At 36.8% G+C, this 144179-nt stretch overlaps 4 protein-coding genes and 1 long non-coding RNA gene across 5 annotated transcripts; 2 read left to right on the top strand and 3 right to left on the bottom strand.

Annotated features, from left to right (window-relative positions):
- Positions 1-11429: 11429 nt before the first annotated feature.
- Positions 11430-17925, bottom strand: LOC139138987 (somatostatin receptor type 1-like). Its single transcript, XM_070707660.1, has one exon. The coding sequence runs from the start codon at positions 17400-17402 to the stop codon at positions 16431-16433; it is 972 nt and encodes a 323-aa protein (XP_070563761.1). The 5' UTR covers positions 17403-17925; the 3' UTR covers positions 11430-16430.
- Positions 17926-95780: 77855 nt separating this feature from the next.
- LOC139138997 (DNA excision repair protein ERCC-8-like) lies at positions 95781-109340 on the bottom strand. The gene is given in 10 exon segments (XM_070707683.1): positions 95781-96014; positions 97090-97182; positions 98126-98323; positions 101825-101835; positions 101838-101948; positions 105602-105705; positions 106440-106575; positions 107281-107486; positions 108161-108259; positions 109032-109340. Coding segments are annotated over 10 exon segments (1206 nt in total). The 5' UTR covers positions 109205-109340; the 3' UTR covers positions 95781-95939.
- Positions 109341-109376: 36 nt separating this feature from the next.
- On the top strand, positions 109377-113307 carry LOC139138999 (NADH dehydrogenase [ubiquinone] 1 alpha subcomplex assembly factor 2-like). Its single transcript, XM_070707685.1, has 4 exons — positions 109377-109535; positions 110686-110772; positions 111024-111139; positions 111405-113307. Exons 1-4 carry the CDS (start codon positions 109424-109426, stop codon positions 111573-111575), a joined length of 486 nt encoding a protein of 161 aa, XP_070563786.1. The 5' UTR covers positions 109377-109423; the 3' UTR covers positions 111576-113307.
- A 1424-nt stretch (positions 113308-114731) lies between these two features.
- LOC139139000 (uncharacterized) lies at positions 114732-119715 on the bottom strand. The gene is made up of 2 exons (XR_011553706.1): positions 119560-119715; positions 114732-116156 (listed from the first exon to the last, which is right to left on the bottom strand). It is a non-coding gene; the product is annotated as an uncharacterized lncRNA (long non-coding RNA).
- A 248-nt stretch (positions 119716-119963) lies between these two features.
- On the top strand, positions 119964-143925 carry LOC139138994 (holocytochrome c-type synthase-like). The gene is made up of 5 exons (XM_070707673.1): positions 119964-120088; positions 123158-123438; positions 124893-125167; positions 125567-125650; positions 143044-143925. Exons 2-5 carry the CDS (start codon positions 123172-123174, stop codon positions 143300-143302), a joined length of 885 nt encoding a protein of 294 aa, XP_070563774.1. The 5' UTR covers positions 119964-120088; positions 123158-123171; the 3' UTR covers positions 143303-143925.
- Positions 143926-144179: the final 254 nt, after the last annotated feature.

The following is a 144179-nucleotide window of genomic DNA, read 5'->3' as shown; positions in this document are numbered from 1 at the left end:
AAAATTAGTCAAAGTTACAGCTAATGTCCCTTTAAGGTTGCTCGAATAAACAACGTGTGTTTTCATTCGGTTACTTTTCGACGAGCATCGTTTTCTGATGTGCAAATTTAGCTTTTTGTCGATGAAAAAGTGATTTCAATGACAGCAGTCTTTAGAATATGACAACTTCACTTGATAGTATACATTTTCGAAATGGTAAATGCCCACTCACAAATTTATCCTTCAAATTTATCGACATCAAATGATGGATTTATTACCAGAGGTCTAAATACGTTCCCTTTATACTGTTACAAGTGGAGTGTGCGATGGTATGTGTGTGAATTGTGTTTTGTAGCAATCGTCTACTGCACATGTATTTCCCAAATATCTGCTAACTTAATAATGACCTATTTTCACGATTCAGCGTAAATATGATTGCTTTTATCCCCCTTTACTAAGTCAATTTTATGATAACACGAAATGCAAGTCCATTACTCTTCTGAACCGCTTTGGTCGCATTGTGCTCCGAATGAGGCATTGTAAACCGAATCCACAGGCTGGTCGATACAGAGAAAGTGATTGCAAACTTGAACGCTAACACACCTTCACATGTCGAGTTCGCTGTTAAGTTTATATTCACCCCCTGAATTCGCGTCTTTCTCCTTTGATTTGATCAAAATATATCCAAACTTCTGGTATTTCGAATCTCTCGAGCTCTACCTTCCCGTCGCGGCACCGATAATCACGTTTGCTGATAATCATATTTCTAGAAGCAAATTTTAGCTCACGTGTTGAGACACGTGAGCTTATGTCGCAGCGATGTCTGTGTGTGTGTGTCTGTCTGTCTGTCTGTCTGTCTGTCTGTTGGCCCGATATCTCAAAAACGGCTTATCAGATCAGGATCAAATTTGGTACATGGATTTAGTTTGCAAATGTCAAGAATTGATTAGTTTTTGGAGGGTGTGATTTGCCTATTTTTTGCTCATTTGCATAACTAATGAATTTAGAAAAAACGGATATACATTGAGAACGACTGCACACAATTTGATGAGATTTGCCAAAAATGTTGATCACATCAATATATATATAAGCTTTGAAAGGTATTAAGGAGTGACATTAAATATAATTCCTAATTTGCATATTTAATGAACTTTCCTTATTAGGTATATTTATCTGAATTGACATGACCAAAGTTGACGAAACTTGATATGTACATTGAAGACACTGTGATATAACATTATTGGAAGTTATTAAGCATTTTTACTTCAGGCAATTCCTAATTTGCATATTTAATGAACTTTACTAATTCAGGATATATATCTCGATTGACTCAACCAAATTTGACGAAACTTGCTACGTACATTGAAGATACTATGATACAACAATATTCAAAGTCATTAAGCATTTTTACTTATGCCAATTCCGAATTTGCATATTTAATGTATTTCTCTAATTAGGGATATTTATCTGAATTCACTTGACCAAAGTTGATGAAACTTGCTGTGTACATTGAAGATAATATGATAAAACATTATTTAAAGTCGTTAAACATTTTAAATCAGCAAATACCTAATTTGCATATTTAATGAAATTTCCTAATTAAGGACATATATCTTCATTGACTCGACCAAAGTTGACGAAACTTGCTATGCACATTGAAGACACTATGATATCATTATTCAAAGTCATTTAGCGCTTTTTCAGCCAATTCCTAATATTTTGCATATTTAATGAATTTTTTAATTAGGGATATATACCAGGATTTACTTGATCAAAGTCGGTGAAACATGCTGCTATGTACATTGGTGATACCTAGAAAAAACAATATTGAAAGTCACGTAGCATTTCCATGTCAGGTAATTTATAATTTGCATATCTGATGATGATGTGGTGAACATTATCCATTATGTTAATTATGAACACTTTAAATGAAGTTGCAAACATGTGGCAAAAGTTTAAATGTACACAAAACTGCAATATATAATGAAACACGTGAGCATTTTCAGTTCATATCTGCTAGTTTGTATAACCACTAAGCGTGGCCATGGCAAGTAAATTTAGCATGCATGAAACCATCACGAACAACTTCGTACTAAAAACCAAGCTAGCGGAGTTGATGGAAAACGTTTGCCCAGTTCAGACAAGCATGGTCACGTTTTCTTTAATTTTAATGTAACCTAACCTTGGCCCTTTACCTGTCTAGTCATGTGTTTTTCAAATTTGACACAAAGTTCAAGGTATCAACGAGAGCATCGTTACACGCACTCTGCAGTGACATTAGAGCAAATAATCGAATATCGCAATCCTTATATTTTGCCACCGTATGTACGTGTTTCCATCGGTCTCCCAAATGATCGTTTGTTTGATTACGTTACATACTGTACTAAAATATGTTTTTCTCACTGGTTTTGACAAATTTTCAGAAACCTGATAGCCACAGATGAACTTGGCTTGCTCTCACATCCGTTCAAAATCATCTAATAACCACCACAGGGACTTTAATTTGCATTCATCCTTTCAACTCAAAAAATTTAATGGCCAGGCAGTTAAGCGGACGAACGCGTTCGTGAAACTTGAAAATGAAAATATTTCTGTATCGTACATTATTATACACCTACTACCGTAACCTATGGGAGTTTGACCGTCCAATAACTTTCCGTATTTTGTATAGTACGCGGAGTCCCGAATACGGAGACGCGCGACGCGCCTGTTTGGGGTTTGTGGCAATTTTATTTCAACAATCGCGCGCGTTCCACTCATATCGCGCGTGCCGCATCCCTCAAAATTTACCATAGAATTAGTTTATACGGACGATTAATGGAGGGAGGTGTATAATAATAGGGTTATACACAAAATACGGCCCTGTATGGACGAGGGCTCAGTGAGTGACGTATTGGACTCGCCTTCGCTCGTCCAATACGTCACTCACTGAGCCCTCGTCCATACAGGGCCGTATTTTGTGAATAACCCTATATTATTATACACCTGCGTCTGTAACCTATGGCGTTTCGTCGTATAGTAAGTTTCGGTATCAGAGGACGCGGAGTCCAATAACTTTGACGCGGAGTTCAATAACTTCAGGTGTTATTGGACGCTATTTGACCTTTGACCTCAAAACACCTTTACGTCAACACGAGGAAAAAGAAGAGAATATTTTACATTTTTTACAAAAATATATACTTCTTAACATTCAGTTCTTCACAAAGTAAATCATGGTCAGTCCAAAACCGGTAAATTTGAGTGAAATTATGCTGCTGGCGTAAAATTTCTACCGCGTGCACTGCGCAGCGCGGGTTGAAATTTCGTTCTGTGCGCTTAGCGGACGCGCTGAACGCGTTCCCAGTCTGCTCGCGATCGCTCAGTGCAGTGCGCGAGAAGCATCCAAAAACGCCTAAATTTCGACTTTTTTCAGGTAAAATTGGACTAAAAAGGTGTATAATAATAAGGTTATTCCCAAAATACCGGGATTTATGTCCTCGTACATCGTACGCTACGGTATTGTCCTCGACGCTACGCGTCTCGGACAATACCTCCGCTGCACGATGTACTCGGACATAAATCCCGGTATTTTGGGAATAACCTTATATCATAGTCCATAAATAACGATTTTCATCATTAGTATTTCACTGCCACATCCGAAATAAAAGACTTTTTATAATTGCTGTCACACGACAAATTGCTCGCTTAACATACTCTAGAAAATTGCATTGGATGTCCAATTGCGCTTTGAGATGTCCATTAGGTCCATTTGCCGTACGCTGATGAACTTGGTTTCGTGTGTTGAAAGCCTCGGGATTTCGTGGATTATTGTTGAAATTAAAATGCTACACTGTATATATAAATTAGGGATACGTTTATTTCGATTAAAGAAATGTATGTAAAATTTTAGGTATTTTTGGGTAAACTTGTTGTCGAAGGAGGTGTAGTCGAGGGCAGTCATATAAGTAGAATGCCAGCAGTAAACTGGCTGTGAGCACTGTTAATGATCAATTTAATAACACCACGTTATGTACCGATGAATGAGTTCCATGAAGCTAACAGAATTTCTCTCTACACTACTAAGATATTGAGCTAAATTGAAGCACCGACTACAGAGTGCATACATGTACTGATTTTTTTTGCAAATATTTACTCTTTCACCCCAATCAACATAATCCATTCAAACTCCAAAAGAGAGTAAAACTGAATCAATCAGCCTGAGAGCTTGGATTGAAACCAGATCATCTTCTTATGCATTGTTATCGCATTAAACTTTACATTAGCTAATGCGAGCACAGACTTCTGGGTAAAGAGCTCGAGAGCTACTCAATTTCCCCAATGGGTTCGCCGAAGCGTGGTATTATCAAAGGGATAGGGACGGAGCCTGGCCTTTGTCGGTCACTAATTTATTTCCCGAACGATCTTTTGATATTTACTTTAACTAGTGATGTGATGAGGTTGATTTTTGTCGCTGATGAGAGAATTATAAAATATTAAAAAACATAATTATCATGAGATGATATGAAAACAGTCTTTGGTGTAGCATTGTTGCATTTAGAGATGTGATCGCTCAATCGTTAATGGTTGAAAACGGTAGCTATGGAAGACATCATGCAGAAAATGTCCGATACGTCACGATTCTGTTCACGTTTGCCAAGGGTGAAGTTTCATTTTCTATTTGTTCACTGAGTCTACACACCCGTTAGATGTGACAGTATCCCCGGGGTTTACATAGATTAACCCCTTACGCAAATCACAAGTGCAAGTTTATGAACATGCCTTTCTGCACTTATTTGTATTGGTTTCCACTGTCTTTCATGGTGACCTATAAAAGCTTTCTCGTTATGAATACTGTGTCCTGTGGAATGGTCGAAATAAACAAGCAGGTTGTAGGGTAAATACAGAGCAATTGGGATGCATTGAGGCGACAGCGACCTTAGTGAAGGAAGTTCAGTGCATGAAGCCCGTGGCGTGACCATAATCAATGATCACACAACCCCTGAGATAAACTCAGAGGAATATCGCTTCATCAGAAACAAGTACCATTAAAAATGGATAAACTGTATAGTGCTTGCAATATTGTCGAATCCAACGCTCACGGCAGGGGTGTCATTCGGTGAAATGCGGAGACGGTTTAACAAGGGCTTTTGCAATTATCTCAATACGTGTTGGGTATACAGAGACAGAGAAACCTTTTGTAAAATAGAACAACGTTTTGTAGGATACCACAGTGATATTATTTAGTTAAATGCGGGATTGGTGATGACGTTGTATTCACAAATGAGCATTGCATACAAAAGTAGAACAACCTTTATAAAGTACAACTTTCGTAGGTTACGACAGTGACGTCATTCGAATTATTCGATTAAATGCGGGGGTGATACGAACATTTGATATGCAATAGTCTGAGTGCTTGGATACAAAAATAGAGCAACTTCGTGGTCAGAGCGACATTTTGTAGGTGTGCTTTTGCCTGTCCTGCGGCCAAGAGAGATTAATTCGAGGAAAACAATAAAGAGATTGCATCAAGGTACTATTTATTTAATATATATATATATATATATATATATATATATATATATATATATATATTTGCATCAAAGTACTGTACTGCATCAAATATTTATTATATATGTATATATATATATATATATTATATATATATATATATATATATATATATATATATATATATATATATATATATATTACTCAGGGTAACCTGCGGAAATGCAAGTCCCACCTGTATCCTCCATACATGGATAAACGTAAAAAAGATTACTCATAAACAGAACTTCACAATTAAACAAAAATATAGCTATGAATGATGCCGAGCAATAATTGCAGCGAGAGTGGTAAAAAAATTACTGGTAAATCATCAATACAGCTTTAAGTACAGTAGTGACCGAGAGAACCAAAGTGAAATTTAAACACAGGGCTTAAGATTTTTAACGAAAAACCTGTATTAAAGTAGCATGCGCCTTCGAAGTGAAAGACTTAATCTGTGGCTCAAATTTTTTCTTTATTTGAATGCATACTAGATTGGAGTTACTATTGGATTCAGTGCTATTGCAAATTGGGCTAGCATTACATATAAAGTAATTGATATAAGTGTCATTACACATTGAGTTACTATTACACATTCGATTTGGTTTTATACATTGTTGTTCAGTAGTACATAGTGGGCTGAATATTCGGAATAGCGTGTATGAATTAAACAGGACAAAGAGAACACAGACTCCACTGAGGTACGTTAGTTATTTCATGGGTAATCATTTGTTTATTTAATCATTTGTTCGTTCGCTTCGCTGCCTTCTTTCTTTTCTTCTCACTTACTTAGTCTTAAACTTACTAACCTACTTACCTACCTACATACCTAGCTACCTACCTAGCTACCTACCTAGCTAGCTAGCTAGCTACCAACCTAGCTACCTAGCTACCTACCTAGCTACCTACCTACCTAGCTACCTACCTACCTACCTACCTACCTACCTACCTACCTACCTACCTACCTACGAATCGTTAGATTTACGAAAAGGATTTTCCTTTCGAATCGTATTCAAGATGACGATGGAGAGGTGAGTACTTTCATCCGTGACGTCATTCAGCGGGAAAAGACAACTTTTCAACAGAGATTACCGTGCCCTTATTTGTCAAATGTCTAAGTTGTTGCAATACGCGTGGGTTGCAACCCTATAACACCAATTCGTCGGTTATCATTCTCATCGCACCATTAAACGTGATACCGCTTTACAAAATTCATGGCGTTGTAAGACTTTCAATATTAGGTTTAATAATTTCCCCCAGAGCGAACTTCCGATAGACTGCATTTTAAAATATCATATTTCATCAGAAATCATCTTGAACAACGTCATCTTGGCCTCATCATCGTAAATATCAAAATTTTAAAAATTTTAAATGCCCGAGGCATAATAAGATCTATTCAAATGAAAATATATAAAAAAAACGTTCAATTGAAACGAACATTCGATAAGAGAAATAAAATCACGGACTGTCACATGTTCTAAACTTTGGCCCCTGGCGTTCTCCTGTCGATTACATTATTGTAATACGACGCTCTTGAATCGCATGTCATTTAATAGACAAATAGCCATCTAACATACCCTGAATTCAGAGTAGAAAATTCCATAGAAAATGTCATGTAATTCCCACAACACCTTCACAATAATCTTAGAGGCTTTGTCAACTTGAATTATAGTTAGTTTCTTGTACAAATAGAAGAAAAAAGTATATAAATTCCTTGTGTTCAATAGGACTAACTTAAATTGTGGGTTTTTCGACTCTCTACGTAAGTGCTTTTTCGTGTTATATTTACTATTCATCTGAAATATCTTTCATCTAACACACTTATCTTCTATCTATTCCGTCCATCTTCCTACCGTTCTTTTTCTTACGTACAGACGCTAGACGCCGTGCCCTCTGGTGTTGATATCATAACAGCTCTCACACAGCATACGAAATGCCACGAACACATTTGGACTGTATGTGCTCCATTCATCCCACACCTCCACTGGCACTTCAACAGATTTAACCCCTGACCCGCACAAGGGAAATCATTGAGGCAAATGTCGACAGGCACACTTCAACACGCGACGATTTTTTTCTATTCACTACTGCAAATCTGAACCGCTTGTTGTCAGCACATCGACCGTACAGTACACTATTAGTGAACCTCCGGTTGCGTGGCGAAAGGCGAGAAGTTATAGAAATCTTTGTCACCTTTTACACCTGCCTTCATCATAGTCCTTGGGGAAGTAACCGGGTTGAGAGCTTATAACTCTAGACTATTGAAATATTGGATTTTTTCAAAGATGTGTTTTAGATGGCTGTGTAATTCGCTTGTCCCTGATGACAACACAGAAGGAAGTGCATTATCTAAATGCAAATTCTCAAGCAGCAAATGCCACGAAACTCATTTCCTAAATTTCCTTGCAGAAATGAGTTTGAAATTTTGTGAAAAGACCGTAGATCGACCTAAGTATTTAATAAAGTTACTTATTGCGTACGCAAAGGCTGGCAAGGTCTGCACACCATAATTTTGATTAACGCGCCCAAAGGAAATGATGTTTGCATCAGTAAAAATTGGATTCAGCGCAACAGTCTGCTGTGTAATTTACAGTAAATACATCCATCGTTCACTGTTTGAATTCGAACCAGAGTGCTTTGCGCGGGGGTGCGGGAGTACGGAGTGGCTGTAGTTCGGTATTGTATCACTCTCACTCACTCCTACTCTAACGACTCAGCGGTTTACCAGCCATTCAGACATAACCTGTCTGTGTTCATCACACATACTTTACTTGTGTAAAATCCTTCCCTGTGCTATGCCTGTGATTTACAATTTCGTGTGAAGCCATACAAGGCCAGAAAAAGATCTGCCTTCGCTAAAAGTAAAAGACCTACGGCAACCGAACCTCGTCCATCTATCTGGCTTTCCTATAAGAAACTCGTCGCATTCAGAGATTCGTAAATTGCAATAAGGGACAGTGAGAATTGTTTATGCCTGGTATATTCAGCATTATTTTTCACGATTTTCTTTCTCTTTTCCGTTTGAGAGGACCTTGTTTTTCAGGTTTGACTTTTGGCTCATATACTGGGCTCTGTGGCTATTGTATCAGCAATGCTATGGTTGCCTCTGCGACAATTTCCCTAAAATGACAGATACAGCTGGTCACAAAAACTCCCTCGATTGTAATGCAGTGTACTCCGCTATTATAGCAACGCATCTTACACAGCAAACACTGAAAGGAAGGACTTAGGAATGACAAAGAAAGCCAAACAGAAAACTGAATTAAGTCGTGAGACATTGCATTGTCTGTACGTAATAAGGTGTAATTTGCCTTTTTCCTTAAATATTTATTGAGTTTTATTTATTACAACAATTTATTTTATTTTACACTGATCCTCCTTGGAAATTAGTACATTTTACTGAGGGAGCTAATCAGTATAAATATGAGTAAATAAATAAATAAATAAATAATAAAAAAGGACGACATTTTCAGCGTAGAATAAGATGTAGAGCAGTATTGTTATCACCCTATTTTGTTACGAAAATAGTCATTAACCACAGTGTCCTTCGCCCTATTTTGCAGTGAAAATACTCTCCTTCAACCTATTCTGCACCTAATAACGTTGTCCTTCGCTATATTTGTGACAATATGTGCTTCACTCCATCTTGTAGAGAAAATGCAGGCCTGAAGCCCATTTTGTACAGAGAACTCAGTCCAACACTCTATTCTTAAGAGGGTATGCTGTCTTTCACTCAATTCTGGACTGAAAATACTGTTCTCGGTCTTTCTGTATTCAGAAATACAGTCCTTAATTTTTCACTGTCCTTCGTCGTAGTCTCACCCTTTTACAAAGCTCCATATTTTGTCAAACTTCCCCTCAAATAGATAGATAGATAGATAGATAGATAGATAGATAGATAGATAGATAGATAGATAGATAGATAGATAGATAGATAGATAGATAGATAGATAGATAGATAGATAGATAGATAGATAGATAGAGAGATAGATAGATAGATAGATAGATAGATAGATAGATAGATAGATAGATAGATAGATACATACATACATACATACATACATACATACATACATACATACATACATACATACATACGTACATACATACATACATACATACATACATACATACATACATACATACATACATACATACATACATACATACATACATACATACATACATACATACATACATACATACATACATACTGTTCAAGCGTATTCAGGTGTATATAGATCAAAATCGAAGGAGGCTGCGAGTTTACAGACACTACGCAGGAGAAATCTTTCCAAAGAATTGTCTTGGATTCAGACAAGGTTTACGATAAATATGCACTTACATATAATTATGTACTTTCATGCATATTAAAAAGTCCGTGTTCACACTTTATATATGTATAAACTGCGTGTCTATAATATGTTTAAAACAATGTATAAACTAAAATCGTCACATTCACTGTAATTTCGCCATTTTAAATGCATGAAAAAGCTTTCAGTCTCTTCCTTTCATTCCCTCAAGGATTTAGAGGGTTTGAAAATGTAATCGGAATATCACTTGCAATGTCTGTGCCACACTGTCGTGAATGTTTTTCAAGATGGATTTTTACAATATAGTAAGGAAACCATAAATATTTTTATTTACATGGCAGGAAAATCACAGTAGTAGCACTCTGAGGGTGATTTTTTGTGGTTTCGATAATTTACAGTCTGGCTCTGATGTGCTGCTTGGCAGTAAGTGAATTTCGAATTGCCTTCCTGTCAAGACATTGCCGTTGGTGTCTGCAGAAAGAATGGGCGAATCTTTGATTACCAGTCCCGAAGTTAAAACCCACTCAACCAGAAAACCAAGAACAGAAATATCTCCCTCTTCTTCATGAAAACCAATGTTCTATCATTACCTCCATGGTTCCATGTAACTAACCATGCTTTTCGAGAGCCGTCTACTCTCTGAGAGCAGCAGACTACATATGAATAAACTGAAAACAGTGCACAGTTTTTCGTACTTGTTCGCTTCATTGCACTCAGGGACGGATCAGAGTCAAGATCTGAAAGGGCGTGAAAGCGCCATCATTTTTGTTCAACCACAGTAGCACGCTCATCTTTCTGAATCATGATGTAATACCTAGTTGTTGACTTGGCAATATGGAAAATTTCTTATGTGGCATACATTCTTATAGACCATAATTGATTTGTCGTTCGGACCTATAGTCTATCATCAATAAAAATGATGCACGTCACAACACATGCGTCTCATTCACAAAGTATTTCAACACGCTGAAGGAAATAGACGAAGAAGCTAATACTGAAAAATATCAGCAATTACAGTTTTTAGGGTTTTATTAATAGAACTAATAAATTTTTCATTACATACGGCACATTTCACATAACTGTTCTCTATACGCCGATCTACTCCCCTCATTTGGCCTCACCATCCAAAAGTTAAACGGTCAATTTCTAATATCTTCATATTTACACAGGGAAACATGATGGATTCTATAGTTCAGACTTCCTCTTTCTTTAACAAACGCAAGAAAAGCATCGTCTGCCAGTAACAACCACCTACAGACTACCGTACACTGTTCTAAAATACACCGGTAAATAAACTCCGTCAGCTTGGCATTTCATTATCCGAGGTGTCCATTTCCAAAACCGCGTTGATCGCGATTCCAGGTTTGTTACTAAATATAGCTGCAAAATCCGGAAAAATTTTGTCGTTGTATGCGCGGCAGTTGTCGCAGCTTTGTAGTCTGAGCCATAAATTCATACGAATTAGTGTGACTTTGAAATTTTATTTTCGTCGTTAATGCGGAAAATGCGGACAACAATTTTTTATGCATATTAATAAGAGAAAAAATTACGTCATTTGCGATAAGCACTATTGGTCTTAGAAAAATGAGACATTGAAATGATTAGATACGCTTGGGTTTTATTACATAACCTTTATTAAAAAGACCATTACTTCAATATTAATTTCGCACATCTCATTGAATAGAAGTGATATTGATTTCCAATAGGTTAATAATGACTATAATATTTCTCCTTATACTGAAAAAGTACTGAAACCGATATTGCTATAAATGCGTATATCATGTGTACTCGCAAATACAGTTGTAAATGTACAATATCATCGAGTGAGTAAATAACGGATCTGCATCTTTCTCAATAAAATGATTGTAAAGCTCTCCTTTCTCAATAGAATGATTGTTAAGCCACAGAGCTGGACAGCAGGGTGTCGGCCATTCTCGATTGACGCAGCTAGAAATTTCGTACAAACGGTGTCTCCTTTCAAGGCTTTTGGCTACATCATATGTAAAATAAATTCGCATATTACTATGCAAATTACGTGTAAAGTGAAATTTGAGCTAATTCAATGTACTGCTTTATAAAACCGTAACTGTAACAGTAAACTTTAATTACCCGTGACATTGGTAGTTCTGCGTTTAACAGTTTATACAGAGAATTTCTACATGCGTCAGCAAAGTTTAATCAGCACTCGGCTGTCCTGTGCTGCAGTTGTACTTTGATATGTGTTTCGAAAAAAAGGTAAATATATAGGAGGAAAGAACACAGATGAATAGTAAATATTGTTTTACTTTCTTACAGCGACATAACTGCATTATACATATATTTTCTATAATCGCTGAGTATTGTAATTGAATGTGATATCAACCTGGCATTTACCTGTCCATTAATTGGAATTTAATAGCCATTTCAAATCTCAGTTCAAGCTTTTATTGTACAATGAGAAACAGGATATCCTTTTAATCCTGCACTTTTGATGAATGCGAACTTTGCGTTGTTGTATCAGCTCTCAAGTTCCATCAAACCGGTGAACTGTAGGTATATACTCGAATGTCCATTAGCAAACACGCACGCACTGAAAATATTAAAGAGGGGGTTATGAGCTCTGCCGATATGCTACGCTAATGAAATGCCGTATATCGATATTGTCTCAGACAAAATCCTACACAAAAATAATGACATAGCAGCTACTGGAAAGAAAGTAACTATAGAAATTAATGTTTAAAATGATAAAATTACATTTAAAACCGACCTAAACCATAGTCACAAGCCTTATTCAAGGAAATGCTCAATATCAACGGATACACGATTCTCCGATATAATTAACTTTTGGTTCCTCATGTATGCTGTGACGTTAAGAAAATCATCAAGTATTGGTGGAATGTGCCATTTATTCATGGACCATCCATCCTGTGAAAGTATACGGTGAACTATTTTTATGACAGTACTCCGGCAAATATGCAAGTTATGGGTTTACAATTGAACATTCCACCTAGACAATTCGTGACAAGTAGAAAGGAATTTTGGAGTTGTTGCATAAAAGACAAACTGACTTCAAGGGCTGCATCATAAAATGTCATCTACACAGCACTTGGTCGAGTTATCTATCACAATTTCACCACGCATTGTAAAGCTATGTGTTGCTTGTGTTTAAAAGTCAAGTTCTTTACAAGGACGACACACCGGTAGCCAATCTGTCGTTCTGCCAATTAAAATCAAATTTTAAAACTCTTGTTCGCCTGGAGGAATCAGTTTACAATATAGTGTGCGCATCATTGAGATGAGTTGTGTCACAGTTCTTGTGCAACATGTTAAATATTAATTGTGGAAAAGACATTAATGTTCATAAAGTTGGATCAAGGCAACAACCTTAAACTTGCTGCCCTTGGTGATAACGTCGTTCAGAGTTCCGTTGTAAAATGAAAACATCTGGAAATAAAGGACTTCAAGGTAGCGATGTCTGTATCTTCCCCGAAGTGGTTAGTAGGGATGTGCTGCCATTTGAAGGGATGTAAGGGGCCTTGGATAATTAAAACATGCGCACGGTAAACGAAACTCAACCCCCCTCCCCCCTCTCCTAAACGAAAGTTTGAAGAGTGAAAATTCAACCAAGCCTCATTCTGTATCTGCATCCAACAATCGGTAATTACGTCGCTATGAAATCACGCATACTCTACCGACCGTCCCCCCCTCCGCATACCCCCTCTAAAATCAATCTCTGTTCAGCGCCATCTCAACAATGACGCAACCAATAGAATAAAATGAAACTGTGTATCCAAAATGATTGTTACGATATTTTACTTTTGCACTGATCATCACATGTATGTCAAAAGAATGCTGGTGTAGCGCCGGTGCCGTACTGGCTTGGTACTCGCCAAACAATGTAGCGCGATATTTTGCGATGCAGAAAAACGTGTAGCGAGATGTTGCGATAGGAAAACTTGTAGTGCGATTTTTGCGCACGGTAATCGAAATACAGCCAAACCCCTCCCCCCTAAACACAGAAGTTGCGTTTACTGTGCGCGTCTTTTAATTATCCAAGGCCCCTATTAGGAAACGGGAGGAGTGAAAAATCAAAGTTGGTGTTACATGAACATATATATGGACGCGATAGAAACTACAATTACGTCATGCAAATAGCTGTGGTCACAGTCGTTCTCATGTAAACACACATCTTTGTGGCGTTATGTGCGGAAAAACGTAAAACTGAGTGGGAGCAAATCCGATCTAATGTGCAGCGTGCTCTTAAAACAAGGGATCGATAGAACAATCACGACAACTTTGTTCTTGTAAAGCGGTACTTGTCTTCATACAAGAGTTTCAATCTGTACGACTTGCACTGTTCATTAGTGTTACTGAGATCAAAAAGGACGTAACAATTGAAGCAAAATCAATAACTGTATAAATAGTTTCCAAGACAAGTAATTAGCTGAGGAATTTCTACTTGCAATGTGTGGGTTAATTTAAGCTCAATTCAACTTGTTGGAAAACACAGTGCTTTTGAGTTATAGGCCTCCGAGTTATTGACAAAACGGTGACTGTTATACTTTGATTTAAAATATAACACCTTTACGACCTTAAAGGTATACAGTCACCTGTAATCTAAATATGCCCATATATGGTCAAAGGGGCGTTCCTTGGTATTCAAAATGCCCATGTGAGGGCGCTGTTTTTACAAAGCGGCCACCCGCTTAAAATCTGTGATTGGTTAGATTTTCTCTTTCCATGGTAACTGTGGCACAATTGGAACAGGTGACAGTATACCTTTAACGAATAAACCCACCGGCGTTCTCTCACGCATCATTCTCGGAAATCATTATTAAGTGTGAAAACATCATATCATGCATTTTGACGATTTATAGTCGTAGACACCTCGAAACTGAAAGATGTAAAACTTCGCCCAAACTGTCCTCAAAGAAACTTTAACCATTTTTATCATCATGAACAGAAATCAGAGATTAAATTACTAGAGAAACAAATGACATAACATTCACCAATATTTGTCTGAAATTCAAAATGGCCGCCGTATCCTGTGTTAACTCTATGGGAAAAATTAAGTTTTTGATTTTCACAACAGAAAGAAGGTGAAAACTTAATTTACTCTACAAGCTTCAAGATGAGGCCACAAAAGCGGCAGACAAATAGAGTCATCTAAAAAACCGAGAGTCCAAATATCATGTCAGAAACTGTGTATCGACGGAGATGCATGGGGAATAGTGCATCGCGATCAATTAATTTATGCTCTCACTGCTATCAACAGTGTTTGCAAATCTAAAAATTATTATAAGGTTAATGACCGCAAATATCAATTATGTATACAATACGAGGATCTGGTTTCGGCAGATCTTGAAGGCACATAATTTTTTTCACATTTTAAGTTTTATTTGGTCTTTCAAGGGTACGTCTATTCGTCAAAAGATGACATCGACAGTCAGGCAAACATTAGTACTCGGTGCTAGGCTACCGATACTGAATGAGAGCTTGTAAAGTGAATGTATACCGCGGTTCAGAATTGCTGGCTGCGTCATTATTCACATAATCTGGTATATTCGTCCGTTATTTGGTACAGGCTTTGAAAAAGTGAGCCAAACTCAAGACTTACAGATGAGACATAGTGCAATATCGACTTATTGTGAGAAGTTGGGCCAGATTAAAAAAATGTGTGTTTCAAGTAACCCAACCTACCCAAGAAAAACCAGCCTACACTGGATATTTTTTTCGCATTTTCAAAATATTTTGATTAAATTATCTAAATTTGACTGTATTTAATTGATCTGAGCTAACAAAAAGAAAAATAAAAAAAATTCTCCGACGTACCTACAATATTCGGAGGCATGTTCTCGGAAACACAATTTTTTTTCGGTCTGGCCTTAACACCAAAACGGCTCAGTTTGCTGATCGATTTAGCCCACATCTGCTAACATTGGCCCAAGGGGATTGCGTTATAATGGCAAGCAAAGCTAACTCATTCGATCACCAGCAATCTACGGAAAAGGTAATGCCGTTCCAACGCCATCTCATGATAGAAAAGCACTCCCCGCGCAGTCTGAAACAACGTCTCGCCTGATCATTGATCCGTAGCAATAAACTGTTGATTGGACACTATTGATTGAAGTAGAGATTCGGTTTGTGCGGAAACAAAAAAATAACTGTAGTTGTTATATTCGATGACAGTTATAGTTGTAACGTAAAAATCGGCTTTCCGTAGCGAGTATGGAGACGACACCGCTCCTGCGTAATGTTTTCTTGCAAAAAAAAAAACTAAAAAAAATGTTAACAGGGCACACCGATTTGTTTCCATCGTACTTTTAATCTTGAGTTAGTCGTGCACTGTTAAAGTGTCATTACCACTTAAAGTAGTGCTGATCTTGTTAAAACTTTGCTTTTAACGGATTTTCTTCGACCGCAACGCATAGCAACCAGACAGCACACGTAATTCTCGTCTGAATCTGAGCATAATCTTCTTAGTACACTTATAGGCTGTAAATGTTTCCAGTATACAGCATGTCTTTCCTTGTATCCGTGGTGATGGACATTTTTCCGGGGAAGGGTGGGCGGGGGGGGGGGGGGGGTGCAACAATCGAACCGATTAACACCAACGGGCAAGTTTATGTATCCCTATGGTTCTTTGCGTCTTGAAAGTCTTTTGGGGCGAAGTGACAAAATGACCGTTGACATATTTCGTTTAAAATCTTCCTTAAAGCAGGCATAAATCAGAGGGTTTAAACAGCTGTTTATGTAAGTCAAGAACAAACTGCAGTAGTAGACCATCTCCGAGGCGGCGTTGGGTCTGTGGAACAAATGCCAGAGCCTAACAACCCAGAACGGCAGCCAGCAGATCATGAAAATGACGACAGCGATTAGGACCAGACTCGCCACCCTGCCTACTTTAATCCCACTCCGGCAGCGTCGCGGGTCCCGACGTTTGATCAGAGAAAGTAATATAGCTGCGTAGCACATAGTGATGATCACCACTGGCAGAACAAAAGCTACTGTGAAGGCATATAGTATGAAGGAAGTCCCTGTTTCCTCGGAGCAGAGGATACTACATAGCTTATCGCCGTTCCGCTGCTCTATGGTAGCAAACAGCCAGAGAGGAACGCTCACACATGATGACAATATCCACAGAATTAAGCATATTCCCCTCGCTTTCAAAATTGTTCTTTTGTTTCTGGCGTGGCCGGCGTGCACCGTTACCCAATACCGGTCCACAGCCATTGCAGTCAGGGTAAAGATTCCGGTGAACATGTTCATTGCGTCGATGCCCATGGTGAGCTTGCAGACCACAAGCCCGAAAACCCAGTTGTCGTCTATGTTGAAGTAGATGATGAACGGGAGGATGAGAAAGAAGATGAAGTCAGCCGATGCCAGGTTGAGAATGAAGGTATTGGTGACTGACTTCATATTTGGAAACCGAAGTCCGACGAAGATGACGATACCGCTGCCAATAAGACCGACAAAACAGATAATTGCTGATAATGTCGGCATAAACCAAATAAACATCCATGGGGGAAGACTGCTGCTGTAGTCTTCGGGGGACTTTGTCCCAGACCAATTGGATGTGGGCACAGGAATTTCGTATTCTTTCATGGTGTCGTACTCTAAGGCGTCGTAAGAGATGCGCTCTTTGCAGGTATTACCGAGCACAGAAGGGTTGGACGTTGAGTCGCTCCTTTTATCCTAATATCGCATGTTGTTATTACTGGCAAACAATGCATACAGGTTGTTAATTTCAATCGCATGAAAAATCACACACAGTGAATATTGTGTTTCCATACCTTAGAATCCGAAAGGAAATGGAGTGAAAGTTTTCCGTGTATGACGATACGGTTGTCAGCATAGGTGTTTTCTACTCGTAAACCTTGTTTGCCGCTACCACGAGCATACCATTGCATTGTCTGCGTCCGTTTGCGCTACAAGTGAACGAATGGTGAACGGTTCAGGCATGGAATTATTCCCATTGTTTTGTAGATCAGTTTTCGTAACCAAGCTCAACATCTGTTTCTGGAATGATATTTTTTCTTCTTCTTAAGATTACAAATGCATGGTACCTTTCCAAAGAATACGCGGAGATGACAAAAGGTGACTGCGTGGCGGAGGTGTAGTTCTGGTTTGAGTGGACGGTTGTCGGTGAAACAACGTTAGTGGCGCTACTCATTTTCCATCACAATCCCGTTATCAACACCATCAACGTTGACATCGTCATCATCATCGTCGTCGTCGTCGTCATCCAGTACCGCACACTGAGAACAGAAAATTATCAGTTAAACTTGTTTTGATGTTGTCACGAACCAGCGTTGTCCATTTCAACCCTACCATTACTGAATCTGGAATGGATCCACACAACCTCCCGCGTAGTTAAATGCAACATACAACGAAATTTACTTCTTTTCTAATCCAATTTTCCTTTCACTCGTCCGTTCACTGAACACACTATGTGTCTCCCTCACGCTCCAATTCTCTCTCTCTCTCTCTCTCTCTCTCTCTCTCTCTCTCTCTCTCTCTCTCTCTCTCTCTCTCTCTCTCTCGTTCACCAGCCGCAGGACCAGCCGCAGTGGCGGATATATTTATCTTGTCACATTGAAAGCTATCTCACTAAGTCAGCATATTTACAATCATCGTGTCTTCTCCATTGCACGTGCATTGACACAACTGGTCAGGACAGAGGAGATACAAGCGCAGGTGTCATAGCGACATAATTTGTCAGGAATGCGTACTGTTATTGAAGACATAACTCTCACTTCATTTTTGTATCTAAAAATAAAAATGTGCTAATTAATGTATGATAATGATCAAACCAATGTCCTTGACCTTAGAAACAACTAATATCTGTGTTCTCGTTGGTCTGGAAGTCCATGCGGTGTTAAATGTAAGCTTAATTGCAAGCTTGTCCTTTGTCTATACATATTCCGATGACTAAGTACTCGTCTTTAATTTGCTATGTCTAAAATTGCAACCTGCTTGTCAACAATCGACTATAGGTGTGTGGCTGTTTGTTTAGCTAAGTGAAAAGCGACAATGTCGCAATAAAAAAATTACAGACGTTTCTCGGGTTAACGAATACCATTCTATTTAATTCCTAAAAGATGTAAACAACTTAATCACCATGGAAACAATGTCTGCCAAAGTGTGCGGATGGATTACCAATGAATAGACGAAAGTGCATCGAGGTACACACAAACATTCACAAGTCGCTGACAATACATTAGACTAGGGAATTTTGAAACAGCAATCCATTTGAAAGAAGACTAAAGCGAATGTACCGCTGATTGGCACTGTGCACTTTCCTGGTATTTTTCATAATGATATTTTCGACCTAAGAAGTGAAGACGCAGCCATAAAAATGCGTACTGCCGTGAAAGCAACATGAACACGACGACTGTTCTGTACTTATAAGTTGTCTGGCACACTAACCCAAATCAACTGTATCTTTACATTATTCACTGTGCACGATTTGTGTTGCGGCAATTCTAGGTAAAAGAAAGACATTTTTACACCTCAAAGACATTTTAACATGTGACCCCCATTCATAGGGAACAAGATGGACGGTTGAATTAAATCGAAGACCATGACTGATGTGTTATGTCCAATCATTAAGCAATTGAAAATGACAAATAATAAACAATACATTATGTGAATTGATGGCAAAGCAACAGGGTTACTGATTGGAAATGGTGAGGGTTATGTGTCATAATCTGCAGCATGATTGATGTTTTTGTCCTGCTTTCTTAGTAAACGCCAGCACGAAACCCCTAGGGCCCTACGGCTGTCTTTTATGTTCATTCCCGAACGATAATTACGTGCTGCCAGTCTGCCAGGGCCATTAAAAGCTATGAAGCGACTGTGAGCATTTTAATACCATAAAAGAGCCATTATGCCTGTCCGTCAGTACACCCAAGACTTGGTGTAGATAAATTATTCATTCCGTTTCTCATCTTAAGACGAAAAGCCAACTAATATTCCGCAAAGCGCCGATTTAGGCATCTCCTAGTGTAATTCATGGTCAGTAAACCCACTTATTATAACGATGTACTTTTTACCTACTTGCGGGATTACAATGACGAAGTCCATACCGAAATCTCCAAGGGGCACCAACCCAAATTAATTGCACTCTGTAAACAAGATTCAATAATTACCGGCTGAACAAACTAGCGCCGTGACAATACTTAATATCACTGATCAACAGGTCTCATTAGTTAGAATAGTCACGGTGTAATGAACCAAGAGCAACCACATTTCACGGTCGACCTCCCATCATGGAGAATTGTAGAGGGAGGAAGTACGGATAGGTACTACTAAGAGATAAAACAGCCGCAACCGAGGGTATGAGTGGGTGACCGAGCTTGAAGTTAGTACTGGAGGAATGGGAGGATGATTATTTTTTACAACATTTTGCAAACTTAGCCTGGTAAAGGTCACATTTTACGTTTGTAAATTTTGCAATGAATACAAATGTTCAATGTGTTGTTTACAGAATTTGAAAGAAAACCTTTTCACTACAGTCCTATGAGAAATGTAAAAGCTGTCCCACAGTACATATATTACATTTCATAGGGGTTTAATACATAAATGTGTTAACTATGAACCCTGACGATGACACTAGCTACACCGGTATGGTGTGTGTATATTTATCTCTCTATCAATATGGTATATGTTATATATATGCACTCACACACAGAGCCCAAGTTGAAGCTAATAAAGGCTACAGGCACAAATATACTAGATGTTACCAATCATGCATAGGTAATGTAAAATGTAAATGTACTTGACTAGAGGATTATAACTGAAGTTGCGTGTGTGAACAAGAAATTTGATGAAATTTTATCCATTTTTTTCTCCGTACAAAACTGGCTAAATCTGTGCCATTTATATATGTTTGACAATTGATATGAATGTGTCAGGCTAGATAGATGTCTGGTGTAATTTCTAGCTTGTCTTTTGGTGGATGTCTGGTGTTGTTTTGACTACTCGTGAGCTCCTTCCAGACAATATTTCAACTTTTGCAGAGTTTATTTCCTTGTTTTTGACAGATAATACCACCGAGACAATAATTACGCCTGACAGTGTTGGCAACCCCTCAATTTAGACAGTATGTCTATTTCCCGTATCGCGAACGGTTCAACGCAAACCACTGTAATTTTCAAAATGCGTCTGTTTCTCAGTTAATTCAGTCAGCCAAACCAATAGGCACACATGCAGACACAGTGATGCCGGTATGCCAAGAGCTCCCATGAACGAAAACGGGGAGCTATTCATAGAGGGCAAGAGAGGAAAGTGATCATCATTGGCGAAGATGGAGTTGAAAATAGCTTTCATTTTGCAGACGTAAGAAACCAAAAGAGCAATATATTATAATGGAAGCTATGACGTCAACTCCACAGCCACTGATGCAACATGTTCGAGGAACAACGAAATGTTATATATCAGCATTGAAGCAATACATCACACTCTCCTTTTCAAGTATAAATATGGTATAGTCTCTAACCAGAGATCCAAACCTTGTGTATACGGTGACTTGAAAAAAATATGTATGTATGACATGCATGTATGTATGTATGTATGTATGTATGTATGTATGTATGTATGTATGTATGTATGTATGTATGTATGTATGTATGTATGTATGTATGTATGTATGTATGTATGTATGTATGTATGTATGTATGTATGTATGTATGTATGTATGTATGTATGTATGTATGTATGTATGTATGTATGTATGTATGTATGTATGTATGTATGGTGTATAACGTATGTATGTATGTATGTATGTATTATGTATGTATGTATGTATGTATGTATGTATGTATGTATGTATGTATGTATGTATGTATGTATGTGTGTATGTATGTGTGTATGTATGTATGTATGTATGTATGTATGTATGTATGTATGTATGTATGTATGTATGTATGTATGTATGTATGTATGTATGTATGTATGTATGTATGTATGTATGTATGTATATTTCTGTCTGTCTGTCTGTCTGTCTGTCTATGGATTTTTACATTTTCTCATTTGCTCTATTTTCAAAATTTGAAATTATCCTGGCGTGGTAAGGTATAGTTTTGTCTTGCACTGTGATATTTTACGACTTCAAAGAATTCATTCAATTATTATCGGCATCTCAAAAATTCATTCTCGTCACCAAGAGAAAACTATCAACCATTAAGATTAGTTTTATGCTTTTCTACGCGTCTTTGGACGCAGTTTTCCCGTTGTATGGCATGCATTCTTTTTTGAGTTGGAAAGAATGTTTCATCAATTTGTATTCCTGCAAACGACAAATGAAAGCGGAACAACTACATGTATTACGGAAACCGAGAGCGAATAAAAGTAACCAACATTTCTTGGGCGCTAACCTTTTTCGAAAGTTTCATCATCTTTCTTGTCTATACGGAACTCTTCTCATGTGAGAGCTCACGGGTGTTACAACATATATGTGCAAATCTTGCTGGTGCATAATCTATAGGAGCTGTAAACTCTTTGGCTGTGCTATCTCGATTCTTATTTAATCCTGAAAATACAAAAAAGATTCAACTTTTAAGTCAAATAAAACCTTTCAAACTTCTGTAAATACACCGCTCACTTACTACAATTCAATATCATGGCGTAGTCATAATGGAAAGCTTTGCCAGGAGTACATGTCAGGGAGGTGCATGATAAAATCAGCAAAGACGAAATTGTCATTGACGTGTAGCAGACTCGATAAATCTACGTCAAAGGTATACAGTCACCTGTAATCTAAATATGCCCATATATGGTCAAAGGGGCGTTCCTTGGTATTCAAAATGCCCATGTGAGGGCGCTGTTTTAAAAAGCGGCCACCCGCTTAAAATCTTTGATTGGTTAGATGTTCTCTTGCCATGGTAACTGTGGCAAAATTGGAACAGGTGAGAGTATACCTTTAACACCGAACAGTCTGAACAGAATTGAAACCATCGTGTTTCGTTAATCATGCACACGTTTCATCAAATACAAAAAGCGTAGTTACACATACGTGTGTCAAGACACAATTTTTATCAGCTTTCTCTCTAAACAAATGTATGAGCTATATTACGTAAATAGTAAATGCCAATAACCGCTAATGCGAGAACCAGGGATTTAGAACTGCCGCTTTAAGCGCGATTACGTTCAGTTCATGGTTGAAGGAACATAATGGATTAGTCCTTCCCGCTTGGCTTCGTCCGCAAGTAAATTATGCTATTTTCAATATTGGCACGTTTCTCTATGAGGTTTCAGCTAAGCTCTAAATGTCTTGGTCTTGTAATCTTAAGCGCCCGTGAAACTAATGGGAATGGGGCATGGTTGTGGGTTTTCAGGATCACAACTCGATTAATCTGTAAATTATTAACAAACCATCACTGATTTGTTGTCGCGAAGGGAACTGGTTTGACATAACATGATGCGGTCATCGGCCACTGGTCAGTTTTTCGAACTTATACTTTTATCGGAAGACAATTTTTACTTGATATATATCAATATTTGACATAATAGATTCATCATGCCGATACAGTACGTTGTATATTACATGTAGACGTCCTGAAACATTGAATACAATTACCATGCCCTGTCAGTCGCATTGTCATTGGTCGAGCTGAACCATGTGACTGACCACAAATTACACAGTAATGGTTCGTTTACATGCCAGTGAATATGAATAATATCGTAAAAATCGTAACTGTTACAGCTTTTGTGATTTTTACAAAGATCATAATCAATCACAAATTTAAATGGAGCTCTTATGGGCCAAGTTTTGACACTTTTTTCCGAAAATTCTCTGGGTTTGCAAATTTTTTACAGCACACGTCGCGCTCACTGACAAGTTCTGGGGCACCGTTGTCTTTCGCATGGGAAATCTTCGTAAATTTTGACGGTTTTCTTGGGTTTGTTGATAATATAATGGAAATGACAGACTTTGCCCTGACCATTAACCTTTATTTATGGGCGAGGGCGAGAGGAAAGCCAAAATTAACGGGCTCGACAAGCCTCGCCCTTTAATTGTTGGCTTTCCTTTCTCGCCCTTGCCCACAAATAAGCGTTAATGGTCTGAGCGTCGCCCGTTATTTCTATAATATTTCAACATCTACATCGCCAAGCCCCATGTTATCAAAGAGCAGCATGCGAGGGTAAACATGTTTTGCATCGTCCGTTCGCATGGGTTCGTTACTTCCCACTAACTACTTCTGATTTCGGGGAGCATGAAGCTGCCCGGACAAGAGACTGAAGAGACCTTGGGAAGCAAAGATGTAAGTTTTGCCAGCGGACCAGGGTTAGGGCCAGTATTGAGCAGCTTCCGTGGGGAGGCTAATGGTAATCGCACACCTGTCTTTTGGAAAAACGTAGCACCGTTTCATAGATTGACTGTTCAAGTCTCTCATGCATGCCTCAAATGACACAGACAAATTAAAACTCAAGATTGAAGATCAATTCATTAGACAGTCACACATTTATACTAGGGTTTCAATCTAAACGTTTCTCTACTGCGTTCAAACGACGAAGATGTGGATTTAATAATCATATTTAACATACTTTTTGAAATGAGGTCATTGTTCTTTTATTAATATGCAAAAATAAATATTAGTCTGCAAATTTAGCTAGAATTTTTGGCAAATGCGAATGCCAAAACAAAAAAAATACAATTTATAGGTGACGTAGACTGCCAATTTTACAATGAACACTAGGAAATATCAACGGTTCAGAGTTCAAGCGGCAAGAACAGCTGTAACACAGACAAAGTTTATCCTAATTTTAGCAGTAATGTCCAATGTCTATATTTAGTAACAAACCTGCAGCTGCGGACACCCCTATATAGCGGTGTGCGTCAACTGTTTTTGTATATACCATACGATTAAGAATACCAACGCGTGACATGTAGTGAAGTAAAAAAAGCAAGACGTCACTTCCAACTGAACTCGCAATGTTCCTCTTCGGTCGAGAAAGTACAAGTTTATTTTTTTCCCTGAGAGAAGCTGAAGTAGAATTTCATTACATGAGGCAGATAACGTGGTTTACTATAGCAAGACTATAAAATAAAGTCGACGAATTGGTTGCGACACGGAGAAATGACAGGATGTAAGGTTACGCTGAAGCCACCTAATACAGAGAAAACAATCAAACGTTTGAGTCATAGTGAATCAAACTCAAATTCATTTAATTGTTTCTAACCTCCGCTCCTTTAATCGTGAAATAATTGACAGCAACATTTGAGTATATTTAAAGATTGCGGTAGGTGATTCGATTTGTTGGTGTATCTAAAGAAGCCCAGGCTAGCTTACTAGCTGTATCCGACATTCGTCTCACTTTGAGAGTGTATGGTATATATGACTTAGCGCATGCGTTCATCAGTTGGGCAGCACTAGGATGGAAGGGATGTCATGCAGACTACTTCATTTTATTCCATAGTGAGTTGGATACTACAGCCACAGGGAGACGAAGCGGATGCGGGAAATTAAACCTATAGATTTAAAAAACAAAACAAAATGACATCTCGAATCAGAGAGATGTGCTGTCAGACTCTGAGCTGATTTACTCAGCAGTCACGTTCGGGGTATTGATTGACGTAGTTATCTTGAAGTGCAATCCGTATTTTGATGCAGTCTGCTTTGATGTAGTCCCAAGTCTCATTTGACAGTGATGGAGATTGTGACCGCGAGGAATTGAAACAGTCGAGATTTACATCGTGGAAAACGAGAGACAGGCAAAGTCGGTGCTCACGATAGAGAGCTTGAGTGAGCTGCCAGTTTACACAGTTCCTAAAAATTCCGATGTCTAATAAATATGTTTCAACGAACTAGATTGTTAGCAGGATCACACTGACAGCTTATCACTGCTCTGACTTGCTCTGATAAAGGCTGATATCCAGTTATTTGTGGACGTGATTAGGGAGAATAAAAACTTAACACTCAAGGAGTGGACACTATGCACGGCCCTGTTAAACGTCAGACGACTTACGTATCTAGCTTTGACAGCCGTGTCGGCCATTTTATTAATAAAACATCTCAAGATCGTTCCCTGAAGGATTGTTTTGTCAGTGACATGGTTACATGTCGCCTTCCATAAAATCTCGCATCGTGTCAACATGTCATGGTTAAATTTGCTTTGCACGAGACACAGTAAAAATAAGACGGTTCTAGGATATTTGTTCTATACTGATGACGATCAGCTCATATTTGTTTTGTCGTTTACTTCTTACTTGATACTTTTACCATAACTCTATAATAAAATTTTCCTTTTTTACGTATACCTCATGCACGCAAAGAAACCAGTTAGACCAAAATATTGGCTTTGCTTTCAAGTTTGACTTACCTTTCTAATAGAAAACTCCATATTCTGCACCCAGAGAAGATCGTCCGCTTTACAAAATTCAATTTCACACCAGCGCCCACAAATGCAGTGAAATGTATTGGGTCAAAGATCAATACAATTGAATACATATGGGTGATAAATAAATCTGATTCATTCAGCGTTCAATTATTATGTAAAAGTTTTGAAGAGGCAATTGTTTAAATAAATAATGAAGGAGTAGAGACTGGTGAATTTTCCCCAATCGAAGGTTAGACAGGCGTTGAACTCATTCTCTACGTACCTGACACGTGAAATAAAAATGAACGTCACTCAGATCCTAAGATATATGAGATAAGGGTGAATGGTGCAAATATGCAACGCGTTGAAATGCCAATCCTATTGAAATCTTCGGTCTTAGGATAGAAACCGAGCGAATAGTCAATATTTCATGATACATACAAAGTCAAATTTACAGTGTAACGTTTTATTTGATATATGAGTGATATTAACTTCATAATAACTCGCAGATATTCTCATAATTGATTAGAGAATTTGCATCAGTGCCATATATACAGGAGTAATGCACGTGTGTGCGGAGCATCACACCAGCCGTTAAAATGTCACTGCTCGACAGGACTGTTTCAGAAATAAAGCTATTAAGGATTAGGCATATCCCGTCTAGCGCTTCAAGGTTTTCGTAGCGGTGATGAAACTGATACAGTTGTTCAGGAACAAGCGATAATCACTTCTGCCCGAGCTTACTATCTTTTCATTACATGCATCCACACCTCAACGACGGAGAATATTGTCTGCTGTCTACTACCCTTCAGCGGTGCGAAGGCAGACTACTGTATGCATACACGGCATTTTCGTCTCACCCCAGGAAGCACAATGCAGTTATAATGCTTTTCAAAGTTACTCCAGAGTCATTTTTAACTGTCAAAATTTAAAGCGCCACGATCTATGTTTTTAAGGTTGTCATATTTAAAAGTGATGCAATGAAAATATTATTATCATTCACAGTTATTTTCCCTTTTAAACTATTCCATGACAAACATTTCCTTGTGTAAAGTAATTATTTTGAATCATAGTATCCCACGAGAATAACCAGCAAGATGTCGTATTTCGAGTCTTCCTCGTCAGACTCGGGCTGTACCTTATCTCAAACTGATTTCCCTAGAAACCCAGTTTTGTAGCTCACCAGACAATTTAAGGTGTAGCTGAGACTGCATATCGCCATAGTGACAACGACATCATACAGGTAGTAAAAAGTGAAAAGACGGTTTTGACATTTTATTAGTATTTCATATTAATTCAACATGTCCTTTCAAATCTGCTAAAAAATTCTTCGAACCAGTTTAATTCAGCACTTGTGGCCTCCAGTAAAAGTGTAAACTGTAAAATAACATAGAATACCGGTTCCTTGTCGAGTATAAAAATCAGATATGAACTGAAAGTGCTCACGTGTTTCATTATATATTGCAGTTATGTGTAAATTTTAACCTTTGCCACATGTTTGTAACTTCATTGAAAATATTATGATCGACTTAATGAGCAATAATCACCGCCGATTAGGTCATGAAATACAAATATGTAATTAGCTGAAATAAAAATATCAAAGTTCTTTTACTGCTGTCATTGTATCACCACTTTATATAGCAAGTGTAATTAATTGGCTTAAGTAAAAATGCTTAATGATTCAACAATGTTGTATCACGGTATCTGCAATATATGTAGCAAGTTTTGTCAACTTTGGTCAAGTTGTTTCAGATATATATCTCTAATTAGGAAAGTTCATTTAATATGCAAATTAGGAATTGGCTGAAGAGAAAATGCTTAATGACTTTCAATAATATTGTATTATAGTGTCTTTAATATACATAGCAAGTTTCATCAATTTTGATCAAGTCAATTCAGATAAATATCCCTAATTATGAAAATTCATTTAATATGCTATTTAGGAATTGGCTGAAGTAAAAATGTTTTTTTGATTTTCAATAACATTATATCACAGTATCTTTGATGTATACAGCAAGTTTCAACAACTACAATCAAGTTAATTCAGATATATATCCCTAATTGGGAAAGTTTATTAAATATGCAAATTGGGGATTTGCTGAAGTAAAAATGTTTAATGACTTTCAAAAATGTTGTATCATAGTAGCTTCAATACATGTAGCAAGTTTCATCAACTTTGGTCCAGTCAATTTAAATATATATCTCTAATTGGCAAAGTTCATTAAATATGTAAATTAGGAATTGGCTGCAGTTAAAACGCTTAATGACTTTCAATAATGTTAAATCATAGTATCTTTAATATACATACCAAGTTTGGTCGATTTTGATCGAGTCAAATCAGACATATATCCCTAATTAGGAAAGTTCATTAAAGATGCAAATTAGCAACTCTCTTTCATGTCACCCCTTAATGGTTCCCACTACTGATATATCTTGGTGTGATCAACATTTGTAGCAAATCTCATCAAACTGTGTGTAGTCGTTTTTAATGAATATCTGTTTTTTCTAAAATCATTAATTATGCAAATAAGCAAAAAGTATGCAAGCCACACCCACCAAAAACTAATCAGTTCTTGCCATTTGCTAACTGAATCTATGTACCAGATTTGATTCTGATCTGATAAGCCGTTTTGAGATATCGGACCAACAAAACAGACAGACAGACAGACAGACAGACAGACAGACAGACAGACAGACAGACAGACAGACACACGGACACACACACAGACAGACAGACAGACAGACAGACATCGCTGCGACATATGCTCACGTGTGTAAACATGTGAGCAAAAAATCATGAAGTGTCGCTTCGTAAGGCCTGCATCTCAGAACGACTACGCTGCTCGTCCACGAGGAATAGAAACCTATGCAAATGGGACCTTGAACTTTGAGATGACTTTTACTTACTACAATTAACTTTCCCCCATTCTTGAAGCCAGAGCTTTTTTAAACGGACTCACTGTCGGAGGATGGTGAATTCGAGACCCTGTAGGTCCAGAGTAACGGAGTCACTGTCAGAGGACGGTGAGTTCGAGACTCCAGCACGGTGTCGCGCTCCTGAGCAGGGCACTTTACTCCCCATTGCTCCATTGGTTGTGGGTTACGAGTACTTCATCCAGTAATTGGGTTCGCTTGTTGGATGAGTAATAAATAAAAAAAGAAACACTATACAAAAGATAGGTGCCAATAAAGCGGAAAAATAAAACAAACACCGTCACAAAAGGAGTACATTTAACATCCTTAGGGGAGAACCATTTGATTTCTGGGGGGGGATGGAGGATCTGGGGAAAAAAAATTGTCGGCAGGTGAAGGGCAGAAAAAAAAATTTGATCCAACAATGGCTTGAGAAAAAAAAATTGTTCCAACAGACAGGAGAGAAAAAAAAATTTGTCGCCATGTGCTAAAATCACCAAAGTTTGGGACTGATTTTTAAAAAAAACGCTGGAGGGCGGCCGCCTACGGCGGCACTAATATTTTCAATATTTTAGAGTGAATCCTGATGTAAAAAATCTGGCATATAAATAAACTTCAATACTACACAATGTTCAAAGTTTCATTGTGATGACAGTGTTTTAAATATGTTGCAATAAAGCATTGACACAGTCAGTATTAAAAGGGGAACCATTGGACTTGCTGTGATCTGTATCTACTGAAAATTTAAAACAAACGACACGATTCAATGAACTACTTTTAAAAGCAATATATTATTCTCAAAATATATGTCTTTCCTTGCAATGAAAATACAATAACAAATAATGAAATACAAACACAACTTTTGTAAAACATGACTTCTTTCCTGAGAAGTTGACAGTACTGATTTTATATAAAACACAGCTATAGTACTGACTTTCACAACTGTATGATCACTACACTTCTATACTAGTCACTATCAGCCTGGTTTAACCAGACGGCTGATCTGTTCAGTGGATGGAACAGATCAGCCGTCTGGTTTAACCAGGCTACTATTACTCTACTGGAGACTATGGCAGTGGCTTCATGGATGACAGTAGGCAGATCCCATATCTTTTTGGTTCGGTACATGCAGGTACCTGCTGAGCACCTGTAAGAAAGGAAAATTGAAAGAAAGGAAAATTGTTATTTTTAGCAAAAATTGTCTGCAGTAGTTTTGTGTTTGATTAAAAGGTTTCTAACTTTGTTTATTTTTATTATTTTTTTATTTTATTAATCTCGAACCAACAGGTTGCCCCAATAACAGGTTCGTTTGAAATAAAATATAATACAAAAACGAAAAATAATAAAACAGTTACAACGAAAACAAACAGACAGGAGAATTCACATAAGAAATAACCAAAAAACAGCAACACAGCGAAAGACACACAGAAAAACATCCAGATAAAAGTAATCATTCAGAAAAAAGGATCTTACATAATCCATGACGAAAATTACTGAAGTTATTAAAAATATCTAAATTTTGCTTGTTACAGATAGAATAAAATATGTCTGAGATCGTGATAAAAATGAGTGTTTCAAGATATTCGTACGTGCTGACACTGGTCTAAAAAGAACAGCACGACGCAATGTAAAAGCAGGAACGTTAAAATGAATCTGTGCAAGGACATCTGGTACACTATAAACTGAGTGAAGGATTTTATAAAGAAAAAGAGTGTCTAAAAATTTTCGCCTGTTCTCCAATGTGGGAAGGCGAAATTCATAACATAGATTACTATACAGAGCCCTTGAGTAAGCCATCGATGAACGGAAACAAAGATACTTGATAAATTTTATTTGGACTCTTTCTAATTTCCTTATTAAATATAATTGATGAGGGGACCAGATGGGGTGAGCAGTATTCAACGTGGCTTCTGACGTAGGAGACATACAATGTGTTTTAAAACTTTGATGCTATTAAAATATTTACAAGAACGCTTGATAAATCCAAGCATTTTAAAAGCCTTTGAAACAACATGGTTAATGTGCATACTCCAGTTAAGTTTACTTGTTAAAAATACACCAAGGTCTTTTACAAAGTTGGTGCGAGTCAAGATAGTTTGGAAAGGGACAAAAGCGTTAATATTGGTGATTTTCATTTTAATATTACTCCAACATAAACAAAGTCATCACTCAAAATAATCTGCTGATATGACTACCTTTGTCTCCCCTTTCTTGTCTGTTGAATAAAGTGACAATGTCAGTTGAGTGGATGTCCTTTGCCATCTCTCTTTGGCACTTTGCCTTGACATGTGGATTGGTATTGAGTGATGCTGATATCGCAGCTCTTTTCTTCTTCTTTCTTTTTTCGTTAGCAGCTCTCCTGTTATTGGCTGCTGCCTGCTGGCTAGCTCCGTACAGTTCTTTGTATTTCTCATGCACAGCTGATATGGTGGCCATTTTCTCATTTACCATTTGCACAACTGCCTTGACCTTGGCTTGTAGAGAGTGGTAGAAAACCATACTTTCTTGGTATGACGCAGATTTCTTGTTGAGTTTTTCCACGTCTGCTACACAGCTTGAGTACAGCTGGTCAAGTTTGTCAGTCTGGTTTTTTACTAGTTATTTGTTGTACATAAAATTTTAATAGCAGAACCATGAATACAACAAGTTATTAAAAGATCCGGTTGTGAACCAATAACGTGTATGTATAGCATATTGTATTAAAAATTGGCAAGCGACAAAAAAAAAATTTGCTTTGCCACTGCATACAGAAAAAAAAATTTGATGTAGGACAGACAATAGAAAAAAAAATTTGCTGTCACAGTCATGGGAAAAAAAATTTGTTGCCCACACCATTTCCTCCCTCCCCCAGAAATCAAATGGTTCACCCCTTATTCCTTGATGGTACGCTGTCTTCAATGTGCATTTGTCTCTATCTATTCATCTTCTATCTATCCATCTATATATCCATCCATCTATCTGTATGTATCTATCTGTTTGTCTATCTTTCTATCCATCCATCCATCCATCAAATCAATCTATCTATCTGTCTATCTATCTATCTATCTGTCTATCTGACTGTTCCATAATCGAGAGCAGACAATTCAACAATTACAGTCAACAATTTCAAAAACTTAATTGCCCATGAAACCCGCACCGAGTTATTTCAAAACGTTGCACATTCTTGCATGAGTGGGACGAAACGATACTTATTACAAATTTATGCTTTTTTTCAATCTTCCTTTATAGATACCCTGTTCGTGGGTACTCAGATGGGAGCAGAACCCATTTACGGTTTCCTACCAAACAGCACGCAGGAATGACAGACAAGGCTATAAAAGGTCAGCAGAAATGATTTGTTCATAACATGACGGATCGTGTAATACCTGTATTGGATCTTCTTTGAAACCTCCAAATAACCTCCTCTACCTGTTTAACCGCGACAGCGACAGTCAGGCGGTATGTTACCAAATTTATGGACTATCGTTAACAGTAAACTCTTGCAAGCTAAATATTACTCTGCTATTCAGATTGTGAGAGGATAATTAATTTGTAATGAAGCTCGCTTAGAAGAACGGATGCAGTTTAATTGTACCGTCAGAAAGGATACGCAATTTACCTCCTACGCGGCTCGACATGTAGGATTATTAATCATAAGCTTGAAATGAGAAGACATATTTCCCCTCTTTTCCACTGAATGAGAAGACTATACTTTTGAGTCTCAGGCGAGGCCATTCCGAGGAAAATAATGAGTCGCCGATAAGAGGAATTTCGATTAGAATCGAAGACATGGTAGAAGCGTTTGTGAAGAGTAATATCTACGAAGATCGAAGGAGCTGTGATACTGCAATGATACCCCTTCGTTTGCAAAAAGTCATCAATAAATGCTAAAATTTCTGTTAATTTCTACTCAAATTTTACGAAACTAAAAATTTATAGACGGAAGGCGTGTTGATTATATATTTTATCTATTAGTTAGATAAGATTCAAAAATTATAATAGCATATAATATTGAATAAAATAGGGTTTGAAATGTTATTCGGTTTATAGAGGTCTTTTTACCATAGAGTTCTAGTTGAATGGGACTGGGAAAAAGGTCCAGTTTAGGTACCGTTCAGTTTTTACGGCCGGGGGGGGCCGGCAAAATCCAGGGGGGTCATCGTAATTTTGGAATCTGCGAAAGGGGGGGGGTCATCGCTTTTTCACTGGTAGGAAAGGGGGGGTCACCACATTTACAAAAACATAATACCTACAATAAAGTTCACTTTATGCCATGGCCATTATCGACCCTCTTTACCGGCGGGCCGCCTTCGGCGGCCCACTCAAATAAATATACTTTATATATTACCCATGACTTTCTTAACGGGCAGACGCCTTTGGCGGCCCACTCCAATTAGGTTTAGTTTATGCAATGGCCATGATCGACCCTCTTTACCAGCGAGCCACCTTTGGTGGCCCCTTTGGTGGCCCACTAGAATAAAGTTAACTTTACGTAATGGCCCATGACCCACTTAACCGGAGGGCTGCCTTTGGCGAACCATTCCAATTAAGTTTACTTTATACAATGTCCATGGACATAAGTTGTCTATGGAAATGAAGTTAAAAATTGCCTTACAGTCGTCCTAATTAACAGACGTTTGCGTGGATGTGGCTGAGAAGTTTGTGCACTGGCATCTCTGCTACACGAATAAAGTGCGCCGCGTACCGGAGTTCAAATCCAAACCATGCGGGTAAATTTGACATATGGGTTTTGGTTATTTTCAGCGGGGGGGGGGGGGGGGGTGGTCATCAAATCTTTTCGTCTGACAAAGGGGGGTCTATATTTTTTTGAACACCGGCGACAAGATTTTGCCGCCCCCCAGGCCGTAAAAACTGAACGGTCCCATAGACAGGTTTCCATTTACAGGTTATACCATTTACATGAGAGACAGATAATAATAATGGCATTGTGATCGGAGTACTACCATATAAACATCATTTTAAAACAATGCGGAAAATGTCAAAATTTCCTCCCTTTGTCGACTGAATATTAATATTATTCTTTGTCATGGTAATTTCCATGAAGCCTTTTATGTGAGAATTTAGGGTTCAGTACATAAATTTTGTAGAATACGGAAAGTAGACGTATCCTACTACTATTGCCTTCGGCAATAAGGATATCATTTACTCCCTCTGGTCGTTTTCAAACCTTAAAGTCAAGTTTTGTTCGATGTGTACATCTAATTCTTCCATTTTACAAATTCGTATGGATAACATTTCGCCATAATATTTCACAATGAGAAACTTATAGACAGGGTAAAATTATAATCAAACGGCAGCATTCTTTTATCTTACAGACTTACTTCCATGCTAATGAATCCATCGGATGTAGGAGCATAACCTGAAGCGTGTGATCTTTGATGAAAAAACAAACCCAAAATAACAAAACCCACAAGCGACCGTCACGATAGTTGAAAATCATGATTCTGACGTATAGTGAAAATTACACCGTAATCATACTTCACATTTTTCAATTTCCTTTTCTGTCACATTTTAAGACAGTTTGAGGGGGCATGTGTTTGGAATATCAAAATTTGACAATTCTTCTCTGATCTACAGCTTGTGTGGCTTCATTCTTGATTTGTCGAAACCTTAAATTTTTGACCTAATTCATTCGAAAAACATGAATTTATTTGTTTCGATAGAATTAACACAGAGAATGGCTGTCATTTCTGACACCGGTAAATTGTTAGGTAATAAGCTACTTTTATTCAAATAAGTCGTGTAGTGACACCTAATTTCTTTAAAATTTTGTCTTATGAAACCATTGGCATAAATATTCCTCAAACAAACAAACAAGATTAAATTTTCATTCCTGACATTGGATACCGCAATAAATCCGGGCCTTTGAACTTCAAAGCCTCGTTTTGAGCTCGTAAGACTTAGTTGGAGTACTGAACTTTACCTGGTAGCATCCTCAAAATGAGAATTTCTATGTATGAGGCGCGGGTAGGACACAAGTTACAGCCTGAACGAAGGTTTTAGCTACCGAAGGATGCAATATGTACAGTGTCGCTGTCCAAAGATTTATAATGCAGTGCGTTTACTCAATTTCATTCTTCATGTCAAGAACAGATGCCCCTGTCAGCACCTGCAGTGAATGGTTATTTTACTCGGAGACAAGAGTGACTCTACTCCCTGCTTCGTAATTCAAGTTGTGTAGGAGAAAGGAATAAAATGAATTGACTCAACTGACCTTTCCTCACATCTGACTTTCAATTATCTAGTGGCATACGTCGGCCATTTCCGTCAAGTACACCCTTTTCACCGAACAGCAATATTCGACGCCACTCAATTTGTGCCCGACAGCTCAGTTATACAGTCTATTACAAGAGATGCGTGCGCAAACTTAAACAGGAATCAGGTTTTAAATTTAGATTTTACACTTAATTTTGGGGGAAAAATATTACTAAGTTTGCTGCCGATTAAAAAACCCTAAAACTGTTACTCGGAATAACGCATCTGTCTCGTCAGTCACAGGAATGAGTTTCCAAAATGTGAATTGGATTGGAAGAATCAAGACGAGTGAATAATTATACGTTACTTTAGACAGACCAATCTACCGATAAGCTTATGTTTCTCACCCAATCAAGATAAGGCAGTGTCATTTGATACAACACTTTGGCATCACACTGCCGATTGATTTCATTAAACGCGGACCTGATAGCCTGGCTCTGTCAATCTTTGCCTGTTACTGAAATGGAAATATGAGACAAAACCGAAGAATTGTGTTTCAAAGGGTGACAACCTCAGGAAGCCTTCAGATATTATGAGGGGCGAAGGAATTGGGGAGGGTCACATTTCATAAACTTGCCCTAGGCGGAGGGTCACATTTTACAAACTCAACCCTGGGGGGTCACATTTTACATTGATAAGTTTATCATGGGTACAAAGTCTGAATGAGTTGTGTAAAGAAACTTCACAATAATACTGCCATGTATAGTGAATCAACATTTTCGGTGAAATTCGAAGTCAAATTTCTTGTACATATATGCACTTGTTACTTCATCCTATTTTAATGAAGTACATTTATGTCAATTATCCAACGTATACAAATGAACAAATATTAATAGGCTTATATTGGAAAAAAAATTGTTCAAAGTTTTCTCACAGACTCGCATGTATAGTTAATCGACGTTTTCGTTGAAACCTAAAAATCCAATTCCTTGCACTCACATACACTTTTTACCTCCCTCTATAAGCAAAGCACATTTACATAAATTAACAAACATATATGAAAGTAAAAAAAAGTTTTGTATGGGAAAATTGTCAATAGTTTATCCAATAGACTCCTCTGTATCATCTTGACTTCTAATAGTTGCCCAAAAAATGGCGACCCTCGTCAAAAGGCACGTGTGAAATTTCATAACCTTTCAAAAATGCTTGCGCGAAAAATTGAGACCCACCAAAAAAAAACGCTTGCCTCCTCCGTTATTTCTTTCCAGTCCCTTAGCTTATTGACACAACCTATACTTGTACAAACGGCATTGTTATTGTTGAAAATTTAATTCAAGTCCGGACAAATGTCATCTCTCAACATTAACAATAGTCATTACAAACGTGGATGGGCTTTGTTGACAAGGAGAATACTTTGCATACTAACATGTTATGGGGAGTTATAGCATTTGATATACAGAACAAGAAAACTTAAAGTATGACCAAAAGTTACAGCAAATCTCACTTAATACCCTTGCTTGTAATTTAACAAAGTCAGCAGTTCTAACAAGGTAATGCACACATTTGAAACCTTTGAGTTTGGAGGAAGGAGGTCACATTTTAGAAAGGGGCATCAGGGGAGGGTCCTATTTTAGATGATAGACCACCCCCTATTTCCTCCGGCCCACCCCGTCATAATAACTGAAGGCTCCATTATCGCGCTTATCGCGTGTGAGCGTTGAACAATACAAAGATCGTACCACTATGTATCGATATCACATACAGATGAAGGTGTTCCGTGCGCAGATTGAAGATCTCAAATGCCAAGGGTGATTTTTTTCCTGATTGCACTGACCTCGACACCAAAGTGTTTACCGTTGTACCGTAGAAAACACCAGGAATGATGATGAAGATATTGGTAACGTCTTGTGCTATGAATGCATAATGGGGGGAAAAAAACAAGTGCAGTCGAGGTGTTTGCTCAGCAAAAACGTCGAGAGTGTATACAATTAATATTTAACGTCCGGTAACGACACAGAAAAATTACAACATCACACTCCTGTCGCATTTTAAAGCGTAAGTTTATATGATTTAACTTAATGAAGCACGAATTGTATGTCACGAACTGTACTTATTTCGAAAATAAATTGAAAGATAACACTTTCACGGCCCAATATAGAACACAGTCGTGATACATGAAATTGTCCCATTCCCTGGCTGGCGTAGGAACTGTTATCCTAAATCACTCACATCGACTTATTGGATAACGTAACATCCCCGAACACTAGGCGCACTTCATCTGATCTCGAAGCAATTATTTTCTGTTCTTCTTCAGTTGTCAAGGCCAACCTTTACTTGCGAATGTCATTTATCGTAGAAGAACAACAGCGCTTAATTTTGAAAATTATATGCCGGAGTGACGTCTTTGAACAGCTATAACCGAAAGCTATATAATCGATATACCTCTGAAAACTTTATTGTCCTTGCGAGAGAAGCGATATGAGAACTCACGTCGTTGCTATAAACTCATGGAACATAAGCTATAAATCGTTAATTGGTAGAGCTACTGTTCCACACGATGAGTTCCCTACCGGGTGAGATAAAGAAATGAAACATAGATCCAGATGAAATGGAGAATGGTTGTAAAATTTGGAAGAATATTTACACCGTGACAAATGAAACGAATTCGAGAGAATTTCAGTGGAAACTCTTTCATTGATCTACCTCTGAAAATGTTATTGTCCGTGCGAAGGTAGCGTTATGGGAATTCACATCGGTGCTATAAACTCATGGAAATGAGCTATAAAACGTTAATTGGTAGAGCCAATGTTCCACACGATGAGTTCCCTACCGATTGAAATAAAGTATATGGTATTAAAAAGTTGCTCCTAGTCGGCATCACTTTAAAGCCATCGTGCCAATCCTTTTTTCTGTTTCTGTGGAGCAGAGATCGATGATGGGAAAATTAAGTATCAGTAGCTACTAGGGCAGAGCGATGGCGTGCTCCATACAAACTACCTCTTCCCACAGCACTGAAATGACAGGGACTAAATATGTAAGCAATAACGTACCCCTCCAGGCCTATAGTTGACGAAAGCAAACTTTTCAGGACATAGTGTACGAAGCGAAGCCGAGTACATGATGGCCAGGAGTGCGAAGTTTGTTTGAGTCAATTAATGGGTTGGAAGGGGTTACATTATTGCTATTATTTTATAGTTTTGGCTGTGCCAGGGAATTTGTAGATGTAGAAAACATCTGGGGCCACAATACTGGATAACCGGATACATTATAAGTAATAATCTGCTGGGAGGATGACGTCACAAAATTCACTGGTATTGAAAAAGCTATAATATAATACTGTATATTGTAATGGTGTATGTTTTGGCAGACTGACTGACTGACTGACCTGAACTAAAAAATTCAATTTAAAGATGCAAAGGGTCACTCCATTTTTGAAAGAAGTCATGAAACGAAATACTTTTTGTTGCTGTTGCAACTACCGTTGATGTGAACAGTTGCTGCAGTCGTCAGGATACTTGTTCGTACTCGTTTCACGCGCGTCTCCACGGGAAAGAATAATCAATCTATCATTTCCCCCGTTTTAAATCGTTGGAAGTTACATGTAAGAAAACGTACTTGGTGGGCGCGGTAAATCTGGAGCACCGAACAATCTGATTTTATTGTGCACCTGAATTTTAGGTGTGTGTGATGTTTGTGTATCACCTGTCTATCACATAGATGGAAATGGTGAAGTTGCTACCAAAGTATCATGACCTCGATAGCGTGTACCAGGCAATACCCGGGGCAAACGACAGAAGGCGTTCAGAATAAAGTTCTTTTCGGCGTGTCGGAAAATACTTAGTATGTGAACTTCATTTAAAAATCAATCATCGTAAGCAATTGATCGTATACTTATGCCCACAGCAGTTTTTTTCTGCTGGTGCCTCGACGCTAAATAGTCATCATCACCATCATCATCATCATCATCATCATCATCATCATCATCATCATCACCATCATCATCACCATCATCAACAACTTTATTTTGTAAAATGAAAACTGAAAAAATCCTAATGTCATTCAACATTCAACAGTTGAATTTTAACCTTCCACTGAGCTCTCGTATACTTTAAAAGTCGATTCACCTCTTTCACGTATTTTACGCATAATAGCCTAAGCCATTTAAAACCATTAGTTTTAATGGCTAATTCAAAAACGAGATTCGGCAAAACAATTACAGCTCTATGGAAATGTAGGATTGTGATGATTAATTCTCTCAGAATTCCGTCTCCAGGGCAACAGTTGTTCATGCATAACAATACTTTAAGCGATTTCCCTGGTTTTCTTTTCAAGTATACATTCAAAGCCGCGTATGTAGGTCGTTTCCTGGCAAAATGTTCGTCAATGCCTCTACTGACACAACACATTTTTGCGGTGACCTCAATCTTACTCTTTCAACGCTCTAGAGTAATTCTAAAATCACTTGACCTTGTTTAGAACAAATCAGAATTGACGTCGACAGTCAACCTCATGCCTAAAGCCAACTACTACTCACCGGAATTGCCTATTTTTATCATGATACAATACAGTGTACATCGAAACTCGGTCAACGTATATGGCGTTCAACGCAATGCGTAGTACCTGAGCATTACATCTTTCTGTAAACGAAATTATCTGCGTATAAACACGTGCCCAAAACACAGCAGCTAGAATTGTTACAAAGACCAAGAAATCGGACCACATTACCCCATAATTATGCAACTTCACTGGCTGTAAGTACATCATCGCATTGTATACAAACTTTTACTGATTACTTACAAGCCCTGAATGAACAAGCTCCAGAATATCTCAGGAATTCAATAACACCTTGTGCCTCATCACGTGTTCTTTGCTCATCTGATAAATGTCTTCTGCACACACCTAGAGGAAATCTGACTACCTATGGTCGCCGCTCCTTCTCTGCAGCAGCTCCTGTCCTTTGGAACTCTTTACCCCTGAACATAAAAACCTCTCCTAATATCAACATTTTCAAAAGACGCTTAAAAACTTACATCTTCCAGAGAGCATTTTCATTGTAACTCTAAGCGCCTCTGAGCATTGTTTAACTTTGTACATTTGGCGATATACACATTTTGTTAGATAGATAGATGGATAGGTATAAGCTTAAATGCCCTATGAAGTGGTTTATAGTCTTTGGGTTGGCTGATTGGACCATTTGGACAACCCGTAGGACATAAGTAATTGGAAATACTCAGTCTTACTCGTTCGTAATGATGAGATACCTTATCGAGGACTGTATTCGAAGGACACATTAAAGAACCTCAAATGCGCAAACTTTTGAGGCATGAGTTTGATTATCTCGGACAGAACCTAAAAAGGTTAGCAATCTTTCAAAAAGATGCTTACAGGCAGAACTAGCTCATGCCTTGAACCCTAATCGACCTCTCAGCGGTTTGAAATCATGAAATCAGTACAGGTTATTCCGATTAGACTAGTGCGTCGGGGAGACTTCGTTGTCTCAACATGCAGATTATCCCTTAGTTGATAAACATTCTCGGTCTGTCAGGTGAGTTTTCTTGCTTTCCCTTGATCAAAGAATTCAATTAAGGGCACTGGGGTTCTTGCTCAAACCTTAACAATTTTACCATGATCGTTTACTGCCCTTGTAAAACTGTTTGCTTGAACCATTTCAGATAATCTTACTGCTGTTTCCAACTATTTCATTTACCGTTATTTATTAATATATTTTTTATTTATTTACTTAAGCTTATTTTATTTATTTATTTATTTGTGCATTTATTTATTTCGATCTCCAACACATATATGATACACTTCAAAACTATATACTAAAATGTGGTTATAGGACAAGAAAGTCAGTGAAAACATAAAATCGGGAACAAACGCTTTTAGCCATTCTTTTACACTCGAAACAGAAACATTAAAAATTTGCATATACTGATAAAATCAATTATATAGCCTTAAAGAGGCACTCCCACTTGGTAACATTTTTAAAACACATTTTTTTAATGCCAACGGTCGATATTTGACATGGCGACTGCGCGCGGATCGCGAGATATCGATAAAAACATGTCCTCAAAAAAGTTAAAGTTTGAATTCCGGTGGCCCACCTGAATTCAGCTTCAGAACATAGAACGTTCGGCACTGGGGCCATTGTCAACTAAGCTATGGAGTACGAGTCTACGCTGACGCTGCTGTACGCCACAGCAGTACCACTCGCGTCGGTGAGCGGTCATGCCCCATGGGAGAAAGCCGAGTCCTACTGACTCGGCAAAAAAACGAAAGACAAAGTTTGCTGATTCCACCAGAATTCGCATAGGTGACTAGCACAGATAGGTGCGGTTGATACATAGTATGCATAGTGGCCGCCGCGTGGTATGCGCGCATACCACACGCGGCGGCCGCTATGTATCGAACCACGCGTAACTGTGTGGCAGACGACAAAATGTAGTCATCAGAGGCAACTAATATTTTACACGTAAAAACTGATATCTATGTGGTATTGTTTAAAAATTTAATACAACTGATTGAGAATAATGAAAACGACAAAAACTAAGGAGAAGTTTTAAAAAAGAATTACCAGAGGTAAAGGCATTGATAATGATGTAAGTCATCGCGGTAGGAGGTAAATTATGGTTCTACTCCGGAATAAAAAGGACGCGATGCGTACGCCGTTCTATATACTCAGTACGCCCAAATAATCACGTGATGCCGGTACAAACAAACCCACATGTGTACTGAACGCGTATGGAAATACACGTACGTCTGTGCGCGTTTGCGCACATGGCTTTGTTTGTACCGTGTCGATTCGAATTCCGGGTTTGGCCTATTGCGTCATTCGAACGTTTTTGGACTCCTTAGAATATCGTCAATCAGCACAACAACACACTTTCGGGGGATTTCGGGTCATAACCGAAACAATCGTAAAACTTCGGGATGTGAAAAATACGCTCGGGAAATGACATGTTTTTATCGATATCTCGCGATCCGCGCGGAGTCGCCACGTCAAATATCGACCGTTGGCATTAAAAAAATGTGTTTTAAAAATGTTACCAAATGGGAGTGCCTCTTTAAAATACGATTAAAAATAGGATTGCTGGTAAATTTAACTTACCACCAGGTTCATGAAATGTTCTGGTCTGCCTAGTTGATCGCCCAGGAACGTGTAAATTGAAAATCGGTTGACTTTCAAGAAGGACATTAATTGATTTATGTAAAAAGCAAGTCAAAATATATATCCACCTTTCAGACAGCATTGGTAAATTAAATTTAATACACAGGTCATCATATGAATAATCATCAAACATTTCCAACCTGTGTCAGACCTGTGGATATTAGAAGCAGTCGAGTCGAGTAGTTTATGTCAGGGAATTGATAAGCCTTTTAGCATTGTTTTTTGTTAATACGCCGGTCAATATCACCATTTTACGACATCCGACATTGAGTGTAGACCTGTATCGCATGTGTTTAGAGCGCATATAGTTGAAAACATTCCTGCCTTCTCCGAAACCACAGAGAGATTTAAGACGCCAAAGAACTCCCTCTGATATGTTAAATACGAGGGTAATTCCTAAAGCTGCACGCATTGTAACATGATAAACATAAATATACCCTATCTGAAGAAAATAACACCATAATTCATCATTTTTGTATACGAGCTCTCCGTTGAAATTTTATTGATCTAAGATTTTTCAAAGTTCCCCGAGGAGGCAACATAGTGAGTGAATGACATTAAACCTTAACAAAAAGTTATGAGTTCAGATAAAAAAGCTATAAAGACAAAACTGAAATCTTGTAAACCTTACAGAGATGATTGCTAAAATATGTTACTTTGTGAAGTGGGTGTAAAACTCATCTCATCTCTGTTCAGACATCAACAGCATCACCGCAACTGTTACAAACAATGGTTGAATGTCAAAACGTACCGTTCTGTCTGCATTTTATTCTGTTTATTCCTTCACTGCCTCAAAGTTTCCAACTCTTGGAATTACTCTTCGTACCACAGGAACAACTATACTCCTTGTATATTTGCTAAACTTAGGCAGGAAACCCTTGTTCATAATATTTTTTAGATTATTGATGACCTTGTTTGTACGAGGATATAACCCGATTTGGCACTACTTAGTGCACTTTGTTCACTGCATGCATTTCTAAATTAGAATAGTTTTTCTCCCTTTTTTGTATGTAATCCTATCCTTTCTTTAAAAACGAATAGTATTGGTGATTGTAAAGGGCAAATGCAAAAACGTTTTCTAATTAAAATGATAACGGTCACTCATTTCAAGTCGGTAAGTATTTTCTCTTTAGAAATTTAACCTTATAAAATGGGAACAAACTTGTACGAAATAGGAAAGTCTTTGACTAATGTAGAGACTGAGATAAAATTAGACGGTTCCATGTAATATTGTTTGAAAACTTTCGTTGACCAAATTTGGTCAGCAGGACTTGTTTATCTGGCAGGCAGTTCCCTATCAGTGATGATATCTCGGTGGATAATATATATGCTTTTATGAAAGGAGCAATATGTTTGAAAGGGCTTCAACTTTTGTCAGCCGATGATAATCGAGCTTTACCGACAAGTCTAATGCACAAGGCAGAGCAGTATGATAATTACAGCGAAGTCCGTCCAAGAACCTGCTGAACGCGAAAGTGAAAGATTTGGAGTTTTGCTCAAACTTACCTCGATGAAACTTTCAACTATTATCTTGCCAAATCTGCTGCAAATCAGGAACAAGAATCTGGGGTCACAGTGCAAAGTTTGGTACCGGAGAAACATTTACATTTGAAATTCAAAATGGCAGCCATCCCTCTCTTACCTCTATGGGTAAAATAAAATTTCGATTTTCCAAAAACTAAGACGGTGAACTGTTTTTAACCCCAATAGCTTTACCAGATGTGAACTGAATGTGCTCACGTGTTTTACAACAGTTTCATTAATAGTAGTACGCTTCATAGAATAATAAGATATCTGTTATATCACTATATGTAGCAGGTTTAATCAACTTTCGCACAGTACTCTCGGAGTTAAATCACTTATTACAAATCTTTATTTAATATGCAAATAAGCTGTTTATTAACGTGACACTGCTCAATGCTTCATGGGACAATTAGATATCTATGAGATCAACATTTGTACGTTTCATTACATTTAATGCTGTAATTTTAAAGTAATATCACTAATTACAAAGTTCATTGAATATGCAAATGAACCCACACTTTTCAATGTTTCATTGCACAATTAGATATTTATCAGATCAATATCTATAGCGGGTATCACCAAATTTGGTGCAATAATTTCAGAGTTGTATACCTAATTACAAAGTTTATTAAATATGTAAATGAACCCTTAATTAACTTCACACTAATAAGTGCTTTACAACACATTCAGATATCTGTTGGGTCAGTATCTGCAGCAGATTTCATCACATTTGGTGCATTTATTTCGGAATTATATGACTAATTACAAAACTTCATAAAATATGTAAATGAGCTATTCATTAACTTGACACTGCCCAATGCTTCTCAGTACAATTGGATAGATATCAGATCAATATTTGTTGCACGAATTATCAAATTTGGTGCAGGAATTTCAGAGTTATGTCACTAAATACAAAAGTTCATTAAATATGCAAATGAGCAGACAATTGACATGACACTCACAGTGTCATCATAATGTTCTGAGATTGTAATCTGTGAAAATTTTCATGAAATTTATGGAATATTTCAGCAATAAAGCACACCCAGCGACGGTATACCACGAGATTTTGACCAGTTCACGACATATATGCACGAGCGATAGCGAGTGCATATATGAAGTGAACTGGTCAAAATCGAGTGGTATACTGTCGCTGGGTGTGATTTATTGCTATCATATCATAACAGTATATTGAAATTCTGGCGTGGAACGTCAAAAACGGATTTTTGCTCAAGCTGAGAGCTCGCGCGTGTGCCAGCCGTGGTATATGGCCAATATACCACGGTTCTTTACGCGTCTCGACCAATCAGATCGCTGTATTTGCGCCATCAATATACTGGTATGATATTATTCTTGATATACGTCGAAACTGTCATTACTGTCTCTATAGGGAACCATTATATGAAAAAAAATTATATTGGTTAACTTCATTAATATGCAAGCCACACTAACCAAAATCTAATCAGTTCTTGCAAGTAGCATATGGTACCTGTCTACCAATCTGACTTTAATCTGTTCAGGCGTTTTTAAGTTATTCTTTAAACAGACAGACAGACATACATACGCACACTCACACACACACACACACACACACGGACAGACAGACATACATCGCTATAACATTAACCCACGTGTGTGAACACGTGAGCTAAAATGAGCCCTAAAAACCGGTTGACCAGAAAAGTATTGGCAAGAAATGAGTCTTAATATTTGTCCCCGGGGCGTATTCCACCTTAAATCCTGCCCGCTTGTAATTCTAGAATTTGGTGCATTCACTGGTCATGATTCTTACTGACAATTAATCTTCGCGATTCCATTTCAGAATCCCATTGGGAAAATGTACGCATGTAAATCTTACACTACTCAACGTTACCACGACTTCATATCCATCGTGGATGTGGATGTTCCTAGAAATAATGACCGTGTGAGGTTTACTAATCCCTACAGCCGGTATCGATCGTGAGTGTAATTTCATCTTCATTCAACGTAAACATGGATGGAAAATAGCAACTGGTTAGAAAATCACCTTGAAACTTTTGACATTTGTCAGTACTTTACATAAACTTACTGGTGTCGATTCTATGTAAACTACATGGAGGATTTATGAAAATACGTCAGTTTTGGGGCAATATGATATACGGCTGCTGTCATATAACTGTCGTATCAACTACGGATTTCATTTCAATCCCTTTAAGCGCATTAAATCGATCGATTTGAGATTGTCAACAAGGTCTACGTAAGCACCTTGTCCATTGTGATTGTCGGTGAGTGAATTCAGGACTTGAGTTCGATTTTACATGTTAAGATTAGGAGGCTACGCGCCTCGAAAATGAGAGTTTAACTTATACTCAAACTTTCCTCAACCAAACTTTCAAATATCCTCTTAAAAAAGGGATAAAAAGCTGAGGTCACCGTGCAAATTGTGTCATAACAAATTACCTAACATTGACCGATATTTAAAATTCAAAATGACGGCCACTGTGCTAAGTCCAAAGGGAAAAATACTGTTTTTTTCGCAAATATAAGACGTGAAAACTTTATTTTTCTCCAACAGCAGTAGATCAGTCAAGTATTGTAAAATCTACCCCCGAGGTGGATTCTTCCCTTGACACATAAACTCATAATATGAACAACGCTTACATGTAAAACTATACGGCATGTTTTCAAAAGCCAGTGTTTGCAGCAAAACAAGGCTGGTTCATACAGAAATAATATCTATGATAAAACAGGGAAGTTTTCAAAAGCTCTCCTCTCGGATTACTGACGTTTTAACACCGTGACGGCGCAAATTACAAACTCGGTGTGTCATTTCATGATATTAAATGCGCAGAAGGATATAAATACTAACAGAACCAGGACAATCGCTGCACTCTTTCCAATTTGTTTTCATTCTCCGTTGAACTTTGTGTGGGCACATTTGGTCAGCCCTGATAAGATTAACTGGAAAGTTCTACAAACGTATTATTCCATCATATAACCCGAAGACACTGCATTAGTCGTCTACTTTAATGACAATAACTTCATTTGTGATATTTTCAAAGACACGTCTCATCAGGGGTGCTTGTGAGTCAAGCATTCAACACTATTGCAACACATCTGTTAAGACCTACTTGACCACCATGGAGCGTTTGTAAATCAGTGATCCATGCAAGTCTCTGTGTAACATCGGTGTTTGGTTGTGATATGGTTCATCTGTGTGCTAAAGTCAATGACAAGTATTATATATTGCTTTTAGTGATATTTTACCTGTGTCATGAAGCATGATATAGTCTTACTATATTTGAAAATGGCGTACTTTACGAGACTGGGAAACATGTTTTAATCTCAAAGGCCAGAAAGCATAACGTTTTAACAAACCTAACAGTATATTTTTTTCGAGTTTCGAACATCACTATCTTGGTTTATTTCAATAGTATTGAATGCTTACGAATGTTTAACTCCAGACCGAAATCTTGTTGAAAGAGTAGCTTACACAAGCAGTGCTGCCATGCAAATATTTGGCATTTCAACATTCTTTGTGAGGCACACTAAGGTCAGGGCTCGAAATTAGCGGTAGTCCCGCGTCCATAGACTACCAACTTTTCCCTGGGGCTACCAAAACCCATGAAATGGTAGCCCACATGGTCTACCAAAGCCTTGGACAGTGGACGACATGATGTTGATCGCTGTGAGATGACCGACGCTCATACAGTCAACCCAGCTAGACACAGAAAGGCTAGACCATGACTTTGTTATGCAAGTTAAAAGGCGTCAGTGCAGTCGCATTTGTTGCGACAAACTTTCAATAAAATATAATTATCTGAACTTGGATGACAGGCTCGGGAAATGATGGCCAATGAAAATTCATTTTCATAGTTATTTAATCAGAATGTATAAATCACAAAATTATTCAAACCGCAATGAAAAAGATGTCGGGCCATCCAGAAATTACGCTTTCCGAAGTGTACGAGATCATCCCATGATAGTGTACTATGGTGGAGAAATATAGCTAAATTGCCACGAAAGTATTAAGAACATGACTGTACCAAGTTGTCATCCTGAAATTCATAGCCAATCTATGCTACGTTTGCATGTGCAGAGTGAAAAGTCGTTGTCATGGCGAACATCAAAATTTGCATATAAGCTCTGTGTATGTGTGAATAGGTCGGGTCCTCAAACTTTGAGGCGCCACAGTTGTCCACTACACATGCCATATAGTTCTCCTCAGGCTATGATATGCAGGTATGGATGTCAAATGACTAGAAAATTCACTTCCTGGATAGAATCATGCTAAATAAATCTTTCATTGTCTATATATAAATAAAAAATACCCTTTACAAAAAACCCCTCTTCATTCATGCATGGACTACCAGACCTTGTCGCTGGGCTACCAACTTAAGAAAATCGTAGCCCAGTGGGACTACCAGGGTAAAAAGTTAATTTCGAGCCCTGAAGGTCGACACTCGCAGAAAAAAATACTGCAAACTTGACAGAAATTACAACGCTGTAATCTCAGACAATAATTGTTGTTTTCAGAGCTTTAAAACAGACCAGCAATGGCTAATGGCCATCAGATAAAGTGTGTACGGTGTTGACTCCAGGTCTGACAACTCAGATAACCGTTTTACATAGAAAGTGACTTGCTGATGGCACAAGTGATAAAGTCAATAAATTGCGATCCAAGTAGAAGGTTGGAGTTCAGAGCATAGGCACTGATGCATGTAGTACAACATTGAAGTACTGAAATTTTTAACCTCAAGGTACCTATGCATGGCAAATTATACCTTATTTTTTTCCTTCATTATCCATTATGTGAAATAGAAGTGAAATACATTGAAATTCCTGAAAGCTACTTCGAGTTTCAAAGAACGTCTCCAGATGACACAAGTACTGAGTGTATAATCTCTTTGCACCACAGGGTATTGCAAGCAATATTCGTCTAGAAGGTATAAATATGATCAATAAATGTAACGCATTAAACTTTTTTCACTATGCAAGCCTTACCTGTTTCTAGTGTGTGCCTATTACTTTACCCTAGCTATCCCTATAGTGTTTCAAAAAAACCAGTCCATCACTGTTAACTGCCCTCCCTAATCCCCTTCATTACTTTGTTCTGCCGATCACCAACGCGGGGGCTTATCGCCCTGACCAAATAACTCGTTAACAGCTCACAAACACGTCTACAGTGTGCCGGTAGAGAAGACATCAGCTCATTTGAATAAATGCTTGACGCCAGACATTATGCAATAGCTTTTAACCACGATCCCTCATATGTATATGTTCCTGACTACCTTTTCAGAATGTTTGGTGAAGATATGATTTATCTGTCAAGAAAAAAAAATTATGAAATCGATAAAGACTGTGATTTGCACCTAGCCTGTACACGGTACCCGTTCTCGGAACCTCCTTGGGATCAAACGTAAGTGTTTCCCCTGTTTCACTTCATAAGGACTCCGACAGATACATATGACATGGTATGATGCGGTGTATGTGATACGATGGATTTGATGTGATAAAATCTGACCTGACATGACATGACATGGCATGATATGACGTAACATGCATGACATGACGTGTCGTGACATGCGGGGCCTGGCGTGACGTGACGTAGCACGGCATGGCATGGCATGGCGTCATTGTCCGATTATTAGTTTGGCAGTAATCCGTGTTATAATAACTACTGATGGATATTCAGGTGATACGCTCCGCCTTAATGACAGTGACACTTCCTCATAATTGCGTATTGAAGCACTTGTCTTTCAAAGCGTTGTATGATTACAGAAACATTAAAAACAAAAAGAAACAAAATTTCCGCCATCCTCTGCGTTATCTAAAAGGCACGGGAAGATTCAAATTTTATAACTTGATTTTCCCTGAAGTTGTCCAAACTGCCCACACGCGCTGTAGAGCTGTAAATAAATGTACGACTCTTGAGACGTTCTTGAGACGCATTCTGCCTTCGAAGAGTATGAGTCTCAACAGTTTTTCTCCATCTTAGCTGTTGGAATTTCTGTATCAATAGCTTCGAAACCAAGACAAAATGGTTCACATCTATAAGATGTTGTGCCAAATCCTCTTTTGTAACAGTAATCTGCTTTATGCAGTGTTATCAATTGTAAGGAACTGAGACATACCTCGAGGCCTCGATGATGTCGTATTGAAAAAAAGGTTATACGTGATCCCTGTATTATGTGGCCTACGAAAAATGAATTATTCAGGCAGACTTTAAAGTATGGTATCTTTTAATTAGAATACCAGCCCTGTCGACATTTAACATTTGAAATAGTTGCTTCCATAGCTTCGCCAGTGGTGGTAGGGCTGATACAGTGTTTTCAGTATTTAGATTTTCAAACATCTTCATAGAAACTGACAATAATATTAAGCATGTTGATCAGTCACTTTGGCGACAACTGGTCTAATTGCAATAGCTGTGGCTGAGAAATTTGCTGATGTAGGTTATGTGATCGTGTTGCTGCTGCAAAACATGCGCGCATTTGGAAAATAGCAGTACAGCAATTGACTATTATGAAATTACTCAATAAGCCTAGCGTTACGACAAAAACACACGTGATGATTTACGTTCATCGGAGAATGCCCCGAGACATGCATTTCAGAGATATTTGCAAGAGTTAACGAGAGTGCATTGCATTTGTTAGGCAATCGATGGTAATGTCGTCGGTTCATATAAAGGATAACCTACTAGATGTCATAGATCGTACTTTTTGTATAATGCAGGTCTTGCTGGGTAGTGTACTGCATTCGTGGAGAGAATGTTATCCAAATTAGGAGGCATACTGAGTGAACATAAATGAAGGTAATATGCTCGAACGGCTGTGCGCAAGAGGAATAAACCTTGATAACAAGTACACGGGAGAAGTTGCCTCGGGTTTTGTAGCTGTAATAAATCGAGAAGGCGTGTTGACTATAATTTCCAATCTGCAAATAATTGCATATGATTGAAAGAATATGGAGTATTTCAGAAAATCGAGGGTGTCTCGGCATTTCCTCTTCGAATTCTTTTCTTTGGTAAACGTCTTCAAGGCCATGAAAACCATTTTGCACGAGCTGGCTATTTCCTTCAAGGCTATAGGTAAATATATACTGAACTGTAAATGGCTTTCTGTGCTGACATTTAGCTGATGGGATGTAAGTTGTGAATAATGGAGTATATGAATCAGAGTAGTGATTGTAAGGAGAACCCTGTCCGTCTAGGCGTTAACTTACGGTGAGATATTCCCAAGATTTCTTGACAGTAATTAGGGATATATGCTATAGCAAAACATAGGCTGTGTAGATGTTTATGGAAATACAATCACTTAAACAAGAGTATCTGCATCTTACATATCCCCACAACATGCATCTGTAAAATCACACACGCCGTTGAAGTTCATTGTAATGACATGAAATGTTAGTCTATGGGGCTTCCCCACTATGACGGAAACTAGCGCGTTTCAGCATGCACTTGTGTAAACCATCAGTCTTGTCTAAACGAACGGCAATGTATATAAATGATGCACAAACCGCAAGATCCGTTAGAGTTACTCACGCAGTTGATAGTCAGCGACATTTATTCTTAAAAGGATATTAAACTCTTTAATCAATTTTCCTTTATTGAAAGGAGACCTTCCGCAATAAAAGAACTCAAAATAGTGTATGGGCAAGGAACAACATCTGATAACCAAAATGATCAGTAGTTTGTAATGGTGCAATAGACTTACACCATTCGCTAAGGATTATTTTCAACAAGAAACCCGCAGAACGTATTATCTGACAGTGTGAATGAAGAAACATTTTAAATTTTAGCTCACTTAATGAGCCTAGCATTGCGACAAAAATACACATGATAATTCACGTTCTTCGGAGAATGCCCGGAGACATTCATTTCAGAGATATTTGATACATTTGCAAGAGTTAACGAGAGTGCATTGCATTTGTTAGGCAATCGATAGTAATGTCTCCGGTTCATGTAATGGGTAACCTACAAGATGTTATAGATTGTGCTTTTGTGCAATGCCGTTCTTTGTGTGTAGAATGAGGGGGTTTCCTTGTCATCTTAGATGACAAAATATTCCTTTGAAACAACTGCATCCCAACCTTAAGCGTCCGCCATTTTTCAGCTCTTGTGTCCATCTTATTATACTAAAATCGGATGTTTTGTAAGCTCCGTTACACAGTACAACTCATTTTTTAAAATTCAGTTGAGAAAGCATGTGATCTATTCCATTATTCTTCTTTGATATTTATGTTGTTTTTGTTCTGCGTTGCCAAGACTGTCGATAATAATGATATTGATATCAAGATGTTGATCAGTCACTTTGACGATAACTGGTGTTAAGTTGGTAATTGTAGCTGAGCTGTAGTTGAGGTACTCACTGATCTGGATTCCATGATTCTGTGGCAATGCACTCTAGCTTTTCAAAACGAGCAATATAGCAAATGACTATTATGAAATTACCCAGTGCATCTAGCGTTATGACAAAAACACACGTGATGATTTACGTTAATCGGAGAATGCCCCGAGACATACATTTCAGAGATATTTGATATATTTGCGAGAGTTAACGGGAGTCCATTGGATTCGTTAGGCAATCGATGGGAATGTCTCCGGTCATGTAAAGGGTTACCCGCAAAATGTCATAGATTTCATTTTTGTATCGGGAAGTTCTTTGTGGGTGGTAATCCCCTCTTAAGGGTAAATGTTGTCCAAATTAGGATACAGTGAACATTAATGAATGTAATATGCTTGAATGGCTGTGCGCAAGAGCAATGAACCTAAGTTACCAGTACAGAAGAGAAGTTGCCTCGGGTTTGGTAGTTGCAATAAAACGAGATTGCGAGTTGATTGTTACTGTAAACGTGCAAATACTTTCCATATGATTGAAAGAATATCCCGTCAAATACTTTACTTTGATAAATGTGTTATTAAGGTCAAGAAAAACATTTCACAAGAGTAGGCATGCTTTTAATGCTTTCGATGCATACGTGCTTAACTATTAACAGCTCTCTGTAGTAACATTTACCCGATTGGATATAAGTTGTTGATAATAGTGTGTATGAATCAGAGAAAGTGATTATGGAGAAAACGCTTTCCGTCTAGGCGTAAACGTATTTATATTTGAGTAGAGTAGGTATGTTAGTTAGGTATGTAAGTCAGGGATGTAGCAAACATATGTTGTGTAGATATGGAAACACTCTAAGGTACATACTGAAGCAGTTCCAATCTTGGGATCGTTGTATGTTCATCATATGTCTACGGTCAAATTCATATTAAAGGTTAAAAAGTTTTGAAAACCAACCCTGTCTCCGTCAAAATTACAACTTCATGATATTCTGAGAAAATTCTTATCAAGCTTTACAGAAGACACATCCAATGAACTAAACACTTTTGCAGCTTTCTCGTAAACATTTCTTACAGTTTCTCAACATAATACAATCAATCACTTAAACATTGAACACGATTGGAACTAATTTGGGATAATTGGATTTTCATATTTTGCAAATTTCTCAAAATTGTTAGATGCCATATGGCTGAATATAATGTTGCAATATCGCAAATTACTCATAAAAAACAAGTGTGTAATATAAAAAGAAAAGCGGAGGAGATAACATTTGTAGATTAAATCGACGTTACTTCACCATCCAATTATCCCAAATTAGTTCCAATCGTGTTATTGAAATTTAGAGAAAGTTCCTCGGCATATCTATATCATATGCATCCCCACAACATGCATATGCAAAACCACACGCGCTTGTCGCGTTGAAGTTCATTTTAATGACATGAAATGTTCAACTATGAGGTTTCCGAACCATGACGGAAACTGGTAAGTTTCAGCATGCACTTGTGTAAACCGTCAATCTTGTCTAGACGAACCGTTAGGTTAGTAAATAATTGATGCACAAAGCGCAGGATCCGTTACAGTAATTAATGCAGTTGAGAGTCAGCGATATGTATTCTTAAAAGGATACAAAGCTCTTAATCGTTTTTCTATATTGAAAGAAAACTTTCCGTCATGAGAGTACTCAAAATAGCATAATAGGCAAGGAACAACATCTGATGACCAAAATAACTAAGTTTATAATAGTGTATAGACGTACACTATTCGCTGCAGATTGTTTCCAACCAGAAATATGCACAACATTTTACCTCACAGTGTGCATAAAGAGATATTTTAAATTGTGTCTCACTTCAGCGTCGGTTTCTTTAACACTATACTAGTGTCCATTTGACTGTGGTTACTTAAAGTTACAGCTTAAAAGCATTGTTTTGTAACCTAACTTACAAATTATATATAATTTTTTTTCATTTAATTTAGAAAACACTGTGACAGTATCTATTCCATTTTCTTTTAGTGGATATTTATATTTCTGTGATGTTTTTGTTCTGAGTTGGCAGGACTGACAATAATAATAATGGTATAATGAGCATGTTGATCAGTCACTTTGACAATAACTGGTGTTATGGTGGTGGTAATAGCTGAGCTGTAGTTGAGGTAGTCACTGGTGTGGATTCCATAATTCAGTGACAAGGCATTCAGTACAGCAATTGACTATTATGAAATTATCCAACGAGCCTAGCATTACGACAAAACACATCTGATGTTTTACGTTCATCAGAGAATGCCCCGAGAAATGCATTTCAGAGATATATGATACATTTGCGAGAGTTAACGGGAGTCCATTGGATTTGTTAGGCAATCGATGGGAATGTTTCCGGTTCATAAAAGGTACAAGACGTCATAGATTGTATTTTTGTGCCATGCAGTTCGTTGTGGGTGGTAATAAACTCTTAAGGTAGAATGCGCCTCGGGGACAGATATTCGGACTCTCAAACTTTTACAATTCTTTTCTGATCAATCACTTATGAGGGTTAATTTTATAGCTCTTGGTGTAAGAAAACTTCATAGGCTTAGTTTTTCGAAATTCGAAAATTCTATTTTTCTCCATAGAGTTAACACAGCGATTGCGACCATTTATTTTAAATATCGGTAAATCTTGGGTTATTTGTTTCTCTTGTACCAAACTGTGCACCGTGACCCTTAATTTTCATTCTTGATTTTGAAAGAGAATGGTTAAAAGATTCCTTGAGGAAAGTTTGATCAAAACACTTTCGAGGCGCATACTACCTTAAGGGACAATGTTGTCAAAATAGGGTGCAGTGAACATAAATGATGGTAATATAATCTAATGGGTATGAGCAAGAGGAATAAATATCGCATTTTCCTGAAAAAAGGTTGTCTCTACGATTTCGTTCAAATGCTTTCATTTGTGAACGTGACGTTGAATACATTAAAAACATTTTTACAGGCGTTTGGAATTTCAAAAGTATCGATGAATATGTGCTGAACCGCTTTTGGCTGTCTTTAGTGTCTCTTAGCTGATGGGATATAAGTTGCGAATAATAATGGGTATGAATCAGAAAAGAGTGATTATGCGGACAACTTCTGTCTAGGAGTTGACTTACTTTAAGAGGAGTCAAGTAGAGTAAGTATTCCCCAGATGTCTTCACAGTAATTAAGGATGTTGTAAACGTAAGCTGTGTAGATATTTATGGAAATACATTAAGGTACATTCTGACTTACGCTTTCAGCAGTTCCAATCTTTTGATCGCTATATGTCCATTATATGTCTACGGTGAAATTCAAATGAAAAGTTATCGATACATACACCGAGGTCACTTCCTTCAATATGGTAACCGTAATATCTCAACAGAAAATCTGAGTAAAATCTCTTAGTAAATATTGTTTAGTTATATAATGAACCTCAGCTAAAAATCTCATGATTATTCAATCAGCCTTACGGATTGAACCAAGTCTACTGTAGCTGCTGTATTCGCCTGTATGGCGAATACAGCGTTCAAATTTCGTAAATAGCAGTAGAGCAGTTGGCTATGATGAAATTACCCAATGAGCTTAGCGTTACGACGAAAAAACACGTGATGATTTACTTTCTTCAAAGAATGCCCCGAGACATACATTTCAGAGAGATTTGATATATTTGCGAGAGTTAACGGGAGTCCATTGGATTTCTTGGGCAATCGACGACAATGTCTCCAGTTCATTTAAAGGGTACACTATAGGATGTCATAGATTGTGCTTTTGTGTCATGTAGTTCTTTGTGGGTGGTAATATTCACTTAAGGGAGAATACGATGCAGTGATCATAAATGATGGTAATAGGTTCGAAACTCGAATGGCTGAGTGCAAGAAGAATAAATCTTGATAACAATCAACGAGAAAAGTACGCCAACAGTTGGTGGCTGCAATAAAATGAGAGAATGTAGCGTTTTTCAGGGGAAAAAAAAACAGGTGTCTCGACATTTTCCCTTAAAGGCTTCATATTTTGCAAGAGTTTGTTGTTTTTCTTAAGATTATCGGTATGTATCAGCCGAGCTGTAAATGGCTGTCCGTAGTGACATTAAGCTGATGGGATATAAGTTGTGAATAATGGTGTGTATGAATCAGAGAAAGTGATTATGAATAGAACCCATTCTGTTCACGTGTAAACTTACTTCTAGTTGAGTGAAGTAGGTATTCCCCGGATGTCTTGACAGTAATTAGGGATGTAGCAAACATAGATGTTTATGGTAATACACTAGGGTACATAAGCTTATACTATGTATTCAGTGTGTTTCTTCGTAGATATCTATGTTCTTGTGTTGTTTTTTCTGCGTTGGTAAGACTGGCTATAATAAGGATATTGGTGTAAGCATGTTGATTAATCACTTTGAGGATTGCATTATATGTACACCGAACTGTAAATGGCTCTCTGTAGTGGTTTTTAGCCGACAGGATATCAGTTGTGAATAATAGTGTATATGAATCAAACAAATTGTGGACAACCATTTCTGTAGACGAGAGATTTTCAGCGGAGTAAGGTAGGCATTGCCCAATAGGCAATCAAGCGGGTGTAGCAAGATACAAGCATCGTAGATGTTGACAGAAACATACTTTTATACATACTGGTCAGTGCATGTAACTGTTCTAATCTTTACGTTCTTATGTTAATCGCATTTCTGGTGGATGTTCAAGCAAAATGTTATCGATTAACACATCTAGGTCTTGATCATCTTATGTCCAAGACACGTGTACAGAACTATCCCTGTAAAGTCAGCTCACTGACTGGAGTTTTTACAACCAAATTATATTCTTACCCAAGGAGACATACAGTGACTTTGTTACGATTGTAATTTTTAAGTAAAAGTATTATAGGGAATATGTACAATTTTGTTGAACTCATAACGAACGTTCACGGAGATAAACAACGTCACACGGTACAACGTGGAGGGTCTTTTCTTTTGTTTACTGGAGTATTATTACTGGTAGTTCTTTTATTACCTCAAGTATCATTGCCAAGGTGTTAATTAACGAACAATGCCACTACCGGTCAGATGAATACGAACAAAAGATGTTTACTGACATTGACATTGATACTGGTACTCGAACGGACAATTAAGCTAAAACAATGAAGTATGACACCGATGTGGCTACATCGCGGTGGTCATCATTTAATTGACTTTGGCATGAAACAATGGCTCATACATACATAATCAAATTCTGGCTCCACAAATCTTGACCATGCAATGGTAGTAACTATTATTTTTAGAAGTCGGCATTTGTCAAAAGAACATTATAAATATTAAAAAGCGTTAGTTGAGATGCCAACTCAGCAGAATAATTCTGAATATTTTAGAAACTTCTTTCCAATCAAGTACTTGTATTTTTATCTTTTACCCAATCAAGTTTCTTTAATACTTTTTAGCCAATGTACAGTTACTTCCCGTAATGTATTTTACATGTTCAGGTTACGCCCTGAAAAATTGTCTATTTAATGAGAAGTTTTGGGAAGTAAGAGCATGACTTTCTGGTCGGTCAAGCTGACAGCGTTTGCAATAAACATCGTCCACTTCAACTTATGACGCCTCTGTGTAGTAGCATCTTGTGTTACCTCTCAGCGAGTTAATTTCCCAGCTGAAGTCTTCAACCGTTAAAATAGCCGGCAACATTACAACCACGTATTATTGATTTTATTAAGTTCTGTGCGATCAAGGTTTATTTGTTGAATATGCTGGTGTTGTTTATAAGCAAAACAATTCAGCTTTCAATTGGAGGAATCATTACCGTCATTATTTATGCAATAATGTACCCCTCCCGGCCCATAATGGACATAAGCAGACTTTGCACGACATAACGTACGTACATTACGTCGTGCAAAGTCTACTTGAGTATATTATGGGCCGGGAGTAGGTATATTATTGCTATTCTTTTATAGATTTGGCGGTGACAGTGAATTTTTAGACGTAGAAAACATTTTGGGCCACAATGCTGGATAATTGGATACGTTATCAGTAATAATCTGAGGGCATGACGTCACAAAATGCACTTGTATTGGCAAAGCTATATATAATATCTAATTTATACGAGTTGAGAATATTTACTGTTTTCGAAACAACCTTAAAACCACTATTGATGACTATCCCTCATCTTATAAACTTCGACTTCACTGAAACAAATGTGATATTATCGGAGAACTTTATCAAATGTACGAAAGTGTTAGAACTAATAGAACTATTTTCCATATATATATATATATATATATATATATATATATATATAGAGAGAGAGAGAGAGAGAGAGAGAGAGAGAGAGAGACGCAGATATGGTAAGCCTAAAATATCTGCCATTGTAACTTTTTTATTGTAGCAAATTTGCTGAAAACATGTTGTGCATGTAAAAAATATTTGTAATTATGTGAAGAAATACAGTCATGCACAATTGTTTCATTTCTTTTTTTGAAAATATCAAACTTCTATTGGCCTAGTTTACTACATTCAGAGGAGATTGTTTAATGCAAAAAATAACATGGGTGCACAAAACCCCATCTATTCAACAGCGAAAGGTTTGTGATCAATTGTTAACAGGACATGAAAAACGTTGAACATCATTTAATTTATTAACATTCAGAAATAAGATCCATAAACATTTTTAGGACTAATTTGAGATAATTGAATAGCGTGGTAATGTCGGTTTAAACTGCAAATGTAAGGTCATCTGCTTTTCTGTTTTCGAAATACACTTGTTCCTCTAGGTAATTGGTAATATTGCAACTTTAAGCTATATGGCACCTAGCACTTTTGATGAATTTGAAAAACTGAAAGAGCCACTTCTTCAAAATTAGTTCCAATCGTGTTCTGAAAAGCTCACGACCGCAAAGCGATGAACTTTCAAAATACCTGTCTCTATTTACCAAATGTCAATGAGTTCTCTTCAGAGTCTTCGTGCATGTCCTGCAAGAACTTCATTATATATAGAACCTGTAATACTACCGCCGCCAGCTACCCTTGTAAGGACATTATAGGATCGACCAGATGTTTTCTCGCCGCCCACATGTCCAAAAAGGCTACTTCTTTGCATGAAACGATCTCCTCTAAGTATTAGTTAACCAGCTGACGTACCAATTAACCATTGGCTTCTTGTTTTAATCAAAATAGTTGAAACCATCACGGATGAAAAACTGTGAGTCCCAATTCGCACGGTCATAAATATCGTCGATCACACCATCTCCAGGGCTCGAAATTAACTTTTTTCCCTGGTAGTCCACTTGGGTTACCATTTTCTAAAGTTTGTAGCCAAGTGACAATGGCTGGTAGCCCATGCATATTTTAGTGTAGGGATTTTTTCATTAACAAGAGAAAAGAAGCTGTTTTTCAAGATTCTGTCCATGAAGTGAATTTGTTAGTCATTTGATGTGAATACTTGCACACCTTTAATACCCAAAGGAAACTTGTATAATTGACGACAGTGACTCTAAAAAGTTTGGTGACCTATCATTGTATTGACAACCCGTTTCATTCTCAGAGTTGCATGCCAATTTTGATAGTCGTCATGGCAATGACCACCACCTTCTCACCAGGGCTAAAAACAGACCATGGACTTTCTGTAGTAGTTTGTGATTGATACATTTTGATCAAAATGCAATGAAAATACGTTTTCATTGGCCATGATTTTCTGTGCCTGTCATCCTAGTACATCCGTTGAGATATTAAAATTTTGTTGCAAAGTTCCATCGCAAGGTCGTCTTTATAATTTGCAAAACAAAGTCGTAGTCTGGCCTTACTTTGTCCAGTTGGGTTTGACTACATTTAGCTCGTCCAAAAGTGAAAGACCGGACATGGCACGCCAAGTACTGACTGACTTTCATGTCCCAGGCTTTGGTAGTCTATGTGGGCTTCCATTTCATGGACTTTGGTAGCCCCAGGGAAATGTTGGTAGTCTGTGGACAAGGGACTACCGCTAATTTCGAGCGCCGGTCTCTATGAGGGTTTGCTTACTACACCGTTTAACACTTGCTCCGTACCATTTATTCTCGTTTGTGCTAGGTAATACAAAACTGTTCCTTTGGAGTCGTGAGCAATCCGATCCATCCTTCAACTTTCAACAACGTAGCCACCGTATTACAGAGGTACTTTTGATCGATTCTAAACACTAAGCTCATCCAAGCTTGTAATATTTATTTTCATACTGAATTTACACAACTTAGGTACATTTTGAAATAAATCCCATGAGTGATGTTTTTCCCTTTTTAAATCAAAAGCCGAAAAGGAATGTCGATCCAAAGTAAATCATATCTTTAACAGACGAGGAGCGTTCCCCACTGTCTGTGCTAGCGTTGCAAGTCGAAAGCGATATTGCTATATGCTGCTGATACATACATCATGTTTCATACAAAAAAAATAGAAATAACCTCGAGGTATATGACTGCTGAATCTTTTGAAGTTAATTCCGGCAATTTAAAATGCTTAACTAGCAGTTGCAACTTTTTCTAGTAAAAGTTGGAACTTTGAAAAATGTTCAGACTTCCTGAATTCGTCCTGTTACTAGTACCCGTTAAGCGACAATGTACGCTAAACATCTGCTAATATTTCTTTCGAACTTACAGCCCACTATAAGTAATAAGCGTCACAAACTTGTTGTAACAGTAGCTTATGCTTACATTATAATTGTCCTCAAATATAGGACAGCATTATATTTATGCAATGGTAGCAGACATGACTCAGATTATAGGTAAAATCCTTCAACTAGAACATCAGACACTGATCAACATAATGCACGTAAAACGTTGTCGGATGACTATTTATTTTCATTGCTAAGTTCATTCATTTGTCACAGAAAATTTAGAAAACTTTCTAAGATTGATTTACCTCTTCCCTTCAGGATGCAATATTTTGCAAAATTGTTCATGCATGCAACATACATTTTCTATACATTAATAAAAGAGTGCATTGTCAATTGTTTTCTGGTAGACTTTCTTAGATAATTTCACAAAGGATTGGTCTCAAGGGTGTTTATTTATTTATTTATTTATTTATTTATTTACACTTTTACTGAGCGACCGAGTTACTCAAAGAGTAGTTTCCGTCGGGAGTCAAATATACAGAGAAAAAGCAGCAGAATATCAATACAAAGAGCAAAAATCTCAAAAAACAATTACTAATTACAGGGGAACATTTTCTTTTATGAATTGTTTCACTTTCACCTTAAACGTTGCTATATTTGGAGCATGTCTTAATGCACTGGGTAAAGAATTCCAGACTTGCGATGATCGATATATTTAAAACTTCTCTGACCCATACATATATTTGCTTTGGGAATATTGAAATCCATTTTTTCTACAGAACGTGTATAATATTGGTGAATTCTACTTCGGAAGAATAACATATCAGAAAGATATTGCGGAGCATTACCTGTCACACAGTTAAATGTTAAAATTGCAGGAAATAAATTCTTTGTCTTACTGACATAACATTGAATACAGAAAACAATTTAACAGAAGGAAAATAATAGGGCAATTCAAAAAGTACACGCAAAGCTCTCTTCTGCAGTGTAAAAAGTTTCTCTAGATTTTTCTCAGTCGTGTTACCCCATACTACGCGACAATAATCTAATGTACTTTGAATTAAACCATAGTATACCAGATATGAACTGAAAATGCTCACGTGTTTAATTATATGTTGCAGTTATGTGTAAATTTGAACCTTTGCCACATGTTTGCAACTTCATGGAAAGTGTTATGATCAACATGATGAATAATATTCACCACAGATTAATTTTAAATCCAAGTATTTATCCCCAATCAGGAAAGTTCATTAAAATATGCAAATTAGGAATTGACTGAAATGTTCTCATTAAATATGCAAATTATGAATTGGCTGAAGTAAAAATGTTAAATGACTTTCAATAATGTCGTATCATAGTATCTTTAATGTACAAAGCAGTTCGTCAACTTTGGTCTAGTCAAGACAGATAAATATCCTTAATTAGGAAATTCATTAAGGCCATTGTCTGGGCTATTTTAAAACACTAACCGTGTAGTACCTTGTTTTCAGATTTTGTCATCTTTTTGTTGCAGTAGATGGTAAAATGCAGTGCAGGGGGAAAACCGGACATTCGGTTGGCATGGCGACAATTTCAGGGTTAAAAATATGAGGAAATTTGTGGCAAAGATATCTATTGAACGAAAAGTCATACAACAACCGAATTTTTTCTGTAGCATTCAGATGTATATGTATTACAATATGAACCTAAATCTATGACTGTATAAGATGTCAATATAAATTAAATCATAGTCATCTCGGTAAGATTGAAAAATTAATAAATTTCACAACTTTCCGTCAAGTTTCTACTATGACATGATTGGATGACCTTGTTTTTTGAGGTTTATTTTGTAAAGTATTTAATTTCACATATGTTGGCTGATTTTCATTGCATTCCAACCATTCTTTCAAGAGTTATTACTGCCACAAGAAACGAATGCAGTACAAAACACAATTGTTCGGAGTATTGGATTGAAATGTTTACAACATAAAGGTGATACTCATACTTCATGCAAAGTTTACGACCTCCAAATAGGGTATTCGACAAGTTTAAATTGTGACAGTTAGAATTCTATTTACAAAAGCCTGGTTGTAATTGCTTTCTAAGTGAAAAATGAACTGTTAATTATCAAAAAAACATTGATTTATAATCAGCATGATAATGAAATTCATGTGAGATTCTTTACTTGTTATGTATATGGACACCATAACGTCTAATATGGTTTGTTTTCTGGTTTAATTGCTATACCTGAATGAAAATCTTCATATGCCTTACAGTAATATCCACACAAAATATAAAACAGAATCATTTGTTGCAAATTTCTTCCGATTACTCACTGATCTGGCTTTTTTAGACTGCAATTAGTCTCAAACTCACAATTTCCACAACGCCATATTTTTACCTCTGAAAAAGCTGCTTCAATAAGCAAGCAAATGGTCACTACTTCATACATGATGCCATAACTCAACAAAGTTTTTAGGCAACCGAAAATAGCGATTTACCTGTTTTGAATATATAATTAGACTAAATAAAATTTGACCAGGAATCAGTGGGAAAAAAACGCGATTTTTCTCGATTTTAGTTAATATTTTTTGAAGAATGATATAGCTTATTTGAAAGTATACATGTCGAGGGTGACAATGAAGGAAAAAATAAAATTTGATTTTTTGAGCATTTTGACCGACATTAGCCCAGACGATGGCCTTAAATTTGCAAATACGGAATCGGCTAAAGTAAAAATGCTTTTAATGCTGTATCATAGTATCTTTAATGTACATAGCAAGTTTTGTCAAATTTGGTCTAGTCAATACAGATAAATATCCCTAATTAGGAAAGTTCATTATATATGCAAATTATGAATTGGCTGAAGTAAACGATGACTTTAAATAATGTTGTTTTATAGTGTCTTCAATATATGTTGCAAGATTCATCAACTTCGGTCGAATCAATTCAGATATATATCCCTTATTAGTGAAGTTCATTAAATATGTAAATAAGGAATTGGCTGAAGTAAAACTGCTTAATGATTTTCAATAATGTTATATCATAGTATCTCCAATGTACATAGCAAGTTTCATCAACTTTGGTAAAGTCCATACAGATTTATATATCTAATTAGAAAAGTTATTAAATATGCAAATAATGTTATATCATAGTATCTTCAATGTACATAGCAAGTTTCATCAATTTTGGCAAAGTCCATTCAGATTTATATATCTAATTGGGAATGTTTATTAAATATGCAAATAGGTATTTGGCTGAAGTGAAAATGCTTAATGAATTTCAACAATGTTATATTTCTAGTTTTAGTTTTTCTAGTTTTAGTTTATTGTCATTTACAATCGTACAAAGTCAATTTACAGATGACATAACAAGTAGCAAAATGACAATTTTTGGAGCCAGAAAAATAGCTATCAGCTAATCGAGTCCGGCCCCATCTCTAAAGTTTACATTTTATATTTAGATATTTAAAAGCGCTCAGTGAGTTATATTAAACAAGAGAAGAGAAAAAAAAAACCCCAAAAAAACCACTTTTACATAACTTTGTAGTCTTGTAACAAAAGTTGTCTTAATGATCTTTTAAACTGATTTCTTGATGTGCTCATCTTAACGGTATGCGGTAAAGTATTCCAAAAAGTTGCACCGATGTAAGAAATCGCAAACTGGCCTGCAGTGGTGCGCATTTTGGGCAAGGGTAGATTGGCATCAAGTTTGAATCTAGTGTCATAACAGTGATCAACCGTCTCAAAATATTCATTCAGAAAGACAGGAACATTCTGAGTTTTAAATCGAAAATAAATATACAAACAAGTAATTTGTGGAGTTTATACACATCTAGTATTCCTAAGGTTGAGAATAAGGGTGAAGAGGGTTCCTGGAACCCAGAGAAAGTAATTGCTCGTACACACATTTTTTGAGCAATATGAATAGGCTTTAGGTACGATGAAAACGTACTACCCCAGACTTCAAGTCCATATGTTATACTCGGCAAAATAAAAGCATTATATAGTGAAACCATAATATTTCTTGTACATAATTTCTTAATTTGAAAAGCATTCCAACTTTTTTCCGTATACATTTATTTACTTCGTTAATGTGTGCTTTCCATGTGAGATGTTTATCAATTATCACTCCAACAAAAGATGCCTGTAAAGCCTCGTGTATTGTACTATTTTTTACAGACAGAACACCTTTGATTGATAACAGTTTACGCCTGCTGTGAAAACTACATAACTTGTTTTGGCAATATTTATCGTCAACATGTTAGCATCACACCAGCGTGTAACATGCCTAAAGTGATTATTAACAATATGTAAATCTATATCGCTTTTATCTGATGGAAAAGTGTGAAACAGATTTGAATCATCTGCAAATAAACGGAAATCAAAATAATTGGAAGAATTCGGTAAATCATTTATATAAATAAGGAACAGAGTCGGTCCAAGTACCGAGCCCTGGGGAACACCACACTTTACTGGTAATTTTTCAGATGTTATTTCATCTGCAAATACATATTGCAATCTATTTTTTAAATAGTCTGTAAACCACAGAAGCGGGTTTCCCCTTACACCATAGTGCTCAAGTTTTGATAACAGTATATTATGATCTATCGTATCAAACGCTTTCGTGAAGTCTATAAAAATTCCAATGGTAGAATTTCCCTGATCAATTTGCTGAATTAAGTTATTCATGAGGTTAATGAGGGATAACTTGGCACTTCGTTTTTCACGAAAACCATATTGGTGCTTAAAGAGCAAATGGTACTTTTCTAAGAATTTCATAAACTGTTTATTTGCAATCTTTTCCAAAATTTTACTAATTAGAGGTAAAACAGAAATGGGGCGATAATTTCCAGGTGCGTCTTTGGCGCCTTTCTTGAAAATTGGAACCACTTTAGCAATCTTTAATGCATCGGGAAACTGACAGTTTTGAAATGACAAATTGAAGATGTGACACAGAGGCTTTGCAATTTGTTCTGCAGCAGTAACTAATAATTTTGCAGGCAGGTTATCGTAGCCACATGCCTTCTTCAAATCAAGACTCATCAAAAGATTACTCACTTCCTGTTCCATTGTAGGATAAAGAAAGAAAGAGTGGTTTGAAGGCTCCTGTAAAAATTCTGTAAATGACGAACGAGATGTTTGTATTTTACTCGCCAGGTTTGGACCAATATTTGTAAATACTCATTAAAATAATTTACAATCTCTTCGGGTTTACTGTAACTTTGTGACATCTCAACATCTGTATTTATAAGATGATCTGGCAAACAATGACCTTTTTTTATCTTACCTAGTAGTTCATTAATGATATTCCATGTCATTGCTGAATTTTGATTATTTTGCATAAAAAGTGATGTGTAGTAGTTTCTTTTTGCAGACCTTAAAACAGATGTAAGTACATTTCTGTATCTTTTGTACTGTGTCACTGTAGTTGGTTCAAAGTTTGATTTCACCATCTTGGCAAATAAAGCATGCTTTTTATGAACTGACTTTTGATTGATCTGGTAATCCAGGCTTTCGTTTGATTACATTTTTCAATGACTTAACAGCAACTGGTGCATGCTTATTACAGCAATTATCAAAAATTTTGAAAAAATTGTTATATGCTTCATTAACATTTGAACTGGAAATACTCCGTCCCAAGTTTGCCGAGAAAGATCACTTCTGAAATCTTCTGGTACAAAATGTCTATAATTTCTGTAAAAGACCTTTCCTTTGACATTTTCATTTAAAAATAAATCCTTAAAAATAACAAAAACTGGTAAATGGTCAGAAATGTCTCCTGCAATCGTACCTGTGAAAATTGTACATTTGTTTACATTTGTATAAATGTGATCAATAATAGTTTGAGTGGCATTTGTAATTCTTGTTGGAGTAGAAATAATTTGTTCTAAATTTAAACATTTCATCGTGTTATAAAATTCCTCCACATCCTTGTTACATTTCAAGAGATCAGCATTAAAATCTCCGACAAGAATACAGTGTTTTTTATCTACTTTTACATGGTTAAGGACTCTTAATAAACTATCTTGAAATTCTGAAATATTTGTATTTGGTTTTCTATATATAATTCCAATGATGAATAGTTGCTTCTTATCAACAACCTCTAGCCAGATTGACTCAGAGTGGTCAACATTGTAAGACAGTACTTTATAATTGACAGATTTATGGATATAAGCGGCAACACCACCTCCCCTTCCGGTTTCACGACATTGAGATTCCAAATAGTAAGAGTTCAAACTGAACAAATTACTGTTATCAATTTTCCAGGTTTCTGTGATACCTATAATTTTAAATTTATTTTAAATTTAAATTTAAATTTATCATAGTATCTTCAATGTACATAGCAAGTTTCATCAATTTTGGTCATGTCAATTGAACTAAATATCCCTGATTACAAAAGTTCATTAAAAATGCAAATTAAGACTTTGATGAAGTAAAAATGCCTAATGACTTTCAATAATGTTAAATCATAGTATCTTCAATATACATACCAAGTTTTGTCAATTTTGATCGAGTCAAATCAGATATATCTCCCTAATTATGAAAGTTCATTAAATATGCAAATTATCCATTATCTTTTATGTCACCCCTTAATATCTTTCACAGCTGATATATCTTGGTGTGATCAACATTTGTAGCAAATCTCATCAAATTGTGTGCAATCGTTGTCAATATATATCCGTTTTTTCTGAAATCATTAATTATGCTAATGAGCAAAAAGTAAGCAAGCCACACCCACCAAAAACAAAAAGCGTAAAAGACCAATTCTTTTGCTCAACGATGTACACATGCAATTTATATGATCATTCAAAGATAAGCTTTCATCAAGTGTTACGCCTAAAACCTTTGCAGATGAAACACACGGTATAGGAATCCATGAATGTCTACAGATAACGATACATCACGATCATTTAAACGATTTAACCTATAAGGAGTTGTAATTAAAAGAATCTTTGTTTTCTTAACATTAAGGCGCATAGAATTTGCAGAAATCCAGCTCTTAATAGGTACAGCATCATTATTTATAGTATTGTTTAAATCATCTATGGATTTCCCACGTGCAAGTAACGTCTGATCGTCTGCGTACATATGTAAATGAGAAGAAACTACAGATAATGATAAATCATTAATAAAAAGTGTGAATAAGAGCGGGCCTAAAATAGAGCCTTGTGGAACGCCCGCTTGAACGAGAGCTCTCTCAGACATACCGCCCATATAGCTTACAATTAAATGACGATTGGAAAGATAACTGAGATTTGAACCAACTGATAGCTTAATCACATACACGATAAACTGACAATTTCTTCAAAAGAATGTTGTGGTTGATTACATCAAAAGCCTTTGAGAGGTCAAGCAAGAGTACGCCATTTAGGTATCCGTCATCCATATTACATAAAATATCATCTGTAAGGCGTAATAAAGCAGTTTGGCACGAGAAGTTTTTTCTAAAACCAGACTGGTTATCTAACAGCAAATTATTATATGACAAATAATCATACAGAGCAATGTGAACATGTTTCTCAAGTATTTTCGAAAGAGCTGGTAAGATAGAAATAGGACGATAATTCGCAAAGTCATTGACACTTCCTGATCCTTTGTACAATGGAACCACTCTAGCACATTTAAAGGCGTTTGGAAAAACAGACTGAGATAAACTCATATTAAATAAATGTAGAAGAGAAACAGTAATTACAGGAGCAGCAATTTTCAGGAGTTTGCAATGGACATTTTCTAAACCAGTACATTTCGCCTTCAATAACGAAGAAAAGAAAAGACAAAGTCACTTGAAATAGGAGGGATTCTAAAAACATGTTGATTTCTGAGTAAATCATCAACAAATTCATGTAACTTTACAAAATTACCAGAAACAGAGGAATAGTCGAGATGACTATTAATATTTGTAAAATAATTCATGAAAGCGTTAGCAATGTCAGTAGGTTTACTCAAGGACAATCCATCTTTAGAAAAAATTGGGCTCTTACAAGTATTAGAGTTCATGATACTATCATAAATTCGCCAAATAACAGCAGGATTAGAACTCTTACTACATAGGGTATTCACATAATACTTCCTTTTAGCTTGGATAATAAGGTGAACGACTTTGTTCCTTGAAACCTTATACTCAGACCAAAGATTATGAGAATCACATGACTTAGCGCGTTTAAGAGTCTTGTCACGCATTTTCATAACATCTGAAATCTCTCTAGAAAACCATTCTGGCTGTTTGAAACGTTTAACACGTCTTTTGACGAAAGGACAATGTAAGTTACAAATCTCATTGAAAATCGAAATCCATGTATCAAAAGCATCATTGACATCAATAACTTTATCAAGTAGAAACCAAGGTGCGTTACTTAAGTCAAGCAAGAACTTCTCAGCAGAGAATACTTTGAAAGATCTGTACATAATGGATACATGAGAACCAGAAAGTGGACGAGAAACCTTCAACTTACGCCTGGTTAAAACAGGGAAATGATCCGATAAGCCGGACTCATAAACAGAAGTATTATAAAATTTGACATGATTCGAAACGTAAATATGATCTAAGCAAGACTTGGATGCAGGACGAGTGATACTCTCGACAAGTTGAACCATATTAAACAATAATAATGACTGGTGAATAAAGTGGTTAACGCCTTGATTTGACATAGGTCTACATTAAAGTCACAACATACAAGCAATTCTGTACCTTCAAGAAAACCCCTCTCCAAATTATTCATTATATCTATATCAACATCGCGTGTGGTGTTCGGTGGTCGATACACAGAAGCAATAAGAAAGGGTTTACTCATGTGTGGTTTTATTTCTAACCACATTATCTTCGAGATGATCACACTCAAGGTCATTACGTCTTTTGTAAGGTAAATAAGATCTAATATAGGAAATGAAACCACTCTCAGACTTATGAGCTCTATCCTTACGTTCTAAGTTAAAATAGTCGATGGAAAATTCGGTACTGGAAAGATCGTCAGATAAAAAGGCTTCCACAATACACAAAACATCGACAGAAGATAATATATTTTCCTTAGTGAGGGATAAATAATGTCTGATCTGTTCGATTTTGTTTGAATTATGTTGAACGTTCCAACAACAAAAAGTTAAGGCGTTGTTTTTCTCACTGGAACAAAACACATCACCGGCAAGAACTTCTTTGCCTACGACCTAGTCTCTACGCATACTACACGATTTCTGCTTGTGACCGAGAGATCCACAGTTTACGAGTGCACAACCACACACTAGCAGCAAAATGTATCAATGCTCATTGCGGCTTGGTGCGATTTTATACGTGGGCGTTTTAAACGCGCATATGAATTATACAAGCTGTTCTGTGCATACACAAAATGAAAGCCCTCAAGCTAAGTTTTATGAAATTGTATGTAGAATTTATGATGGACACTTCCCTCTCCAGCCGACTGCGCCATAAAATGCATGAAGTACAGAGCAATATTCTTATACAGTGAACTATAAACTGTACCCCAGGTTACCAATGAACCATTTTTTGTATAGAGGACAATTCCATTTCTTGCTTGTATCAGTGGCTTAAATAGGCATAGTTGCAGACTTTAGAGCTAAAATTTCTCGATGCGTCCTCTAAAAATCGACAACACCGATCTTGGTAAATGTTTTATCACCCTCGCCCTAGCAATTTAACACTTTCCTGGTGTCGTCACTTCGCTGGCAAAACCAGTCCTACCTGTAGTTGTATCGTAATGTCATTACTCCATGAACTGAAAACTGGTTCACTAAATTTCCAAGCAAGGTTATTTGGCGATCAATTCGCCCGAAGACAGGATTTTGAGTCTTACGTCGTTGGTGCCAGATTATCCGTGTAAAGTGACTTGCTCGCATTTCAAATAACGAAGCTATAGTGACAAATTTTATAGAGGAGAGACGAATGTGACATTTTCACGGCAACAGGGTATATTCAGAGATACGCGTAATTACATGTTGCAGCTTAGCCGAGGATAGTACAAAGGTAATAGGTTTGACCTAATACAATTTACAATAACTGCGATAATAACGTACCGGGTTATCTGTTTATGTAGTTTATGTGGCTTTCAGTTCTTGCAATTTGGTGAAATGCAAACTACCAGCCGCCTGTTGATAAAACATTGTTTAACCTTTGAACTTTGATAATGCCATTATTTTGGCTAATTTAAAGACTTACATAACTATTCATACAGTCGATATTTGTATGTATAAATCATATCAGGAATTCACTGTCTTGTGTATTTTGTCTAGAAACGTTGCATGTGTGTAAAATGTCGTATTCGTATATTTACCCTGTTCACGAATGTATTTTTTTTCAGTAGATATCCATGCATTACATATGATCAATGTTAAATGACAAATTGATTTTTGTGTTCGCGACCTAACAATGCTTACATCACAGGCTGTATGTGATGTTATATCATACCGGTGTATAGCTGGTGAAAATACTACGATCTGACTAGTCGAGACGTGAAAATAACCTGGCCAAATTCGCAATATAGCAAAGCCGGAACAGGCTCGAGCTCAGATCTCAATTTAATATTATGATTTATTATGATATAGAAATAATGGGCGACGTGCTGACCATTAAAGTTTATTTGTTGGCAAGGGCGAGAGGAAAGCCAAAAATTAATTTGGTTTTCCTCGAGCCCGCGCCCACAAATAAACGTTAATGGTCAGAGCGGAGTCTGTTATTTCCATTATATTATCAGCGAACCCAAGAAAACCGTCAAAATTTCCGAAAATTTCAGGAGCGAACGACAACTGGGCCCCAGAAACTGAGCAATACGCGACGCACTGTCACGCGCGCTGTAAAAAATTGGCAAATCCGGAGATGTTTTCAGAAAAAAGTATCTCAACTTGACCTACAAGTGCTCCATTTTATTTTGTGAGTGATTATGATTTACGTTTGAGCTGTACCGTTACGATACTTTGAGTTGTTAATCTTATTATTCATATTCACGGGCATGTAAACAAACCATTACCGTGTATTTGTGGTCAGTCACGTGGTTCAGCTCGCCCAATCAAAATGCGACGGGCAGGGCATGGTAATATAATAGCAATTAACCACCTCAGGAACGGGCATACAATTCGATTTTGACCAGTTCAGGACACATATGCACACATATGCACTATTGCTCGTGCATATATGTCGTGAACTGATCAAATCGCGATGTATACCGTCGCTGGGTGTGCTTTATGGCTTAATTATACAACTATATAACTATCTCTGTCTCTGTCTCTTTGTCTGTGTCTCTATGTGTCTCTCTCCCTCTCCCTCCCCCCCCTCCCCTCTCTCTCCCCCCCTCTCTCTCTCTCTCTCTCTCTCTCTCTCTCTCTCTCTCTCTCTCTCTCTCTCTCTCTCTCTCTCTCTCTCTCACAGTTCTTAAAAGTCAGTTAAAATTCAGTGCAGTAACAATAATCAGTTACAGTTATGCCACGCTCTCCAATGCTTACGTATATCATATTACTATAAAGTCATATTATCAAAGTCACAGCAAGTTTCTTCCACTAATTTATCAGATATTTCGAGAGAAGCCAAACAGCTAATTCTGATATAGCCTCTACAAACTTGAACTAACCAAATGTAGATGTATCTATTAACATGCAAGATACAAAGTTTCGTTACTTTCGGTCGTGATCTTTTTGTGGTATGTGTTGAATAAACATTTAGTGAGGCCTATAAGGACGTACACGCAGACACATGAACACATATAAACACACATAAATACAAAAGGAGGCCCACTTTGTTGACTGTCCACAGGGCGGTAAAAATGTAGTGTATCCTGCCGAGACGGGCCGAGGGGGCTCCAAGAATGTAGGTTCTTGCACTGTTTCACAGCGTGTCGCGTAACTTGCATCCCCGGCTTGCATCACTTGTGTTTCGTTTTCCCTTCGGTTCTTGGATGAAACGTAATGCCTGTAAAGTTTTATAAATTCAAGTCATGCGATAATATGTGCACGTCGCCAAAGGGGTAAGAAGGAAACCTCTAGCAAAGCACAAGTAACGTCTATTTTCCCACAGTATTCCCAGTCGAAGTATTCTAAACAGCTCAGGGCAATGTTCCACTTTCGAAGACGAACTATTTGTCGGGAGGTTCGTGTGATTCTTCACTCTCATTTCTATGGTTGGGACGTACCATTATATTGTGGATTTATAGGTGTTGAAATTTGATAAATAACATTTGTTTTGGCGACATTTTGAAACCAACCTAGAGCGTTTGTTTGACAGCGTAGATTTATCAGCATTGAATATGTATGGCTTTCTGATATACAAAGATTGCATTGCATTGTCATGTTAGAGTAACTTGAAACTCTGTCAATAATTGACCACGAAATATCAAAGACCTGGTCCTTGTATAGACATATATATATATATATATATATATATATATATATATATATATATATATATATATATATATATATATATATATATATATCTTTCCCACTCTTATTTATATGTTTTGGACGTACCTTCTATTTGTAGGTGGTATTAAATTTGATAAATAATATTTGCCTTGGTGGCGACATTTTTCAACAAATCAGAGCATTTGTTAAACAGCGTAGATTTATCAGCATTGATATCGTGTAGCTTTTCTGATATATATATATATATATATATATATATATATATATATATATATATATATATATATATATATATATATATAATAACACAAATTACTTCAAGTACAAAGTAATAATATCTGTTACTTAAGTTTCATGCATCCTGCAATTTTCAGACAGAAGTGAAAGGATTTCTAGCTTTACACTCTGATTTATATGTTTTGGACGTACCATTCTATTTGTAGGTGGTATTAAAATTTGATAAATAACATTTGTTTTGGCGACAGTTTGAAACAAACTCGGAGCATTTGTTACTAGTAAACAGCGTAGATTTATCAGCATTGATATCGTGTAGCTTTTCTGATATACAAAGATTGCATTACTTGCTTATGTTAGAGTAACTCGATGCTTTGTGAATAATTGACCACGAAATGTCAAAGACTGGTCCTTGTATAGACATATATATATATATATATATATATATATATATATATATATATATATATATATATATATATATATATATATATATATATATATATACACACAAAATGTATACAATGTGCCTCCCGGTTATCACCATAATGGCTTTATGGCAACCTCTGAACTTGGGCATATATATATATATGTATATATATATATATATATATATATATATATATATATATATATATATATATATATATATATATATATATATATATATATATATATATATATATATATAGACAAAGAGAGAAAGAGACAGAGACAGAGACAGACAGATAGACAGATATAGATCATAGATATACATAAATACAAACATACATGCAAACATGTATACATACATATATACATACATACAAAAGCATAGATATGGAATCAAACGTTCTTATGTCCTATACGATATGTTATCTTTCAGTATACTCCCGTTTATTTCGTTCCCCAAGATCCCCCTCTGTTAATGTAGCGATAGACAGCGAAAGCTTGCATTAACTTAACTATAGGTCCTTCTACACGCGTGGTGAATACCCAGGGACTTCAGTGCCAGCAATGCTCAAAGAAGTATGGGGTTATCTACCCTTGGAAAGGCAATATCGTGGAATAAACCCGATGATATGTCTTTAGGGAACGAGGGCAAACGACAGTGATAAACTACGCCAACACTGCATCCTTATATTCCCATAAATCCATCATTACCGTGTACGAGGAGGATATCTTTCTCAAAAAATTTTGTGTTACCATGGCAACGGAGACCATGTGACATGTGAAGAGGACTCAACAGCATTATTTGGATCCCATGGACGCAGTATTCCCACCATAAAGCTTATCAAAGATATAATCTATTTTTGTAGGGAAAGGGCACTCAAAAGATAACATTAGGATAAATAAGAATCGTGACAAGTTTAACAAATCCCGACGAGCAGTTTTATTCATTGATATTAAAAGTGATGAAAAGCAGAGGCATTGACGGGATATTAGTACCGTGAACGCTCTGTACACATCCAGTAAAGAGATGTCAATACAATTCGAATTTTATGATATAAGTTTACTTGTCAAAGGTGATGTGAATTTATAGTAAATGGCATATATGCTTTTATATATATATATCTATAAATTTGCAGTTTAGAGACGATCAGATAATTAGTTGTGTGATTTTTCTCATAAGTTTCTACAATACATCTCCACGCTACACAACACTGGGGAACCTGTCATATTACAAAACACGTTTCTAGTTATATATTTACGGTTCCTTAAAACAAGTCCTTCGGGAGAAAAACCTGTGTAAATCTGAGGTCTCTTTCGGGGAAGCAAAAAGGGCAACAGGACGGCACACGTCAAACCATCTTGAACTGATCCGTTAGCTCAGTTGGTAGAGCATCCGGGCTGATTTCGGAGGACGTGGGTTCAAGTCCTACATGGTTCATTTTTTCAATTCCCAAAAATTTGCAGTGTAGAGACGATCAGATGTTGTTGTGATATTTTTTTCATTAGTTCTTCTATATATATATATATATATATATATATATATATATATATATATATATATATATATATATATATATATAAATACTGTATATATAAATATATACATACACATTACACACACACATACACACACACATATATAATATATATATATATATATATATATTTGTTAATGACTTAAAAAGAAAGGTATCCGTACCAGACAGACAGACAGACAGACAGACAGATAGACAGACAGACAGACAGAGCGAGAATCAGCTTATTTTCATGATTTATTTTCCCTTTGAAGAGACATAGCGGAGTTCTTCATGACTCTTTGGCATCAATTTGTCGAATAGGCTGAAATTGCAAAGAATCCCATAAAAACCGCAAAGCAAATTCATAGAAGTGAGTTTGCTTGTCTGTCTTCTAAACAAATAATGGGTAACCAAATCTAGATGGAGATGTACATTCACTAGATTACCGGCGAAGATTACTACGAAGAGCATACACTTGCCTAAGACGTGCAGAGTAAGTTATCTTACCCATCATGGTAAAATGAGTAAGAGAGTGTATAATCCTTTGTCATAATATATTGTGATAGTCTGATTCACACTGACCTTCTAAACCTTTAATATACAGTGTAACCTTCAGTTCAGAAAAGATGGTCAAAAGAGTCTTTAAAAAATTGTGACCATTACGTGCGATATGTAGGTTGAAAATAAAAATGAAAGAAAAAAGCGCAGGGTCTCAGCGAGAGGATGTAAACAGAGATACCCCTGTGTTAGGAGCGGATCCTCACGAATCTGTTTTGTCTAGCGTATTGAGTTTCAGGATTATATCCTGCAATGGGCAATATTCTTTGTTTGCATCACCCAGCGGCTTTTCCTGTCTGCTCAAGTTTCTATTATGAGGTCAATACCAAATTATTAACTGGGTCATGTTCAAACAAGGGATGATTTTATTGTTCAAGTCTGAGATAGCATAGTGAAGTTTCATTAATTTTTACCTGAAATCTTACCGACAGGGGAACTGGCCCAATTTACCTTTACTGATAGGAGATTGTCCTTTTTTATATCACTGGCTACCGAGGCAAGGGCCTCTGTGGCGCTATTAATTTTAATTTCTTTCAGAAGTTTATCCAAGCGATCTGCAACTGATTATTTGAAATTGATGAGTAAATTTGAGTCAGGCCATTGAGAATATCGTCGAAATCCCGACGAGCAGTTTTATTCATTGATATTAAAAAGTGATGAAGAGTACAGGTATTGACGGGATATTAGTACCGTGAACGCTCTGTACACATCCAGTAAGAGTTGTCGATACAATTCGAATTTTATGATTTACGTTTACTTGTCAAAGGTGATGTGAATTTGTAGTAAATGGCATATATGCCTATATATATGCCTATGTATATTTGTTAATGACTTTTAGTGAAAGGTATCCATATGAGAGAGACAGAGGGACAGACAGAGAGATAGACAATTTGTCGAATAGGCTTAAATTGCAAAGAATCCAATTAAAATCGCAAAGCAAATTCATAGACGTGAGTTTACTTGAATGTCAACAAACAATGGGTAACCAAATCAAGATGAAGATTACTACGAAGAGGATAGTTGCTTAAGACGTGCTGAGTAGATTCTCTTATCCCTCATGGTAAAAAGTATAAGAGGATGTAGAATCCTTTGTCATAATATATTGTGATAGTCTGATTCACACTGACCTTCTAAACCTTTAATATACAGTGTAACCTTCAGTTCAGAAAAGATGGTCAAAAGAGTCTTTAAAAACTTGTGACCATTACGTGCGATTTGTATGTAGAAAATAAAAATGAAGGAAAAAAGCGCAGGGTCCCTGCTAGAGGATTTGAACTGAGATACCCCAGTGTTAGGAGCGGATCCTCACGAATCTGCTTTGTCTAACGTTTTGAGTTTCAGGATTATATCCTGCGATGGCCAATATTCTTTGTTTTCATCACCTAGCGGCTTTTCCTGTCTGCTCAAGTTTCTATTAAGAGGTCAATACCAAATTATTAACTGGGTCATGTTCAAACAAGGGAGGATTTTATTGTTCAAGTCTGAGATAGCATTGTGAAGTTTCATTAATTTTTACCTGAAATCTTACCGACAGGGGAACTGGCCCAATTTACCTTTACTGATAGGAGATTGTCCTTTTTTATATCGCTTGCCACCGGGGCAAGGGCCTCTGTGGTGCTATTAATTTTCAATTTCTTTCAGAAGTTTATCCAAGCGATCTGCAACTGATTATTTACAATTGATGTGTAAATTTGAGTCAGGCCATTGAGAATATCGTCGAAATCCCGACGAGCAGTTTTATTCATTGATATTAAAAAGTGATGAAGAGTAGAGGCATTGACGGGATATTAGTACCGTGAACGCTCTGTACACATCCAGTAAAGAGATGTCAATACAATTCGAATTTTATGATTTACGTTCACCTGTCAAAGATGATGTGAATTTGTAGTAAATGGCATATATGCCTATGTATATGTTTATGTATATGTTATATATATATATATATATATATATATATATATATATATATATATATATATATATATATATATATATATATATATATATATATATATATATATATATATATTTGTTAATGACTTATAGTGAAAGGTATTCATATGAGAGAGACAGAGGGACAGACAGAGAGATAGACAATTTGTCGAATAGGCTTAAATTACAAAGAATCCAATTAAAATCGCAAAGCAAATTCATAGACGTGAGTTTACTTGTCAACAAACAATGGGTAACCAAATCAAGATGAAGATTACTACGAAGAGGATAGTTGCTTAAGACGTGCTGAGTAGATTCTCTTATCCCTCATGGTAAAAAGTATAAGAGGATGTAGAATCCTTTGTCACAATATATTGTGATAGTCTGATTCACACTGACCTTCTAAACCTTTAATATACAGTGTAACCTTCAGTTCAGAAAAGATGGTCAAAAGAGTCTTTGAAAAAATTGTGACCATTACGTGCGATTTGTAGGTTGAAAATAAAATGAAAGAAAAAAGCGCAGGGTCTCAGCGAGAGAGTGTAAACAGAAATACTCCTGTGTTAGGAGCGATTCCTCACGAATCTGTTTTGTCTAACGTTTTGAGTTTCAGGATTATATCCTGCGATAGGCAATAGTCTTTGTTTGCATCACCTAGCGGCTTTTCCTGTCTGCTCAAGTTTCTATTAAGAGGTCAATACCAATTTATTAACTGGGTCATGTTCAGACAAGGGAGGATTTTATTGTTCATGTCTGAGATAGCATTGTGAAGTTTCATTAATTTTTACCTCAGTTCTGTTTGAAATCTTAGCGACAGGGAAACTGGCTCAATTTACCTTTACTGATAGGAGATTGTCCTTTTTTATATCGCTTGCCACCCGGGCAAGGGCCTCTGTGGTGCTATTAATTTTCCATTTCTTTCAGAAGTTTATCCAAGCGATCTGCAACTGATTATTTACAATTGATGTGTAAATTTGAGTCAGGCCATTGAGAATATCGTCGAAATCCCGACGAGCAGTTTTATTCATTGATATTAAAAAGTGATGAAGAGTAGAGGCATTGACGGGATATTAGTACCGTGAACGCTCTGTACACATCCAGTAAAGAGATGTCAATACAATTCGAATTTTATGATTTACGTTCACCTGTCAAAGATGATGTGAATTTGTAGTAAATGGCATATATGCCTATATATATGCCTATGTATATGTTATATATATATATATATATATATATATATATATATATATATATATATATATATATATATTTGTTAATGACTTATAGTGAAAGGTATCCATATGAGAGAGACAGAAGGACAGACAGAGAGATAGACAATTTGTCGAATAGGCTTAAATTGCAAAGAATCCAATTAAAATCGCAAAGCAAATCCATAGACGTGAGTTTACTTGTCAACAAACAATGGGTAACCAAATCAAAATGAAGATTACTACGAAGTGGATACAGTTGGTTAAGACGTGCTGAGTAGGTTCTCCCATCCCTCACGTTAAAGAGTATAAGAGGATGTACAATCCTTTGTCATAATATATTGTGATAGTCTGATTTACACTGACCTTCTAAACCTTTAATATACAGTGTAACCTTCAGTTCAGAAAAGATGGTCAAAAGAGTCTTTAAAAACTTGTGACCATTACGTGCGCTTTGTATGTAGAAAATAAAAATGAAGGAAAAAAGCGCAGGGTCCCTGCTAGAGGATTTGAACTGAGATACCCCAGTGTTAGGAGCGGATCCTCACGAATCTGCTTTGTCTAACGTTTTGAGTTTCAGGATTATATCCTGCGATGGGCAGTATTCTTTGACTTTGTTTGCATCACCTAGCGGCTTTTCCTGTCTGCTCAAGTTTCTATTAAGAGGTCAATACCAATTTATTACCTGGGTCATGTTCAGACAAGGAAGGATTTTATTGTTCATGTCTAAGATAGCATTGTGAAGTTTCATTAATTTTTACCTCCATTCTGTTTCCTGAGTTATGGCTTGAAATCTTACAGATAAGAGAGCTGGCTTAATTTACCTTTACTGAAAGGAAATTGTCCTTTATTATGTGGCTACCCAGGCAAGGGGCCTGTGCGGTGCTATTTATTTTTAATTTCTTTTGGAAGTTTATCCACGCGATCAGCAACTGATTATTTGCAATTGATGTGTAAATTCTAGTCAGGCCATAGAGATCGTCGTTTGTCAGATATGATTGTCAAGAGAACAAAAGCGGCGAGCGAAATTTACGTTTCTACGAATCAGTAAATTTCAATGATAATTTTATGGCATTCAGTGCCATTAAAGGTTTACTGTCACCTGTTCCAATTTTGCCACAGTTACCATGGAAAGAGAAAATCTAACCAATCACAGATTTTAAGCGGGTGGCCGCTTTTTAACAACAGCGCCCTCAAATGGGCATTTTGAATACCAAGGAACGCCCTTTGACCATATATGGGCATATTTAGATTACAGGTAACTGGATCGTAGGAAAGAATCAAACACTGAAGCTTGTTTCTGACAAATTCATTCACTATGTATAGAGAACAATACTTGCAAAGAGCTCACTGAATAATTTCTTGCTTTATTATAAGCTAGAAGGGGAGCTCCATGGTTGTGGTAACGAACATGTTAATGAACACTTGAATAGGGAGGATATGAGTAGACTGGGAGACTTACAGAATAGAGAAGTAATCTTGCGTTTTCTGAATGCAGTGCACCATTGCAGGCTAATGAATTAGCCATTGCGTAGTATGCGGCTCGAAAGCGAAAGACTTAAACTTTTGCTCATACTTTCCTCCATGAAACTTTCAACCATTCTCTTTCAAAATCAAGAACAAAAATCAGAGGTCACCGTGCAAAGTTTGGAACTAGCGAAACAAATTACCCAACATTTTGCGATATTTGAAATTCGAAATTGCCGCCATCCCTGTGTGAACTCTATTGGAGTAAATTAAATTTTGGATTTTCGAAAAACTAAGACGTTGAAAGTTTTTCTTTCTCGGTTAAAATGAGCCCCCACCAGTAATAGATCAGAAAAGAATTGTAGAAATTTGAGAGTCCGACTATCTGTCCCCGAGGCGCGTTCTTAAGGAACTTAAGGAATCTTTCAACCATTTTCTTTCAAAAACAAGAATAAAATGCGGGGGTCACCGTGCAAATTTTGGTACTTGAGAAATAAAAACCCAAGCTTTACCGATATTTAAAATTCAAATTGGCCGCCACCCTTGTAAAAATTAAAAATGGCCGCCACCCTTGTGTTAACTCTATGGAGAAAAATAAAATTTCCGATTTTCGTAAAACTAAGCCAATCAAATGTTTTCTTACGCCATGAGCTTTAAAATGAACCACCACAAGTGGTATATCAGAAAAGAATTGTAAAAGTTTGAGAGTCCCAATATCTGTCCCCGAGGCGCGTTCTACCTTCAAATGAAATGTACGCGATCACCGCTCATCGATAAACCCTGCATGAGGATTTAAACATCGAGCAAAAAGCGATTGCGATTTGACGAGGGTTTGCATGACAGAAGAACCTTACGTGCTCATTGTGCTCTTTTGTCCACATATGAGTATTTCACAAATTGGCAATCCCTGAGGCGAACCGAACGAAAATGTAAGCTTAATCATAAAGATATTGGCGATGAACAATGACTTACCAAATCTTCAAAGAGGAAATATTTTCCTTTTTTCCAGTTCTTGCGAAACCTTCATGAGTAAAGAAAATTTTTAAAATTACTTGTTCTGTGAGCATCAACGTTTCACTGACATTACGTAATCGAACATGATTAGATTTTAAATTAGAACTATGTGAAAGGTGGTACAGAAAATTGCGTTTCATGAAAATTGCCAGTTGATAACATGTAATAATCTCCATTTTCTCTTTCAATATCTTTATTGGTAAGTTTTTGTACATTTGCGTACTTATGAATGAAAGCCATGTCAGAAAAGTACTCAAACACGATTTCAAGTTGGATGGATATCACTGCAAACGCAATATATACTGACTTTCTTGTGAAAACATGGTTTTCAAGGATGAGGGGAGATATTGGATCTATGCAAAATGATGAATATGACAAATACCTGGTGAGTTTATTTGAATAATCTGAACTCCATTATTTTCAAAGGTTTCGTTCAGTGAATGTTCTTGAAAGGCAACTTTTCAACGGAAAATAATTCTATGTAAAAAGGGGAAAAGAGATTTGTGGCAGATTTAGGTGGTATCGTGGGATACGCGTCAAATATTAATGGACTGCCATCTGGCACTTGTAAAAGCTTTAAATATGCTGCTTGACGACCCTTCATTATAGCTAAGATCTTGTGTTATCTCCATGGAAACTACGTGTTGTATGAAACGGGAGTCTGGGTCGAATTAGTCGATATTTTTCAATAAGCCACTTCAAGTAGCTTATCTTATTCATTCACTAACTTGATCAATATTGTTAGGGTTGCGTTATCCTTAGGATGTGCCTTTTATATCTTTTATTTACACAAAAACCCCCGGAAACCTTAAATGCCACGCTAATATTACATCAAGTAGATTTTGGCTATTGGGGTTTGATGATTGAAATTTACTTTGTCGATTCATTTAATCGTGTTTTTCCCTTCTTCTTAAGGATGACGTATATTTCAATCAAAGCATTCAGCTTTGAACAAACATCACATTTGCGTCAGCAAAATTGCCGCGATCCACACAGCCTATGTCAGGCTCGACGACAGAAAACCTACTATAAGTGACACAGGAGGGAAAACGTAATAAAAAGTAAGCGCGCCAGATATTAGAGGTCAACACTAACATGCGCAAACGACGTCATGCAATTGGAGAAACAGACAGGTGCATGCGGCCACATAATGTTTTACTAAGAAATTTTAGGTGTATATGGATTACTTTCCTACAGTCTTTTTACCAGCAATCATCTTTCCCTCGCATTCATTGAGATGTATTAAAGACGTGTTGCTTTTCCCAATCGCTGTATAAAACCACATCCATTTGCAGTTCAATTCGATTGTTCAAATACGATCCACGTATCAGGCCTTGTTGTTCCGTTTGGTGAGTATTTAAACCAAGAATTTTGGGACGAGCACAATTATTTAATTTCCACTTTATTCTAGACCCAAGAAGTCAGTTGGGCAGGCTGTAGACTGGAAGGTTTAGTCGTGTATGGATCTCTGCCAACTGAACTCCTTGGGGTAGGAGTTTGCGGAGACCCATAAAGGACTGAATCTTTCAGTTTTGGCAGCGTGTTATGCCTTTGTTATTGAACAAACTACGGATCGTTAGAAACTACAAGTAGAATTTTTAGAATTGAATTTCGGAATCGTCATATATTATGAACATTTTGTTATTTTATGAGTATTCAAGAAACTCGGTCGCCAAGGTGCTCTTTGTAGTCATGCAGACGTGCACATATCTGCAACAGCGTAAAGTGAGAACTGTAACAACCCGAACACTTGAAACCTTCGTCTACTTAGGCTTATATATGTGAAAGCGTTGACGCCACAAGCTCCTAAAACATTACGGCTAGCTCGGCGACAATGTATATTAAAGCCCAAACATGGGATTATATGCCGGACTCGGAGGGTAGGTGACCATTTGCAGTACGTAAGAAGGGCAAATGGTCTACTGCCTCGAGGGTACATAGTCCCTTGTTTGGGCTATAACGTTTTATTACATGCCTCTCTTACATAGTTTTTCACTCCAGTTATTACATAAAAATGACGATCACATGTTTTTTTTTGTCCGAGATAAACGAATATGTTGAAAAAAAAGAACGATTTTCTTCATCGAAAGGCGCATATTGATGTTTTTAACTCACTGTTATGCGGTTTATTGAACTTTTGTATGCATAATTTGTAAAAACAGTATTTCCTATGTAAAACATGTAATTTGATCAATTTTAAAACCCGAAGTTGTCAAGTTGAAAATAGCTCCGGTCAACTATCAGTCAAATAATGACTATGTGGCCCGCGACGTCATCATCAAGTTACCATATAATCCTACGTCGCGCTCCATATGAGGCATTTAATAACGAAGTGAAAGGCTTAACTTGATTCTATGTCCATTCGCTGAAAAGCTTGCAGCAACAGTCTTCTGTGCATTTTTCATCGCTGAAAGACACAACAATGCAAATGCTCATCTACTTAAGTATTTGTGGGGTTTTTTTCACGAGACATATCCATTTTTCTTTGCACTAAAATTCTTGCGAAATAGAACGGGACACTGGATTCTCGTAATGAACTCTCCAGGCTTCAAATATGGAAGATCTAAGAGTATTTATGTCAAGATAGCAAACGGCAATAAGGAAATGACTCTTTGACCCCGTAATTATACAAATTGGTGGCATTTCCCCTAAAATTATATGGAGTTCAAAAAGTTTGAAAACATGCGCCTGGTCTTTCCTGCAAAATATCCTTCGGCATATTCCCTGAGTGTGAACACTGACATTGTATCCTATACCTGTCACTTGTCTCCGCTGTTAGCTTCTCATTTTACTAACCATAAGCTTATCGAAGAGCACTTCATGGCCAGACACGGTTGCAAAGTGTCGCTGTGATCCTATTCTTACACTGAAGGCTTATACTTATACGCCCGGGAGAGGACTGAAAGAAAATGTCATAATCTATAAACTTAATCTTAAAAGATCGGGTGTTTTCCGTATACTATCAACCCCACTTCACACATAAGACCAGCTAACCTGTCTTAATCGCACACCTTTTACATGTCAATGAGGTGTTTCAGCAAGACTAAAGCCACAGTCTTGGTGCTAAAGCAAATGGTTCGAGGCAAGGACGCTGTTTGCCTCGGCATAGGTAACACGGCTGTACATCAGACTTAAGGCAGACCGCGCTTTGAAAATGAAAGACTTAAACTCGTGCTCGAACTTTTCAAGTTCGTCATCCCTGAGTTTTATATATGGGTCTCTGTGCGCGCATCGTGCGCCATTTCGATTTATTACATGCCTCGTATATTGAACGTCGCGCGCTCCATAGGATTCAATGGTAACTCGCCGATGACGTCGCGGGCCGCATAGTTATCACTGGACTGAAAGTGAACCGGAACTATTTTCAACTTAAAAACTTTTGGATGTAAAAGTCTTGAAATTTCATGTTTTGCACAGAAAATCCGGTTTTTGGAAAATTTCGCATAAAAATATTGATAAACCGCATAACAGTAGTTTAAATATATCAATGCGCCATTCGATGATGAAAATCGTTCTATTTTTAACCGTTTTTTTCACCTACAATGAAAATAAAGCATTTGACTATAATGTGCCAATAAACGTAAATATTTTTGGTGCAAACTGAGTAAGAGAGGCATGTAATAAAAACATTATAGCCCAAACAAGGGACTATGTACCCTCGGGGCAGGAGACCATTTGCCCTCCTTACGTCGCGCAAATGGTCACCTACCCTCGGGCACATAGTCCCATGTTTGGGCTATAATATATATTAATGTTGACTGGAACGCGTGAACTGTAGAAAGACTCGCGGCGAGATATGAATTCTGTGATAAGAACGACAAGAGAGCAAAATATTGAAAAAGATGATCTTTCCAGGATTTACTGCATATATATCTATCTATCTATCTATCTATATATATATATATATATATATATATATATATATATATATATATATATGTATATATAATTTTAAGGGTACATATTAAACATACAGCCATTCTGTGTTTTTAAGAAATTGTTGTCTTGCAGTTGTAAGATAGGAACTTAAACCTGTCAATTCTAAAGTTTGAATACAGTATTGTGAATGAGCTGTGAATGTATTCCACGCTTTCTATACATAACCAGATGTCCAAAACTATTGTGAGAAAAGTGTGATTGTGAAATCTTAGTGCATGTTGCTTTCCAATACCGAATTCTCATAGAGAAAACAGAAGAGTATCAGAAACTTGTCATGCTTTTCATATGAATAGCAGATTCCACAATGATTAGTACACTTTGCAAAACAGACATTCAATTTACAGACATCAAGATATTTCCGACATATATCTCTAAAATATTAAAGTACCGCGCCCGAAGGGCGCGCCGAAAAATATTGAACATCCAGATATCTCTGATATATTTGTCTGATATATGAAAGTCATGCAGCAGAAGGACATGCTGGAAAATGTGTTTGATATTTAAAAGTAATGCGCCCGAAAAATTGTAAACATATAGATAGCTCTGATATAGATATGTCTTATATATTAAAGTTTCATGCCCAAAGGGTGCGCTGAAAAATATGTTTGATTATCAATACATTTTAGGCAGGTATGAGCCCATGTTGAAATTCAAAAACACGCTGACCCCTCATATTAGGCATTTTAAAAACATGGCGGCCCCCCTCCCAATCATGAAAGTAAAAAAAAGGGGGACCCCCATGAATCCACCGCCCCCAGGCCGAAGAAACTATCCGGTCCCTAATTTCTATATATTCTAATGCGGTGTTTGAACTCGGGGTTTGAGCCCGCTGGCAACTACAGACAAAAATGCAAAAACAACAGCGCCAAAATCCAAAAGTGGTCGTTAAGTGATGTATACAAAGCTGATATAGGCCTAGGTGAACAGTTTGCTATTCATGTCATACGGATGTTGTGTAACGCTGATTAATTTTAAAGTATTCTGGTAATGTATGATGTGCAGGATGGATGGATGGATGGATGATGCTGTGAAAAGTTGTGAGTGAAAACCGTTGAGTGGCTGTGTATGCCCAGAGTGTGTCCATGCATGTCTCTCAAATATGTATTGTAAATCACCATTGATGGCCCTGGCCATCATCGTAAGTCTCTTGATATTAAGATGAATATTTTCTTACGTTTCAAATTTGATAACACGTACACTAAATGTTGCACCACTTAACAGTGACGAGATAGCATATGAAGGTACGCCATTATAACCTGAAGCGATTCAGTGATAAAAAAAATGTTTCTCATTGGAGAGTTCTCACCCCGGAGGTTCTCATCAAGTTCAAACAGCCTAATGAGCTGAGGCGACATGTCTTTGTTCTACATTCGTGCCTACCCACCGGGTAATACAGACTCCCTAAAGCCTTAGCCCTTGAAGTTCGAGTTGTCGGTCGACACAACGTCTGCAAAGTCTGTGATGTCAGTCACATTTGCCATTAAGGTGATGCAGTGAAGCACAGTCCCTTCGTGGATGGACCGTGAGTGAAGTCCTTCTCCTGGGAGGCTCTTTCCAAATGAAACCCTTGTACAGATGCTGGGCACCCGCCGCGAAAATCACATAGCATCGGACTGAAATTTCACGAAGGTGTTTGACATTCAGACAGTTTGGTCCTTACGGAGTATGGATGCACGCGAGTCTATGGCCCGGTGAGACTTGTACTTGTTAAATTCAAGATGATCGACATCGTCTCCTCAGTAAATATGCATGATTCAGAAAATACGCATAATTGAGAAGGAGCTCGATATTTCAGACGCGAATTCGTTTATAGGAACACGATTTGTTTTGAACAAAATATCATATTGGCTCATGCCTCAAATATGTGTAATGACGATCTCCAAGTTTAGTAAAAGATGAAAATACTTAAGACCGCAGTCTGACGTCCGGGCTCTTGCTAAAAGGTAAACGACTACGCAAATATATTGTAATTTTCTTCACAATTTTTTTACGCAGCAAAGCTAAGAAAACATATACGACCGAAAAAAGTAGCACTCCCAACTCTACTTATTAAAGTGTATCATGTAGAAATACACCATATGCTTTGATTTGAATGCACGCGTACACTGATTTATGACAACTTAGTCCGTGGGCTGGAGGGGCCCACCGTGCACCCCCCCCCCCCATAAACCTGCTACATGGGTATTTTTTTTTCTTTGGGATCTGCTGAACTAGAAAAAGATGTTAACATTGGATATTTTGGGATGCACTACCTGTCTGCACTGGTTTTTGATTTGTATGTACCGCAAAAAATGGCGAAAAATGGGTAGGGGTAGGGGTACTATATCCTCCCCTAAATTGAGTAAACTAGCATGAAATAGCACAAACCTTACTTTTTGGAAAGCTCAGATACTGCTCTTTCTGAGGAATACCAACTTTAGCAAAATTGATTTGTGTACATAGAATAAAAACGACTTTAAAATAATTTTTTTTGACAATTTTGAAATTTTTTACCCAAAATACCATGTAACAATTGTGATTTACTTTTATTAAGCAAAATTTTCACAACTTTTTGTGTTTAAATTATTTATTCCAACATATTAAACAAGTGAAAAAGTGTTAACATCAGATATTTAACTCTACACTACTTCTCTGGAGTCAATCTTGAATTGCGTGTATCTGTATGGGGTGTGCAAAAGCTAGGGTAGGGGTACAACATTCTTTCCTTGATGAAGTAAACTGGCTTGAAATGCCATATACCTTATAGTTTTAGAAAGCTGAGATACTGGTCTTTCTAAAATGCATAAGGTTTTAGTAAAAAATATGACGTCATAGAATTGGATAACTTTAAATCGATTTTTTCTGGTAATTCAGTATTTTAACCGGAAGAAAATACGATAACTATTGTTTCCCTCCTTATGAAGCAAATCAAACAGATTTATGGATGTTATTTACTAATTGCAATGTGCTGAAGAAGAAAATAAATGTCAAAATTGGGTATTTACAATGCATTATTGTCTCTACTCACTAAAATTGCAAGTTTTGCTACATTGGTATATCGTGAATGGGCATTTTATTGTTATGCAATGAACTAATGCACAGCCTTAAAAAGAAGACTTTAAAACGCACACACATAATCATATTGCCATTTTCTCCTTAAAGTAAATAGATTGTTGATGACTGTCTATTTTTATAATTTACTTTTTAAATATTTTTTATAAAATAATTTTAATAATACGTATGTGGAAAATTGTCTATGCCTCCTTGTCTTACTTATACAGCAAGCATTGACTAACAATCTATTAGGCCGTGGGCTAGAGGGGGCGTCTACGTGCCCCCCCCCCCCCCCACAGGATAACAAACTTGTATTTTCAGAAGCCTTGGGATCCCTAGAATAAGAAATAGGATTTAACAGACAACATATAGACTAATATGTCATTTTAAAGCCAAATAAATTGTCTTTCCAATGGCACCCATAATCTAGGCTATGGTAAAAAGTAAGCTCAGCAGATGAACTTACAAGACGACATATTTAACAAATATATGCGAGTCGGTAATACTCTGACTTCACGGTACCCTTCAAAACATGCAGTAACAGTCATTCAATCCCAATATTTCGTCTGTTTAAAGTCGAACTCATATTTTTGACATGTCCCTGTACCAAATCAAATATATTTCTACAAAGCATCCCTTTTGTAAAGTGTCTAGGAAAATAATTGGTAGAATTTGAGATTAGTTTTGACTGTAACTTGCGACATAAAACTTTGGGGTATGGGGTAAGTTTTGGTCTCATTTCATGAAAACTATAGAAGATATTGCATATTGCAATATATCATTTTTAAGAAAAGTAAATTAACTTTCTAATGATACCGCATATGCCTCGTTATGTTCAAAATAAGCTCAGCAGAAGACTTACAAGAAGACAGGTTTAACAAAAACGAATGTGATTAGGTAATACTGTGATATTGCGGGACCCTTCAAAATATGACTGTTACAGCTACAGGATCCATATATTTTTTCTGTCAAAAGTTTATTTCAGGTTTCTAACATGTACCTGTAGCAAATAACACAAAGTTAATACACAGCATTGCCCTTTGTATTATGTCTAGGTAAATAATTGGTAGAATTTAGATTAGTTTTGACAGTAATTTGCGACATAAACTTTGGGGTATGGGGTAAATTATGGCCCTATTTCATGAAAACTATAGAAGATATTGCATATTACTATATACCATTTTCAAGAAGAATAAATCACCTTTCTAATGATACACCATAAGCCAGGTCATAATAACGGTAAGCTCAGCAAATGACGTACATGAAGACAGGTTCGACAAAAATCCACGTGGGTCACAAAATCGTGATTTTGCGGTACCTTCAAAACATGACCGTGACAGCTATTCAGTCCCTACATGTTGTCTGTTAAAATCCTATTTCTTATTCTAGGGATCCCAAGGCTTCTGAAAAATACAGGTTTGTTATCCTGTGGGGGGGGGGGGGAGGTGCACGTAGACGCCCCCTCTAGCCACGGCCTAATAGATTGTTAGTAATACTTGCTGTATAAGTAAGACAAGGAGGCATAGACAATTTTCCACATACGTATTATTAAAACTATTTATAAAAAATATTTAAAAAGTAAATTATAAAATAGACAGTCATCAACAATCTATTTACTTTAAGGAGAAAATGGCAATATGACTATGTGTGTGCGTTTTAAAGTCTTCTTTTTAAGGCTGTGCATTAGTTCATTGCATAACAATAAAATGCCCATTCACGATATACCAATGTAGCAAAACTTGCAATTTTAGTGAGTAGAGACAATAATGCATCGTAAATACCCAATTTTGACATTTATTTTCTTCTTCAGCACATTGCAATTAGTAAATAACATCCATAAATCTGTTTGATTTGCTTCATTGGAGGAAACAATAGTTATCGTATTTTCTTCCGGTTAAAAATACTGAATTACCAGAAAAAATCGATTTAAAGTTATCCAATTCTATGACGTCATATTTTTTACTAAAACCTTATGCATTTTAGAAAGACCAGTATCTCAGCTTTCTAAAACTATAAGGTATATGGCATTTCAAGCCAGTTTACTTCATCAAGGAAAGAATGTTGTACCCCTACCCCTAGCTTTTGCACACCCCATACAGATACACGCAATTCAAAATTGACTCCAGAGAAGTAGTGTAGAGTTAAATATCTGATGTTAACACTTTTTTTCTTGTTTAATATGTTGGAATAAATATTTAAATGCAAAAAGTTGTGAAAATTTTGCTTAATAAAAAGTAAATCACAATTGTTACATGGTATTTTGGGTAAAAAATTTCAAAATTGTCAAAAAAATTCATTTAAAGTCGTCCTATTCTATGTACACAAATCATTTTGCTAAAGTTGGTATTCCTCAGAAAGAGCAGTATCTGAGCTTTCCAAAAATGTAAGGTTTGTGCTATTTCATGCTAGTTTACTCAATTTAGGGGAGGATATAGTACCCCCTACCCCTACCCATTTTTCGCCATGTTTTGCGGTACATACAAATCAAAAATCAGTGCAGACAGGTAGTGCATCCCAAAATATCCAATGTTAACATCTTTTTTCTAGTTCAGCAGATCCAAAGAACAAAAAAATACCCATGTAGTAGGTTTATGGGGGGGGGGGGGGTGCACGGTGGGCCCTCCAGCCCACGGACAACTAGTCCTGAAAGATGAAAGGAGTTGATTGAGACTTAAACAAATAACTTCTTTCATTGTACGAAGCAAGAAGTGAGTAACCGATCGGCCAATGAAGATCCATACTGGTAGTTATCAAGCACTATTGGCAGAGTACCATCTTATCTTGAAATTATTGATACTATTGGTACTTAATGACTTGTTCCACTTTAATGCCGATTTCTTTACCATCTAGACGCTCTTAAGCGTCTATGCTAGTTGAGGGGCCCGTTTCAGTACTGAAAGATGAGTTGTTTTTGTGGCCTGAGTTGATGGTAGGCATGGAGGTATCTTTTTCACCCTCAATGGTTCAAGGTAGTTCATTGGTGTGCCAAATCCTAGTCTTCGAGATTTCTCTCTTGAAGGTAGCTCTGCTAGCAGATGTCCCAGTCTCTTGATATTCCTTAAGAAATTGTCATGACCATTTGTACAGATTCATATATGTACAGCATTATTGGGATGATTGGATAGTGTAGTAAGGTTAGTTTAAAGGTATACAGTCACCTGTAATCTAAATATGCCCATATATGGTCAAAGGGGCGTTCCTAGGTATTCAAAATGATCATGTGAGGGCGCTGTTTTTAAAAAGTGGCCACCCGCTTAAAATCTGTGATTGGTTAGATTTTCTCTTTCCATGGTAACCGTGGCAAAATTGGAACAGGTGACAGCATACCTTTAATCTGCGAATGTAAGCTCATTTGCTTTTTGATTTTTGCAATACACTTGTTTTTATCCTAATTTGTAATATTGCAACTTTCAGCTACAGGGTATCTAAAATTGATAAATTTGAACAATTTAAAGATCAAATTATCCAAAATTAGTTCCAATCGTGTTGTACCTAATTTGCCTTCAAAAGGATAAAATGACATCCAAGTTGAAGAACATTGTTAAGAACATGGTTTAACCTTAAGGTAGAACACAACTTGGGGACAGATAGTCGGTCTCTCAAATTTATTATTCTTTTCTGCTCTGTCATTTTTTGGGGCTCATTTTAAAGCTGTTGGAGGAAGAAAAAGTTTCACATCTTAGTTTTCCGAAAATCCAAAATTTAATTTTCTGCCATTTGGCAGCCATTTGATTTTTTCAAATGTCGCAAAATGTTGAATAATTTGTTTCGCTGGTTCCAAACTTGGTACAGTGACCAACGATTTTTATTCTTGATTTGGTAAGAGAATGGTTAAAAGTTTCATTCAGTAAAGTTTGAGCGAAAATTTGTCTTTCACTTTCAAGGCGCATACTACCTTAATCACATGTCGCCTGCCACATTTTCTCTTTTTTAAGCTCTGCTTGTCAACCATGCTGTAACATCAAATGGGTTAAAACAAGGTGTAATGGAAATTTCATTCTATTTTTAAAATCCTGATCTTTTTTCTATTATTGTATGTTCTGACCAGCATGGTTCACAAGCCTGCTGTTGACAATATTGGACTAGTGGTTAATTTCTGCATGGGTAAATTGATTCTTGTAGATAAAGCGTACAAGAGAGTACAAAAGAATCTAAATCAAGTTTCTGATTGTCCATGCCAAAATTACAGAACTAACATTTTCTTTTTGTTGTTTTTTGTAGTATTTATTATATTTTATTGTAACTTTTACTTTATAAGAAAGAAATGCAAACAAAACTCTGATATTACAAAAGCACTGGTCGGCGACAATAACAAGTATAATATGCAAAATATCTACAACTTGTACGCTCTAAGCGTAAACTCAAACATTTTGCTCATATACATTTCAATGAATGATATTTGTGTAACATTGTATATTATAAATATGAAACCTTTGATAGCCCATTACTGTCCATTGCAATAGGTATATTAACCTTTGCACACTAATTACAGTGGTCTCATTAATATCAGAGCAATTCACAGAAAACATTTGTTCTGACAATCCTGTTTCCATAGCAACAATTTGACAATTATATCACGATGCTTTGGTGCGGACAAAAATTAAGGTCTCACATCAACTGAAATCAATTTTCATGATCTCATCAAAATCATTCAAAAATCACAGAGTAATCTGAGATGCTGCTTCTGAGAAAAAAAACGCTTTTGCTGCATTGTAATGTCCAAATTTATCTTGTCTTATTATCTTTTACATTCTGATTTGATTCCTTCAGGACTATTTCTCAAACCTGCTCCAGCCAACTTAAACCGGCTGGATACTAAGTATTGCACTACGATTTCGTCTTTCCATATTGTAGCATCTACATCGGTTTGAAAAAGATCAATAAAAATAAAAACTAAACAGAAGAATAAAGATCCTTTGACAAATGTAGGGACGATAATTTGATCATGGCCCACATAACATACTTATCCTGGAGTTTGCAGTACTGTTCAATAAATCATGACTACTTTAGCATGCTACATGTTTAATGACCGCAATATCATGTTTAAGAAAAGCAAACCAAGCTTCCTCTTTCTCATCAATTTCTATTTGCCTTCGAACCTCTTAAGAATTCTCTTTAAAATGTTAAAACCATCCTCCAAGACTATTCCCGGAAGACTCTAGTAATACACACAGTACAGAATGATGGCACTTAAGTCTGGCTAAGAAGTTGATTGTATTAAAACTGCAAAGCCTAATAACCGATTCTGAATCAAATTGAGTAGAGAGATTATTTATTTAGTTCAAAGTGAATTTGATGTACTGATCAAATATGTGGACTATTGTGTGAGTTGAATGATTATGTTGCAAGCAGATGAGACCAATGTAATATAATCAATGTTGACATTGTTAGTATGGACAAACAAGTGGTTGAATTGATAGAGAATGGAAAGGGCTTCAGTCTTTACTGTCATTAGGAGTGAGTCTGAGTCGTTCTAACCTAAATGCTAAAAGTACAAATCCAAATTAAGGGCAGAGAGACAGCAGAAGTACCAGGAGGAAGTTTCAAATAATACTGCTTCTCTGCGGCACTCACGTTATGGAAGTCTAAATTGAGATGATGAACAGTAGGCCAAGAATTGAGTCACATACCACTTCAGATAGTTTCTGATGGTGAGTTAACCCTTTTCTTGCCAAGTTCATATTTCACCATCTGGTTGGTGGTTAAAACTGGTGAAGTACATGCCCCATATGATGGATTTTAACAAAAAAGTTGAACATTTGAAAACATGGATATTGTAATCATGGTTTCTATGGACTAAACCTGCTATAACATACCAAGCCAAGTGGGTGAAAATATGTCATGTGCATTTAGGTTTTGGCTCAATACTGCTTTTTACTGACTAAGCAGATGGGGAAATGATACTGTCTGGCAGGACACTGGATTTTCTAAAAATGACTCAATGCTGACAAATCCCAATCAAACCACTTGAATGAAATACAAGCAAAAGTCTTCTGATCAATCTACTGAATTGACACTATCAATGGTACTACAGATATCAGTGGGAAGGTCTGCTTGCACATTTGTTTCACTGTGCATTAATTTTTAACGATTTTCAAGACCACAATTAGTATGAAGTATTCTACACCTTACCTTGAGGAGCAATAATCTTTTTCAACTACTTAACTTTGGAATGCAATGCCAGAAAGAAAACTTACCATGAAAGCTGATATATGTTTCTAACTTTTTGTACTAATCTCCTAATTTACCATTAAAGCAGCTCAACTCATTGCAAATGTGATTTTTAATAATAAATTCTGCACTGTTCATCAAGTTGCATGAATTTGATTAAGAATCTGTGTGTAACTCTTCACATTATTAAATACATATTTTAATCATTTCATTCAAGCAGTATTTACTTTATTCAAGTGGTTTGAAGTATTGTAAAATATACTCGAGTGCAATAAGGCATGTCAGCCAATTAATGTCACAGGGGTGCATCCATCATGTTATTGATATCTTCTCAGTATATCATAACGATCATATGAGGCAGTGTTGCAGCCAGGACGCGCCCTCACGACAATGTCCACAAAACAGAACCTGTTGTCCCGCATTCTCATGTACTGTGGGTCACCTTGGGCGCATGCATGAGTCGACTATGTTTGGTGTGTACAGTCAGCAAGTAATATCTGTTACTGCCGATGACCTCTATTTTGCACGACTACTTTGAGGGTTATATTTATAGACTTTTGGAGCTGTGACTAGAAGTAATTAAAATGCTGCACTTGTACTTGCTTGTAGTCTGACTGAGCTCTGATTAGCAGAATGATATTATAACTTGTTTGTAGTCCAACTGAGCTCTGATTGGTGGCAGGTAAAGCATACATACTGCTAAAATTACATGTACTTGCCTGAAAATCAAGGATAGCGGCACGATCCCATATGGTTGAATTTTGTTTCATGAAACTAACTTATTACAAAATAGTAAAACATTTGATTGACAACTGACGCATGTTGTCCCCAAAATGTGCAAAATGTCCCCTAAAATAAATGTTAGTGGGACACTGTGTCCCCTCTCATTTGAAATTTCTGGCTGCAACACTGTTATGAGGGGAAAATACAAATACACAGTTAAGAGATCCTGTTCATGTAGGAGGAACACTGCATAAAGTGTACTGAAAAATCTTTGACTAAACGGAATTGGTTCAAGATTATCACATGATTAGTTTTGAGATGGGATATCTTATCCCTAAGGTGTGCTTAATTTTTATTTCACATGTTGTTCCTTTCTCTTTCATTTCTGATTCCAGTGCTATTGTAACTGTTTCAGCTGGAATATTCTTGCCAAATAATTCCCCTTGCAAGCCAGATAATCACTATATATGCTTTTTTGAAAGTATCTTTCAAAATAAATCTCCCTGACAGATCTCATAAAAGCGAGGCATGATCTTTGAAATTTAAAAAATATGCTGACAAAAGAGTAACTGGTCTCTGCTTAGACTTCATCGTCACTCCATGTATCCTGCGTAGCATTCCGTACCCAGCCTATGGAAGTATTTGACGTCTTGCTCTGTGGAAAATAACACGCGAAAGTGGAATGAGAAAAAATTTGAATATCAAAGGTAGAATAGGTTCTTTCATGATTTAAAAATGTTCTATGTTGCGAGACACAGAAAAGAAGACCTAGGTGTAGTTTACATGTTAGCTAAATTGCAAAGAAGCCACAAGAATGTGTCTGCAGCTGTAAAGCCAACAAGCATTTCATTACATTTTCTTAACGAAATCCATTGGGACAGGCAAAGATCAGACATCTTATATAATCCCGAAAAATACTTTAATATTTAAAACAGAGTCGTGTTGTTCTGATTTATATATTTTCCTTTTGTTAAACACGGTGTGATGGCTGGAAAGTCATACAGATGGGTCTGACAACCGATGATGCAATTAGCCACTTTTTGTGATAAGATGATATGGGTCTGACAACAGATGTTGTAATTAGCAACGTTTTGTGATTGGATGTTTCTACACTTTTGTGTTTTATGAACAATTACAACTTTTTTTTTCAGGTGTTCCATGATAATGTTTTCTTTTCTTTTTTTTTGACTCTATGCCTTCTACGAGCAGCCTTTCCATTGTTGTTCCAATGCTACTGGTAGTGACTGAAGGGTCTGACAGCCTGTATTTCATACAATTCATGCATTTTTGAACAATGTAATACTGGGATCCCCTTTTGGGGTATTACAGTCAAATATTTTAATGGGTTTGTGCTGAGCGCTTTTCATTATTTATGATGACGGTTAGTTTTGAATTCATGGCAGAACAAGAAATAGATGGATGTAAGATGAACCTTTTTTTTTCCATTCATTTGGACGATCTCCTCAAAATGTTAGTATTACACTATCACCCACTTTCTAACAATTTTCTTCTGACGTATTTTGCGTGAATTGAACACTGAAATATTCATGAAAACAACTGAAGCAAATATTTTCAAGTGAATTTTTCTCCACAACGAAGTGTGAAAAACGTCCTGCAAAAGTATGCTTTATTTTGTGCCAATCATGTGTGGAAAATGTTCCGGTAAATTTGCTGGAATTTTAGGAAATGGATAGAGTTGCCTTCAACGTAAAGACAGCATCAAAACAAACCTTTGTATTTTTCTCTTCATCCTGATCAACCTTTCTCCCCAGTTCTGGTTCCCAGATCAAGATATTGCTGTCATTTCCACAGCTGTACAGTTCCTGGAAGCCAAGAGAACACGGTGATACATGGAACAAGAATGAAAGCATAAAAACAACAGTCAGTGTAGCGTATCAACAATATTATTTAAAAGGAGAATAATAGTATCATACTTTACACAGCACCACTCACGGGCAATGTTTTTTTACAAAATACCTCATAGTATCACCTACTTTGAGATTTTTCTTCCCATTACTGAGTGAATCAAGATTCCTACTTCAAGTGTTAAGATTACCCCTGTAAGGACTTGTGAATATTTTTGTGGTAAATGATGCAAAAATTAGATTTACTGTAGACCTAATGGGAGCTGTTGATTGAACCAGTAATTGAAGTAAATGGCTATACGAATGTGTGGCAAAATGTCCCTCATTACTATAGAAACGTTCGCTGATCATAGGAAATGCAAATTACTGTTAAGTGCTGTTTGATACCTTGAGTGCTATCTATAGTCATGATAGGGAATGCCAAACACAACAAACCTCTAGAATACTAAAGTGTAACCACTCAAAAATCTTACACATGATTGCTCTTATACAACTACAGCAATTCCTGCTTAGGGAAGAACCATTTGATTTCTGGGGGTGGAGGGTTTTTTGGAGGGAAAAAAAACTGTAGTCATGGGGCAGACAAAGGAAAAATATAATTTGATCAGGTAATGGCTCGAAAAAAAAAAAGACTGACAATAGAAAAACAAATGGTGCCATAGCAATTTCCTCCACTCCCCTAGAAATGATATGATTCTCCCCTTGTTGTAGAGAAGAGGCCCCCCCCTGAGAAAACATAGACATTTTCTGTAGGAAAATTCAGCCAAGTTCTTCATATGTGCAGCAAAAAAAATACCATTAACAAACTGAATCAGTCCATCCATGGTATACCAACATGGGAGTTTTGAAAAAAGTTTCGTCACTTTGTATTTATCTAGAGTAAATGTTCACTCTGACATACCTGGGTAAGTGGATGGAAGACGCAAGCGTTTACATTGTTATAGTGGCCCACCAACGTGTTGACATGTTCTCCGTTGACGATGTCAAACACTGCAATGCTGCTGTATGTCGGTACAAACGCCACTTCAGGGTACGAACCACTGGACATTGTGATCTTTGCTCCTTTACGGGTGATATTGTCTATCTTGCCAAAATTTACCTGTTGACAAACACAAATATACTGTAGTTATACAGATCAAATGAAGGTCAGTAATGGCAGGACAGTGTTCTCATCATTTGGAATTTATTATTGGTACATTACTCTTCAGTTACAGATAAAGCACAATTCGTCTCCAAAATTACACATTCCTGGACAGAAATATAAATCAGTATGGCTTTTTATTATAACAGAAGAGTAAAGTGGACATCTCACTAATATCTGGTTGAACAATTCCTTCTGTGTCGACCTTACTTTGGATATGACTGATTAGCTATGATGTCACTGTTCCATCGCAAATATACAAAAATAAATATTTTTCAAATTTTTTCTGAGATTTTTGGTTACTCTTGCAGGAATTTACAAAAATTAAAAAAATTTAAAAAAAAATTTGTTGCCACCACTGTTTTGGTTACCGCTACAGAAACTTGATGTTGAAGGATCCAAACACAAGCTGCAGTAATATAACAGCTGTGCAGTGATAAAGTTTGAGTGAATTGCCGTCAGAAACAGTATGTGTAGTCCATGTTGTTACATTTAGTAACAAACCTCAAATTTGTTCTAACGTTCTCTTTTTTTCATATCTTTTTTAATTTATAATCTTTATAAGTTCTTGGATTTCAGGTTATTTTTTAATTTTACCTAATGATTGCTTGAGCATTTTTCTAATCTTGGAGTTTATGGCCACTAGGGGAATCTCCTGAATAGCCACCACAACTTTCATTTTTCTCCAAAGTCACTTACACATTTCTGATACAAATAGACTCAGTGATATTCCCTGAACCATGAATGTTAATAAGGGTTTCGAGACCATGGGTCTGAAACCCTCTTGTTGAATTTTGTTTTCTAATTAAATGAATTTGTTCTACTGAATTTCCAAGCAAAGACTACAAATGGTTTTGACAAATAAAAAAAATACCACAATTATACAGTGTCGCTCAAATTTGATCAGAATTGGTACATACCAAAAGATCAACAATAAGTGTTGTTTCTATCTGTTCAATGCAGGAAAATTATACGTTGACTTTATGACAGTGCACAGTACAACCAGAAAAACAACAAGAAATATTTAAACCAGAAAAACTAGAATGACAAAAATAAGGTCTGAAACTTTGGGTACTGAAGATCAACTTTAGCAACATGCATAGCAGAGAATCTTTCAACCATGGATGTACAAAAATAGACATCCATGTTTTCAGCAGGTCTGTTAATATGTCACAGTACATAAACAATGACAGGAAATGACCAATTAGCTGTTTCAGTTACTGCTACCACTCCCAAACATAATAGGTTCCCTGCATACAAATTGGTTAAAGGTCAAAATTCTTTTATTCAGATGTGTGGGTTGATTCAGTTACTGCCACCACTCCTGCACATTTGCAGGATTTCCCTTTTTCTTACCTCATTTGCACATTTTTGACACTGACGTGTTCATTTGAACAAATTCACATCTCAACCCCTGCATCTACCTTTACACCAAATACTGAGACGGTAGCTTTGGCGGTATGGGAGCCTTTGTGTGTGACGGACATACATCCCCACATACATACGCACATACCTACATACAGACATACAGACGCCACTGACTCATCATATAAGCTCTTTTTGGTATTTATATATAAAACCAAATATGAGCTAAAAATTGAACACCAAACACTGACAATAATCAAATCATTGTAAAATGCAAATGTTTGACGTGAGAAAGTATGTCTATAAATTAGAAACAGTAGGTTTTGAGAAGTATGGCTGGCCTGTTTGAACAAGCTAACCATAGACTTTCATACTACATGCATATTGATGAACAAATTCGTGCGACTTGTAGTATGACTTTTTTCCTTTAAAATCACGTAGCCTTAATTTTACTTGCAAGGTCATGGTCATCAGGCAATTGACATTTTGAAATGTCTCTTTTGTCTCACATTAATAATTCTCTTTACTTCCCCCCTAATGGATTACCAATATTAGCTTCATTTTGATCACATCCCTGAAGGTTTTGCTGTTGCTCCTGGCATGGTAACTGAATTGGAATAATCACCTTCCAGCACTCAGTTCTGGTTAATTTCATGCCAAAGACTACTTTCAGTCCAAGAACACAAATGCATAAATTAACGCTGATCCAATAGCTGCCTTCTTTGCAGACCCCCATTCACACAAACTGGCTATGAAAACTGAGGGTTATCATGCCACTGTGATGTAGTAAAAATTACCAAATTAGCATTCAGTTACACATGTAAAATGACATGGAGAACTGTTTTCATGAGTTCTCTATTTACTTATACCCTACCATTGACATCAAACATTTTCTAATATACTGTACCAGTAGTCAGATCCAACAATTTGTCTCTAAATTCATACTGAAATTAAATGCACTGTTTTTTAAATGAAATTTGGCAGACATATTCTCTAATACTGTATCATGAAATGACAAGTGAGATCACAACATCCCCTGTTTTCTATCAACTTTCAATCTTCACACGAGACATTTTGGTGCCTTGACCCCTTTCATCATTGTTATTTAGGTTAACCTGTTCTTTAAACACCTGCCCGCCTTGGTACAAGCCTACTTCAATCAGTTGTACAATTGGACCATTATACAGAGTTGTAGAGTGAAAGTATAAATTATGGACTTGGCTTTTATTGCAGTAAAAGTCAGATAATCAGAGAAAAGTTTCTCTTTTGAAATCAAGATTACTCAACAAACATGGAGAATATTGTCTGACAACAATGTTTCTTTAAGAAATTTTGCAGTTAAACGAGATGACATGGGCCAGCTGTTACACAGGATGAAAATAATGCACTTGCAATACTTCAAATAAAAAACTGAGAATTGACGATGGTGTAAAAGGAAAGTAACAACCCCCATTGGGTGACAGTAAGCACTGAATAGTTATACGGTAGAATCAAGGTATATTATTGATGACAAATACGAAGTGATATTTCACAACCAGTAGCAATAGTAAATAGTTAATGTGAAACAGATACGGATGGGTGTAAACAATCCCAGTTTCATAGGTCATTCTCCTCTCCATGAACTGAATCAAGGTCTCCAAGCACATTTATGATCGCTTTGTTTCTATGTTATGTACGTGTACCACACCGGCAATTACAATTTATCATCTGTTTGTGAATCAAACATGTTATCTGACTTTAATTGTGTGAGATTTGGGAAATTGTGAAAACACATGCCACGAGAAGGGCAATTTATGATAGTGTACAGATCTGTACCCTCAGTATCTGCAAGGTAAGAAAGCACATTACCCTTTGACTTGTTAAAAGTTGTAAACGGACACAAATTACGCTACAGCCACCGATATTTAAAAGTACTGTACTCTCTTCTTCACAACAAGTAACTCTTTTGGATGCACAAATAAAAGCTTCCGATCCATCACATGTACAGCTCACATGAGTCAAAGCAGGCACATGTGTAATGTCAGCTTTTCCTGCTGTAAAGGTCGGACTGTCAAAAGTGATTAGGAAGTATCTAGCTTCTCCCTGTCCTCTTACCAGTGTGTTTTTCCTGTCAGAGTGTCCCAGAGTCGGAGTCTATCATCAGTCCCAAAACTCATCAAATACAATCCATCGTCCGTGAAGGAAAGTCCATTCACATGACCATTGTGTGCTGTGTTGACTGTTGATAACAGAGTAGAATTAAGTTTGTAATTTACTGTAACTTGCAAAGCTGTAATCCGTTGCATCAGAGAGAGCATTTACAAATTATTTTGCAAATTATAAAAAACTGATCTTGTTATACAACTCAGAATTCCATCCATTGATACAAAGACCCAAATGATAGCATGAACACATCTAACTAATTTGAACTCAATCAAATCCATGTTGATCTCAAATCACTTGTCACAAAACATTGGTCAGAACAATGGAGAGATCACTCTATGGAATGATTTGATTCTGATCATTCAAATCACTTGTTACAAAACATTGGTCAGGACAATGGAGAGATCACTCTATGGAATGATTTGATTCTGATCATTCAAATCACTTGTTACAAAACATTGGTCAGGACAATGGAGAGATCACTCTATGGAATGATTTGATTCTGATCATTCAAATCACTTTTCACAAAACATTGGTCAGGACAATGGAGAGATCACTCTATGGAATGATTTGATTCTGATCATTCAAATCACTTGTTACAAAACATTGGTCAGGACAATGGAGAGATCACTCTATGGAATGATTTGATTCTGATCATTCAAATCACTTGTTACAAAACATTGGTCAGGACAATGGAGAGATCACTCTATGGAATGATTTGATTCTGATCATTCAAATCACTTTTCACAAAACATTGGTCAGGACAATGGAGAGATCACTCTATGGAATGATTTGATTCTGATCATTCAAATCACTTGTTACAAAACATTGGTCAGGACAATGGAGAGATCACTCTATGGAATGATTTGATTCTGATCATTCAAATCACTTGTTACAAAACATTGGTCAGGACAATGGAGAGATCACTCTATGGAATGATTTGATTCTGATCATTCAAATTACTTGTTGCAAAACATCGGTCAGGACAATGGAGAGATCACTCTCTGGAATGATTTGATTCTGATCATTCAAATCACTTGTTAGGACAATGGAGAGATCACTCTATGGAATGATTTGATTCTGATCATTCAAATCACTTGTTACAAAACATTGGTCACGACAATGGAGAGATCACTCTATGGAATGATTTGATTCTGTTCATTCAAATCACTTGTTACAAAACATTGGTCAGGACAATGGAGAGATCACTCTATGGAATGATTTGATTCTGATCATTCAAATCACTTGTTGCAAAACATTGGTCAGGACAATGGAGAGATCACTCTATGGAATGATTTGATTCTGATCATTCAAATCACTTGTTACAAAACATTGGTCAGGACAATGGAGAGATTACTCTATGGAATGATTTGATTCTGATCATTCAAATCACTTGTTACAAAACATTGGTCAGGACAATGGAGAGATCACTCTATGGAATGATTTGATTCTGATCATTCAAATCACTTGTTACAAAACATTGGTCAGGACAATGGAGAGATCACTCTATGGAATGATTTGATTCTAATCATTCAAATCACTTGTTACAAAACATTGGTCAGCACAATAGCAAGATGATTACTCAGTTGAATAATAAAAAACTGGAAGATACTTAAGAAAGTTGCTAGAAAATCTAAACACTAAAACAAAAAAGTCTACATTCAAGATATCAAGACCAGCAGCATATGTAAAGTACGGTATTTTGTTATTTGCATTACATGTGTTACACGCATTTGGTACATGATCAGTGTGTATCTGTAACAGCTATGCTATACCAGTCTAATATAAAGCATGTTTTAAGGCAAAATGTACAACACTGTGTAATTTTATGAACTAGAGAACCACTGACTCCATTGTGGCTTTCAGAATGGAATCACCAAGGGGTCTGCAGACCTTGTGTTACTACAAATAATCTTTTTCATCACAATAAACTCTTTCAGCATAAATCAAGACAAGCACTAGCAATATCCAATAGGGAATTCCACAACATCCTCTTACCTGTGATAACAACTATCGCATTGCAGCTACAGGCACACCACTCTAACAGCTGCTCTCAATCCTTCCAGTACCCAGAAAAGTCTACTTTATTGTTTCTCAATATATTTTTCATCACAGACTTCTAAATATTTTACTATATTGCATGTAAGAATACTAAGATCCTAAATTTCACTAGCAGCCAAAAGCAACTGAAAAGTTTTTCGAAGATAGGTCCATTTCTCCATATATCTTTATTTGATCAGTTTGTGAATTTTCACAAGTACATATTCTCACAACCATTGAAAGTATCTTCCGACATGACAAAGGTCAGCGTGAATTCCAAAGGTTATTTTGGAAAATAATCCTTCTTTCAAAATATGAAATAAACACTGTCATGGAGACATGGATGTTGGCTGAAACATGAATGTACGTGCAGAGTTGACAACTTCCTTGTGGATTCACATTATTCCTTTTAAGAAATTTTACTCAATGAATATTAAAAAATTGGAAAACAGTTGAACTCATAATGATATAGTTTTCATGTGATTCATAATGCTTTTGTATAAAAATTCATTTGCGATGACAGAGGATAGTTTACTTCTGAAAACAGCTTACAAAATACCCTATATAAGAAAGCTACATTTACCAGTCTGAGTTATTTTTGATTTCCATGACTGATTTCAGCTACAAGCAGTGTGCCCTCATACTCTTAAGTTTTCAAACTCTTTGCATCTGTTCAAAACCGTCTTTAAATTTCCCTGAGTGAGCCCTAAGCTAATACACATAATTCATATAACTTTCTTGAATAAAAGAGATCACTTGTGAGTCAGTGATGTGTCTAATTGGCTTGAGGGCACCCAGGTGACAGGAAAGGAAATATGAGAGAAGTGTCATAGGATTGTATCAACAGGGAACTAAGGATATTCGTACACCATCATTGGAACCAAGCTAGTCTAACATCCACATTTGAACCATACATCCACATTTGAACTACACTTAGTTTTAAATTCACACGGGAGCCAAGGCTGGTTGTTCGTTCACATAGGAGCAAACACATGTTGTGTGTTCATGCGGGAACTGAACACTATTAATCTTTCACCCCTATATTCTCATACACAGCTACGGCAGTGCTCGTGACGGCCTTTAGGGTATATACCAAAAGTTGACAGCTGAGCTGCTATGTGGGCGTATGACAGGCATGAGGTCTCATCCTACACACTACAGTCGGTAACTTTTCTCCCAGGCATCTAACTCCCATGCAGCTGAAATGTTAAGGTCTGCTGACCATGAGAAGCAATAATGTTGAATGTCTTGAGCAGTAAGGATGGACTTGCTGTGATCTGCTAGATATCATGCAGTACACACACACACACACACACACACACACATGATGAAAACAATCTCTTATTTGTATCGCCCTGAATCAAAAGATTTCAAACATACAAACATTTCAAAAGCTGCCATACATACAAACCTGTCAACAAGAGTTAAGCCTGCCAGCAAATAAGAAAAACAAGCTAGCTAAACTTGTAAATGCTTGACATTAATTTCTGAATGCATAAATTTGACATAAATGTTGATAAAACGAACAAAGGCAAGAATGCTTATAAGTCACCGGGGAACAGTTCTACCATTGTCGACAGTTCAAAGATAAAATTATCAATCAATGATAACTTCACTAATGGCATTCTGAAATGATGTTATTAACTTGTTATACATTATACAAAACAAAGAAAAAACTTTGAATTTTACCTGCTTCAGCTGAACTCTTTCCCTTTTCTCCATTGTTCTGATCCAGTGTTGCTAGGCAACATTTGGCTCTTCTGACATCCCACAACATCACTTTGCTGTCACGACTACAAAGCATAACCAAATAGAGATGTCTTATTTCAACATGAAATTGTTTGGGCCTAGCATTTCAATGAGTCAGTAGTTGCTTCCCACACAGTTGACTCACTGCTTTGCTGGAATTTTCAACACTTCAAAAATATCGGTACTAATAAAAATACCTTCAGTAACACATTGATGATGGTGATTTCATACATACTTTTCAAGTAGAAACAGATGACTGTTTCTATGATGGGCATTTTTGTTGCTTGATATCAGATTTGCAGTACTTCACTTTTTTAATATATCTGCTGGAAGCTCGCTTACTTTCAAAACAAGTCTTCACACTTATATTTTTCCTGAGAATGACATAATTTGTTAATTTTTATGCACCAGCTTTTTTTTTTGAAATGGACAAAGTATGATTTATTATCAGGTAGAAAGAATGATTTATTTTTATGCAGAAATAATCTTGTCCCGATTTCAGAGAGACTTTATGCCTTTTCCTTTGGCAAACTGTTTTATTCTAATTTCCTTTCTTCAAAAAAGTCACCAATGCACAGAGGAATTGAAATGGTTTATATGATAAAATGATTTAGTACCAGTAATACAAGTATATATACATATGCTGTGGGCTCAAATTAATAAAAATATCTTTTAGGAATTTAGGCTCACTCAGGTTCAAGTTGTAGTGCTACTGATAACAACTACGAGTAAAGATTCTAGGGGAAAACTGATTTTGATTTGAAAGTTGTAGTCCTACCTTCCTGTAGCAAGAAGAAACTCATTTCTTGTTGACCATTTAACGGTGAGAACAGAGCCTCTATGTCCTTTAAGAATGTGAGTAGAAGACCCCGACTTGAGATCACAAAGTACTGTGTGAGAGATGTTGGTGCCAACTGTGGGTGAGAAATACGAGATGAATTAGCGTCAGTACTAGCTGAGTAAACTCATATCAATCTCTCAGCTGACACTGTTGTCATCAATATGTGAACATTTTCATAATACCCAGTGTTCAATCTCTGATAGGTTACTAAATTTATTATTCTGAACTGTATATCAAAATTAAAATACTTATGAAATCTTGGCATTTCCATCGTCAGTCTACTTCTAAATACTGTACTCAGTGTTGCTGTTAAGGTTGGTAAGCCAGTAAATTCTACCAGGGTTCCCCTTGCCATATCAAGGCATTCAGACTGAGACTAGGGGATAGCAGAAATGTTGCCAGGGTTCCAAAATTATTTACCAATGTTCCCCAACCTTTAGCAAAAACACTGGTGCTGAAAAGTACTAATTATCAAAAGAACAATTTCATTATTTCATTATTTTGGACATCTCCACATGAATTTCAATTCACTGATTTGTAACAAAAAATATAATCTATTGCTATTTGGCATATTTACTGTGATTTAATTCAATGACTTATTTATGAGTGCAAATAGCCTTATCCTATTGAGCAATCCCTATTTTCACAGTACTATAATAACTCAATTGAACTTGTAATAATGTTTGATGGCATCATAGACCCTTGGTTTTCTGCAAGGTCTATGGTAACATGGAGAAGAAAAGTTTTCATATTTGGAAATACATTCATCGGTAAATACCTGCTATGAGACAGTGTTTCGTTGCTATTGGTGACATATCATGGACATAGATGTTGCCTTCAAAAGGAAAGACCTCAGCAGGTTTCAGAGTGTTTGTATCCCATACTTTCAGCTTTTTGTCCATGGCACTTGAAGTAAACATGCCAGTGTCATGTGGATACCACTGGACTGTCTCAATGCTAAACTTGTGCACATGGCGGGAAGATCTGGGGAAGAAAGATTATGAAAGGAACTGAGAGGAAAGTAGCGCCCTCAGTGTTGAATATCATTCTCATCATTGACAGGTACAGCAGCTGTTACACATGTGTGATGGCGATCTTCAATTTTATTTGTAGTGTATCAACAACAGTATCTTGTTATATTTCTTTTGGACTTCTAGTAAATTTCACTTTATCAACAAAGCTTTTATTTGCCTAACCACCAGTCTTACCATTGAATGTCACTCAAAAAACAATTATGTGACAATACCACTCAGCACTGGTGGCAACATTTCATACTTGTAACAATAGAAAGTGGAGAAGAATTCTTTCACTCCACTGTCTATGATGCAATCTACCCTAAATTACAAGATTTTGCATAGCTAGTAATTCAATGCATTTTCATTATTTTTATCTTGTCTTTTCTATCATTTTGAGAGTTGCCAGGATTGAAAACAAGAAAGATGTTGCATGTGATCACTAAGCATGACACATTGGTGTCAAAATATGACTTGTGAATCATAAATGGAGAAATCTTTGATGTTAGACGTCTTCAACAGTGAAAATCCTCCGGCTGAATAAGCATATACTAATTGCATGTGAGTGTTCATTGAGTCTTAAGTTTCTCAAGAGAAAAGGAGCATACCTGATAAATGAAATTCTAGAACAAGAAACCAACAAACCTGCCAACTGTGCAAACTGCTTCAGCTGTCAAATTTTGCTGAGGTTTGCATTCTATGTCATAGATTGCAATGACACAGTCTGTTCCTCCGGACAGTAAACTACAAAATAGATAGATTGATAGATAAATGAATACACAAGAAACTTTCAAAACAATTCATTTACAGGAAAATAGTGTATGTCAACAGTAAGACTCTCAATAAAACATGGCAATCTGTTTAAACATAGGTCTCCAAATGCAGTAAAGATGGAGAACAGATTGATTATCACTGATATATCAAACAGTCACTATCTGGTTTTTTTAAAAATTTTTTGTGAAACCCTAGTCCTATGTGTATGATTGGAGTGTTACACCATAGACCCTCGAGGGTCTATGGTTACACTAATGGAAATTGAGAGGCAGTGTGGCAAGTAGCTGAAAACTCCTGACACATGCGCAGGGCTAGTGAAACTGTAGATTTAAGCATTCTACAGTTTCATGGAAAAGTACTTGATAAGTACAATAATAAAGTCACCCTCACTCCAAAAAAAGAGGGACTTTAAATATGTGTGATCATAAACATCCCACAGAAAGGGTTTACAATTCTTTACACATCATGACCACAAGTTGGAAGCTAGACATACGAAAGGGATGGCTCTCTCCCTATAGCCTGGACCCCATTCTGCGCCTTTGCCCTTTGGAGTGTGGAAGAAGACCAAAAGCGGAGAATGGGGTCCACGCTACCCTCCCTACACCATTGGTCGACTACTGAAAATTCCTGATAGTGATACTATATTTTCGCAATGAAAGTGTCCAGTGACTAGATTGCGGGTTGATTTTAAAACCGTCACTTGTCTTTGGAGCTCAAAATGACCAAAAAACCTAAAACTTACTATCGACTTTCAACTGGATCGATATCAAGGCAGTTAACACCACTTTCATGTGTACGTTTCACATCTCTTTCTTTGCTCAATTCCAGTGAGAACGTCCTTCTCGTAACTTCAGCTCTCGTCAACGCACAGTGATCGTGGGTACCATTTTCGCGCGCGGCGAGAAAGCCGAGCATCCCAAATCATCACCAGGGGTAGGATAACAATTAAAAGTCCCTTTTAAATTATATACGACGTGCTGCTGCAGTATTAAACCTTTGCAGTTTGTTCCCACCTTCCTTTCCGTATTTATTCGAAGTGCATTTTCTGTTGTGTCAGCCATTAGTTTGACCTTTGGCCGGCTGTTTATGAACCAATCAGCGGCCCTTTCTAAACCGGAAGTAGCAGAAATCAACATGAATTTTGCTCGCAGCTTGTTACGTTCGTTTCGCTCGGCAAAGAAATTGGTAGGAACGGATCACCTTGGAAACAAATATTATGAAGTTCCAGAAAGAACAACAGCATTTGGTAGGTGAACATGCGCTGTGATCCAAATAACTGAAAAAATGTACAGTCTCCGCGCTGGGCGCTAACTGTACGTATGTGCTTCTGTCGTGACCATGATCACATTCCCGTAATGATACACTGTGGCTCACCGTAGAGCTACAATTTTGCAGCTAACCTGTGGTACTAGATAAGAAAAGCTTATTAGGCTTGCATACATAACTTACTATAACTACCACTTCAAGTCTTTGCACCTTTAAGTTGAAAACATGACTGCTGACCATTGATCAAAAACCGTGCGTCCTTCGACATCCTTCACAGGGGATACGTGACTATTGGGGGCAGCCTACTGCTAGTAGTACTTACTGTAGTAGCTGATTCAGTGATTGTGAGAAATGTGACAACAATGGTGTTTTACCTGTAAATATGTTATTCTAACGTTTTTAAACAAAATCAATTGAAGTGAAAGGCTCTGCATGATAGTCTACATGTATTACTGTTCATTAGGGTTTCGAGACCACGGGTCCGAAACCCCACAGTCCATGTAGCCGACAATGAGATGCAAATGATATGCGGTCAAGGTCTCCTCAACTAACTTTCAGCTGGTTCTTCTCTTTCTACTTTATTATATTATTTTTTACAAAGGCACAGACTTATTCTACCTGCAACTTAAAACTGATAGTGATTTTGTAGCTCATTCTTTACTATTTTTCATAGTTCTTGGTAGCCGGTAACAGACACTTCGTGTTCATGTCGGCTACATGGACGATCTGCCGGTCCGAAACCCTCTAGTATTTTACTTGAAATGTTTAATTTGAACAAATCACCCGTCAGCAATTTCAAGTCAAACAACCTAGTATTTTCATGTTTATGACACGTTCAACTTCATAACTTCAGCTAATTAACTTTTATTTAGGGGAGGAGCCTCACTCCCCAGATATGTGTTTTTATTGCCATGATCCCATGAAACACCATGAAGGGGACATACCCTATGTGAAGACCACCCCTCCCTTGTATGCTGTCTTACTATCAGAACCACTTTGTCACCCATCGAGAAAAGTTTTTCAACACTGAGTACTGTGACTGAAGAAGATAACAGGGTAAATGCGTAGCAGATATTGGTTTGCTATTTAAGGTGAATAAATGTATAATGAAATGCAATTGCATTTTACAGGTGGCCACAGGAGAGGTCGAAGGTTCATAGAATCCAAATTTACACATGATGAGTATAAACCAGGAATGGTCCCAATTGAATGGGAAGGTAAGAACCTGATCTTTACAATTATATGATAAACTGCTCACAAATCCATATCAATTTCAGTGATGTCTTTAATGGATGACATTTCAAAAAGTTCTGTGTATATTTCTTGCTGAGATTTATCAAAAGACGTGTTGCCGTAATAATTGTCAGTAGCAGCTTTGTGGCATTGTGTATTTTTTTCATCTGTGTCACCAAACAATCAGAACCAACAATGAAACAAACAGAATAAGATAAAGATTTTCCAATTGCAGCATGGATTCGCTGGAAAAGGAAGGAACCACCCACAGCAGAAGAAGTGCTTGGACGAGAAAGAATGACCCAGATTGTCAAAGAAAGAGCTAAGGAGATAGATAGGAAGGAAAAAGAGGTTTGTAGAAAGACAATGTCAGTTTTTGTATTTACTATAGAAGCTGATTTTTCTTTTGGAATGATACTTTCATGATTGGAGAAGTATATGTGCAGTTTGCTCATGAAATGATGTCATCTTTTTACTGAAAGCACATTATTGTATTCATTTTGTTTGACTTAATCAGCAAACTGTGATTACACAGTGTCAAGTAAGACAGTGTACTCATTGTAAAAGACAAAAGTATCTGACTCAACGCTAAATGAAACCTTTTTTGAATCCTCAGTGTAAAGAGAAGGAATATCAGGAAGGTCTAGTTGCCAGGCCAACACAGACTGTTCCCAAGGGACATGCATCTGCTCCATTTTATGAAAGAACTGAAACGTCAGCTGACGCAACTCAGACAGGGAAAGACTTTCAACCAGGAGCGTGGCAGCCATCAAGTTCCAAGAAATGAAGTGGAATCATTGGTTTTAATCCATTTAACATCTAATTTGGTACAACCCTATTGTTCTCTGTGGCAAAGTCGGATACCTACGTAAGGAAACAGGGCAGATCGGGTTGATGCATAATTGAGTTGATACAATGCAAAAAGGCAGTAGTGTGTTTGTAATATAAATGAATATTTAAAGCAAGGAACATATGAACAAAGAACATGCAGTTCATTACAACCGAGATGAACAATTTCTCATGGTGAAGACAACATGAAGTTAAAGTACTTGTGCATCTTCAGAATATTACATTTTTTGTTTTCTTTTCTAATAAAATTAGCTAATTCTATGTAAGTATGTGATAGGTTGATTGATCTTCAGCATATATCTTGAGTGTGAAATGAAATACTGTGGTAGATTGTGTTAGTTTTGTTTGGTATTACTTTGGAATGTGAATTTCACAATAGCAAAAGCGGCATCCATCCAGTTGTACCAAGGTAAAATAAAAATGTTTCATCTGTAACTTTTTAAGCTGTAACAAACATTACAGTTGAAGGATTTTTTAATTTGTCACTCTGGAATTAATCAAAGTTGATCAGCTAAATCGATATTGAACAACTAGAAAGATGTTGTAGCAGCCTTCAATTTTTATTAATATGCAACTTTGTCGACCTGGGATCCATATACTGGGATCTATCACACAGTAAATACAAAATGTTCTTCCTCCAGTCCAGTGTTTGGAAGATAGTCACTGAAAGGCGCTCCCTATCTTTCCTCTACTGAGGCAGCACCCTTGAGCAACAGATTTTCCAATATATCTAAGTGCCATGGTAGAGACTGCAATGGTTTTCCTCTGCCCATAAGCCATATCACAAAGTATCATTAAGTTTTGCCCTGGGATCAATCCCGGGATTGACCAAATTGATAAAGCCAATCGCTGCTGATGTATAATTTTATTTTGACAGTTTGTTCAAACTTTATACAAGTACAATGTGCAGCTTCTCTTTTGCTGCTGATTGATAGCAGAAGTAGACCCAACACTGATGATGAGAGAAAATTGATGACAGACAGAATAGAAGGCCAATATGAAAGACTGCATGCTTGTTTCAAACTTTTCCACAAAGGCCACCACAGTGACTCGTGGCTTTGCAGCCACAAAATTCTGGTTTGGATTGCAAGTTTTGATCTCTTTTGGCCAAATTGGCCTGATAACATAAAATTTAAATTTAAGACCGATAAAGGTGTTGGAGTGTATGCTATGTGTTCATTGCTCTCACCAGCCTAAAAAAGGCACAAGTCTGTGATAAAAAATATTTTTGTGACTGTAATGTAGTAGAGTTATGGGGACTGTTTTCTGGGAACATGATGTAGTAGAGTTATCGTAAAATACAATTCAAACTTACCTGTGGTGTTCACCATAAACATGGATAGATGCCACTTGTTCATACAACTTGTTAAAGACAATTGTATAATATATAGCACACATTCTGCTAAAAACGTTTCATATAAACAGTAACACTGTGTGATAACTTGCTAAAATGACTTCCATTTACAAATCACGAATATGAACAAGGTCTATCCCAGCCTTAAAATTCTGTTGGAGACGTGTCACAGAGACGTGTCACCTACAGTGAGTCCTCAATCCCTGGTTCTCACAGTAGTTCTTGTTGACATATACTATATATACATTTTTATTGCTTCAATTCAGTTTATTTTTCATTTGCTTCAATAAAGTTTTTGTGCGATGTGTGATAGTGAGTGTACGAGCATGAGTGCTTCTTGAACTCGACAACTTGTGGAGGGGTCTCAGTCGGAAAAATGTAACAGATTAGCGCTGTTATTGAATCATTCTTTTCTAAGAATGGAGATTTGGCTGAGCAGTTCTGTCTGTTGCTTCTCCATTAGGTGACTGGATACCGTACGTTGTGAGTTTGAACTTAATTTAAAACACCTTATTTACTATATTCTTTTATGGGAGTCCTTCATTTTCCCTTTACAATCTTGTCAAGTTAATCAATTTGTGCTGAGGTAAAACTGATAAACACCTTCACCTTTCAAAGGAAACCTCCCTTAATTGATTACAGTTACCTTACTATCAACTTGGTGTGATTCCACTGTGGCATGCCTGACTACCACTGTCAAATTCTCCTAATGCTGGATATCAGAGCTTGTCTCAAGCTACCTTTCATGGCCCACACAAAACACCCTAAAGAATTGTACTCTTCTCAGAATAGAACCCAGTGTTCTCCAGTCTTACTGCCAAGGCTGTCAAAGATAGGCTGGATAGGGTTGAGATTTGCCTCTTGCCCCCTAAGAGCCATGGTTTTGCCCAGTTCTTTTGTTTTCAAAGGTAAAGTTGGACCTCTAAAAAAGCATACAGGTTGAAAAGGTTAAGGAAAGATAACAATCTAGGTATACAATTACATATGTTTGATCAAATGTATATCTACATGTACCTGGTGAGACCTTTCATGAAGGGTCATGAGATATCTGTATATCTTAAGAAGACAGAGGCAACAACTTTCACCTTTGCCCAGCAATTTCTCAGTAGCTGATCCATTTATAATGCAAATTTAAGCATTGATTTTTGTGCCAGAACATTCATTGCTGATGTAATAACATGGCAAATGGAATTGACAAGTTTGGGGACTTTTGCTTCATAGCCCTCCCCCCTCCCAAAAGACATTGAATCAAGGAATTAGACTGCAATGTCAAAGCTCAAGTACCAAGCAATTCTTGTTACCAGTTGTACAATATGGCGCCCTCTACAGTCTGTCTACCCAAGCTGCTCAAGCAAGAAGTATTGTATTGCAAAGCACCAGGCGGTAAAGGTAAGACTGTACATTCTGTAGCCTAGGAAGTACTATGTATGAGAGACAAAGTTTGCAAGAACAAGCAGTGGTGATAGAATGACAAATAAAACTGTCAATATTATCTGACATCTTGAATTTGAGTAAAGGTTTAACTACCCATGCAAGGACAAAAGTGATCTACTAGACAAAGTCAATACTTTCTGTTGCAAACATAATTCATAATTTGCCAATAACAAACACCTCTATTGGGAGAGTTATGATGAAGGGGATTTTCTACTTAGTGAAGAGTGAATGTGGTTGATGAATATTGTTTACAGACACAGCTGCAGCTTTGTGTCAACATGTAAATAATAAAGATGAGCAAGAATATTTCTTTTGTTGATGATCAGTGATTTTATCTGTCAAAATGCATACAATAAAAAAATGCTGTCCTTTCACTTTTTTATAAATACATTTCTTACTATAATGCCAAAGAAATGAGTATTGTTGATTGTATGAATCCTGCATTGGTTCAATATGATAGTCATAAGTCAAATTGATGAAAGTTCAATCCGGATGACTTGGGCAATGGAAATGTATTCAGACTTTGAGAATGAATAATTACAGAGCCTGACAACAAAGAGTGCCTCATTCCTATACAGAGTCCCTAGAAAATTTTGGGAAAAATTATTTTGCATAACTGTAAAAAATTGTTTGCTGCATATCTGTAACTTTTTCAGCAAATTTTGCTTTTATTTTACTCTCAAAGAGTATATATCTCAGCATAGTTTTTATTCCCCCATACATATCCTCAAAGTTTACAGAGATTGCTTCAATTTAAAGTTAAAAAATAAAATCTAACAAATAAAATATCTACATCATGCATAAACCAAAATAATCACCTGGTAAGAAAAAATTCTATAAGAAATAAATGGTTCATGATTGCAATATTTACAAATTAACTTATTATTTGTCAATGGTAAAAACTTTCATTATCAGCACAATATCCTGGCAATAAAAAGAAAACATTGCAAAATTCACTTCTGTTCACAAGTTCAAACATTAAGAGGAAAGGAATTCCACACGGGTCCAAGTTCACAGACCAATTACTTGCTAAAGATGGTTTTGTCAGTTGCAACAGGTATCAGTCATCTCATTCCAAAAAAACAGATTATGATGACAAAGCCTTTATGCGGTAAGAAACTTTTTGTTTTGAAATTTCTCACTGTACTGAACACTAATAACTTGCACACTCTTGTGTAATATTTTCTAATTTTGCAGAGGGTAAAGCATGAGTTCCAATCTTACAGAAAAGTGAAAATGGTTCTTGTGAAAGCATGAGTTCCAATCTTACAGAAAAGTGAAAATGGTTCTTGTGAAAGTTGACAATGACAGTTGACAGGGAAGGAAAATTTAGTTTACTAAATGTAAACACGTATAAAAACAAATTTCCACTGGATGAACTTTCCAGGGTCCTTACAATGCTTATCAGATATCAAACGAGAATTTGATTCATTCTTCAAGTCTACAAAGTTCATTTTGTCTAAGTATGCATCTATTTAGATTTGGTCTTGTCAATCTTCTTTGCCTCTAGCTCTCTTGATATTTGCTTCTCTCTTAGCTTTTCTCTTCTTCTCCTTTTCTTTCTTCTCAATATCCTTTGCCAGGATATATGCCAGAAACCCACTTATCATGAAAAGTGGTGTGAGGCATAGAAGGACAGCATAGATGAAGCCACTGGGATCTTTAGCGGCCCACACGATGATGTTTTTCTCCACCCATTCTTTCCATGTGTCTGCAGACTCCCAAGGCATCCTGTGCAAATAGACATTGGATAAAAATTATGATTAAATATGTTAGTACATGGAACCAATATCAGCGTTGCATAGTATTGAATGATACCTGTGATCATATTCTTTGCTGTATTGGTAGTAAAGTCATACTTGCAGATGAGAAAAAGCAAAGTCACATCCATGAAATGGTGGGTAAAACACCATTATGATTCGGCATCAATAATTCTTAATGAGCAAATGTTTTATATGGTCACTTGGTGGAAAGACATCCTATGTAGGGCCCTTCCAGGATCTCTCCTTTTTTCATGTGGTATGTACCAATTTTTGGATTAATGCTATCTCTAAAGCTAACCCTAGCACTGAACCCTTCAAGGTTGGATTTAACATGATTCTTCAAAGGAAAGCCCTCCGATTAAATACATTTCAGGAGGGGGGGGGGCAGCTTTTGGAAGTCTTGCTCTCTAAATATCAGGTGCAAGATTAAAAAATCTGATAATCATCTACAAGGACATGGTTTATGTTGTAAATAAAAGCGAAATACATGGTGTGGTTGCCAACCTAGGAGATAAAAATTGCCATAGTAACTACCACTGGCACGGGTATATTCTTTTGTATTCTAATGAATAAAAGATCTTGTGAGGAAAGCTTAAATAAAATTTGAAGTCTGGCTAACTTATGAAAAAAGCAACACGAGCTAAAATAATATGGTACACCTGTGAAACCATTCAGTTCTTCACGGTTATGATGCTGGTGTAATAGCGAGCGCAGCGAGAGCGCGGCCGAAGGCCGCTCGCGAAGCGAGCATTAAGACTAATGCGTGTACAAGAAATTTAGAATGGAATCTCTATATACCTACGAGTATGAAAAGAGAGCACAATTCCATGGAGGCGGCCATTTTGAATACTTTTACACGGATTGCGTGAAATTAGAGATATCATCTACCACAAAAACTACTCGACAATGTGTATTTCCAGGGTTCTCCCTAGGATTTTTTTATAGAGTAGCGGCTAATTTGCATAATATTTGCATAATTATTTTTTAAAAATATTTGCATAAAATTTGCATATAGTTTGTGTTCACCAAAATTGACAAAACAGGGTACCTATGGAGTAGAGCCCCTCTCGACTGACTTTTTTTCAAAATTTAGTACATCCTTACTAAGTTGCATAAGCTCCTACCCTTGTTTAACTCCCATCTGCTACCTCCATGCTCCAATAAAGAAAGGGTAGCAGAGTAAAATATATCGTAACAGTTGGTAAAACTGCTCAGATCAAAGAAACTATTAAAAGATGTAAAACAATGAGGCATAGAAGTTCCCGTGACAGCATCGCCAGGAAAATACTACGTTTTTTCAGTACGTTTATCAGGGTTCTCTGATCCGGCGCACCCCCGGTACCAAAATAGAAGAGTCCCACTCTGATGTCACATCCGCCATTGTTTACAGTATTTTCACTCACGCACGCGATGTGGGTTTTCATTCTCTTCATATGCATTTTCATTTGGTTAAAGCAATTAACACTCCATCTGTTAAGAGTTTTTACCACTGCTATAAAAATTTTCATTGCTATGTTGCTGTTTTCACAAGATACTGACCGTTTGATCTTGGAAAGTTGAGTTGCTTGTACGTGCAGCCAACCCATGCCGTGCGGTGCGGTGACAGACAGTTCACTATGCTATGCTATGCTGTTGATCGGCAGCATACATGATCAGATGATGTCTTCGTTCCACGTTTACTTTTTATTTCAAGATGTGAGACCAACAGAAATTTCACCAAATCGCCACTTCTGTAGCTAGGGATTGTGTGATCAGTTTGATTTTGATTTGAAAATATTTCGTCAATTAAGAGCGGAAATCGTCGCTGACTTTTGCTGTCAATTTTTTCTGTCCTTTAGCTTTACAATTTCTTTGGATGGGTCGGTGCCGGTACCGTCAAGGGCCCACCACAAGGGACGTGTGAACTTGTTCTGTTGTTAACACTATTCATACAAATTGAAAGGAGTAATAACTAGTGACATTGTAAAACAAAGAAGCTACGAATAATCTGTCTTCCTTTGTGTGATCGTACGGACGTCGACCAGTAGGTGCCATTGTGAACATTTTGCCGCTGAACTTCATAGCGTTGCGGGTAACAATGATAGCGTCGCGGTGAGATCGAAAGCGTCGCGGGCTTGAACGATAGCGTCGCGGGCCGCGACGCTGTTTTGGGCTGGGGAGAACCCTGATTTCCGACAAAAGAATCTCTCTGTTCCAAAGAAAATGTTAAATTTGTTTCAAAATGACTATTTTCGATCACTTTTGAAGGCCCGGATCGGTCATCACTAGGCGCCGCCATTTTGAAACAAGCCTACTCTCGCGAGAACGAACGGTCAACTCACGCGAGAATTAAAAATAGTGTGCTGACAGCTACTAGCTACCGACGGGAATATCAAGTACGTGTTTTACATTAGACTGCCTCTGTTCCCGCCCCTGTTTAATATAATAAACTGATCGGAATCATATAATTTACCACTTTTAAATAATTTTCGTTAGTGAACTTGGCATTTCCGAGTTAAATTGATATAAATGTTATTCTAGAAAACAATTGACAACAATTCAACCTCAACGAGTCAAAGGCTAAGTTTTGCTGCAGTACAGTAGCTCGAGGTTTTGCCTGGGTATTTGGGTCCGACCAAAATACCCAGGCAAAACCTCGAGCTACTGTACTGCAGCTATGGCTAAGTTATGAATCATGCATCATACACAGAAATTAGCATGCTATTGCCTGAAAACATCAATGACGATATTCATGTACTACGCTGCGCTCGCTCTCAGGTCAGACCTGTTACATAATATCACTTTTTTCAATGAAACTGGCAAACAGTCTTACAACTTTGTGAATGCACGTCAGATTATTGCTATTGATATATCAGGTAGGGACCATCAGGTATACCATGGATATCTTTTATATTTCCATGGGTGACCCTGTCCCAACATATTGGCTAAGTTTAATCTTCGCTGAACCTTTAAAGGCCTTATCGGTCGACCAGGCAGCATTGTCGCTGTCTGCAGTCCTCCGATGTACTGACTTGCCGTTTCTACAGTGGGTTAATTCACCCCTGCTAAGTAGATCATGGGGGTAGGGCGTTCGAACCCCACACAAATGGCACACTTTCTGTTTCAGCTAAGAGAACACGAACTATGTTTATCCATACAGGTGAAAGGCAGATCCTTCCAACCTCCACCTAAGCAGAACGATTCTATTCAAACATTAGTGTGGCCATGTACACTGTCTTCGGTCAATCTTCTGTACCCAGATATTCTGCAATGTAGGCAATGTTGAATGTGGGCCTCGATGTATTGCTATGTATTGTACGGGGGCGCGGGCGATGGTACACACGTGATCTACGGGTCAAACTTGTTAATTCGCTCGATGTTAGCCACATTACCTGACAGAGACAAAGTCCTTTAGAAACTAGAAGAAAGAAGGGCACGTTTTGGTTTCGCTGGGGTTGCGGTATATCCTGATATCAACAAAACAACTGCTGAGCTTGGGCGGCTGCTAACTATCCATGGAGGTTGCCATCTTGAATCTGGTGTTATGGGATTGCCGAAGAGTCGATGTTTAGAAGAGGTATGTCGAACGTTGGTTCATTACACTGAGATCTTTAAAAACGATGTTCCTTCCTTCTGTTATGCTATAATTTCACCTTAATTGTTTTAAATCATTTTTTATTTGAAATAATCTAATCAGTCAATAATAAAAACGAACATTGGACATAGTCCATTCATAAAGAAATATTTCGAAGAGACATACATTCCTATCCTACAATGGACGAGGACTTACATAATTCGTTTGCGCACGCTCAATTGCAATCGCACGTTTCTCCTAGTCAGGGCAAGAGAAGAGCCAGAGATTCGGCTGCTACTGAGTCAAACACGCGATATACTTCTTACTTGTTGTTGTCAAGTTGTCCGGTAAGTACTCAAGATTTTTTTCTCGAACAGAGAATTATCATTTTCTCTGAACTCGATGAACATGGTAAGCAGTGATTCCACCAAGAGAAGTAGAGTGGCAACTTTCTGATATCACTGAGCTCCAGCTTTGCTTGATGATGCCACTGTTACTTACACCATAGGTATAGGAGAGAAGTTGTGTAAGGATCGGGTTAAGGTTGTCTCGCATCTAGACCTCGAACTTGCGTTTGCGATTGATTTGCGTCATGAGTGCGAAGCAAGGATGACGAAACTTTACTGCTACTATTCGGCTAAAGTCACAGCCAAACAGTGACTTTTATTTATTTCATTACCTGTCTTACATTGTTTGTTGAAATATTACATCAGCATTGTCTTACAAAAAAAGTAAACGCCATATCTAAAATGATGACTAAATATGGCATTGGTACGATAACATTATAAGAAGCGTAGGTACTTCGATCGTCTTTTCGCGAAGCCCTTATTTAATTGTTGTATAGGGCTGTCGCTTCGCAAAGTGACAATCGAAGCACCTGTGATAAAAAGTGAGGTGCACACAACACAGTCACTCCAGAAATTGTGAAGAGAGCAAAAACTGTCTCTGCCCTAGACCCTAAACTTAGACCCTAAACATATACCTAGTATGATGATTATTTATGATCTTGAGAAAAGATAATGTTCACAGACACACTCACACAAACACTCCATCCATGTTGAACTGGAGCTATGTCCCTTAATTAAATTTTGATGCTGTTCCAACTGAGCTGAAAGATCAGTTCCAGTTGGCTGATTGAAGTGCACTGTCCTGTTCGTCTTTTTCTTCCCTGAAGGGAAGACTTAAGATTTTACACTGCTTATACTCTTTAACGAGCTGTTTTAGAAGGAACCGTAATTTCATTATTCAACTGTACTGATATTGTACTAGAAAATAACAGGTTCCTGAGAGTAGTTCAGCATGGAAATTACTGTAGACCTAATAAATGATCTTCGGTCTCTTTTGTAGTATTGAACCAAAAGCACACATATTTTCAACTACATGGCATGGTATAGTATAGCAGATTTAGTTAGGAAAAATCATATTTATAGTTAATATAGGTATTCAGGTACCTTCAAATATTGAAGTTTAACCCTTTGAGTGCTGTATTTTTTCCCACCAAAATTTTAGGGCAACATGTTACCAATTTTTACGATCTTTTCTGTAATTTTTCTGATAATTTTGGACCAAATGAACACAACATTTAATCGGCCACAGTTTTTTATCAAAATTTTGGCAAAAATCTGACAAAAATTGACTTAGGCATATTTTATAAGGGTGACAAAAATTGACTTTGGTGCTAGAAGGGTTAAATGCTACATATTGCAGCTCATATGCCCCACTGGTGTTACCCGACTTGACCTGATGATGGTATATGTATTTGGCAGGATAAGGGTTAAAGATAGATACAAGTACACGATTTACTGAAAAGAATGAAGCCTATCTGTTCTTTCTTCTCACCAACTAAAGAGAAACTGCTCTGTGCTAGTCATCATTGAATTGATATATTTGATTTAACATTGATTGACATTGATTATGTCAATTTATTGTTAAAGTGATATTTCATTTGCTGCCATTCATTGAGAAACTGAGGGTAGCTTCAGTCATTCTTCCTTCATTTTCTCCTTTGATTTCATCTTGACCCCCATTCCCGGAGAATTCTGTTTTGTTCCCTCATTTATTGCCTCGGCTTGAAGAAATCATGAAGTTGCCTTACCTAGGCTCCAAGTCATCAACTGCCCTTCACTTTGCTGCTTGACTTATGACTCCTTTGTAGTTTTTAGTGCCTTCTCACAATCCCTTTTACTTTTACAAAGTCGTTTTGCCAAAAGTTCCCTTTTCTACATCTAAATGGCGATAAAAATTTCAATATGAGAAACATATCCTGTCATAGGGATTATGAAATTCTACCACAGTCTGTGGTAATTCAGAAAATATTGGAGAATAAACATCAAACATCACATGTACCTCAATCTGAGTACAGTGTAGTGTACAGCTAAGTAATTTACAGATGATGAAACGGCCATGAAAAATACCTGTGAAATTTTATGAACAGAAACAAAGTTTGGATGGCAGTCTGCATAAAATGAAGACACTCTCTTTATACCCCTGTACCTACATACTTTCATATGTGTAGGAATTTTCAGTGATTTTCCTTTGTTTTCATGAAACATCCTACTTAATATCATGTTCACAATAAAGAAAAGGCTGATGTAATGAGTATGGTGGGTCGCACATCATTTGTATACAAGAAAATGGTAGAACAATAATGATTCTAAACCATGGGCACCAATGTCAGCTTGGGATGTGTTAAGCTACTGTGGGTGTAGTGTTTAGCCAGTGTATTAATTCTTGACTTCACCAATTCAGAATTGGATGTGATTGTAGAGTAGTGAACCCCGAATGTGTTCAGCTCATAACTTAGACAGATTTGAAGCAGTGATAATTCACCATGATAATAATGGTCAACTTTGAAAACAAGTGCAAAGGTAAAATTTTACCGAAATTCAGTTTTGAAACAATGTTTCGTGGTTTTCTTCCAAAGTTTGCTGTCACCAAAACATGATAGGGAAATTGTTCAAGTTGTCCTAGGAAACTAAACCTGAAGCATACATGTGTGTCTATACTCTTTATAGGGTATGCTGTTTACGATCTTTCTTATGTTTAATTGGGTAATCTGTATTTCAAAGCAGAATGACAGGGAATACTGTACCTTTACACAATCACATTTATCACCATATAGAAGAGCAAATTGCTTTGTAAAGCTAATATGTAGTTCTTGTCACATGTATGCATTTTCAGTGCTAAATTTTTGCACACTGAGTATTTTTTCTAGGCCAAGCAGTAACTTTAGATGTGTTATTTGTACAAAGCTTCTATCAATAGAACATTTTCACAAATTGTAGCTACATAAACCCAATGGCTATTCAAATGAGTAAATTATCTTCACAGAGACTAGTAATCACTGTGTGTGATAGTTTGTCTATATGCAAGGATGTGGATGAATGATTTCAGCCTCTTTTGATATCTTGTCTTAGGGCATCGAGTGGACATGGGGGCATCAAATTCTACCCAACAAAATACTGCCACTCCTGTAGTGACAACTGAAGCGGTGCAGTCACCAGAGGCAGGTGATCATGTCCAACCGATGATGAAAAGTGACCCACAGAAGTTGAAGGAAGCCGCAAAGAGCATCAAAGCCAGTGATATGTTTGCCAGTGAGTGTCCGATGTCACAGGGTGAGGGCGCTAGACCTCCAAGTGGATGCCCTATGCATGCAGGCAAGCAGGGAGGAGATGAGATCAACCCAGATAACCTTGTAAGGCTGCAGTTTTTCAATCTTTTTAGAACTATATAATTACATTTACAACAAATTATTGACTATAATGAAGTGCATAACGTACATTGTTTCAAGTGAGTCTGATTTACCAGCGAGTGTGCATTAGACTTTGATCATGAGTACTGAACATAAATCACTGCTCAAATCTCAACTGCATGAGCAGAATAGTCCTTCTTCAACAGGAGATGATTTGGCTGTCTTCATATGTTTGTCCAGAAAGTGCAATAGCACATTTCAGCAAGAAGTTGACAGTAAAATACAAACCTTGTCTAATCATTACTAGGTTGAAAATCTTTGTTTCCGAATCAACTGAAGATGATTGAAAATTTTGTATGCTACTAGCAGATTCCCAGCTACCAAAGTGAGACTTAAAGCTCTCATTTTGCGTACATTATATCTACATGTGTTACCATAATGATTCTCAATACTTAATTTCAGTAACATGACTTGGCTTCTGAAATCACAATATTGAATACTCAACATTGAAAGTGTGACAAAGTCCAGAGTTTATTTACGCACAAAACATCAATATTGCAGTAATTCTCTTTCTTGACATTTTGAATCTGCCTTATTACTAAATTTACAGTCAAATTGCAATAACCAAATTTACAATCAAGCACACCACATTCTGCCAAAGACTGTTTATAATGTGTGCCAGTGTGTTCTCATGTGTTGACATAACCTGGAATTTGCAAATAATATTAAACACGTGAGAGCAAACTATTTTCTAATTGTAGTTTTGTGATCAAGAATTTACATCGTATGGAACATTTTCACATCATGACTTATTGAATGTGACAACACATGTAAAAACTCCTTTTCTGCAGGGTTGTATGTGTTATTTTTCACACTAAGGTCTTGCCTTAGGCACCTGGCGTCAAAACCGCTGTGAATTTATTGTATATTAATTTAATGAAAGTCAAATTTGATGTCAAAAAAGTATTTTGAAAGATTGAATTTATCTAAACCTCAGGATAGAACAGTATGTGTATGTAGTATGATTTGGTCATCTTTATATTCTTTTGATCAAAGGAAATATTCTCCTTTACGGTAGTATAGGCCTGACAAGTGAAAGACTTAAACTTTTGCTCAACTTTCCTTGATGAAAATTTCAACCATTCTCGTACAAAATCAAGAATAAAAAGCAGGGGTTGTAACCGTGAAGAAACAAATGACTGAACATTTACTGATATATGAAATTCAAAATGGCCGCCATCCCTGTGTTACATCCATGAAGAAAAATGAAATTTTAAATTTGCAAAAAACTAAGAGAGTGACATTTTTCCTACTCCAAGAGCTTCAAAATGAGCCCTCACGGGTAGATCAGAAAAGAATTGTAAAAAATTTGAGAGCGTGAATATCTGTCTGTGATGCACATTCTATCTTGAAATGGCATGACACTATTTTTTTGTACTTTCTTTTTTCTTTGAAAGATGCCACCACCAAATCAGCAGCCAGCCCCAGATCAGCCATTCTCTTTATCAATAAATCGTGAGGTGTCAACCATTCCAAAGGTTGGGGAGAAACCAGGTGAAAAATGGGTATATCCGTCTCCACAGATGTTCTGGAATGCTATGTTGCGGAAAGGATGGCGATGGAAAGAAGATGCACTCACACAGGAAGATATGGACTTCATCATCAGAATACACAACACTAACAATGAAGACGCCTGGCAGGAAGTCTTGAAGTGGGAGGCGCTACATGCAAAGTGAGTGATATGCGATTGTTTCATGTACACCCGGTATCAAAAACAGGTGTCAGTCCAAGGTTTGTTGAATATGACTGACAAAGCAAGATCTGTAACAATGACTTTGGTACCCCTGTAGAACACTTGGATTACTCTTCCTTATGGAAACAACCCAGTTCTTTACAATGTAAGGGTCTTGATGTAGCTTTGTTGAGGAACTTGACTCCCTAGGATTATGTTGATTTGTTAAATTTGTTCAGTTTAGTCCCAGTGTACATTTTGCTATGATTTCCAGTTAACTCTTCCAACTCATTTTGTCAAAAGCAAGAAAAAGCATATGTCACAAATCAGTCATTAACCATGCAAACCAGCGTAATCTTCAGCAAATGAAATTTCACCTTTATACTTCATTGTATGCAGGGAGTGTGGATACCCCAGACTTAAGAGGTTTGGAGGTAGATACAGTGATATTTCACCACGAGCAAGGATTCGCTGTTGGTTGGGGTGAGTATCAGCTAGAGAATATTTATTGAAATTTTAATTGGGTACCAGATTTTGTTATAAACTGAATACTAAACAGTCACTATCTCAAGACCTATGTTGGGGGCTTGTCAAAGAGTTTTTGTAGCTATAGCGCCCTCAAGCAGCATTTCTCAAAAAAATCCATGCCTGTCACTGATATGGCGCATAATTGATGATGACACCATCTGTGTTGTCGTTGACCAAGTTGTTGAACTTACAGAGATCAATTATTCTTTTAATAAATATTTTTGCCAATTCCATCCACACCAGTGAATGTCCTAGGGCTTTTTTCATACTTGAAGGACTTACAACACTTTACCAAAATATGCCAAATATAGCATTTTGGGGAGGATGCTGTCTGTTGTGGTTAACTATCCTTATTAGTTGTGACTGTGAATACAGATTAAGGATAATCAGTATTTTATATCGGTGTAATATGCAGTTGTCAACTAAATCTAGGTTTCTCTTGAATGCCAGCCAAACAGCTGTTGTGCAAAAACCAGGCATTCGCCATACTTTTGCTGAATTGGGCATATTAAGGCCCAGCCATTTTAATTATGTTGACATTGTTTTACCTGACGTGTCTCAATATTTTGATGCCAGTTTATCCTATACACAAAGACTTCTATTGAAGGCTTTAGTCATGTTTTGTCTCAGTATGCCTAACTCATACTGATAACCACAGCTGCTTTTCAAAACTTGAAGTCATATTGATAAATAGTGTGTTTCATCTGATATAGTGTCTCTTTTACAAAGAAAGAAAAATCAACGCGTTCTCAAAATATGGACATTCCAGAAATATATGTTAGGTGGATGAGTCATCAGGTTTATGTTATGTTTCTTTTAAAATCGATGAATTATTCTGAACTGTTTGAAACGGTGTTGAAATAAAGAACAAGAAACAGATTGTTTTGGCTATTCTTGTTATATTGGAGAAGATATTTACTCTGTCGCTAAATATGATTGTATCTTCAGTTGTGTGAAAATAGTGCTTACTCGATATGGACATTTAATTAATGCAATTCTTCAGTGTCAAATATATATCAAAATTCATATGTAGCCCCTTTTTGTCAAGTAAACCTATAACAACTATCGTAATCAAGAAGGTTTCCGTCAGTGAGGTTGATGCAAAGCAAAGAGTTGACGTCATAGCAACAATACGAGAAAAGGATGAGTGTCACTTAAAAAGAAGATACAAAAAAAACCAGGTTACTGAAATGCTTAGTTGAAGTACAAGATGATTTCAGTGAGGTGATTTCAGTAGTGTATAACAGCAAAGTGACGAACAGAAGCTGCCACTGGTTAACTTGGATGAAAAATGTGTGTGTGTGTGTTTGTGTGTGTGCATGTGAAGCTTTATTCTTCTTGTCAGTTCATGGTTTGATAATTACGTATTTGAATATCCAGGCACTTTTGAGTAGCAGAAAAGTGATGACTCCCAAGAATGCTCTCTCTGTGAGATTTTCGTCGGACCTGTTTATCCTCATTGTTCAATTTTTAATGGCAGCTGCATGCATTGATATCACTAGAAATAGACTGGACACCAAAGTACCGGCAGTGAAACTATAAATATATCAAGGCCACTGAAAATGATTTTATTCAAAACAACAAATGACAACTGTATGATGTCCTTAACCCCAGAAAAAATAGGATTATGCATGACAAACTCAAACAAAACTGCTTATGCAGGGCTGGCCAAAAGCTATTGCTCTTTACTCAGAAACTTGATAGTGAAGCTTTGTTGGGACTGACTGTGTTTTTCGCCATCATACTTTGATGGAACCATCAGATGTTTTTTTATTGTTTCAGTGAATGTCACTGATATTCCTCAGAACCACTAGTATTTCAAATCCACCAAATTATTCATGTTCATTTGCAAATGGCAAGATTAAACAAATAACAGGTGTACATTTTATCTGTTATCTCTTTATTTGCACCATCATCCTGTTTGAAATGTGCGTGAGTGCACTCTCCTTTGGATGTTGATGTATATTATTGTGAGGGATGTATCATTTCCTTGTGATATGGAATGAAATTTGAAATGTTAAGTTGTACAAGTTCATCCTTGATTATTTGAAATTTGTTTGCAGAGATATTTATTACCACGAAAATGTCACAGATGTTTCATGTAAACAGGCACATTACGGGTGCAGCAGACTGATCTAAATACTGAAATGCAGGGATGTTTACATGTTCCGACAAAAGCTCCAGGTATCAGAGTTTTAGTGTCATGTGAATGATGAAAAAGAAGTAGCAATATTGCTGTGGGGAAGAGACTTCGGTAAACTGATACCTGCCTTCCTGTTTCCATACTGCGACCCCAACAGAGAGAGGTTTGACCCCAACAGAGAAAGGTTAAATCCGCTGTCTTATCTCTCCAGTCCCAGGCAGTGTACAGGAAAACCTTGACAACAAACGAACAATAACAAAAGAAAGTAACTCTCATGACTTGACCTTACCTTACCCATTGAATGCCAAAGTCAATTTTTGTCACCTTTATAAAATATCACCCAGACAATAATTTTCTGATATTTTTTGAAAATTTTGGTCAAAAACTGTAGCCAATTAGGAATCATGTGGATTGGTCTAAAATTATACAAAAAATTGCGGAAAAGTTGGTAAAAATTAATGAAATGTTAAACTAAAATTTTGGTCAGAAAAATTATGCATCAAAGGGTTGAAAATGTCTACGACTCTGTCAACAGATCTATGGCGGAACAGTAAACTTCGCAACTGCTGCATCATCTGTTTATATAAAGAGATCATTTAGATTACTAATCACAACATGAACATACTGAAGGTTCATGAGACCAAGAGCAGAGGGACAGATAATCAAAAATTTAAAAATTTGGTAATCTTTGACAAATGTTCGTGTAATATTTCTGCCACCATTTTCATACACCGCATGACAACTTAATAGACCAACCCAAGTTTATCTTGATTTTCCTGAAATTGTCTCAATAGACTCAACCTCAATGGCCCACTTGCTTTTTGCAGACGTATGGACCTGATAAGAAACGCTTATGTTCTGCGTTACTCATATTAATGCATCAACTCACCCCCACAGTCGCTGAACAGTCTTCCTGTAAATTGGTTTTATATATTTTCTAGAGACACATTGTCTCTCTGTAGCTCCTTTCAATAATCAGCACAATTGCTCTGACTATAAAAAACACTCTTTAATAATATAGGACACGCATGTCACCTATCATCAGTGAGATCATAAATGTCATTCAACTTGTGAAGATTTTATCCAGTTTAACCAGCCATACAGAAATTGGTTGGCTGAGCTGGCAATCTTTGTGCCATAAGGGATTCTAAATGTGTGAAAACTGTCCATCTCTCATGAACTCTTTTTTTCTCAAAATACTTTACAATTTTCATTTGCTTTCAGTGTTAAGTCCTCAAGCCATGCCACATCACCTAAGTTTTAGGAGTTGAAAGCTTCCCACACAATCTAAACATGTAAAAGCCATTTTGAATTTCCAAATTGCATTTCATTTTTTCACAAATTTGGGTTTGCAAGTAAAATTGTGATTGTAAGAGTTAAAAATTAGCATAATGCCTAGCGTGAAAGCTTTAGCAAGAGTGAGTTTAAAAATAGTGACAATGTCACTGGTCGCTCCCATATAGTTATCAAAACAAGCTAAAATCAAGCTAAAAGATTTTTTATCACAAATAGAAACAATTCCCCCAATAAAATAAAATTATACAAATTTCACCAGAATTTGATCAAATCTTACTGACGTCACCCGTAAAAACCTCTACACTAAGTTTCAACTCAATCGGACGTGTGGTTTCAGAGTTAAAAAAAATTTTTCATCAAAAATGAAAAAAATAGCCAAAAATTGCAAATATGCAAATTTCACCACGATTTGCCCAGATTTGAGAAAGGTCACTCCTATGCACTTCCATACCAAGTTTCAAATCAATCAGACTTGTGGTTTCAGAGAAGAAGATTTTTTGACCAAAAATGGGAGAAAATTCCAAAAAAATTTATGAAAAATAGCAAGTCCATGATACTGACCCAAGATGTGCACAATCATTTCAGGTCAGCCCAAAGTACTTACATGCTAATTTTTCATCTAATCTGCTCAGTGGCAATTGAGATTTTCAATAAATGTAAACTTGTAAACATATATACATATGGCTATGGGAGCTAACAAACGACCCAATGGTCGACAGAGCTCTGCTGTGTTATGAAGAGAGCAACGTTTTGTGACATATGTATTGATGAAGAAGGTTGAGATCTTTGATAGCTCATTTCAGGATGGCCTGACCTAAAATGGCAAAATTAGCTGCAAAAATACAAAATTGATGATTTCATCATAATTATGTATAAAAATGTATACCAAATGTCAAAGCTATCACATGAGTAACTTTTGAGAAACAAATATTTTGACAAAAACGGCAAAAACTGACCCAAAAATACAAAAATTGAAGATTTCATCAAATTTCACTATATCACACTAAGAGAACCCCCAGGAACCTGTATACCAAATATCAAAGGCATCAGACAAGTAGTTTTTGAGAAACACATTTTTTGACCAAAAATGGCAAAAATTGCACCAAAAATACAAAATTGCAGATTTCATCATATATTCTGTATATCATATTTAGTTTATCTGTAGGAACCTGTATACCAAATATCAAAGCTGTCAGACGAGCGCTTTTGATGAAATAAATTTTTGACCAAAAATGACAAAAAAATTCCTTAAAAATACAGATTTGCTTATTTCATCACAATTTGAACAATCCAAGTTGGGCTATCCCTAGGGACCTGTATACCAAATATCAAAGCTGTCAGACGAGCGGTTTTGATGAAATAAATTTTTGACCAAAAATGACAAAAAAATTCCTTAAAAATACAGATTGGCTTATTTCATTACAATTTGAACAAATCCAAGTTGGGCTATCCCAGGGACCTGTATACTAAATATCAAAGCTGTCAGACGAGCGGTTTTGATGAAATAAATTTTTGACCAAAAATGACAAAAAAATTCCTTAAAAATACAGATTTGCTTATTTCATCACAATTTGAACAAATCCAAGTTGGGCTATCCCTAGGGACCTGTATACCAAATATCAAAGCTGTCAGACAAGCGGTTTTGATGAAATAAATTTTTGACCAAAAATGACAAAAAATTCCTTAAAATACAGATTTGCATATTTCATCACAATTTGAACAAATCCAAGTCGGGTTACCCCTAGGGACCTGTATACCAAATATCAAAGCTGTCTGACCAGCTGTTATGAAGAAGGAGATTTTTTACCAAAAACGCCTTTTTTGGCACTAATTTGCATATTTTTGGCAATGACAACTTCATTTGAACAAAATCTCATCTACAGCCCATCATCCATGTACACACCAAATATCAAGATGAAATGTGCAGCGGTTTTGGAGTTTTTGATGTTGACGGACAGACATACAGACATACAGACATACAGACATACATACATACAGACATTTTCCTAGCCTATAAGAATAGCTTCCATTGCCATATATACATATGGCTATGGGAGCTAAAAATGATAAACACTCATACATCACCGCCTTCTAAGGATAACAAAATACAGTGGTGGTAAATGTAAAAAGAAAGTATGGTGTTATTGCTTGAACCAGTTCAGGATTCAATCCTGTGCTCGATGTCCCTAGCTTCATCACATGAAACACATAAAATCATGATCTGTTAATGAAATTGTCTAATAATTAATGCACTGTTGTGATATTACTGCAAAAACAAAAAATGAAATTACGAAATTTCAGTGTTCCAACATTCACACTGGGACAGTGGTGATGTGTAATACTGATTCCCTTGATAATAAGATTGTATATAAAAAATGAATGATTCCACAGTATTTCAAGAGGGTAATGTATACTGTGAATGCGAGATGCAAGAAGCAGGAGCAATCAAGAATTCGATTCAAAGGCCAAACTATTTCCTGTGTCACTGTTCACATGCCTCGAAGACATAAACACTTGAATACATGTAGGTTAATGTGTGTGACCCTGGGATTATACAATATACGACCTTGATGGCCGACTAGTACCTCTGACCTTTCCACTATTTAGATTTCTATAGAGTATTGGTTTTCTTAGTGGATTTTTTCCTTCTCTTTAAGTTAAATTGGTACTTTGCTACCTCAGCAAGTATCTGTGAAGTCCTTTTGCTACCTTTTTAGGATGTTAAGCTCTTAAAGTAAGGTTTTTGACGACTTAGTGGTGCTTTTAACGGCTGTTGATGTGGTGTTAGGAATATTGCGCCTTGCAGTCTTTCACCACAATTTTCATGTGCTTCATGTGCATTAACCTGCAAAGAGTAGTTAGAATGCATCAAAGAATGCCTTTGCTTGGTGGAAGAAATTATCTATAATTTTCAAGGATTGTCAGTGTCTTTTTGGTGACATACATTTTAATCTACATAATGATTTTCTCCAGGATATTTAGATATACATTTAATTTGACCAAGATTGGATATCTTTGAAATTATCACAAAGGGATTGTGATAACATTATTGTTATCAACTTCCCTATGACAGAAAGATTTCAGCTTAGTATGACATAACTTTCAAGCTCACTACTTCCAAAATTAGTATCACTTGAACTGACACTTATAGTTAGAGACAATGCATGCTGTGTTTCAGCTGCAGCTAACGTTGCAGCTATTAAACGTTTACTGCATAAACCCTTTCAGGGCTGACTTCTTTGTAACATGCCGAAATTTCCGCTACCGGTACACGCTGTAAGGGTTTTGGCCTTCAAGGATTAAACAAATATATCTCCATCCATAAAGCCAGCAAACAAGCTTTTCCTTTAATTTGACTGGTGATGTGGTATAACATAAATGACATTTTGTAGAGAATGTGCTCTCTCTCTCTCCCTCTCTCTCTCTCTCTCCCTGTCTCTCTCTCTCTCTCTCTCTCTTCTCTCTCTCTCTCTCTCTCTCTCTCTCTCTCTCTCTCTCTCTCTCTCTCTCTCTCTCTCTCTCTCTCTCTCTGTCTCTCTCTCTCGCTCTCTGCCAACAATGTACAATCATTTGTAGCATCATGATCTGTTTTGTTATTCACTTTCAAAAACACGAAACCTCACTCTTGTTTGTCATTCACACTTTTTTGACTGTTCATAAATCTTTCAACTGTCTGCGTTCTTGTTTGTTTGAAATTGGACCAGTAAAAAAACGTGACATTGTCTGCATGGCAGTTGAGTCAGTGATGAAGTATCTTGTTATTTTTGCGAGTTATGTGGTGGTTGAGTCGTTGTAGTGAGAATCATGTCTTTTATATGTTTTACTCATACAGGCTGATTGTGTGCTAAGTCTCTATGTCATCCCAAATTGAAAACTAAGGACATATTTTCATGCAGCCTTTGCAGTTATTTACTTCTCAAAAAACACAGACCACTTTGTTATGTCTGTGTTTATTATCCCCTCGAAAAATTCCATCAAAACTTTCTCTTGTGGAAACTGCCAGCAGTGGGCATAGGTTAAACTAGAATGAACCTCGGGGACAGATATTCAGACTCTCAAATTGTTACAATTCTTTCTAATTTCTCCCTGTGAGGGGTTCATTTTAGAGCTCTTGGAGTAGTTTTCATCGCTGAAGCTTTTTGAAAATAAAAATTTATTTTACCCCATACAGTAAACAAAAGGTGGGGCGGCCATTTTAAATTTTCAAATTCAGTAATTGTCAGGTAGTTTGTTTCTCTTATACCAAACTTTGCGTGGTGACCCTGGATTCTATTCTTGATATGGTAAGAGAATGATTGAAGAATTCATTGAGGAAAGTTTGAGCTTAAAAGTTTAATTCTTTAACTTTCTAGTCACGTAACACCTTAAGCATTAACTGAAAATGTGGCTAGCTTGGAAGGCCAATATGGATGGATTCAGCAGACCTAGAAATATATTTTTTACACATGCAGCATAGTCACATAGATGGTTGTTCACAACAAAGTCCTTCCAATGAATTTGTACACACTTCGTGAGTGTTTCACCTAAGGCATTCAACACCATGTCAATACTTTGGCATAACATTTGAAAAGACACCTGTGGACTTGAGTGAGTCAGTTGTGTTTGGCACTTTTCCCTTCTATTCTGCTTGTTATATTGAGGACATAATGTGCGTATGTCACCTTTGCCTTCCTCTCACCATGTTGTCCTCAGGGCACAGTGTGGGAGAAACTTTTTCAAGAGGCTTAACGGTACCTGGTAGCTATTGTCATTACCGTCGTGGAGTTACTGTCAGTACAGTAAATCCTGTAACAATCGGCAACATTCACAGGTATATAAATAAAACTGTACAAGGAACAATTATATCCTTGCCATTAGTTGTGTTGCCAAAGAATTGTAAACATATGTATTTTAAAATGCATTTATGAAACAGAAATAAGTTCTTCAGTTAGAATAATGAGAACTTGTAGATTCTAGACAGTCGAGGACTCTTTGTCATTTCAGAGCAAGGAAGATATTCAAATTATGAGAAGGAAAAGCTGAAACGTTTTGTTACGACTGATCGATTATCTTCAAAACTCAGAGGAATTCAAACATGGTAGACTCTTATAGTGAAGGATTTATAAAAATATCTAAAGAAGAGACAGTCATGATATTCTATTGTCTGCATATTTTGATATTTGCTGATTCATTGTTTGCTTTTTTGTGTCAAATTCTGAATGTGTGACAGTAGAATTCACGAAATGCAAAGTGCAGTGCTGAGTGTTGTATGTGTGAAGTATTGTAAATCCACTGACAATTATAATAACCAATGGCTGAATGGTGAATATCTACATATCATGAACTGCACATTCTGTGCAAAAACTTTTTCAAACATACGACGTTTTAGTTCACATTTCCAATGTAGGTAATAGAGCGTTCGTACAACCTTTTGTTTGCTGTTTTTTGTCCAATCTGCCACACTCTGAGTAGGGGGTCAAAGTTAATATTGTATACCTCCTTATTAAGACCCATGTGATCAAATACCTTCAGAACAGGTATCATACCATACAGGTTGTATTCTGCCACTTTGGGTTTTCTGTGTGGTCCATTTAGCCCCAGTGGTTGAGTAAATATTCACGCTTGAGTTCCTGTGACTGGGTGCTGATAGATTTCATGATTTGTCATGAGCTGTCAATAACCCTGACCTGTGCTCTGCCGGTTACATCTAGGATAAAAAACGAATGAACTGAAGATCTCTTTGGGCTATTACTGGATGTTAGATACCAGTTTCTCTCTAGCTCCTAATTTCTCTCTATGTGCAGACAGGCAGAAATACATGTAGACACATACACATACACAAGCATACACAAATGATATATGATGCTGCATTTTCAACTTGATCAGCCATTAAAGCCAGTTTGCAATAATGCAGGCACACTTTCCTGTGAACACTCTGTATTTTTGCCCACATCGGTGCATGCAATACAGTGCCTAACATCAGTTCAATCTGCTGCTCTAACATACCAAATGAAACCCTAGATTGGCAAACCAACTTTGGAACCCTATAAAAATTTAACAAACTTACAAGATTAAACTACCCTCAACACCAACCTTGTCATTTAATCGTATGAACATCATGTGCTTGTTTAAATTTGGAGTAAATATAGTGTGATACATGCACACACATCAATAATTCCAGTATTAAAATATTAGGCATAAGGTCTTCTGAATTTTTGATGACTGCGATTTATATTTATATATTTGTATATGTAATTATAACATTCCACAGCAGTATAGGTTTATTCAGCCTTTCACCACCATGGTTTGTCCCAATTTTATTGTTTTCTGTGACAAAGTAGGACCACTATACAGGGAAATGGGGGATTGGTCAGTATACTTTTTTTTATCAGAGATCTGGCATTAATTTGTCATGTTATGATACCTCGCACTGAAAACCTTTATGTGGCATAAATAACTGCATTGGAAGCATCAACTGTCAGGACAGATACTTTTCAGCCTTCTCAGCGGGGTCTCATGTATTCGTCTGTAGATGTTTAACAAGCTGCCAGTAAGTTTTAGTGTTACATGGAGTTGACCACATTCCATCATCTGAGTACATTATCTGCCAGACAGATGCTTAATGCAGGATACATGTGGATCATCATACAGTTATTAAGGATGCCGTTAGCTTTTTGCTTGACAGCTGGTTGTACATGAAAACTATAAATACAAGTATGATTGCATAAAGTTGGTTTCAGCGGGACCTATTGAAATATGATCATACAAAAAAAGTCGCAGACAGGCAGCATAATTTATCACATTGAGGATTACTCTATATGATTGCTTTTTAGCTACTATAGACTATAGTCTATAGAAGCTATTGGGATGGGTATCCGTCCGTCGTCAGTCTGTATGTATGTATGTATGTATGTATGTATGTATGTATGTATGTATGTATGTATGTATGTATGTATGTCCGTTTGTGAGGCGTCGGTCCACTCAAATATCTTGAGAACCGCAGTACTTACTGATTTGATATTTGTTGTGTAGATGGAAAATATGATTTTGAGAAAGTTTTTTTTAATTTTTTGATATTGTTGAAAATAGGCAAATTAATGCCAAAAAAGGCGTTTTTGGTAAAAATCTTCTTCTCATAATCATACCGCTGGTCAGACAGCTTTGTTATTTGTACAGGTCCCTGGGGATAACCCAACTTAGATTTGTTCAAATTGTGATGAAATATGCAAAGGTGTATTTTTAAGGAATTTTTTTGTCATTTTTGGTCAAAGTTTGACTTACATTGTATGTAATTCTTGTACTGTATAAACCCTATCAATTCACCCAGAAAAAATAATTAATATGATTTTAAATAATTGAATTAATTAGGAAATCATCAAAGCCAAAATAATTTTAGTGTGGAATTATCAGAAAGTTCAACTTTTTTGACAGTTCATAGTGAATTGAGGATTAAAACATGTAAAGGCAACTTTCCTGAATCCCAACTTTGATATATTCTGAACCACCATTTATGTTATCTAAAAGAAATTGCTCATAATAGTTTGTCATGATAGGGTGGTCAAATAAATAGAGATAGAGAAAGTTCTAATTTCCATTTATGGTTGACTTGGTAAGGATAAAATAAGATTACTTTTTGAGGAAAAAAATAGAGTGGTCAATTAAAAGAGTGGTCAAAGTGATAGGGTTTTTATGGTAAAGCTGGGCTGTAAGATTCCTCATGTGCTATTTATAGCAATTATGCAATCTGTGTAAACAGTGCAATGAAAGTGTAACATGATTCCTTATAATGCTTTTGATGACCTTGAACTTCTTAAATTTCAAACATTTGTCTCTTCAGTGTGCTTTCTCTGAGTACATACAGTCTCAACTTTAATTCAACAGAACTTACTAATGTTAATTTGAAAGTTAAAATGTCCTTGGTTAATAGGATGAAAATACTGATATTAAAAGATAACCAGCTCAAGATTCTTTATAACCTGACAGATATGCTGTTTTTTTATGACGTAAATCTTGATTTAAGCAAGTCTTGTTTACTTTAATTAGAATGTAATTAACTCTCGTTTACTTGCTATTATAGACTAATATAGTCTGATGAAATATGCAAATCTGTATTTTTACGGAATTTTTTTCCATTTTTGGTCAGGCCATCCTGAAATGAGCTATCAAAGATATCCACCTTCTTCATCAATACATGTGTCACAAAAGGTTATTCTCTACATAACACAGCAGAGCTCTGTCAACTGTTGAGTCGCTTGTTTTTTCAAAACCGCTGGTCAGACAGCTTTAATATTTGGTTTACAAGTTCCTAGGATGACCTTAGTGAGATAATTTCATACTTAATTTTGTATCCATGTCTATAGTAGCTTCAGGGACTTTGGCCCTATGTTTCAACTATTTATGTTTGAACACATTACAATTTGTGACTCTCATTAATAGTGAATATTTAGATATTATTCCCTAATATTTTTCTTCGTTCAGCGAAGGAAAATACGAGTGACGTAATGACCGTGTCACCACGAGTCGAAGACGAGTGGTGACACGGTCATTACGTCACGAGTATTTTCCGAGCTGAACGAAGAAAAATATTAGGGAATAATATACTTATCACATGCACAAGCCAAGAATTCGTTATCTTTTGCAAGATAAAATAAGTTTTCCATGACGATTCCGCGTTTAAACTCTTGAACTACTTTAGGAATAAATATCAATACGCCGTGCACAAGTTGTCAATCATTTTCAGTCGTCCGTCGTGTGCGTTAGCGCTCACGTTCGTTCGTGTGTGGAGCAAATGACAGCTCTCGGTCTACACGTAGGCTACCTTCCGCAAAGTTACACTCTATTTCAAAGATAGCATAGTCCTAGAAATTTATCACAGACGAAGATACGCTATTTTGCGGGAACAAATATCGACTGAATCTCGACGGCGTGAACACTGTAAACGTTGCGCCTGACCCTGTTTGCAATGCCTAGGGAACCCACGGTATACGCTACCAGCTTCGAGTTCGTTGTTTACGCAAATTATTCACGTAATTCCTTCCGAATATACAGGCGGTACACTCTTGTGTTTACATTGTTCGGATTATTGATGTCGTAGTCTGTGAAAATATCGATTTCATTACATGACTTTTGATCGTGGGAGAAACATCGGCCGCCATGTTGTTTGTCTACATATTTACGAGCACACCGTAGATCGACAAAAAAAAGGTCCGACGCACCAAAATTGATGACATAGACGCGGGTTGTTGTGACGTAGAACGACCAGAGAATAAATCCCGTATTTTTTGTTCAGAGAGGACAAACTTGGCTTGTGCATGTGATAAAAACAGGTAAATTCAATTTTGAGATGAATTACACTAACGTACAATGCGCCCCAGGACAAGCTCTGACAATTATTTTCTGATCTACCACTTGTGGGGGTTCATTTTTAAGGCTCTTGGTGTTGGAAAACTTTTCACCCTCTTAGTTAGTCCCCACAGACGAAGTCCGGGGGGACTTATAATTTGGGTCATGCCCGTCCGTCCGTCCGTGCGTGCGTCCGTCCGTTTACGCAGATATCTCAGACATGCCCAGGTCAATTTCTTTCAAACTTTGCACAAGGATAGTACCCTACCCCATACAGATGCACGTCGATTTGTTTCACAATGCGATCAAATTTGGCCGTGTTAGAGGACTTTTTAGTTTTCACCTCCATAGACTCCCATGTATAAGGCAGTCTCCATAGACTCCTATGTATAAGGCAGTCCATAGACTCCCATGTATAAGGCAGTCCATAGACTCCCATGTATAAGGCCAAGAAAAATAAAAATTTAGTTTCTCATCGTATTCATATTGCAAAAAGGATGCAGTGACACAGTTTTTAGTCCCCATGGATGAAGTCCAGGGGGCTTATAGATTGGGTCATGTCCATCCGTGAGTCCATCCGTGAGTCCATCCGTGAGTCCATCCGTTCACGCAGATATCTCAGATATTTTGACAAAATGTCACGTGACCTTGGTGACCTTTGACCTCAAATATACATATTTGTCCATAACTCAGTAAACACAAGTGCTACACCCTTCATGTATGGTATGATGGGACACTTTATGACGCCACATATTGTACCTCATTAATTATGTGCATATCTGATTTTGAGCAAACCAATAGAGCTAGAGGTCTGATTTTTGGTATATAGGGATAAATTAGCAATACAATTTTTTTGACAAAATGTCATGTGACCTTGGTGACCTTTGACCTCAAATATACATATTTGTCCACAACTCAGTAACCACAAGTGCCAAACCTTTCATATATGGTATGATGGGACACCTTATGATGCCACATATTGTACCTCATTAATTATGTGCATATCTAATTTTGAGCGAGCCAATAGAGCTAGAGGTCTGATTTTTGGTATATAGGGATAACTTAGCAATACACTTTTTTGATAAAATGTCACATGACCTCAATGACCTTTGACCTCAAATATACATATTTGTCCATAACTCAGTAACCACAAGTGCTACACCTTTCATATATGGTATGATTGGACACCTTATGACGCCACATACTGTACCTCATCAATTATGCGCATATCTAATTTTGAGCGAGCCAATAGAGCTAGAGGTCTGATTTTTGGTATATAGGGATAACTTAGCAATACAATTTTTTTTTCAAAATGTCACGTGACCTTGATGACCTTAGACCTTGATTATACATATATATACATAACTCAGTAACCACAAGTTCTGTACACTTCAATTTTGATAGGATATTAGACCTTAAAATTTCACATCTCGTACCTCATTTATTATGCACATATGTATTTCTTGGCTGGCCAACACAGCTAGAGGTCTGATCTTTTTTCCCGATTTAGAACCATAACTTAGACATGCCTCATGTGTTTCAAATTGGGAACAATGACATAGACCTATGTGCCCATAGATGTGAACTTATACATTCCAGTGATACTTGTTAATGACCACATTTTCCTGCCCATCAAGACTAATACTCCTTTTACAAGTGGGGACTATGTCATTGTCAATGACTTGTTTTTCAAAGATCAAAAATTTTATTTTTCTCCATCGAGTTAACACAGGGATGGCGGCCATTTTGAATTTCAAATATTGTAAATCTTGAGTAATTTGTGTCTCTAGTACCAAAATTTGCACCGTGACCACCGAATATTATTCCTGATTTTGAAAGAGAATGGTTGAAATATTCCTTGAGGAAAGTTTGAGCTGAAGTTTTAGTCTTTCACTTTCGAGGTGCATACTACCTTAAGTTAGGTGTTCTTTTTTAAAGGTATAGTGGCAGTAACTTTTCAGGATTTTTTCACTACTTTCTTGTTCTACTCCTCATAGCCTGTTCAGATACACATTCTTCAGCATACACAGTATTGATTCAGCTCGTCAACTCTGCCTGTATATGTAAAGACTGCATGATTATTGTTGACATGTGAATTCTAGTAGGGACTCAGATACAAATGTTAACAATGACAGTACACTCTACATTTAAACCTGCCATGTTGACTTGCTGAATGGGTAGGTGTTTCAACATGCCTTGGGGAATAGAGCAAAATTCTGGAATTGACATACACGTGAAAATAGTGAAAAAATCTTCAAAAATTATAGCTGCAGTCTGTTTAATGCTTGATACATGGAAAAGGATTGTGTTTCACCCCAGATGATTTGTCATCTACCTTTGTGACTCAAAGCATCTTGATGATCAGTCTGTGGCATCTCATTTGCTCAGAAGATTGTATAAATTTGCAGGGAAGCTTGCAAATTATATTCCCTTTCCATGAAGTGGACATACATGTTATGGTGATTGGTGGTTTTACTCCTCAACAGGTTATATGAATGATAGGAAATTCATGATTGTGATAGAATTTTCTACAATTTTTCATATCAGTATGTCTTGGCATACCAGCCTCCCATTTGGCAGTGACAGTGACACAAGTTGATTATGCCATTGAGATTGATCCATACTGACTGCAAATTGTTGCTTTCAGGAACAGCAACCAAAGGAATGCACTTTCATTCTGCAGGCCGTCCTCATAAATCTTACAACTGCCAATGTTCATAGATTGGCATTTGAGGGAAACCATATCGGGCACAATCAACCTCAAATCAAATATACTGTTGAGAATTATGGCTGTCACACCATTGTATTAACAGAGGATTGTGTACAAGACTAGAAAACTAGTTAAAAATTATCAGGTAACCATTGATAACTTACAAGTGTTTGATCATATAATGCAGCAGGTATCGATATATTAGGGCAAAGATACTTGATTCTGCATCCCGCATAGACACTGTGTCTCTTATTCAACCATTTGTGTCAATAAAATCTAACTTCATAGGATCAGAAACGACATGTTCATATTCTGTCAATCATGATGACCCCCAGCTTCTTGAAAGTGCATTGATATCTGCCAGCTGTATGGGATACTCAGATGTGGTGCAGTGAAAAAACAAGTGTAACTGGGATGTGCTAACTTTTATGTAATGCTTCCTGGTGAGCATGCTCCTTGACCCCATGACCCAGTGTTTGTGATCACTTTTATAAAGGGAAGCTTATTTACTGTAATTGGACTAAGAGATTTCTCTGCAATAGCCTCACAGAAATCACTGACCTTCAGATAGTATTCTTGAATCAGTCAAGTATGGAAACTGTTTTATTGTTGTTTCTTTATGGACCAACGTTGATGGGTCAGAGTTAATGCAACAGAGCGATCACGGGTCAATCCAGACATTGATCGTAGGAACCAACTCACATGCCATCTTGTGTACATAAACCTATATTTTCATGAAGACACATGTATGAACTCAATCTTATCATACACACAACATTATATTCTTGATTATATTCTTGATTATTCTCTTGATTTTATCTCTAGTACAGGTGTCTGTTCTTCCCCTTCTGCTACTTCTGTAACTCATCCAAACTTGTGTGGTATTAAAGATATCCTTCATATCACCTCAAAGGCATCTACCCAACTTTTGTACTTCCCAAAGTTTGATATGTATGGGTCTAGACATCAGTGAAAATATGGTGCCAAGCTATACCGTGCATTACAGAAATCAAGCTTTCATAGGGCTGTTGTCAGGGTTTTGAAATCAATGGAAAGCTTCTGGTTGCAGTATACCCTCTGCAAATTGAAATGTGAAGTGGAATCTGTGTTGACCAGTAAATGCCTGCCCAGAACCTCTTCAAAATTGACACTAATCCACATCTGTGACCTTTTGCATTGATAAGCGGCTTCCAGCTGTTTTGTGTTCCAGAAAAACTCATCTCATGAAACCTGAATGTCTTCATAACTAACACATGTACTGCATATCTATTTGCCCTAAACCTAGTTTCAGTGAACTTTCAATAATGTATTTTCTGAACTATCTTATCTGAGTGCCATAGAATAGTTTTATGTCAAGAAAAGTTTTATTTGCAAATCGGTTCATCAAGTTTAAGGTTGACCGAAATCTACAAAACGGAAGGTACTTATAATATATACTTTCGGCATTTCTTTTTGTTGTTTCTCAATCACTCATTACTTGATGTTTCTCAGCAAAAAAAATTGAGGCAGGATATTTCACTACATATATGACTTTCAAAGTGCTCACGTCACATTCAGTTGCAACTTGAAAATAGGCAATGCAAGACGTTTGTAATTTTCAAAGATGGAAAACAGATTGGGAATTGTAATTGTGAAGTAAATGCACTGTGAAAAGAGGCAGTGGTAGGCATGATACCTTAGGAAATAACAGTCATTTGATAGCTTCAGTTGGGATTTATGTTTCTGCTTGACTTGATTGTATCAGCAATCCTGATAGCCAAGTTGCTGGGAGACAAAGAATTCATTCAATTTAAGTTTGCGTGAAATATTTAAAGCTACACAAGTGTGGCGACTGCTACGCAAACATGCTCTTATACTCAAGCTTGTCTTTCCCTGTAGGTACGAGAGACCATTTGACCGCCATGATTGGATAGTTGATCGTTGTGGGAAGGAAGTCCGCTACGTGATCGATTACTATGACGGGGGCAGCATAGACACAGACACGGGCAGGTTCACCGTCTTGGATGTCAGACCTGCCTTGGACTCACCAGGTGCATTGTGGGACAGGATGAAGGTTGCCTACTGGAGGTGGAGGTTTGCAGGCAGAAGTCAGGAAGAAGGAGGAGCACTTGAACAGAGCAGTGTCAGCTCCAGCTGAAACCATGGCAACGTCCTCCAGCTGAAACCATGGCAACCTGCCCCCCCCCCACCTGAGACCATGGCAACTGTAAACAAACATTTAGACTCAGTTGTTAGTTTACACATTGCACAAACATAATCAGTGCAAACATGAAAGCGTCCAATCACTTGCAGACAAAGTGTGACAAGTAAATGAACTTTACTGTTGATAAAATTCTAAAAGAGAGAGGACCCCCGTTATTTGCATTTAATACTTCCATGACTTTGCATGCCAAGTGCCCAGTGTTATGTTTCTGGTTGCAGAATTCCATTACAAGCTTTGTTGTTTTAAGTGTTCTATTTTGTAGGTAATACGTCAATTGAATTTCTTCATTTCCTCAACGGACAAATAAGTTTGTCCATGCATTGCAGATTGCTGCTTAGCTTTTCTCAAGCTTTGTGAGTCTTGCCAATGAAATCTTCATGACTTGCAAACTAGAAATATTTTCTTTGCTGTGTTTAATACTGAACTACTTTGCGTGTTCTCTTTTGAGCTCATAGCTTTTACTCATAAATCAAGGTTGTACAACATTTAATATCTACTTGAACATGTAAATAGATGATCGCAAAGTCCAATTAAATTTTACTGTGAGCATAAAAGAATATTTTGTGTCTTCATAAAGTATGAGTGAGTTATCAACAGCTGATTTTGCTGCAGACTGTCATGTTTAAGCCATGGATGCCGTAGATATCCGACCTTTCAAGTTTCTGGTGATGGCCATCATACATGGATTGCTAACTGTAAAAAAATGACAAATTTATGCATGGTTGACATGAAAATTCCTGCAGATCCCAACTGGTCTTCAAGTATATGTGTGTTATGTTGTGTGTGTTCATTCATTCTGTCAGAAATGGCT

This window comes from Ptychodera flava, chromosome 8, assembly GCF_041260155.1.
Source record: "Ptychodera flava strain L36383 chromosome 8, AS_Pfla_20210202, whole genome shotgun sequence".
In the NCBI taxonomy this organism is placed as follows: domain Eukaryota; kingdom Metazoa; phylum Hemichordata; class Enteropneusta; family Ptychoderidae; genus Ptychodera; species Ptychodera flava.
Note: the sequence above shows the minus strand (reverse complement) of the source record. Positions and strands in the feature narration are given on the sequence as shown.

Coding starts and splice junctions, on each gene's coding strand:
- LOC139138987 (XM_070707660.1), bottom strand. CDS start 17,402: ATGAAAGAATACGAAATTCCTGTGCCCACATCCAATTGGTCTGGGACA.
- LOC139138999 (XM_070707685.1), top strand. CDS start 109,424: ATGAATTTTGCTCGCAGCTTGTTACGTTCGTTTCGCTCGGCAAAGAAA. Junction 109,536..110,685: donor AGAAAGAACAACAGCATTTG/GTAGGTGAACAT, acceptor TGCATTTTACAG/GTGGCCACAGGAGAGGTCGA. Junction 110,773..111,023: donor GGTCCCAATTGAATGGGAAG/GTAAGAACCTGA, acceptor TTCCAATTGCAG/CATGGATTCGCTGGAAAAGG.
- LOC139138994 (XM_070707673.1), top strand. CDS start 123,172: ATGGGGGCATCAAATTCTACCCAACAAAATACTGCCACTCCTGTAGTG. Junction 123,439..124,892: donor AGATCAACCCAGATAACCTT/GTAAGGCTGCAG, acceptor TTTCTTTGAAAG/ATGCCACCACCAAATCAGCA. Junction 125,651..143,043: donor AGGATTCGCTGTTGGTTGGG/GTGAGTATCAGC, acceptor CTTTCCCTGTAG/GTACGAGAGACCATTTGACC.